At 52.6% G+C, this 129916-nt stretch overlaps 2 protein-coding genes across 7 annotated transcripts; both read right to left on the bottom strand.

The window, feature by feature from the left end:
- Window positions 1–10041: 10041 nt before the first annotated feature.
- PPFIA1 (PTPRF interacting protein alpha 1) lies at window positions 10042–92053 on the bottom strand. Of its 3 annotated transcripts, XM_019802748.2 has the most exons (30): window positions 91760–92053; window positions 58551–58652; window positions 58059–58223; window positions 57373–57447; window positions 56918–57019; window positions 56531–56752; window positions 54939–55085; window positions 53481–53615; window positions 51949–52023; window positions 51484–51567; window positions 48702–48833; window positions 47332–47394; window positions 46094–46173; window positions 43141–43276; window positions 40271–40494; window positions 38293–38524; window positions 33135–33286; window positions 32111–32283; window positions 31762–31855; window positions 26271–26352; window positions 25966–26166; window positions 24280–24342; window positions 23749–23775; window positions 19027–19202; window positions 18842–18939; window positions 16690–16865; window positions 15950–16018; window positions 14827–14992; window positions 12611–12680; window positions 10042–11418 (listed from the first exon to the last, which is right to left on the bottom strand). In XM_019802748.2, exons 1-29 carry the CDS (start codon window positions 92051–92053, stop codon window positions 12622–12624), a joined length of 3804 nt encoding a protein of 1267 aa, XP_019658307.1. In that variant the 3' UTR covers window positions 10042–11418; window positions 12611–12621. The 3 variants fall into 3 exon arrangements, with proteins under 3 accessions (XP_019658307.1, XP_002922246.3, XP_019658313.2); XM_002922200.4 differs by lacking the exons at window positions 23749–23775; window positions 24280–24342; window positions 51949–52023 and having other exon boundaries at window positions 91760–92052; XM_019802754.2 differs by lacking the exons at window positions 12611–12680; window positions 23749–23775; window positions 24280–24342; window positions 51949–52023 and having other exon boundaries at window positions 91760–92052.
- A 28846-nt stretch (window positions 92054–120899) lies between these two features.
- FADD (Fas associated via death domain) lies at window positions 120900–128704 on the bottom strand. 4 transcript variants are annotated; one of them, XR_004621215.1, is made up of 3 exons: window positions 128253–128703; window positions 125251–125849; window positions 120900–124587 (listed from the first exon to the last, which is right to left on the bottom strand). XR_004621215.1 is itself a non-coding variant. In XM_034645059.1 (3 exons), the coding sequence occupies exons 1-3, from the start codon at window positions 128536–128538 to the stop codon at window positions 124552–124554; spliced, it is 456 nt and encodes a 151-aa protein (XP_034500950.1). In that variant the 5' UTR covers window positions 128539–128704; the 3' UTR covers window positions 120900–124551. The 4 variants fall into 4 exon arrangements, 2 of the variants coding, with proteins under 2 accessions (XP_034500950.1, XP_034500949.1); XR_004621216.1 differs by having other exon boundaries at window positions 125354–125849; XM_034645059.1 differs by having other exon boundaries at window positions 125716–125849; window positions 128253–128704.
- Between the last annotated feature and the right edge of the window lie 1212 nt (window positions 128705–129916).

Genomic DNA, 129916 nt, shown 5'->3' with positions numbered 1-129916 from the left:
CGCGAGCTCCGTCCGTGTGCGGGCTGCGGGGCCGACCCGAAAGAGAAGTCGACTCCTTACGGAGTAAGTGCGGGGGGCGCCCCCTTGGCAGATGATGCTCCCGAGGGGAGTTCTAGGATTCCTAGCACTGCCCTGGGTGAGAAAAGGAAAACGAGCCAGGCAAGGTGGACTCACAGGCGGTGACCGTAATGGTCAGTCAGCCCGGGGACGAACATCTTCATCAGCCACCCATCCGACCATCCAACCGCCCCATCCACCCAACCTCCACGCTTCCACCCACCCAACCATGCATCTTCCATCCATCCATCCATCTGCCCGTCCTTCATCCATCACCCACATCTTCCATCCATCCACCCATCGGTGTATCACCCATCATCTCCACCCACCCATTCATCTACCCATCCATCAGACATCTATCGTCCATCCAGCCACCCATCTATCCATCCAGAGAAGGCCATATATGTATCAAGAATAGAAAGTCAGCAGAATAAAGAGAGACCTTGTCCTCAGGGACCTTCCAGCCTAGAAGGGAAGTCAGGCATACTCGCACAGATATATAATCAGGAAACAAGATAGATGCTATAAGGAAAGCAAAAGTGTTGTGAAGTTGTCCTGGGGAGAATGTGGGACCTTAACTCACCCAGGAGATCAGAGAAGGATTCTTTGGGCAATTAACATTTGCACCAAGATCTGAAGGCCAAGTAGAAGTAAGGAGGTCAGGAGGGAAGAATTTTCCAGGCAGAGGAAACAGCATGTGCAAAGGCCCTGAGGCAGAGGAACTGAAGACTTAAGTTCAGTGTAGCAGAAGCATGGTGATGAAGCAGGGCGGTGGGTAAGATGAGACCAGGTCATGTAGAGGTTGGCAGGGCACAGCAAGGACCTTGATCTTTATTCTAAAATAAATGGGAAGTTCTTAGAGGAAGTTAAGCAGAGAAGAGGCATCATAAAGTTTGAATTGTAACGAGATCCCTCTGGCTGCTATGTGGGGAATAGATGGTAAGACAGCCAGATGGGAGCCTAGGACAGCGAGTTCAGGCAAACCTGTGGTAGCAGGTAAGATGAAGAGAAGCGAGTAGATACAAGAGACATTTAGAAAGTTAAATTGTCAGGTTCAAGGATGGATTAGGGGTGGGGAAGGAGATGTCAGTTGTCAAAGGATAATTTTTAAAAATAAAGCGATTTTCACACACATATACCTGTAAAATGAAAGCATGTCAAAGATTTTATGTAACTTAATACTGGATGAATCAATAAGATGTTCCCGCTTTTCAAAGGAGACGCCAAGGGACTGCTGAGATGAATTTGCAAAAACCAGTCCATCCAAAGGGCAAGAGTCAACTGTATTTAACTAAACTCAGCTAATTTGCATACCTACAGACAAGAATTATTTGCACTGCTGTCTGTTTTCTTCAGAAGTATGGTACAGTGTAGGCAAAAAGAAAGGCACACAGCCCATGGAATTAAATGATTATCAGAGGCCCCTGAGTTCTGTTGAAAGAATATCCAGTAATCACTTTTGTCATCCTAAGTCTGCAATCTCTCCTTACAAAAGGATGCCCTTAGCCCAGCAATCGATGCTCAGACAAGGAAAATGGAGGGACGTGGGGAAAGGGCCGGAGTCAGAATACAGTTTCAGACTTGGTACAGTTGAGGCACTATCAAGTTCAGGCTCAGGAGGTGTTGCCAGTGAGATGGCTCTTCAGCTGGGGCTTTAAAAGTAAGCAGGAGGGGCGCCTGGGTGGCACAGCGGTTAAGCGTCTGCCTTCAGCTCAGGGCGTGATCCCGGCGTTATGGGATCGAGCCCCACGTCAGGCTCCTCTGCTATGAGCCTGCTTCTTCCTCTCCCACTCCCCCTGCTTGTTGTTCCCTCTCTCGCTGGCTGTCTCTATCTCTGTCGAATAAATAATAAAATCTTTAAAAAAAAAAAAAAAGTAAGCAGGAAAACGATGTAAAAACCAGGTCCCAGGAACAGGGAGAAATTCAAGCAGAGGCGCAGAGGAGAGAAAGAACCAGATATGCGTGGCGAACAGCGGGGGTCAGGGAGAAAGCAAAAGTCCATCATTATTACTACGGAGGGTGCAGCGCGGTGTGAGTTGCTCGGGGGACTGAAGGGAAGACTCCCTTTGGGTGGTGTCTTCCACAGAGGATTTTACTCACTGAAGTCAAGAACGGGTACTTTCGCACAAAGGCGGGGAGGCCGAGGACCGGACTACCATCCTAGCTCCCCCACCTCCTAGCCGCAGGACGGTGCACAGCCACTGTGCGTTTCCATGCCTCGGTCTCCCCAAAGGTGCAGCTGGCTCCTGCATCCTGAACTTGGAAAATGAAGACCGAATGTCATGGTATTAGCCCCAGGCCGGGCATGCAGGGAGTGCCCAGTAAGTGTGGGCCCTTAGTTGACAGTAACGGGGAGAAAGGTGGCGAGGCAGGGAGGCCGAGTAAGATATTGTCCATCTTACTCAAGCAGAGATGGAGACCCAAGAGGCCGGCCGAGCACCCCGCCTCCGGAAGCCACACAGCAGGTGGGCGCCTGCAGGGCTTGGGGCAATTATTCAGGGCACCCTCGTTCACTAGGAAGGTCCCAGATACCCCAACTCTGCGCCTGCGCTTCCTATACCTGGCGTGCGTGCCCACTGCTAGTCCAGCTTTCGGGGGGATCCTCACCTACGGCCAGGGTACCGCCCCCGACCCAGGCCTCAGCCAATCAGTACACCGCAATTCTCTGGCGTTGATTGGCTCAGGCGTGGGCACGTGCTCAAACCTGGCCCAATGGGACTTCACCTAGAATCCGGGAGCGCCCCAGGCGTGCCGTGCCTGCGGAAGTGAGGTCCAGACGCGGCCAGCGTGGCGCGTAGGCGGCTGCGCGCTGGTTTTGTGGCGGCTGCGGTGCGGCCTGCGGCCGGGCAGCTCTTCCCCCGTAGCCCTGCGAGCCCGCACGCTGCTGGCCGCCTGTTACGGTCCCCACCAGAGGCCGAGCGCACGCCGAGGGGCCCTCCCTGGGAGGCGCGGGACACCCCGAGCCAGCGCGCACCTGCTGGGGCTGCTGCGCCCTCACCAGCTGGGACCAGGACCCAGAAACTCGCTCTCAGTCTCTGCCACCAGGGAAGTCGAGGTGTGAACCCGCCCGCACCCCTTCTGGCTGCGCTGGAGAAGAGACCCTTTTTGCGCTTTCCAGCCTCGTGGCTGCATCACACCATCTGCCTCCGACCGACTGCAGTGACCTCTGTGTCTGTCCCGAACTCCCGCTGCCCCACTCTTACAAGGAGAGGTGGGATTGCATTTAGGGCCCACCGGAATAATCCAGGATGAGCTCTTTCAGTCCTTACCGAATCCCATCTTTGCCATATGAGGGAATATCCAGGTACAAGGGATTAGGACACGGACTTAAACTTTTTTTTTCCCCCTAAAGATTTTGTTTGTAAGTGATTTCTATGCCCAAGGTGGGGCATGAACTCACAACCTGGAGATCCGGAGCCTCATGCTCCATGGACTGAGGCAACCAGGCGCCCTGGAGGCCACCATTCAGCCCACCACAAAGGCCCGTTTAAGTGTATTCTTTTATCTTAAAGATTTACTTATGTGTGCACCCGTTAGAGTGGGGGGAGGGGAGAAGAGGGGAAGCGGACTGCGCTGAGCCAGAGCCCTAGCAGGACCCCAAGATCATGACCTGAGCTGAAACCAAGAGTCAGACACTTAATCGACTGAGCCACTCAGGTGCTCTGAAAATGTTTTAAAATCAGGAGAAAAACTGAACTTTTAGGGTGAAGAAAATATTATGCAGTTGCTATATTCATGTTGATACCAATATATTTGTAAAAATATAATTTTTCCCCCAGGGAAAGGAGCCTACAAAGTGCATAGGGCCCCTGAAAGTCAGAGTTCTAACCAGCTCACAAGGAATCTAAATCTGACAGTGATTAAAAAGATTAAAAAGCCAGGTAACCGAAGGCTCCAGAAGGGGATTTCTTGTCTGAGGGACAGGGAAGGAGGAGGGTCTTGTAGGCTAAATAGGGAAATTGGAACTGGGAGTAGGGGCCTAACATTTGGCAACAGCCTGGCTTTATCAAGCACCATTGTGAGATTTTTAAAAATATATATAAAGGGTGTTTCATTTTTTCCCTCAAAACAGCTTTGTGAGTTGAAAATTATTTTTTAAGACCAGGTATTTTTTTAGATAAATTTATTTATTTGAGGTGGGGAAAGGGGAGAGGGAAAAAGAGTCTTAGGCAGACTCCACGCCCACCATGAAGCCCCGCACAGCTTGATCCCACAACCCCGAGGTCGTGACGTGAGCCGAAGTCAAGAGTCAAGACGCTTCACCAACTGAGCCACCTAGACCCCACAAGAGCAATTTTATTGAGATACAATTACATAAAAGTACACTCACTTAAAATGTATGATTAAATTGTTTTTGTTGTTTTTAAAGTTTTTATTTAAGTTCCAGTTAGTTAACATTCAGAGTAATACTAGTTTCAGGCGTATGATACACTGAGTGCATAATTCCATACGTCACCTGGGGCTTGCCACAACAGGTGCACTCCTTCACCCCATCTTCCACCTCCCTCCCTTCTGGTGACCATCGGTCTGTTCTCTATAGTTAAGAGTCTCTTTGTCTTTGTTCCCCCCCCTTTGCTCATTTGTTTTGTTCCTTAAATTCCATATATGAGTGAGAGCATAGGGTATTCGTCTTTCTCTGACTGACTCATTTCACTTGGCATAACACTCTCTAGTTCCATCCATGTCGCTGCAAATGGCAAGATCTTGTCTTTTTTTTAAAGATTATTTATTTATTTGAGAGAGACAGCACAAGTGGAGGGGGGAGGAGCAGCAGAGGGAGAGGGAAAAGCAGACACCCTGCTGAGCAGGGGCGCAATCCCAGGCTCCCAGGATTATGGCCTGAGCTGGAGGCAGACGCTTAACCAACTAAGACACCCAGGTGTCCCAATCTCATTCTTTTTGACGGCCGAGTAATATTCCTTCGTATATATAGGACACCTTTATCCAGTCATCAGTCAGTGGACATGTGGGCTCTCTCCATAGTTTGGCTATTGGAGATAATGCTGCTATAAACACTGGGGTGCAGGTGCCCCTTCAAATCTGTATTTTTGTATCCTTTGGTTAAATACCCAGTAGTGTGATTGCAGGGTCGTAGGGTACCTCTATTTTCAGCTTTCTTGAGGATCCTCCATACTGTCTTCCGGAGTGGCTGCCCCAGCTTGCGTTTCCACCACAGTGTAAGAGGAAGGTTCCCTTTTCTCCACATCCTCGCCAACACCTGTTGTCTCCTGTGTTGTTCATTTTATTTTTATTTATTTATTTATTTAAACAGTGAGAAAGGGAACACAAGCAGGGAGGAGTGGGAGAGGGAGAAGCAGGCTCCTTGCGGAGCAGGGAGCCCAATGCGGGGCTCGATCCCAGGACCCTGGGATCGTGACCTGAGCCGAAGCCAGATGCTAACAACTGAGCCTCCCAGGGGCCCCTGTGTTGTTCATTTTAGCCATCTGGCCTCTGTGAGGTGGTATCACTGTGGCTTTGATCTGTATTTCCCTGATGCTGACTGATGTTGAGCACATTTTCAGGAGTCTGTTGGCCGTCTGCCTGTCTTCTTCGGAGAAATGTCTGTTCAGGTCTTCTTCCCCTTTTTTAAATTGAGTTGCTTTTTGGCTGCTGAGTTGTATCAGTTCTTTGTATATTTGGGATACTAACCCTTTATCACATGTCATTTGCAAATATCTGCCCCCGTTCTGTCAGTTGCCTTTTAGTTTTGCTGAGCGTTCCCTTCGCTGTGCAGCGGCTTTCTATTCTCACCAAGTCCCGACAGCGACAGCGTAGTTTTGTATAATTCAATGCTTTTTAGTGTAGTCACAGGGTGGTCCAACCATGACCACAACAGCATTTTAGAACATTTTTGTTCCCCAAAAGCAACCCCACTCATGAGCAGTCCCTCTGCTCCCCCCGCCCCCGCCCCCACCCCTCAAGCAACCCTGTACCTACTTTCTCTCGGCGAGGTGGATACTATCGCTTCCATTGCCCCAGGAGGCCAACCAGAGCTTCCTGGAGACTTTTCAGCAGGAGGGCGGCACGAACGACTGTGGCTGTGACCTGCTGCCCTGTGGCCATCCCTCAGGAGCGCGTGTGGCTGGCCACGTGGCGATGACAGATACAACTGGAATCTGAAAAGCAGAGACGTGCAACCACGCTCGAGAACGAGGTGGGCATCCGCAGGTGGGGAGCAGTGCGAAGGGCCGAGCTGAAGCCACGCACCTGCCAGCCGGGCCCCCACGCCTGCGCAGGAAGGTCGTGAAGGTCACTGCCGCGCCGAGGACCGCACCCGGTGTCCGCACCGCCACGCAGGCGGGATGGCGGCGCGGCAGGGACTGGAGCAGTCACCGGGCCCCCTGCCCGTCCTCCCTGCTAACCGGGCATGGGCAGCTCAGCTCCGGGCGCTGGGCTGTGCTGGGAGGGGCCACGGCCGCAGAACCCGCTGCTCGCTGGCTGGAACAGAACGGCGGATGGTGTGTGTTGTTTTCCGAGCCGGGGCCCTAAGGACACCCACGTGTGGTCCCCTGACTGTAGGTGGAAATGGCCACCAACGCAGGTCAGTTTCCTCTGGCTGCTGTCACCAATGACCACAAATGTGGCAGCTGAAATTTAAGAACACCAATTTCTTTGCAGAATTCTGGGGGCCGGAGGTCAGAAAGTCGTTTCGCGGGACCAAAGCCAAGGTGTTGCGGGAGCTTCCTTCTGGAGAGCTGGGGGGAGAGCCCATTTGTGGCCCTCTGACCCTCTGGGGGTGGCGTGCACCCCCTGCCTGGCTCAGACCCATGTCTTTGTGGTGCCTCCTGTCCAGAGACGGATGGGCTCTGTGTCTCCGGCCTCTCAAATCCTGGCTGGGCGGGTTTGGAAGCTGTTCTCTTCCATATAATGTGGCAGGAAGTGACGTGGTGTCAGTTCTGTGGACGTCAGGGGGTCTGGCCCTGTGGCCCCCTCCGTTTTTGATCTGGAGGCTGGGCTGCCGTGAAGCAGCCCGGTGGGGTGTGAGCGAGCCCCCCGCTCCGGCTGCACTAGCTGGGGGCCCCCAGCATGTGGGGGAGTCCGGGAAAGACCAGCCCAGGACCCACCCAGCGTGGCAATCCACCAATGAAGAGAAACGGTGAATCGTTTTTTTACCACTAAATTTTGGGGTGGATTTTCACATCGCAGCAGATAAAAACCACAGCAGCTTACGAAATCGGTTTCCCGGGGGCAAAGACAGCATACAAAATAGAGGGCAGCAGAGCAGAACCTGGAACAGTTCATGTGGGACACGGGGTTCCAGGCATCTGCTGCCATGTAAGAAAGAACCCCACACGTTCACGAGGAATGCTTGTGCCCTCGCTCTCTCGCAAATAAAATTTTCAAAAAAAAAAAAAAAACATTAAAAGAGGGGCGCCTGGCTGTCTCCATTGGTGTCGTGTGCGACTGGTCAATCTCGGGGTCGTGAGTTCGAGCCCCACGTTGGGTGTGGAGATTGCTTAAAGTCTTAAACTAAAATTAAAAATTAAAAAGAAAATACGGTGATGGAGAACTGATGACTCAAATCTCTTCAGCCCTATAGGCTGTGTAACGTCACGATTCCTCGGTGCCCCTGCTTTCGTTTAATTAAAAAAATTCAAATTAATTTACATTACTTTTATTTTAATTAAAAATTTTAAAAATTGCTTTTGTGTAATGTTAGGAGAGCATCAGGGCTGTGGAGCAGAAGCCAGGAGGCCACGGCTGGTGGCCGCCCCTTGTGGCAAGTAGAGGACGGGGTTGTGTTGGCTTCCTCGGAAGACGGTGGGGAGACCCACTGAGAATATTCAAGATGAGCCCCACCTCAGGCCCGGCCGCGGGACATCGGCCACGTGGGGAAGTCAGGGTGCCCTCCCACAGCTCCGTCTGCACGGGTGTGCCCCGAAACCCATTGGGGGCCCCCCACGTGCCTGCGTGTGTGAGCGGCAGAGCTGTGGTCCCAGGCCTCCCGCAGGCTCGGACACAGCGCGCACAGCTGGCAGCCGGGGGGCCTGGGCGTCTGGGGCCATTAGCGGGGGCATCACCGTCCCCCTGACACCTCCACGCGGCTGCCCAGAGCAGGTCCTCCACGATGACCTCCAGGTGGTTATTGAAATTGCTTTTTCATAGAACAGAGACCCTCCCCTCCTCCCCCTGCCCCCACCGCCACCACCGATCTGCGGCCGGCCGGCGATGCTCGGCACGCTTCAGCTCCAAGAGGAGCCAGGGGCCCCCTGGATTACTTTACAGGCCTCGGATCTCTTCCCGGCCGGGTCCTAGCCACTCCCTCCCTGAATCTCAGCTCAGCCGCTCCCCGCGCTCCCTGTGCCCTTTGTGAGCCCGGTGAGTTCTGTTCCACCCCCATGTCGCCGGAGGAAACGTGCAACGGCGAGGCGGGCTGACCGGTGCCTGCCTGGCAGATACCCTACGTCCACACCTCCGGAACCCGTGAGTGGACCTCACTTGGAAAAGAGGTTTTTGTAGATGCCGCTAGGCAAGGGAGCTTGAGACCGTCCTGGATTCCCCGGGCGGCCCCTGACAAGTGTTCTTAGGAGAGGCAGAAGGTGAGAGAGGCCAGGAGGACGGCGCAGAAGCGGCAGCCATGGGGCGCAGCCTCCCCCGGAGCCTCCTTTCCTGCCGGTGCCGGGTGGGGTGCACGCAGCGCTGGCCTCGAGCAGCGGGGCTGGAAGATGGGGCGGCACCAGCGCAAGGACGAGAAATGGCCATGGCACGGCGACTCGTTCTCCCCAGGGAGTTAACCTGAGGACACCGATGAGAACAAGCGTGTCGGAGCCAGGGAGACAGCGTGAAATGAAGCGCGTGGCGTCGGGACGGCGGCAGCGCTGGCACGCCCGCCGCTCCCGCAGACAGGGTTAGCGCCGAGCGAGGAGTAAAAGCCAAACCCACAGCTGCCCGGAGAACCCACGATGTGAAACAGGGAAGAGGAGCTTCGGAGCAGCAGCCGGGAGGGTAGCGGTGGGACGGGAGGGTCCTCGGCGGGGGCGTGGGGGCTTCCCAAACGTCTGCTTACCGCTCCCTTTCTCAACCGACATTTGCCTTTTAGGCATAACTGGAATCACCAAGGGAAGTTTGAATAAAACACCTGCACCTTAATGAATCTGTCTTGAGTTGGGTTTGTTTCCAGAAGCTTCAAATGCTCCAGGCTTGCCTGGCTGTGGTCAGGGAAAACGGAACGTGAGATTAAAAAGGCAGGAAGGCGCTCCACTGTTCCAGATCCCACACTTAACACTGCGAACTAGGAAATGCAGGAAAGGCCGCTTCCGCTAAGAAAGAACACTCAGCGCGCCCAGGTGCTCAGCGGGAAGACGCCGGAGAACCCAACCGCGCCCTGACAGACGCAAGATGGGCCGCACCGACCCACAGAAAGAACACGGCTCATTGCGAGCAGCAGCCCGCCAGCCCTGCCGGGGCAGGCAGAGCTGGAAGGGGAAACCAAGCCGTCCTCCGCAGGGCCCGCGGTGGGGGGTGTCCGCTGGCCCTCGGAGCTCTTGTGTGGGGGCTTGGGACGGTGGCCGTCTGTGACACCCGCGGGGGATCCCCTTCCCGCCCTGCAGTCCGGATGGGGTGTGGCTGGGCCGGTGCCTGGGGACCTGGTCTGAGCTATCGGAGCCGCAGCCTCGCGGGTGCCCAGGGCCCGAGCGAGATAGAAGGACGCAAGCCCTGGGCACCGTCTCGTGACCGTGTGAGGACAGCAGCAGGAGAGGAAAGCCCCCGCAGAGGACGGCCCGGAGGCGGGAAACGGTGTGCACGCATGCACGCGCACGCACAGTCGCCTCGTCTGGGCCTGGGGCGGCCGGCGGGATAACGAGACGGAGTTTCTGCGCCCCCGGAACCGAGGGCACAAACACCCGGTCCTCCTTCGGGTGGCACCCGATGCTACCCGTGGCACCTGTGGGCCGTTGGGGTCCACGAGCTGCTCTGCACAGCAGACTCCCCCGCGGGCCCGCACGGCAGGGAGGCGCGCAGTGAGTCGGCAAGGCCGCGGCGGCTGGTTCTCGGTATTCTTTATTGGCAGTGGAAAACGCTTCGGTACTGTGTTGAAAGACAGCAATAAATAATACTGCGATAAAAATAGTCCAAAAGTGGACTGTACATAGTCTGTTACATAATCAGGACGTTCACAAAAGAGTAACAGAAAAACAGAACGGTAACAGTGACTTGTACAAGTAAATTAGAAGCAGAGACCAAATGTAAAAAGACATGCCGTTTCTACCTATGAGTCAGCTGCATAATAAATAACGCACCGTGATCTGAACACGTTTCTTGCTGGCGTTTTAATGTGCCAAGTAAAAAGGAAGAGTTATATTTGCTACTTACAATCCAAAATGGCTATCTCATCAAGATCTAAAAATGTACGACTAGGTCCATTCTTTAAACATGTTTACAAACCAATGTAAAAAGATGATTTACATAAGAACAGTAAGGCCTTTGTTAGAGTCGCACCACATCATCTCCCGGAGGCGCGCCCTCCCTCCGCTCCCCTGCGCACCCAGCTGGGGGGGGGGGCAGTGCTTCCTGATTGGTCCTCTGAGAGTTCTCGCCTGCGAGCTCCGCACCAGGAGGGCGCCCAGACCCCCCACCCGGGCTCTCAGGGTCCTCAGCTCGGGGCTTCTGCCGGTTGCCAAGACAAGCTGCCCGAGCCCAGCAGGGCGAGGCTACAGAGAGCTCAGCGGTCCTAAGAGATTTTCATAGTGTTCTGATAAGCTTTCCAGTCCAAATTTTGAGAAGCTGATATTTAACACCAGATATTTTTCATCTGTTCACACTGTGGAATAAAGCATTTCTTGCTAGAAAAAGTACAGTTAAGGTCAGTCATTAAAATACAACAATTGCTGGAAATGAAGTCTGCTTACTTCACAATGATTGTTGTACAGCTACGCTCTCTTTGATGACACACGCTGTGTCACGATGATTTTACAAACGTGGTAAAATCCTCCTCTCTGTCAGCGTTAATTAATAACAAATTAAGCACTGATAATTACAATAAATGCACAATTTACAAAAGCCCTATATTTGTTCACAGGATTTATACAAACAAGCATTACAGTACATTCATTCGAAAGACTGAAATTAGATATAAGAACATGAATTGATTCAAAAGGATATTTATAGCCTGGATATACATGAAAAAGTAAGTACTATATAAATGAAGTCATAAGTTTACATAAATATAAGAAACATTAAATTCTAAAATATTTTCTCTATGGTATTCATGAATTTTTTGCTAATTAAAAACTCTGTAATAAAATATCTCAGGGTCCATATAACAAGTATTAACAGATTAGAGAGTCCGTTGAATTTTAAAACGTAGTCTTTGTTGATTCAAGCCGCGGCACCATCATCTGTAGAAGTAATGTGGGTAAGCTGGAAAACAAAGACAAGACTCCGTCTCCAGACAAGCCGCCTGCACAGTACCTTCGGGCCCAGGTGGGTCCCTCTGAGGGACCTCCCCCCACCTCCCCCACTGCTGGCGCTTTGGCCCCTCTGAGAAGTTAGAGAAAACATCAAGCATTCTGCTTATCAATGAGAATTCTTTGATTGACTTCATTTTGGACTATATGTAAAAGTTACTAATTTTTAAAAAGGATATCTATTTTTTTAAGATTTTATTTTTAAGTAATCTCTACACCCAACGTGGGGTTCGAACTCACGAGCCCGAGATCCTCCGACTGAGCCAGCTGGGCGCCCCCACCAATCAAATATTCTGGCTGAGACAGGAAAACAGAGCAAGAGCCAACAAAGCTCCCCCGGGCCCTCCGAGCAGGGAGAAGAGGGCCGGCTCCTGGGCCTGCACCCGAAATCTCAGTCCACAAACTCAGCCCCTCTCATGGCAATGCAGCTGTTTTTTCTTTTTCTGTTTTGCTTTTTATAGACCAACCTCTAAGGGCACCCGGGTGGCTCAGTTGGTTGAGCGTTTGATTCCTGGTTTCGCCTGGGTCGTGATCTCAGGGTCGTGAGACTGAGCCCTGCCTCGGCCTCCAAGCCCAGCACGGAGTCAGCTCGAGATTCTCTCTCTCTGCCCCTCCCCCACTGCTCACACGCGCCCGCGAGTGCGCTTTCTCTCTCTCTCAAATAAATAAATCTTTAAAAAAAACCCAATCCCTCGATTGAAAGGCTATCAGTGTCACACAGTGGTACTGTCTCATGGAACTGAATACTTTGGGGCCTGTCTCATTCAAGAACGTGTCTTCAAAACCAGGCCGGCTAGCAGCAGCGGCGCAGGGAGTCACACGAGGTGCAGGCCGGGGAGGCGCGACAGACCTTGCACCGCGTGCTCTTCAGCTGCTGGGGACAGTCAGTTAAGAGCCGGGTGACACTCTCTTCTGCTCTCCTGCCTCTCCCCACAGGAGGACAGTAGCAGATGTGGGAGCCAGCATCTTTCTGTTTAGGAACGGAAGTCCATGTTTTCCCTTAAAGGTCAAGGCCACACTAGCCTCTTCCTGTGAAGCAAAGGCACACGGAACAGCAATGCCAGCGGCACGGGCGCGCAGAGGCTTGTGCGTGCGTGCTGGTCGGGCCCTGGAGCTCGCCGGGGCCGGCTCTCCTGGCAACTCACCTGCACCGGCATCAGCAGGAATAAGTCCTGACCGTAGCAGAATCCAGCCTCTGCGGTCCCGACACGCTGCCTGCTCCGACAGCCACGAGGGAGGCATGCAAACACAGCGTGCAGTTAGTCTGAGAAGGCCGCGCGGCGGCACAAGTACACACACAGCCCACAGCAGCACCTACGGAGGGGTTCCCGGGGGACTTCCGAGTGGGACTGGAGGAGCCAGAGGAGGGGCATCGAGTCACCAAGTGGGCTTGTGCCCAGCCCCCAAGCAGCCCGGAGTCCCTGGGAGCTCCTTCTCTAACAGCAACGGGGGCAGCAGGTGACAGGAAAGCAATTCTGCCACGTTTGCATCAGTAACAACTATGAACACGGTGACTCTGTTTCTCCGTAAAGGCTCCAGACTTACAGACTTTTCCAGACTTTTCTTTCAGCCCTAAATATCCTCTCTGAAAGGAGAGCAGGAGGTGAACGGCCCAGCGGCACCGTGAGCGGCACCAGCCCGCTAAAGGGAGTCCAGCGCCCGTCCCGATGCCTGCTCTGTCTGAGGATGGCCTTACCCTCCTGATCTTGAGAAACGCCCCCCATGGCTCACTAGGGTTTTCCAAATCTGCAGCGGCTGCGGACTGCTCCTGGTTACAAGTTCCGTCTTCCCACAGGCAGCCCAGCAACACGTTTATCGATATTCGGCCCCGGTTCCGGAAAGCACAAGGAGCGCGCTGGTGCTGCCGGCGACCGCGGGCCGTCGCTCCGGGCCAGGGGCCTGCGGCTGCCCCCGCACACCCTCGTGTTTCAGAAGCCAGACGCCCACTGGGCCGGGTTTATGCCTCCGTTATCAACGCGGGTAAGAGGTCACCTTCCATGGGCTGTGCTCCCTACGCCTTTTCCTAGCCTTACGTTTCACTTACCTGAACTGAATCCAAACGTCGCTGTGGATATTTGTAACAAGGAAAACGTGATTTGTGAAAGGAAGCATGAAGCTGTGAGGGGACCAGGAGAGCAGGCCGACTGCCCAAGTCCCAAGTCCCAGCTAAAATCCACAAAAATTACCTACAGGCTTCTTGAGGAAAAATGTTATTTTTTTCAGAAAGTTGGGTTTTTCCCTCGTGAAGCGTACTATTGAAGTCTGGCAAAGAGATGCAGTTTTTAAAAATAAAAATGCTGCCCAACAAGCCTCCCTCGCTCAAGGCTCAGCAGAGGCTTCGTATCAGGGACTTTTCTCTGGTTTTTATATGGGCAGTGAGAGCAGAACTCACAATCCTATGTACAGGCAGAGCGAACGCCAGGAAAATTGTAAAAACCGCACCGTACAATTTCTACAGCCACGTCCTCCCTACGGCCTCTCTAGCCACGTCCATCGCGTGAGCGCGCGGCCACCCGCCACAGGCCTACGACTGCAGGGCCCGAGCGGCCAGCACACAGCACTCGGGACGCGCCGGACACCAGCCAGCAGTGAGGAAGATGCTAGTGCGACAAGCACTCTACAGACAGGGACACTGAGGCACAGCACGCAAGGTCATGTGCCTCCTACGGCAGAGCCGGAGTGCAGCCCAGCCAGTCTGGCCCTCGATCCTGTCACTGAGTGGGACACGGTCAGAGCGGGAGGTCCCTCCACTGACCACGGCCAACTTTTCACTGGCGGTGGTCTCAAAGCAGAGGGACTGTCCAGGTTAGTAATCGCGCGCTTGATCTGACACGGCGACCATGCAGCCGCTGCATCGCACAGGACCGGCCACGCTCTGGGAGGACACCCCGGGCTCCCCTTGTCCCCGTCCCCTCACACCGTGTAACGGCACGGGCAATAAGCGCAGGGATGGAGGTGGAGGCTGTGCTAAGCACAACGGACTCAGTCACTCCTCCAGCACAGAGAGGAGTCCCCGGGGCAGAGCCCCCGCGCTGCCCTCCGAAGGCAGAGACCCCGGCGCCCCACGCACACGTCTTGGCGAATGTGGAGGCTGCCCCGGCGCTCGGAGGACGCACGCTGCCCAGCTTCATCAGCTGGAAGAGCAGGCTGACATTCAACCAGATAAGGACATAAAAACCATCGGCATCACTGTTAAACTTTGATACACAGACGTGAGGATTACGTTTAGAGCATTTAAACCTCAGCATGCAACAGCGGCCACACGCCTTGTTACGTATTAAAGAGGCCATCTTGGACCGTGATTAGTGTCCAGCCAAACATTGCTCGTGCCAACAGGTGGCCGGGGGCGCGCGTCACCTACCGTCCAGCTGCATCTTCTTCGGCTGCATGGAGGGCGAGGACAGGGATGAAGTGACCCGGAAGTTTGCAGGGAGCGTCTCTGCTGACCCAGCAGCTAAGCCCCGAACGTCCTTTGGTCTAAATTTTTTTCTCCAGGAAGGTGCCCTCCTAAAGCTTTTATCATCGTCCTTGTAAATTAAAGGACAAAAAACAAGACTGATTGTAAAATAAAGAACAAAATATACGGTAAAGTTACCAGTCCTTTAAAATGCCCATGTCACTGCGTTTTTGTTCACATGTATCTAACCCCGTCTTGATTACCATCGGACTTACTGCCCAGACTGGGAACTGCTGGGAGTAAAAGGAGGCAGGGCCGCACTCATGCTGGGACCCCAGCTGGGCACAATCAGGACAGTCCGGGGCCACCTGGCTGTGCTCCTCTGTCTGCCACCACGTGTCACTTCTTATCCTGTAAAAACCACCTTCTTGCCATGTAAGACACTATGTTTTTGTCTTCAAAACAGTCTTCAGGCTGGGACAGGCCAGCTGTGTCCCTTCAGGTGTCCTGTTCCCGCAACACTCAAGTGTTCGCATGGCGATGGAGACAGTAACACGTAACGGTGTGGGAGTACCCGCTCACGGTTTCGTATGAGGAGAAACGAATGTGTCCTGCGTTTGTAAATGAACTTCTGAAACATTCCGCCAGAGCACAAGGGGCCCTGGATGGGGGTGAGGTATCCGCTTTCCCAAAATACAACGTACAGACTCTATTCCTAGGCTGCAACCAATGCTTTATGATGCAAAAAAAGCATTTTTGAAGGTATCAAAATGTTTTCACAAACCTACCCATCTTAGTGAAAATAATGCCTTAATAGCCCATTTGTTAATAAATTAAGAGCAAAGCTTAACTTGCGAAGTAAAATTATCTCCGCATTTGGAGGGGTTTATCCAGACAACATGGCTCCTACAAATATACTAATTTACATTCATTTATTTATTTTTAAAGATTTTACTTTTAGGTAATCTCTATACCCAACGTGGGGCTCAAGAGTCACATGCTCTACCAAACTGAGCCAGCTGGGAGCCCCCAAATATAATAACTTACATTTAATGCAAATTTAAAAATCATTAGGTTGAAAACTTACTTCATCAAACCTTCTGTCAGTCCCCATGACCAAAAGGTTGTTAAACTCTCTTTCCAAGACAGCACGAGCCTGAAATAATAAAACACCCCAAAACTTCCATCAATCTAATCTGAAAGATGTTAGCATATCACAGTTGTTTTTAAACCAAGACTTAAAAAAAAAAAAATGACTCAAGGGATGAATGCCTTGAACCATGAGAGTGTACTTTCAGTCAGGGGTTTAACGGGGAGCCCATTCACGGGCTTCTGGAGGTGGGGAGCCGTGAGCTCCTGAGGCATCATCTAAGTGTGCTGTGGGGGTCGCTGTTGGTGGGGAGGTTGAGGGTACTGGCAAAAGAGATCCAAGTTCTATAGGAATAAAAAATTCCTGATTCTCCAATGAGCCCATGAGTCAAAAGGAAGGACACGGGGAAATCAGAAACGAAATTCCTGAGACTTCCATCTGGCACATTTCAGTAAGAGCGCCTGCCTCTTCTCTGCCACGAGCACCGGCGTGGATGCAGGCATCCCATACCCTGTTTACTCCAGGACTCCTGCGTGCACTGGGAGATGGAAGGAGGATAGGCAGAGAGAGACGAGGAGGAGCTAACAAGCACTGTGGGCTCTGAGCCGCCGCATGTGGATGAGGCAGGGGGAGAGAGGACTGGCCGGCGGGGGGTCTGGTTACGCTTTCTCTGCCTCCACTCAAACGCGGAGTGCAGGGCCGGTCGGAGGGTGGGGTGCGGACGCGGCCGGCATCACCTGCGTGTTCTGCGTCGGGATCTGCAGCAGGAGTGCCAGGGCATTGGCATCGAAGGTCTCATCTAAGGCCATCAGTGCACCATGAACGCCGCTCTCGACGAGATTGTTGGCGTACTCTTTAAGGCCGATCGATAGGATCCAGTGAATCACTCGATCATTACTCCAAACTAGCACATCTGCAGACAAGTGAAAACAATGCTCCAAGTGGCTGCAGAAAGCTCTTTTCACCGCGTACGCCCTGGAACAGGATAAAGAACCCCCCGCAGGCTCCGAGCCTCCAGTTCCCGACACGAGACGCGAGCCGCACGGGCCCGGGGGCACTGCCAGGTGGGCAGATGGCCTCTGCTGCACTCGCGTGCTGCCGCCCTGGCCCTTGGCTTGTCCAATGGAGACCGTCCTATTGGAACTCACTCTTCGAGTAAACCCTGGAGCAAGGAATTATTATACACACGGAGTTTCTAGAGAATAGAGAGAGACGGGGGCCCAGGCTTTGGAAAGGGACACACCAAGAATCTGAACGCCCCCCCCCCCCCCCCCCCCCCCCCCCCCGCAGAGTTCAGGTCTTCTGAAATACTTTTCTCCCATCAGAGGCATTGGCACTGTAGCTGGGCACCTTGTGAATTGAACACGAACCCCTCACTTATAATCTCAAAGACTTTTTTGTTGTCGCATTTTAAAACTAGAGAAACTGGAAGATATTCTCCAGCATGTTAGAGACGGTGGGAGAAGATCTTATATTTATGCAAAGTAATAAATTATTAAATTTGCTCTAGTAGAGATCTAAAAATAGCTACCCTGTAAAAATGCATCGAGATGACCACCAGTTACTTTCAAAGACAGCTTCTGTCAACTGTGAAGATTTAAAAGAGAAATACAAAACAAATGAAACAGATTTACCTATCTCATTTCCCACCGCCTTTTCTAGATAAGAGGACAGATATACGCACACACAGGCACACAGCCATAAGACATTTAGAGATCATTACTATAACTGTATGTTAAATGTATCATATTACGTGTGTATAGAATATATATTACAAATGTTAGCTGATGCTGTTTCTTGTGATTCACACTAATCAATCATGGCTAGACTATCCTCCAAATGGGCCATCTCCCAGCCATATTTTTAGCTTTAATTTCTGTCTTAGTAAAGACTAGGGATGAAAAACAGCACTTACAGAACTGCGGTAGTAAGGATCACATCAATCAAGCTATATGCTTAGAGTTGGTCACAGGTCCCACCTGCTATCACCACCCCTAGTGATCTCTCTGTGCTGAAAATTTGGGGAGATTCTACTGGGAGCTTAGTCGTTAACGTCTACCCTTCGAAGCAAACTATCATACCTGCTCACTCAGAGGTCCCCTGGGTGGGCAGCGACCCAGCAGAGAAGGGCATCTGCTTTCTCCTGGCGGAGCACCTTGTCCCCCTACACCCCCAGCCTATTTTCTACCTGAAATGCCTTTGCCTGCCCCCCACCCCCACACCAAGAAGAGGCTCCCATCCCGTCTTTAGGGCCCAACTGCCACGTGAACCCTGTGCCGCTCCCGCAGCCACGGGAAGGGAACCACGTTGTTCTATTCTGGGCCCCCCAGGGCCTTGGACAGACAGAGCAGTATTTCTCACGCTTCCACCAAGCAGCACACAGCAGGGGGCCTGTGCGTCTCTGCTCTGTTGCCATCTAGTGCTGTGCAGCAGCGCTCATGAACAAAAGAGGACATGTGTCCTCACAACAGGAAATGTCTGAGGTCACAGGAAAAACGCTTACCTTGAGACCCCAACCCTGCACACTGACGTAAGCACAAGGAAGCAGGCACACAGTTCATCCCCCCTCCTCTGTAATGATGTCAGACTAGTTTTCTCCACTTAAAGCCTTTCCTGATTTTTTTAATTGTTTATTTTTTAAATTTCTTTTTAAAATTTTATTTTTAAGTAATCTCTATTCCCCAACGTGGGGCTTGAACCCACGACCCTGAGATCAAGAGTTGCACGCTCTACCGACGGAGGCAGCTAGGCACCCCTTGTGATTTTTTAACTTATTTTTAATTTTTTTTCCCCTCTTGATTTTTTTTTTTTTTTTAGTAGGCAGTCACTGAGCTGTTCGCGCCATGGGAAGCAGAGATATGCTGCATCCACTACACACAATATACTAGCCTTTTATTTCATTCTGGCTTTCGTCTCTTTTTCTCTCCAGTTCTTTTCGGTCATAATTTAACCTCCGCAGGCACATAATTCCACACTGGAAACTGTTTCTATTAACAAAAAAAAAAAAAAAAAGTTAGCCGCGGCAACGGTGCACGCTCCCAGAGCTAACCGTCAGACCACCTTGCGGGACGCACCTGTGGAAACTGTCAACCATCTTCAGCTGCCCCCGCAGGTCCTTCTTGGTCAGGTGGTCCAGCATGCGCGCGTCCACCAGGCACTCCATGAAGTAGCTGCGGTACTGCGCCAGGCCCAGGCTGGGCAGCCACTCGTTGCCAATCCACTCGTGGTTCATGTCCCCATAGGCGAGGGTCTGGTTGCAGTAATTAAGTACATCAGTTCAGAAGAAAAGCCAAGGAAGAGGTCACCAGGGTCATTTAAATAATCTTTAAACTGGATTTTCAATCTGTTACATATTCGCAAAGGCTAAACTAAATAACACTGTTCTTTATAATTTCAAAATAATTTGATCTCCTATTTACTCTGAAATTATAACATTTTGTACAAAAGGAATTATACATGAAAAGTCTATGACTTGCGCTAATGAATTTAACATATTTACCGAAGTACAATAAAACTGTGGTTATGCACTGTCTCTCTGAGCTAGTTTTCTTGTATAATGATACAACGACAAAGAACGATCACGGCTCATGAACAAGTTTGAAGGCTCAATCCAAGTCTACTCAGTAAAAATGTCTCTGGCTGGCTTTCATTTCTTTTTAACACTTTGTTTTCTGTATTTCCTTAATAAAACATGTTAATTTCAAAATCAGTTTTAAAAAAGTGAATTAAAACACAAATCGAAAGAAGAGATGAACGTGGTAAGACTGAGAGAAGAGATGGTCAGGCGACCCCCAACCCGCCACCATAGTTTGGTAACTGACCGAGCAGCTGAGCCAAGTGACCGGCTCGCACGGACGGAGAAGCCCAGAAGCAGCAGTGTCAGCTAACCCGATGGACATGGGAGCGCTCTACCCAGCAGCAGCGCACGTGGAACATTCTCTAACACAGACAAATCTCCACGTATTCAGAGACTAAAATCATACCAAGTATATCTCCTCTGACCTCAAGAGAATTAAATTAGGAATCCACAATAAAAGACATGTAGAAAACTCCCAAATACTTGGAATCAGCACACTTCCAAATAACCCATGTGTCAAAAGAAGAAATCACAAGGGAAATGGGAAAATATTTTGAACTAAATGAAAGTGAACATGCAAGGGACACTTGGTTGGCTCAGTCAGTGGAGTGTGAGACTGGATCTTGGTGTTGTGAGTTCAAGCCCCACACTGGGTGTAATGATTACTTAAAAATATACAATCTAAAAAAAAAAAAGAGAGAGAGAGAGAGAAAGAGCGTGTACATACATTCATAAATTGTGGAACACAGCGAGAGCAGTGTCCTGAGGGAAATTTATAGTATTAAGTACTTACATTATAAAGATGATGAAAGTAAACCTGGATCTTCATAAACATCACTGAAATTGACAGGCCCCTACCCAGAGTGATCGAGAAGAAAGAGATAAATCACCAACATCAAGAATGAAAGAGGGGGCATCAGTACACACCCTACAGACACTGAAAGGGTAATATGGGAAAACTGTGGACAGCTGTAAGCAACTGGCACAAAGTTCATGAAAGACATAATCTATGAGAGCCACTCAGTAACAAACGGGTAACCTGCACCTGAACTTGAATTTGTAGCTATAAACCACACACACACACACAAGTACAAACACACAAGTACACACATACGATGCACACACTCCATCTCTACCCTAAATGCCTTCACTGGTGAACTCTACCAAACATTTATGAAAAAAGTACCAATTCTACACGAAGTATTACAAAAAAGCAAAGAAGAAATATCTAACTCGTTCTACGAGAGCAGCATTATTCTGACACCAAAACTGGACACATTTCAAGAAAACTACAGACAACAAGTATCCCGCATAGACACAGATGCAAATTTTCCTTAACAAAATATTAGCAAATCAAATTAGTAATAAATTAAAAGAATAAGGTACCATGACAAGTGGGGTTTATCCCAGGAACATACGTTGGGTCAATATATGAAAATCAGAGAAATTCACCGTATCAACGGACTAAAACGAAAAACCACAGAGTTGTGAGAAATGTGTGTGCCAAATCATCACTCATTCATGGAAATCTCAGCACCTAGGCACGGACGACAGCTGCCTCAACCCGATAAAGGGCTTCTACAAAAAATGCAGAGCTGAGAGCACACTTAGTGGTGAAAGACTGAAAGCATTTTTCCCTACACTCAGGAACAAAGTTAAGGATGTCTGCTCCCACCACTTTCATTCAACACTGCACTAGAACTCTCAGCCACTGTGATAAGGCAAGAAAGAGAAACCAAAGCATAAGGGCTGGAAAAGAAATAAAACTGTCTTTACTTGCAGATGACTTGATTATCAGTATCAGAAAACAAATACAGAGCAGCTAGCTATCTAAACTAAAGTGAATTTAACACAGTTGCAGGATAAAGGTCAATATATAAAAGTGAACTGTATTTCTAAAAACTACAAATGAGCTGGAAATGGAAGATTTTAAAATACCATTTATAATGTCATGAAAATCCATGAAATCCTTTGGGATAAATCTAACAGAATACGTGCAAGATTTGTGCCAGAAAAAGAAATCAATACATTGTAAGTACACACATACGCATCCTAACAAAGGTACTGGATGTTCTTCAGTCCAAGAAAGCTAAGTTACAGTCACAGGAATTCCGTAGTTGCCTTACAGAACCCTTGGAAACTCTAACTCTCAACTACCACGATGTTCTGGCTTGAAAATACAGCCTCTAATCTATTACTTACACCAACCAAGCTAGAAGAAACAAGTCAAACTTCAACAAGAATGCTCAAATTCAATAGAAAAAAACTGTTTCACGACTTTCTCTAAATAACCATGAATGAGAAAAGCAGCACATGTTTTTGGAAAATTGTCACAGGGTCATGTTTTTTTTCACTCTTTCAAACCTCACTCTCAATATCACAGATGTGACAGGGTGTGAATATCCATCTCTGCTTTCTGGCCTCTGTTTATGTATTCTTAATTGGACACAAAGTGCAAAGAAATTTCTAAACAGACAATTCCATGGGAACAGAACCCTCCTTAATGTTGTTTACTCTTTACATATTCTAGTCCCACTTCTTAAGTGGTGCATAATGTGAGCTCCCAGGGGAACCAGGCTCAAAGCCAGGGAGACCCACACTACCTGGGCTGCCATCACAGCCTTCTGAAAAAGCTCACGACAGGGATCTCTCATGGTCAGAGAACACCTGGGCTGCAAGAGACCGCCACTGCACAGGCTCTAGTTCTCCAGCACTGACGTGATCACAAATACACTCCGGCTTTGTAACCTCTGTGAAATGTGAGGGCTGATGCCAGGTGTCACCGGCAAGCAGCTCCATTCTGCACAGACACACACCGATGCCACCAGCTAAGTGAAGGCACTGATGACTTGACCACACCTTGGTGTCTTCTCGCCCTGGGTGCCCAAGGACATCTCCAAGGCCCCTTGGCTTTGGAGCCTGTGACAGCATGTGACAGTGCGTGGGAGGCGCACTGCATGACTTCTGCCCTTGGCAGCAGGTGGCACCTGCCCCCAGGACGCCTCTTCGTTCTCCTCCCATCTAGAAGAGGGACGGAGCGGAAACTGTCCTGGCTTATGCCGAAGACTGACGCTGGCTAATTCTGGCGTCATTGGCACGGCTCCTCCTTGTTCATGTTTCCACTGCAAAGAGCAAACGTTCAGCTTGTTTACCTTACAAGTCACGCCCCGACACAGGGAATCTGACACCGAGGGGCTGCCAAAATACTCCTTCTTAATGTAAAACACTGACATTTAAGCAATTACGAAATGCACCCTTTTTAATTCACTGATGGTCTTTACTGGCCGTGTAAAGGGATATCTGAGCAGGCTAAATGATTAATGAGGATGTTTCTCTGGAACAATGGCACAGAGTGCCTAAATCAAAGGGTTAGAGAGGGACCTCATGGAATATTATAGCCACTCTCCTCTTGCTTTTTAAAAAAGTGGTAACATTGGCTTTATTTTAATGGAGTACAAATAGAGGAAAACAGTTGTTTCAACCATCAACTGGGAACCAGGAAAATTCAGATTTAATATTAGTTTGATTTTCTTTAGGTATACCATTATCCTTTTGAGATCCTTGAACATGATGCCATTAGTAATAGCCTCGGGAAGGACCGCATGGCCGCGCCCTTGCAGCCTCCGACTTCGCACTAAAACTGAACAGCAAGTCAGGCAGCAATGTTGCTAGAATCACACACAGGAAACCACTGCTTTTAATGAAGCTGTCTCAAACCAGGGCTGCAAAATCGTGACAGAGCTTTTTGTGAGCCGAAGCCCCAGGAAGCTGAAAATTCGAATGTACGTTTTGCCAAGGAGAGGCTTGATTTCTGAGAGTCCACAAGTAAGACAGCCTCCCGACGGACACAGCAGGACAGCACTTAGTACACCCTGACACGCAGACAGCGAGGGACAGTCCCCGTGCCAACCCTTGTGCTGGGTACGTATCCTGAGCTGCCAAAGCCTTGGCACCCCGTGCGACAGCCGCGTGCTAACGAGGTAATCTGTGTCACAGACAGCTCACCGCCACGGTGCCACATGAGAAAGGTTCAAAATTGTCCATGAGACGTACTCTTTAATCCTATGCTTCGCTCTGACTAACGCTTTAAGTCATCAACAATATTCTGCACAAATTAAGATGTTAAAAATGTCAAGAAAAGTCAATTACAAGCTTTCACACTCCAGCTCTTTTTGCTGCGGTACATATAGTGAAGAGTATATTATAGAGAGTCTCCAACCTGAGCCCAGCTTCCCTCCTCATCCTCCTGGTGTTACGAGGTTAGGGATGCAAAAGAACATAACTATTAGTATTGGTGAGCTTAGTGATGCAAGCAGAGCAACGCTGTAGGGAAGGGGCAGAGTGATTTGAGTGAAAAAGTTAAAAAAAAAAAAATCAAAGCATCATGCAAAACTCATGCAAAACCAACAATTCCAATTTCTCATGCAAAGAGCCAATTTCCCATGGCAAGCATGTCAATTTAAGGAGAAAACTAGGGCCAGAACATGAAGACCGAGCGCCAAACTGAGGTCTCTCCTAAAGGAGACAGGAATTAAATCTATTCTAAATAGAGCACGTCTACCAATTTTAAGTTCCTGAAAAAAATCTAAAATAGAATTCCATTTCACACGTTTAACTAATACCTAATGGAAATACTTATCGGAACAATTTAATGTGAAATGACATTTTTGTTTCCCAAGGAAAAGCCAAGAATCGCGCCGTTCTTAGGTGGGGAGCACTGAGGGGGGGCAGGCTCGGGGCTGTGACTGACCGTTTGTGGCGTGGCTGTGAGCGTTTCCATCTCTTCATGCGTTAACCAGACATTTCCTGTGGTCTAGGGTGACCCCAGTGACCAACCACATCCAGGGCAAGGGAAGCAGTGACAAAGAGGAAAGGTGGCAGAGAGGTAAGCTCAGGCACATAAAAGGAGCAGGTGGAGGCAAAGGCCATTCTTCTCACCTTTTCATTTTAGATGCCCGTATGGAAAATGACAGAACATTAAAACAAGCTCACCCCCTTCGTAGAGAATAACCACCCCGGACTAATACTGTGTTGTCAGTGACCCAAGAACAGCCCGTAACTCCTAGAGCTTCACTTGCCATGCTTAGCACCTGAGGTATGTAAAATACAAAAGCAACACATTTGGTACTTCTGAAAACTGTCACTGATTCTCAAGTAGCCCTTGTTCGACACATTTACAGTCTTACCCAAACAAAGCACGACAAGAGCACAGTCCCCAGGTCTAGCTTTGGACTGTGGGACAATGGTCCCCAGCAGGTGCTCCGCAGTGACTGGGCCATGTGGACGGGACAACCTTGTCTGCGGAGCCCAAGAGGCAGGGCACAGGGCTGAGTGCGTCAAATGGAATGGCCAGTGACTTCAAGGAGCCAAAATACCAGCCCCACTGAAGCGCCACAGCAGACCCGAGGCCCGCAAAAGCGCCGTGCCGGCCTCTAGGCCCCTCTGGGTACGGGCTGCACCCCGTCTCACAGTGTGGGGCCCTGCTCGAGGTGGCTCGTCATCCCTGTGCATGGACTCCGTTCAGGAGCAGCAGCCTTCACTGGACGGTCTGTATGAAGACTTTGGGAAAACCACCCTACACCTTCATTTCTAGAAAGGCCAAGCTAACTAGAAACAACCGGGCAACAGGGACCTGGTCAGATGCTGTGACAGAACATTCCTGGCACAGAGCTCCCTGGGCCACAGGTAAGAGCACAGACGGACGGTTCATTCCGACTCCTTCCCTCAGAACCAAAGTGAAACAAGCCGGCTGGCAGCCCCTCTCTGTGCAGAGTGACCGCAAGCCCTGAATCGGGCCCTAACCCACTGCTCGGAGAAGTGCGTCTGTGAGGCTCCTTGGTCTCTTCATCGTGTTTTCCCTCGGAGCAGACCAAGGGCAGAGCGGGGACCAAGCCAACGTAAAGAACCCACACTTAACAAACGAGGGGTTGGCCTGCTCTGTCTCCCAGGAGTTTTCATCAGAGTAGTGTAGACCACTCCACCAGGGGACCCTCCGTGAGGGCGGACACGGTCTTCCCATGTGCGGCAGAACCGCACAAGCACAGACGAGGGCCAGCGTGTGCCTGCAAACTCACGGGTTGCTTCGAGCCGGGACCCCCAGCTGCCTCCACGGGCCGAACACGTCACACAGTAAAACACTGGTCACAGTGCAAGTGGGGAATCGAAGCTCTCTCCCCTTCACTTTCGGTCAGTTCATATTACATCAGAGACGGTTACTTCGCTATGCTTTTAAAAACTCCTATTTCTATATCACAAAGCCACTGCAGCCAAGGGGCTGTAGACCATTCAGTTAAGGGGTCTGTGAACTACCCAACCATCACCAATCAGAAGCTGTCGTGGTCCTGAAGGCTAAACCTTTACGTTGGAACACTGGCTGCGTCTGTCAGAACTGGAAGGCAGCAGAAACAGCAGATACACGCTTTCTACAGACACGTACCGTTCTCGAAGTAGGAGGGGCTGACGGACTCGTCAGGGACATGATTTCCTGAATCGCCAGCCTCAGCTTCAGCCTGTGCAGAGGGTTGCTGATGCCGATCTCACGCTGGATCTCCGTGTCCGACAGGGCGGACATGATGGCCCCGCTTTTCACATTGGCTCGGCAAGCGGCCACGTACCAGGCAGGCATCCCAACCCACAGCTGGAGACAAGAAGCGTTAAGGCCGGAAGGTTATGCACAGCGTCCAGAGGGAGGACCGCACTCACATGGGAATGTACTCCACCCGGGTTAAAAGAAAGATATACCTCCAGCCAAACGACGACGGTCGGTCCATCCCACTGTGCAAAAGGCAAACCTTGTCTCCGGGCTTCCTCGAGCAATTCATGCCTGCAAATAACACGAGATTCAGCATCAAAGACTCAGCAGTGCGTGCGTATGTAACACAAGCTGAACGGAGGAGCTATTCTCTTCAGACATTTCTGAAAGTATCCTCGAGTCCTCTCCCGGCAGAATTAAAGACTTATTGCCAACACGAACGATCCCAGCAGTCTTCATGTGCAAGGAAGGCTAGTCAAGGAATATCTGAGTAAGGAGGAAAACTGGGCAGGAGAGGAAGCTGCAGCCGGGGCTGAGCGAAGGAGCCTGTGTGAGGGCCTCGAGCGTGCGGCACGGGCAACAACAGAGTTTCGCACCAGGAACGGTCTCATGTGGCCAGTAAGTCACGGGCCGGGCGCCAGCCGTCCAGTCTCCCCTGCTATTTCGGCTCCTCGGGTACTTGAAGTTAAGTCGCTGGGTCAGTCTGTGGTTTCACCCATAGGCTTCATACCCCCAAAGCTTAAATCCCGAAATCCCGACCATGTGTACCAGTGCACACAGGGCAGACCACGAGACTCAGATATCCCCACAAGCCAACACCCAAGCGCGGCGAGCAGGAAGGAGTCCTGGCGTCCTTACTGCACCAGAAATACTCTGTATGCCTCGTTCTAAAACCCCAAACCCGATTTTACTGTATTAGTGTCTTTAAAAAGGACCGTCTACTGACAATGCATTATGTAAGAGGCAACACAACAATCTTTATGAATCTTTTCTTACTTTTCTGTGTTGTGCACTTAGAAGGCTTTCTGAAAGACACCAATTCTTCCTAAAAATGAAAAGCGTCACAGAGAAGGGTCGGGTTGGACTGGGGGTGGTTTACCCCACGTGTCTGGGCATCCTGAGTTATTTTTCAATCCTTAGGTCACTTTTAGTGTTATTCTTCTTTAATAATTTCTGCAGTACGCATCAGTGAATCTTTTATTTTGAAAGATACACATGGGCTCTTCGATATATTTAAACAGTATTAGACTTTTCCTGAGACTGTGAAATCTATGTAAAATTAAAGCTCCAAATGTTTCACATAAATTTCAGGTAAGTGTTCTTTCAATCAACCTTGGGGTTCCTCGGAGTAACAAATATTATAATTATGCAGGACTGATTACACCAGAGAATGCAACAAATCTTTTTTTTTCTTTCTTTAAAGTAGGCTCTATGCCCAACGTGGGGTTCGAACTCACCACCCTGAGCTCAAGAGTCATGTGTTCTCCTGAGGGAGCCAGCCAGGTGCCCTAGAATGCAACACATCTTAATAGCTTGAGGGGGAAAAAAAGGGGAAACTTTTCTCATTAAAATAAGCAAAGCTATTCATAAATGAAAAAGAAACGGAGTCCCCTGGGGTTGTGGTCATCCTGCCACGGGGCCCCAGTACTGCCTGGAGCAGGCGGAGGCAATGAATCAACGTGCTCAATCAAATGCTGATTTCCGTGTCCTAAGGACAAATTCTCAAAGACGGTGGCTATATTTTACTTGAATATTTACTTACTCTTGTAAGCCACGTGAGCCCTAAGAACAATACAAGTAATTCCTTGGCCGAGCCGGGGAAAGACCACAGCTGCAGAAGTGTGGTCAGGAGCCAAGTCCTAAACAGCGGGCCCAGCCGAGGAGGGGCTCTGCCCCAGGCCAGGAGGCCTTTCAGATGCCCTGCACTCTCAAGGTGCACTGAACAGTGACCGAACCCGGGCCACTCTGCCACACTTTGTCTCTTAATATGACATAGATATTCAGAAGCACCTGGATAGCTCAGTCGGTAGAGCGTGCAACTCTTGATCTCAGGGTCGTGAGTTCAAGCCCCACATTGGATGTGGAGACTGCTTCGAAAAAAAAAAAATCTGGAATATTCATTGTAAACCAGGACTACAGGGTTAAAAGCAGTCCATTAATCCCATGCCCTGGAGGCTGGCGTGCGTGATTCTGACTTTACCAGATTCCTCCTGGCAGCGGCCATTTGTGCATGAAAAGCCTTTGCTAGTGTGGATGTGCTTGTGGGTTTTGAGCTCAGGCCCACGGTCCTGTGGAGACTGAGATGACACAGTGGAGACAGGGCCATGCAGCAAAGGGACGCAGGAGCCAGCAGGCAGGTGGGGCATCTGCCGGGTGGCTGTGCCAGGCCTCTGCCTGCACTTGACTGCCTCCCCTATCAGTGCACCTACCGGACCCAGGCGGGAACACTTGTATTCTTTCCTTCTCGCAGGGGTGACTGCTCCCCTCCCATGAAGCAGACCTCCCACCTGCAAGAGGACGACACAGAGCACCTGGACCCTGTGCCGAAGGGGAGGGCACGCCCAGGACGCTCAGGCCAGCTCCGCTCCCGCCCTGTCTGTCCCTTGCATGTGAACAAGCACACACCCCTTCCCCACCAGATCTAGGAACTGTGTTCCTTTCGCTGGCCACTGAGAAAGGCCTACTGCACAAAGCCAATCTCCTTCATTCGCGGCTCGTGTAAATTAAGCGGCTGTGCAGAAAGTTATGAACTTGCCCACTTACCCACACGGTCACTCTAATGCGCAACAGAACCCTCCGGTTTTCTCTTTCTGTACTACAACCACAAAAATAAGCATGACAGGTAACAGTTTACCAGAGGGAAATGAGATATTCGTGTACAGGTCAACTTCCCAGAGAACAACACTCTTCTGCCGTGAGTTCCAGGGCCTCTGGCGTGTCCAGCGCACCTCTGCGCCTCCGTGCTGAAGAACCCGAGCTGCCAGCCAGGCTGCTGGATGAGTGAGGAGACTCGTCTGCCTTCTGCTGTCATTTACTTCCTGCCTCCGCTTTTGGACGCCGCATTTCCCCCTGTGGCTGCGTCCTCCTCGGTTCACGGCCCGCGAGCCCAGCCGGAGGGGCTAGCCCTAAGACTGCCAGGGATCCATCAGGCCGTGTGGCGCGGGGTGACTTAGCTGCGACCTGATTTCCCTTAGTACCAAATTTTAGACCCACACCTGACTTTGCAAACACCTGCTCTAACAGTAAACTGAAGTGGAACGCACCCCAGCCTTGCAATGAGAGTTGCAGGAGAAAAACATTTAGAAATCTGCTCAATTCAACAGGGAACAGGTGCACGTAGGAGAGAAGTCACGTGACCTGGGACAGATGACACACACTTGTAGAGTTAGGACATAAACACGACAGTAAAGCCGCCTTTTCTAACAAGAAGAGTGTGAGCCTTTGCTCATTAAATACTGTATGACAACAGGCATCGTGCCTCATCTCTGCGAGCCGGCACCTTCCCCACTACGGTGCGTCGGACGCAGGCGTACGGGGCTGTTCCTCACACACGCCGCTCTGCCACCCGGAGCACCGCTTTCGAAAATGCGAGGATACCTTCTGACTCCCTAAAAACTTAACTACTCATAGCCTACTGCTGACCAGAAGCTTTACCAATAACATAAACAGTTAACACACATTTTATGTATTACATATACTGTAAGCTGCATTCCTTAATAAACTAACCCAAAGAAAAAGTTTACTAAGAAAATGATAAAGTAAAGACATCTACAGGGCCATACTGTATTTATAAAAAGTCTGCACACAAGTGGACCTGCACAATTCAGACCTGTGCTGTTCAAGCATCAACTGTACGTTCTAGAACTTGCCATGCATGACAATGGAGTACGGACAATGACGCACTCTTACTCAGTTACAGCTCTGGTAACACAGAACCAAATCCATCAATTTGAACACCTCAGCTCCAGAGAAACCTACACACAGGCACACAGTGTGAAATTTAATCACATGCTGGGGCAAATAACTCAATAAAGGCTATCCTCATATGGCCAAGTACTTAAGCATATCTCCTAAAAGTGACCAAATAAATGCAGGAAACAGAGGAAACGTTTGGCCAACCTATGCTCCTTCTGATCCTATGTGAAATACACATTTCTGGGAGTAGTGGGGTGGGAGAGCCAGACGGCACTGCTACAAATCTTACTGTTTTCACTGCAGAAAGTAGAAGGATGTGAAATAAAATACATCAGCAAAATCTAAGGGACAGAATTTTCCTAGCACGGTTCCAGGAGCAAAATGCCTACTTTCAATATTAAATTTCACACAGCCAAATGGCAACTACCCAAGTTATTTTAAAACATTTTTATACAGTTCAAAGATAGCAACATTCAGATCAGAACCCTGTTACGCGGTTTCTACAAATTTCCATTCCCAGAGAACTGAAAGACTGAGTATTCCTATGATACCGTGAGCGACAACAGAAATAAAAGCATTTCACCTGAAATCAAATCCACAGTATCAGTCAAGCTCATTGTTATGACTTCTGAAAACTAAAATGAGGCACATTTCATCAAAGAGAACCAACTGGCAGCTCCAGGGGCTGAAGGGGAGCCAGCTGCTAGCGGAGAGGGTCCCGTGGGCTCAAGTGGGACCATGCGGCCCAGGCTCGGTCCAGACCAGCGCTGGCTCTCAGGGCACCTGAGGGCGGCCAGACGCCTCTCCCATTGTCGGGTTTATCTCGGAGCCCACCGAGTCCTGCCTCCTCCCATCGGCCCCATCTGCCTCCCTGGGCTCATGTCCCGCTCCTCCCCGCTAGACTACACACCGCCTCTCCTGCTGAGGAGTGTCAGCTTTGTTTCTCACTTGTCAGATCGTTGAGATATGGTCCCAACCTGTCCAGTTCATCCATGTAACTCTGGTTTGGGACACGGGGAGCCCACACACAACCTGCTCTGGATGGGAAAGTTGCAGAGAAATGTGCCAACGCTGTGCCTTCGCGCCCTCTCCTGTGGCACCACAACGCCGGAGCTCCTCGGCAGGAAACTGTCCCTACTGTTACCTCGTTTCCAGAATCAAGACAATTGAGAATTGACATGTAATAAATAGACTACAAAACTGAGAGTCTAAGATAAAAATTCAGACTCTCTTGCGGAAGGAAAGAAGGACAACACAGTGAGGATTTCCTGACAGATGACTGGTACGAACAGCAAATTCGGAATGCTGGTGGCCGAGCCAGCACAGCGGCTGTGGTCGCACGCACAGTTCTGCGTATCTCATGTTGACAGTACTCCACATACACTTACGTAGACACAGATGTCCGTGGGGTACGTGCTCCCCTCGCTCCCACATACAGAGGAGGAAGCGGAAACGCAGGAGAGTTACCGCACGGCTCTCCTGGAGCCCCAAGACCGCCCTGAGCCGGGGCCGCGATGCCGAGTGAAGCGCTGCGAGGCCGAGCCCCGAGTGCAAACCACGACGCGTGCTCAGACAATTCCCAAGGGCCGGGACTCCACGTGAGTCCTTTCAAAACGTCACAAATGCTCCACGACCCCCAGGAAGCACCGTGTAATAAAGGCCTCAGGAGCGTCTTTCGGGACATAACACACACAGCTGCACGGTACATTTAATACACAACCGCTGGTTAAAAATCAGGCGCAGCTGAAAGTTGCTCAGTGAGATGACAAATAAAAATATACTTACTTTTTTTGAAGTTTACGATTTTTTTCAGCCTGTCCTCCTAATTTGCTGAGTCCCAGGGCGTCCTGAGAGGAGTTTTCCGTCTCTGCAGTAGCAGCTGTGGGGGGCAGAGGGACTGACATACCGACACAAACCGACACGGCCACCCACGGGCTCCTCCCGACTGGGGGAAGTGCATGCGCAGGCAGAGCGCCAGCAGTCCCGAGGGCGCTTCTGACTGGGTGGCTAGCCCGCGGAAGCGTCCACGCCGTCGGGGCCCGAGCCTGCACGCGCACGCCATGCGACAGCCAGCTCCCGCGACAGGTGCCGTGTGGAGTGCCCGGGCCACAGCGGGCATGAACGGGACACCAACCTGGTCCTGTGGGCTCCTTGCCAGCGTGGCCGGGACGGCCCTTCTCTTTCTTGCCGAACAACCGGCCAATGGAGGACTTGATGCCCTTCTTCTTGGGGGCTTTATGCAGCGAGTCCTGGCTACTGTTACTGCTGCTGGGGTTGCTCACGGGGCCGTCCTGTGAGCCTGTGGAGCTTGGGGACAGGAGAGGATCTTTAACAAGTGCTCAGCGCAGCACACCATCCCACTCACACGACCGAGAACGCTTGGCACTTTTAATACCCCTTCAGACTTCCCGGCCAACACCTGAGGTGTCGCCTTCACCAAGTACGCGACAAGCGTACTCCCATCTACACGCCCGGGAGGACTGCCCTGGGGCGGCTGACACCCTCTCCTCCCCTGGGAGGCTGCGATGCCAAGCCACAGGTGGTCGAGGTGCCCTGAGCAGCTCCCTGAGCAGTCCCTTCCCGGGAGCCAGTGAAGGGGGGAGCAGGGGGAGCAGGGGAGCTGGTGGCAGAGCCGCTGCACAGAGGTGTGCACCGAGCACCGCCTGGCGCGGGACAGAAACGCAACCGGTGCTAGTTTGGAATGGGGTGCTCGAGCACTGAGTGGCTACCGGAGTGGCCCGGGGGTGAGGACAGTGCGGGGCTCTCGACGGCGCAAAGGGCACAGAGCACCGCCACAGAAGGAACCGTCAGGAGCGCGCCGTGCACTGGCACAGGCTCTATCGGGAATAGAAAGTTCTCCACAGTCAGTGTGCAGACTCTGAAGAAAGGACGTCGTCCTAAAAGTGCTGACACCATTTAGCTCCCCTCTTTCCAAACTGACTTCTGTGCAAACAGCCATGCGTCTCCTGCTCCCCGAGCTCCCGCGGGCGTCCCAACAGCATCGTTTATGTAAACTCCTCTTAATTCACTGGTATTTCTTTAAAATCATTGTTCTGACCTTTTTTTCTCCCCCAAGAAAAGAGCAAAGATTTCTTAAAACTGCAAACTAACACCCAAGAGTGTTTCCTGCGGGGTGACCAGCACCGAGCGCGCCTTACTTTCTGACGTCCCTGATGTCCTCGTGGCTGACCGTGTGCAGTGCTCCTTTGTGCAGCCTGTCTAAGCGGAGAGATCTTGGGGAGGAAGGGGGGGACGTTTCACATTTTATCGTTGCCTTGTCATCTCGTACCTCTTCCCGGGAAGCCGGCAACTGTGGGGGAGACAGGGTGAGACCAGTTAGCAAGACACCGCCACAGAACATAGGCTTTAGATTGTAGCCATAACCGTATTTGAAAACCTAGGGGTGCACAAAAGCCTGGTATCAGCCTAGGCCTGTGCTACGGGGTGGTCCCGCATGTGTGTGTAGGGTACCCCGCAGGCCCCGGGGCCCTCCTCTCCCTGAGACTCCATGCAGCCTGCGGCTCGCCCTCCCCAAAACCCTGCATCACCACGAGGACAGCCAGCAAAGGGGATGGCAGAGACCGGAGCCAGGCCCCGAATCCCGTCACTATACGCCGCGGCTGGCATGCACTCTCCCTGACAGAGTGCTGAGGGGGAACGTGTTTATCCCGATGCCATTCACACGAGCACTGACGAGCACAGAACCCTCTCGTGCAAAACTGTCCAGAGCTTCTTGTTTTAGGGGGAAAGGAAATAGCCTGTCCCATAATCCATCATTTCTAGTAATGATGCAAACCGTGGCATCCCTAAGGTCAGGTTCAAAGTGAACAGGCACACACCCTCCACCCGTGTGTGGACCATGTCGCTCAGCGATGTTACAACCTGAGGACGTATGTGCAGCCTAGAGACAGCCTGGAGGCGGGGACGAAGTGACCCTAGGCTGCCATCCGACAAGATGACCCCCTCCAGAGTCCCCGTGCTTCCTTCTGTGCTGCATCTCTGCAGCCTCGGGCAGGAGGGCAGGCCGCAGGCTCCCAGTAGGGCTCACTGACAGATCTGGGCGTGGTGGCTGCCCAGGGCAGGGCCGGGTCTCACGAGACACGCGTGGCAAACCCCTGTACGAAGAGCGAGACTGGGGCAGCCGGTGGTGCTTTGTAACAGGACCTCTGCAGCCGCACAGCGGCTCGGGGACACCCATGCACATCAGCACCGAGGGAGCAGAGTTCAGGGAAGACAAACCATAACCAAGAGAGGGACAAGTCCTGCGTTCTTTCCTGACTTCCCATCACAGCCATCAGACAACAAAGGCTATCTTAACTGGTTAGAAATCATCAACGGAAAACTTAATACAGAGAGATTTCAATAACAAGGACAGATTTCAAATCCAGGTTAAAGCAATGATTTGCAAAAAACAAACAACAAAAAAGAACAGGATGGGGGCGCGACACTCGGGGCTGTGTTGACAACGAGGTCGGCAGAGACACAGTTCCGAGTGCAGGCCCGCCCTGCACCACAGCCCGGGCCACACCGCAAGCCCCAGCCGGGCCTGCCCGCCCTCCCTCTCTCTGCGCTCCCGGGGGAAGTGCACCCCGCCCAGCACTGGGGTCCACCGGACTCGTGCCTATAGGCTGCTGTGGCCTCAACTACAACAGGGGGCTCCACGAGAGCTGGACGTCAGCCCAGCATGCGCCAACCACGAGGGGGGGAGCGGGATGGCACAGTGCATGGCACATGCTGGCCCTGTCTGCGTCGACCCGGCACTCTGCACGTGCACCTCACTTCATCACCCCAAAACCTCAGAACAAGGCCCTCCAAGAAGCAGTGAGCTCAAGTGACCGCAAGCAGCAGGAGCAGCCGTCCTGCCTGGGGGCTCAGCAGCACGCCCCTTCTTTCACTGAGAAAGTCTTGCTCCCAGGCAAACTGCAAAGCCAGCCGGCAGACTCAGGCGCTGCTGGGCGCGGCTGCCGGTGTGGGCGCCCGGCCTCTGCGGACCGTGCTCGCACAGGCACAGTCTGCGGCCCTCCTGAGGAGCAGAACTCCGTCACTGTCCTCACGTAACAGGAGAGCAAACCAGGGTACCAAGAGGGTGAAGAGCACACCCGGGGCACAAAACAGTCCATGACAGAGCTGGCGCTTGAACCCAGGAGTTTCACTAAATGGTCACGCCGGTCTGCGCAGCGGAGGGGCGCTCCCCTGGCGGCCACCCGGCTCCCAGTACTGAGCCCCGGACCTAGCAGAGGCGCCGCCCTGTCTGCACACGGCCGGGCGGGTCTGGGGTGGGGGTGCACATGGCCCAGGGAGCAAAGCATGACAGTTACGAGGAGACATTCTGGTCAAGGGATCGGTTCCCTGATGCGCTGTACTTGGTCTGAAATGAGGAGCCCCTATCTGTGGTCATCTGTAGAGAGGAGAAGACCCGAGCCCAGGTGGTGAGCGGACAAACCTGTACTGCACCGCGGTCTCAGGCCTGGCGCCTGGCCTCTCGGCCCCGGCGTCCGCACCTGGGAAATGGGGTCACGACACTAACCCGTGCCTCGCAGGGACGTGTGTGAGGGTCAGTGACAGGCTCTAAAGCACGCAGCACAGCGCCTGGCATACACAGCAGGGGCTCACTGAATGCCGCTGGCCATGATTACCAAAGCTGGCTGTGCCCAAGCCTAAAGTCTACGGCTCTACTGCAGTAATTTCTCTGTTTGAAAACTATTATTACGTCAGGGGCACCTGGCGGGCTCAGCCGGTTAAGCAACTGCCTTCGGCTCAGGTCATGATCCCAGGGTCCTGCATCGAGCCTGGGGTTGGGCTCCCTGCTCAGTGGGGAGTCTGCTTCTCCCTCTGCCTGCCGCTCCCCCTGCTCGTGTTCTCTAAGTAAATAAAAATCTTCAAAAATCAAACTATTACGTCTGGTATAACCAAGTATGCAGCGAGCAGCAGACACATGTGAGAGAAAGGCGCGACCCCCACCCCCCGTCCGTGGCGGTGATCTGGGGGCGACCGCCACACTGGAGCGCCGTGGGCCCCGCACTTCCCCGGACGTGCGTGCCGCACGCTGGCACACAGCCAGGGTGCGCGCCTGGGGAGTGAGGGGCCCTCTTCCACGTGTCGCAAACAGAGGGATGTTCAACTACTAAAAACTTTACCTTTCTACGATGTTTCCTTAAATCACTAGGCTGATAGAGGCATGCAAAGAAACGAAGAGAAATCAGATTTACTGCACACTCTGAAGTTAAAAATTCAAGGACCAGAACAGACAAATATATTAAAAAAACAGTAGTAGGACAGATATAAGTGAGATAAGACTTAGAAACAACATAACTGGAAACAGAACTTTTTTTCACCACAAATTTAAATATAATAGGTTATTCAAGATGTACTAGAAAAACGCTATAAATTATTACTCGGGGAGATAATTTCCATTATAACACTCACAACTAATTAAAATACAGCATTTTGTGTAACCCAGGGACCGAACAGCTGTCTGTTCCAAACTCTTCTTGAGTCTGTCTTCCTTACTGAAAGCCATGCTGCACATTTACAACACCAATCTCACGATGGAGAAGTCCCCGCACACCTCCTCGGACAGCCAGCAAACCTGCTCTGGGGAATGACCTGCGGGACGGGAACGTAAAATCCTCACCTAGAACGGGTTTCAAACTTCTCAAACACACATGCGTGCTTTAGAGCAGGTGCCCCGTGCGGATCCGTAAGAATGACCGCCGTGCGACAGCAGGCAGCACCTCTCCCTTCTGTGACCCAGTATCTGACGTGAGAGACAGTCTATGAAGGCAGGAAGTACATACGCTCGGTAGGCTGATGACACTTCTAGTTGAATACATGCATCAAAACCAGAACGCATGCCACTGGTGTCAGGCTTCCATTAGTTCTATGCTTAGTGCCTTATTTCTTTATATAAGAAACACTTCATTTCCGAATTACGTATCTCCCATGCAGTTCTGAGTAAAAACACTCCTGGCTCCCCTGTACCCTGCCCTTACCCACACCTATTACACAGTAACACGCTAATTACAATGTAGCTCCATTGGGGGAAGAAAAACCGCACGATGTAACGAGACATGACGATGGAGCAGAAACCACACTACCGAGCCACGACAGACCACACACACCTGAGCATGCGGTGGGGGTGTCATGGCAGGGGGCTGGACAAGCAAAACACCAGCTGGCGTCGGGAGCCTGAGGTCTGCATTCATAGGGACCAACCAAACCAAGGATGAGACAGGAAATCAAGACCAGCCACGGAAGCAGAGACACTGTCAGCCAGCGTTCAGAATCACAAATCGGGGGAAAAAATAAACATAACTATTTTTTGTAACTACTCTTAAAATTCTCCAAAAGGAAGCACAAAACCACAAATGAAACCGTCAAAGAATTTAAAATATTAGCTAATTAGCTAATGATGTGAATTATAAAAACGGTGTGTCAAAATACCACAAAATGGACTCGTTACCCCTTCAAATGCCACTACAATGATTCACAGCTGATTTAATTACACGCTGGCTAACAATGCAGCTAAAAATAAAAACGGACAGAAGACAGACTAACAGACAGAAGTGCAGCTGAAAAGCAGAAGGCTGTGAACATGATTTTATGAGGGAAAGAGGCAATGTGCTCAGAAAACCTAAGCTACATACACAGGAAAGTTATAAAACATTCTTTAGCACTGCACACTCGTCATCGAAAATGACAGTAGCACTGTCACCGTGTTTCCAGACCCTGGCAAGCGAAGATGGCCCTGTGCCTCCCCAGGAGGCCACGCAGGCATGTGGCTCGCGCTGGTGCCATCCTGGCCTCGCACACAGAGCTGGTGTCAAGCATGCGGTCGAGCGCATCATCGAGAAAACCAATGTAAGCGTTATTTTTTTGACTGCATGTCCTGTACCCTCCAGGCAGGCATCTCTAATGCAAAGGAGGACAGCAGTGACTCCCCCTGTACGTTTTCTACATGCTACGAAGACTTTCTGCGTTTACTTCTGTGAAACCATCTATTCCTAGAAGACAAGAATATTTCCCTTGGAGCTGCTGTGCCTGGCACAGGCCCATGTTGTCCAAAATAACACAAATAAAAACTCTGATGGGTTTATGATGACGTGCTAAACCAGTCATCCAAACACTATAATCAATTTGTCCCTGTGCTATTGCCGAGTGATTAAATGCTAGCTGGTTTAAAATATCTTGAACCTCTGAGCATAACAAATGAACCTTATTTCCTAAGAAACCAAACCAAACCATATCTGTTGAGTCTGAGACTGAACTCAGGGGCTGGGGTAGGGGGTGCAGCAGGCAGAAGAGGCAAATACTCACTAGAGTCATGACCCCCAGTCTGTCCACTTCCCTGGCGGGGCTGTGCGGGCCCCTTCTTGGGGTGGAGTGCCCGCTGTGTGGAGGGGAAGGGCCTGTGAGCGTGGACGTGGGGTGCTGGGTGGCGGCGCCCACCGATCTGAACCGACCCGGGCTATCTAAACTGCCGCTGCCCACTCGGCTCTCGATCTCCTCCGCCCGCTGCTCCGTGCTCTCCTTCTCTTCTTGTATCAGCCTGGAACAGAAGCAAACAGTCAGCCTTGCTTCACCAGCAAACAGATGAATGCATCTGCCCAACACATCTGTGCTTGCTTCGACTGTATTAGGATCCGAAAATTCCTTCAAATAAGGCGTCTAGATTAGATGAAAAGGTTGAGTTTTTTTTTTAAGGCTGAATTCAAACAAAAGTCTTATTTGAAGGAATTTTCGACCAGCCTCCTCTGAGTTTTTGGATTCACATCAACCATTCTCTGCTAATTTGGAATTCAAGGTGAACACGCTTCTCCCCTAATGTATAACGTGAATATTATTCTATCATCAACAGACAGAATCCACGTAGTAACCTTTCCGATCACAGGTTGTACTTACATTCTCTGAAAGTGTGTTTTGTTACGGATAAGAAGTCAGTGGACAGACTTGACCACTGGTATCCGGTCAACTCACATGAAGAAAGATCACTTTTACCTGGCCCTGCACTACACTCACTTCTCACTTCCCAGGCGGACGGGGAAAGGCTTCGGCGCTGAGGCAGTCAGCATGGAGCCGGCACAAGTCCTTCCCGCTTCAAAGCCTGCAGCTCTTCCCTCTTTCTCCCACTAACGTTTCTGTCTCTATCTCCTGCTCCCTGTGGGCAGGAACAAGTGTGTCTGCCCGTGCTGACTTTATGAGAACAAAATCCGGGCTGGAACACTACCCTACCCTGGGGCCACTGCAGGGTCACTACCACGTGGCTGCAGGACGCACAGAGCCACTCTTGGCCCCCTGGGCACACTACTACCCCTCCCCCAGCAGCCTCCATCACCATGGGGGCCAGTCTCTGGATCCTCTTCCCCATGGGCCCAGTGCTTTGTAAAGTCAGTATTATAACTGGTAAGAGCATTTCTAAAGAAAAGCCCTCTGAAACAGTGAAGAGACTGAAAGGTCTACACCCTCTGACCTCTCACTGTTCTACTATGGACCAATTTTGACGTATGATGTTCATTTAACATAGCAAAACACAAGCACGAGTGGGAATCTGCCAACCCCGAAATCCAAGCTTTGCTTTTCCGTTTGGGCAGCTGAATGACACAAGCTGGCCATCTCTGGGCTGGGAATGCGTGAGCGGCAGGCAGACGCCACCTCGGCACTTTGCCCACACAGGGTGCAGAGTTAGGGGACCCTCCAGCTAGAAGGGGGTGGAGAAGCAGCCCCTCCTCACCTGTGGCTGCACGCTTCACCTTCCGCTTGCTTGCACTGAGCTCTGACATTTGTGAGTCGCCCTGTCTTCTGCCCCACAAAAGACCCTGGCTGCTTCTTATCCATAAGTGCGCCAGACCAGTCCACGTCCCCCCACTCTGCGGCGCCCCGCTGCACACATCTTCCCTCTGCATGGCGGATTAAGGACGGCACCCCAATCCGTCCTCAGCTCTCGGCACCCTGGCCGAGTCTGGAGCCCCACCTGGCACGGAGGAGCACTGCAGACACACCCCGGGTGCCCCTGCGGTCCTCTCCGGCTCTGTCAGCTTCTCGAGGAAGGGACCGAACACCTTCCGCTCGCTCTTCCCCCAGATCTTACACAAACATGCCAATACCATGACCCTGGAGAGCACGCCCTGTTTAACTGAATGTTATAATCAAGGCCAATCTCAGAGCTTAATTCTTGAAACAGGATGGAAGTAGTTTTGTTATCATGGGACACATAGAAAGCGTTCACGGTATTTGTTCCAGACTTCCCTGGGTGCGATACCACTCCCCAGACACACGTCTCCGCGCTGCTGTGTACCTGATCTCTTTGTTGATGGCATCCAGCTGTTCCTGAAGCATCATGGCCAGTGTCTGGGCATCGGCCTGCCCACTGGGCGACAGGAGAGCAGCCGAACTGAAGAGAGTGTCCCTGTCGTCTTCACCATCAGACACGTCGACATCACTCTCAAATGCTTGGGCCACGTTTGCCAGCACGCTAGCTTGCTGGGCACGCTCCCAGTCCTGTTCGTTCAGAGTCTGCACCTATAAATAAGAAAAGGGAGACTCAGCAAAGACAGAAAGAAACAGTAGCAGTTACAGAAACTTCAAAGACATCTATCAGAAAGTTTAGAAGTTTCCAAACGGGAGCCCCAAAGAAACAGGGATGGGCTGCGCTTCCAAGCTGCTGACATCTGTGGGGCAACAAGCAGTATTTCGAGTGCAGGGCGAGGGGGGCGGCCTATTGCCTAGAGCACCTGCGAGGCTCTCGCCTACAGTGGATGCATTTCTGTGACGTCATTCACATGGCAGGACGGCCAGCTCAGAAACAAAATCTGAAAATTAAAACAATACCTCGGTGCCAGTCAGCCACCCTCACGGGAAGTAAAAAACCCATGAAATCCACGGAGGCTGGGCACGCCTCAGTGGCCCTGACATCTCACTGGTGTCCCCACGCAGGGGACCTGGAGCTGCCGGAGTTTCCCGCCCTCCCTTCCAGAGGCTGAGCAGCGAGGACGCGGCACCTGTCCTCAGGTGGCAGAGGTGCCCCCGTGCTGAGCCCAAACCCTCCCATCCCAGCAAGGGGGGTGCTCACAGGCACTGCACACGGGACCCACAGCACACAGTGCCTCTGCTCACCCCTCAAGCCCCGGGGACAGCCCCACCTGCAGGCACAGGGCCCGGCCCTTGGCATACTCGAGGACATCATTCTGACCCCTCTCTCTGTGGATAATCAACTTTCTACCAGTTCATTCACATCAGCCTAAAAATGTTTTCTCCCTTCTTCCTCCAAACTAACAAAACAGAAAGCACTGAACTTTTACCCCAGGACTCCTTCCAGCAGCCTCTGCGTCTCTGCTCCCACCCAGAGTGCAGGCTCTCCAGAGCGCTGCCCCTATTCTGTCTGCACATTCTCTCCTCCCAGACTTGGGAGCTTGTCGCAAGCGGGCTCCGCCAGAATCGGTCCCCGCTCGCCACCGAGTCGCACGCTACTAGTGCACCACCGTCCTTGACCTCACCCTGCCCGGCCCAGCGGTGGCACTGGGCCTGGCGCTCTCCCCCCTCCCCGCCCTCGAGCACCTTGCGCACTGGGTGCCTCCTGCCTCGCCGTCACTGCTCCTTCTCTGCCAGTTCCCTCTCCACCCCACCCCCTGGCCTCTGCACTGGGGAGCACCCGGAGCTCCAACCTCGGACCTTGGGTCAATCCACAGGCACCCACTTGATGACTTTATCTTGCCCGTGCCTCTAGATGCCACCAGTGTGTCCTGGCTTCAATCTTTCTGTCCAGTCAAGGCCTCCTCAGGCCCAGGCTGCAGTACCCAACCGCTCACCCAACATGTCCCGTTGGGTGTCTGAGGGGCCTGCCGACCCGTGTGCTGGGCTGAGGCCCCACGCTAGCCTCCATGACCCTGCTCACCTCAGGAGATAGACTTCCTTCCTCTGCTGCTCAGCTCGCGCACCCCCCCCCACCGGAGCCCACTGCCTGTTGCTTTCCCTCACGCTCTAGATCTGATCTGTCTGCACCTCTTGTTGGCACGACCTTGTGATACACCCACCTGGCTACTTCTCTCCCCTCCTTCAGGTCTTTGCTCAAACGTCTGCTGGTGACACTTCCCTGGCCACTCCATTTGACATTCTTATTCCCCTCCCCATTCCACAAATTGGGGTACCCGATTTCCTTTTCCGACGTACTACCACCTGACACCGTAGTGGTTTAAACACGTCTTTAACGCGCCCTTGCTTTGAGAGATGGAGGGCAACTCTTCACTCCAACCCCGTGGGTCGGCAGGACTCGCGCCTCCTCTAACGAGCTGGATGCAGTGGAGGTGAAGGCGGCAGCTTCCAAGACTAGGGCAGAGGAGTGTCTGGGGCCCTCTCCCTGCTCTCTCTCAGCATGAGTTCTGGGGGAAGCTGGCTGCCATGCTGTGAGGACAACCAAGTGGCCCGTGGACAGGTCATGGGGCGAGGAACTGAGGCCCCCCGCCACAGCCAGGCAAGGGAGCTGGAAGCGCACCTGCCAGCCCCAGGCGGGCCTTCCGGCAGCGCGACCTCGGGAGATCCTGAGCCAGAGGCACTCTGCTAAGCCCTCCTACGTTCACAGACACTGGGAACTATTAAGCGTTCATTCTAAGCCACTAAGCTTCGCAGCAATTTGTTAAACAGCAGCAGACAACTGAGAGATGTACTGTATGTGCCTTTCCATTGACTGGCCTCTCTCACTACACTGTGCCTGCAGAAGGCTCAGCCTCTCGTCTGTCCTTACTCACTGCTGCAGCCCCACGTCTCCGTGATGCCTGGCCCAGACTCGTTCAATGAGCGTGGGCGCTCAAAATGCAGACACGGCTACAAAGACACATGCTGCTGATCAAAGTATGAATGTATGTGAACTTACAAATGTGAATTCTTTTTGCTTAAGGATGAACACACGTGTTTACTCTTAATATTTCAAAACTGTACTAATTAGCACTGTGCCGTCTTTAACCATAGGTCATGCTTTATCCCCATTTCTACTCTTCAAAAAGAAAGCAAGCCCTAAAGGTAGATTCTTAGCCAGCAAAAGAAGAGGGGAGGAGAGAGAAAGCGACCTATCGGCAGTGTAACTCCAGAACAGCCTCAAAGTCAGAAGACAAGACAGGTGACTTTCGTGGAGGTGGGGGGATCCAAGAGCCCGCTGGGGACGGCGGCCCTTGCCTTGGAAGGCTCATCTCGCAGAGCGGCCAGACGGCCCTTCTGGGGGCGCCGTAACACCGCACTGCTGCTGTAGGAGTCTGTGGGACCGTCTGCCACAGGGAACCGGAAGTCAGGGACACTGCCCAAGTGCGGTCGGCTGAAACATGGAAAAAAAAAAGAAAAGGTCATTATTGGAAGAAAAGTGAACTGTGAGCTTTGTCAGCCAAGCCAGAACCTGTCAGCCTGGAAAACGATTTCACGGAAAAAGGCCTCCAAGGAGGGCATCTGTTCCCCTTGCTCCCGTAACAGCCCGCTGCCTACGCCCTGTGGAGAGTGTCCCTGCCCCAGCAGGTGCAACACCTGGACACCCAGGAAAAGCAGGGCAGATGCCCCACACAGGCAGGTGAGTGCGCCACGGCTCGGCTGCCTGGGAGCCAGAGGACGGATGTGCTCTCTAGCTCAGAACCTGCCCCCAGGCCTGCTGTCCTGCATTTCTGCGCCCCCTTCCCCTCAAATGACCAGGAAGCACACCAACCCGTCACGTGGGCCTTCAACTGCCATTGTCCCACTTGTGCCAAAGCCTATGGTGTGAGGCCCATCAGCCACAGGGATCTGCCACCTGCCACTAACAGGCGCCCCAGGGGCACCGGCGGCAGAAGCTTCTGAACCCAAGCTCGCAGCTTACATGAACTGGGTTTGGCAGCACACCTGGTGTTTCCAGGTCAAAAGCACAGACCTGTGTACAGTCTGACTGACAGACAACCGACAGCCTCGGCAGGGGAAGTCCCAAGAGAAGGCAGACGGAGCCCTGGGCATCCGGGACGGAGACGCTGAAGTGGGCCGTGAGCAGCTCCCCTCAGCAAAGCCTCAGACAGGAACCGGTCAGCAGAGGGGAAGGAGTGCGGCGGCTGCCAGCCCGCATGCCCAGCCTCAGCCATGGGCTCCCCCTGCACCTCAACCCTGGCACGGAGTCCAGTGGCTCCTTGCTCTCTGGGAAAGAATGGCTGCCTTCGTTGTCAGGAATCCTTAAGGTTCAGAGAGACAGAACCCACTCATCTGATTAAGGTCAATTCAAGAGGGGACCCCTGGCGCCTCCCCGCACGGTCTGCAGACAGGACCGCTTTGACAGGCCGCCTCCTCCACTTGTGCTCCACACACCTCCCTGCGGTTGTTAAAGGAACGTCTCCGTTCAGTGTTGCTTGAGGGTGTGCTGGCCACAACCTCCCTTCGCTTCCTCTAGCCCCTGCTTCCTGGTGAAGTCGCCCGTCGGCACTCAGCAGGAGTTCAAGCACGGCCGCTTTGGAGCCAGAGCACATCAAAAAATCAGTGGGAGCTACACGCACGAAACCCTGCATGTGATGTGGGGTGGTTCATGGATCCTTCGAAGGTCACGAGTGTCACCTAATTCTGACCCTTTCTGGGGCTCACTTCCTCCCGGGCCCGCCACCCTGCATCTGCATCCCCAAGCTCTGTCCCTTTGGCCCCGTCTGCGTGTGGAAGCCCGCCGGTCACCTCTCTCTCGCTCTGCAACCTCGACCGTCTCTTCCTGCTGGAGAAGGTCACATCAACAAGACCAGGGGGCCTGAGCTTGCCAGCTGCCAGCCATCTTTCCAGTTCTGTCCCCCGTGGCCCGCCGTGCTTACTGTGACACCCTCTACCCTTCACGTTTGCTAGCACGCCCAGGACAGGAAGACACGTGCAGACTTCATCATCACACTCTCCCAGGTGCCACCCCTCAGGTTCCCGCACGGGCCCTTCCCTTCAGTACTCCAACTTCCGTAAGAGTGGCGGGCCCCGTGTCCACCTCCTCCCGTCTGCTCACTCAGGCCTCCTCACACACACGCCTTCAAGCCTTTGGGCAGCAACAGGCATGACCCCGGCCTCTCGCCAGCGAGGCTCTCGATCAGCAAACCAAGAGACTGCTCTGTGCCCTGACCCTCCGGCACACTTCCCTCTCTGCACACACACTCGCGCTTCTCCTCGAAGTTCTCCCTCCTCCTGGTTCCACAGACAGGGACAGCTTCCGGCTCTGCCTCTCTGTGACTCTACCTACCCTGACGTGTCCTCCCCCTTCCTACAGGCAGCCTCAACGGGGACAGCCGCAAGATACCCTCAGCCCTCGAGAGCCCACGTTTGCGATCGCAGAGACACCTGTGCAGCCTGAGTGGGCCTGTGATCTGAGCAGGAGCCCGCCTCCTGCAGACCAAAGAGGGTCAGTCAGCTACTCCAGCAACTCCCGTTCAAGTGTGCCTCTCACGTGAGGACTGTTTCCTACAATGGGGCAAACACACCTTCAACACCTTCGTGAGACTGACTGCACGATGAGGGGCGACCTGCGAGGCTCACGGGCTGGCTGACTCACTCCCACAGCAGACTTCGAGCTGTCCCAACAGATTCGAGGTGACTACGCATCACTCTCCTCCAGTCTCTTGAAGAGTGTAGACAACTACAAGCGTGAGGCCAAGCCCAAGAATGTCGAGGTGTCCCTCAAATTCTGGCCCTGCAGCCACTCCCTTGGCGACTTCAGTGGCCTTGCAAAGGGGCCTACCGCTCCCAGGTGCACAGGGCCCTCACCTGGCACACTGGGCTCCGTCCTCCTGGCCCCACACCATCAGTGCCACACTCTGGGGGCCCTCAAATTCACCTGCCCACTCACAAACTGGTCATTCCCTACCTTCCAAACTTCATCCTGTGGCTGTGAGCTTGGTCAGTGACAGGACTCCCAGTCCCCTAGGTGCCCAAACCTAACCTTTCCCTCCTGCCTGCCACTAAGCTAGCTACTGGCTCCATATGACCAAGGGCACAGTCTTGTAGACACACATCAGGTGCTAAAACAGGTATGTGTGAACTGGTTCATGTCAGGCCCATGGTTCTCTAGTCTGTATTTGCAGGCTGGTTCAGGTCATGTGCACGGCAAAGGGAAGTGACCCTTGGCCTCATCTGGAACATCTCAGTGAACTGGTACATGTCATACCCGTGATGGAGGGGCATGCCTCTCAGTCTCGTCTGGTCTAATTCAGCTCTCAGCGCTTCCACGTTTAGGACAAGCTGATCCTACAAAACAGCAAAGGATATCCACTGTAGCTGTCTCTTTCAGGATTCAAAATGAGCTGCATCAACAGACACTTAAACACAAAGCACACACCGGTGGTCACCAGAGGGGAGGCAGCTGGGGGTGGGCATCGATGAAGGGGACGGAGGGGACGGAGGGGACGGAGGGGACGAAGAGGTGAAGAGGTAGCAGTTTCCAGCTCACAATGAGTAAGTCATGGGGATGGAAAGTGCAGCCCAGGGCAAACGGCCAGTGATCCCATAGTGACGCTGCGTGGGGACGGGTGGTGACCGCAGTGGTGGTGACCACCGTGGCTCATACAGACTCGTTGAGTCCGTGTGCTATACACCCAAAACTGACTGAACACCTTAGGTTAATGGTGAGTCAAGTAAAAAATATGGAAAAATGACTTGCATCACTGTGCTCAAATGTTGAGCATAACCACAACAGGATAAATTTAGCAGTTACGAACACCCAACATGTAATTTCAAGAAATTTTCTCCAAGAGTCCTACAGTAAACTAAACACTCAGATCACCAAATTAACTTCATGAACCCTAGCGGACAAAGAGTTGTTAGGTCTCAGTCATAGCCAGGTTTGAGAGGAACAACACCAAGCTGTTGACAATTGCTAATTCTGTAGCGAGAAGCAGAACTTTCTGGGTGCTGGGGTGAATGTTACGCTCTACTGTGCGTACCTCTGTTTTGCTTTTGTCTTGTACAGAGCACCTGGCGCCCAACCTCACTTCTGCCCAAGCAAAGCAGTGAGCAAAACTGAGAGAACTCTTAGGTCACCCCATAGCTCGCTAGCCGTGCTGCCCCACACAGTAGCCGCGTGCCGCACGCATGTCTCGGGCTGAGTAAACATCAACTTCACCGGCTTCTCCTTACGGTTGTAAATGCGGCTGCGAGAATACTTTAAATGACAGGGAGGCCAGCACTGCACTAGATGAGAGGTTTACAGAACGTTTCAGCTTTCGAATGAATCAGAAAGGACTGGAATTCTGACCCACGCTCGTGCAGGGCCGCTGTGAAGCTCTCGGCAGCGGACTGCTGCGGGGAAGCGTGACCCCCGCACACACCTGTAGCCACTGAGCCGGCCCTGAACTCCGCTCCACTCACGTCTCCGCAGATCTCGGAAGGACTCAGAGAGGGACGTACCTTATCGTGCTGTGCTTCTTCCAGCTGCTTCTTCGCAGTTTCAACCTCTCGCAGTAGAGAATTCTGAAAAAGACACAGAAGCACTTTCGTGCTGGTTCTTGAAAACGTTCCACACCATACAGTATGGCCACACCTCTGTGCGCAGTAATACGGAACCACAGAAAAGGAACAGACCACACGACTATAGCAACGAGCAGGCCCACACGCCTGCAGAGCGAATGTGGACAATGGTGTCAAATAACAGCCTGTAACAATGCGTCTGTGTAAAATTTCTTCACCCATCGATTTTCTAAATGTAAGTATGACAAGTTCATGGAGTAAGTTTATTTTAATCAGTTAAACCAGTTGGTACTAGCTTTTAGGCTTTAAAATTCATTAGTCACTTGGGAATCCTGACGTTAAGTTTCAAATGTATAATTCAAATCTAAGATAAAAATATTCCGACATGAAGGCTGGCCCACTGATGAAGGAGGAAGTGCAGTGTGGTCTGTAATAATGCATTTCATAATGGGTTTTACGTAAAACAAATGTGTCATGTAATCAGCAGTGATCACTGGTGTCTCCAAAATGAGCATGACTCCAAGGGCCAATCTTAGGGAAGATTCGGGGCCCATCTTTAGGGACACAGCTGTAGCCAGAATAGGTTTTATCAAGCTGGAATCCAACTGTCGCCATCAGTGTATCTGACATAGATTCTAGGACACTCCTTCGCTCCGATTACTGCTCAAGTATTTCCATGATGACAGCAGTAAGAGCCCAGGCTCAGACTTTTTCCAAACCAAACGGAAAGAGAGAAGGCAGGAGATGGAAAAGGAGAAAGTCTGTTTTCAGCTGATTAAATCCCTTATATAACACTGGGCTCCTACCGTGTCATCTTCATAGGCGGGATAGAAACTAGCCCTTGAAGCGAGAGCATCGCGGCTGAGGGCTGGACCTAACGCACAGTCTCGTGCAGGGCTGGTCAACGAGGCCACATCCAGCCACTGCCCGGTGCTGGGAATCAAGGGTCACTGGCACACAGCCACGCCCCCTTTTCCCTACGGTCTGTGGCTACTTCGTGCTACTTATTGACCAGCATGAGGTCATTTTACACTAGCATTCACAACCAGTAAAAGCCTACAATACTTACAACTCTGGCCCTCTACAGATGCAGTTCACAGACTCCTGCTCTAGACTGAGCAATACACACATGTCGGGCGAGGACAGTCAACTCAGTGAGCGGATAACAGTCTGTCCCGTTTCCATGTCAAAGTGTAACTTCTACTTTCTGCACCCGCCGGCACCTGCTGTTCTGCCTCACTCCTCAGGAACAGCAGGTAAACGCTCTCTCGTGGCGTGGGAGCCCCCCGGGCACGTTTGCCATGTCCCACCTTGTCTTCCAGAGCAGCCATCCTCTCTTTAAGATGAAGCTGAAGCCTCTCGTTGGATTCCGAAAGAAGCTTGTCAACAGTGTCTGATAAACGCTTGTTATGCTCCTCATTCATTTTTTCTCTCTGCCTTGCCTAAGACAGAAGAAACAAAAGCTTTCAAACTTCAAGAAAAGGTAGGATCCATAGTTTGGCTATGGATCATTGCTGCTATAAATACTGGGGTGCAGGTGCCCCTTCAGATCACTATATTTGTATCCTTTGGATAAATACCTAGTAATGCAATTGCTGGGTCATAGGGTAGCTCTATTTTTAACCTTCTGAGAAACTTTCATACTGTTTTCCAGAGTGGCTGCACCCATTTGCAATCCCAACATTGACAGATAAATGGATAAAGAAGATGTGGTGTGTACACACACACACACACACACACACACACACACACACACTATGGAATATTATGCAGCCACCAAAAAGAACGAAATCTTGTCATTTGCAATGACACGGACAGAACTAGATAGAGGATATTATGCTAAAGGAATTAAGTCAGTCAGAGAAAGACAAACACCATATGATGTCACTCATGTGGAATTTAAGAAACAAAACAGATGGACATAGGGGAAGGGAGAGAAAAATAAAATAAGATGAAATCAGAGAGGGAGAGAAACCGTAAGAGACTCTTAATCTAGGAAACACACTGAGGGTTGCTGGAGGGGAGAGGGTGGGGATGGGTAAGTGGGGAATGGGCACTAAGGAGGGCACGTGATGGGATAAGCAGGGGGTGTTATACGCAGCTGATGAGTCACTGACCTCTGCCTCTGAAACTAATGAATACACTATATGTTAACTAAATTGAATTTAAATTTAAAAATTTTTTAAGAAGAAAAGGTATGAACAGTATTTCCAAAGTGCTGAGGACCAATGGTGTGGCTCACCTGCACTTGTGCACCAGCACCAACCCAGCACCAATGTATGGGTGCAGAGAAACAGGGACAAGTGCCCCAGATCACTAATTAGAAGGTCCCATTATTTCTGTTAAACAAAGCTGCAGGAATGTCATGAGTTACTAACTCTCAGATGACCTGGGAGACACATTTACATGCAGGAACGAGCATATTTGTAAGGGGATCAGATTATCTACACAAGGGGGCAGGAATCTGCCTCTGTATAAACAGAAGCTTGGGTCTGGATTCGGCACAGGGGTGGGTGGTGGGGGAGGTGGAATGAATCAATTTACATAGCAGAAGATAAAAAAATCCATTCTGGAAAAAACTCAGTGGTAACAGGGACTTTCACCTGTTTTTCTTTATATTCATACATCACCTGCATGATCTGTAATGAAAACTTAGGTTCAAAGATTACAACTAATTACCTCAAGTAATTTAAAAACGTAGTGACAAAGTTGATAGGTCTGTGTTTATCAAACCATCATCCATTTCCTGGTTTAAAGAGCTTGTGTTTGCCCCCATCCTGAATGAGGACAAAACCTCAGGGGTGGGAAGAGAGCATCATCACCTGAGTGGGGGGGGGCAGGGCTCAGGGGCTTCTCCCACGCAGAGAGCAGTAGGAGCGAGCCCATACGGAAGTGCCACAGACCTGGCAACAGAGTCCGTCCTCTGTGTTCCGGCCTCCTCATCTGTAACACGTGGGTGCTGGCACCTCTCTTCTTGCAAGGACGAGACAGAGCGCAGAAAATCACGCCTTGTACACAGCAACTACCATCATTTGGAAGCGACCCAGCACACGCCACAAGAAGGAATCAGCGTTCCAGTATTTTTAAAGCAAAACAGCCTAAAAGTTTACTTTGAATTGCCTTAGTTATAAAAGAACCCTATTCTCAACACCTGTCCTTTCAAATGACAATCCAGTCCTGAAAAGTAATGTAGCATCCCTCAACAGCTAAAGTCTACTTCTCCGCCTAGGAGGCGAGTGTCGGCCTGTGTGCACACGTGTGCGTGTGTGATGGGGGCAGGGGCTGACCAACGTGCAGCCTGTGATGGGAGTCAGAATCCTCACTTCCCAGAAGCTCGTGTGTGATCCTCGGCAGCCCTTGGCCGAGCACATACGTTTCTGGTGAAAACAAAATCTGATGGCCTTGAATTGACGTCCTAGGGCTGGGTGCCAGCTGCCTGGGGCTGCGGCCCGGTCCGTGCCCTGCTGGTTCCACACTGACATCTGAGCAACTCCTCCAGAGAAAACGCTCTGGGGATTCAACGGACACGAACCTCATCTAATCACTGCTCAATTACGGTTTTCCTCTTCTCAAGAATATCCGTCCTGACCTAGGCCTTCATGCCTTGAGTAATACTCTGGTATCTTAGGATGGAGGTCGGGCCCATGACCTGAATTCGGGACCTCAATGTCATGCCGTAAGCAGGCAGACTAATGCTCTAGGATGACGTGCCTTCCCCTAAGTTTCAGGGGCCCCCAGCCAGCACCTCCAGTGTGGCTGAGGGGCACCTGTGAGATCCCACTTGTACGTGGAGCAGTTCCGCAGATAGGCTAGTCAGAGCAGCAGGACACGGGGGTCCCTGCACCCCGGCAGCACTGCCCACGGGGCACCGGTCTCTTCCCCCACCACTAGTGCTGACATAACCTTGTCTATGTGTCGGATGCACCCACCAGCAGACAGCTCGCAGAGGAGGCCACTAACTCTACACCCGATGGAATCGAGAAGGGGACCAGCGTCTGGGTGGGGAGAAGCAGGAAATGAGGCACTGCCTCACCCTGGCGGAGCCCTGTGCTCAAACAGCGCCCGGCACGCGGCCTTTCTGCTCACACGTACCCGCTGCAGTTCCTGGTTCTTCTCCTCCAGCTGTGCCTCCATCTGGCGGAGCCTCTCCTCAATGTTGCCGTGCCTCTCCTCAGCCTGCCGGCAAAAACACGGTCAGCTCCGTGGGCACCCCCACGTCAGTGCCAGCATGCTATGCACGACCTCGGTAGCAACAAGCACCACACGCTCTTCGCTCTTCGCGGGCTCTCCCACCGGCTGGCTCGGGATCCCCCCCTCCCTCCTGGAACACACCCTGTGTGGCCTCATGCGTCACAGTGTGAAGCAGCCGGCCTCCCCGCGCCCGTGATCGAGGCCCAGCCGGTGCTGGTGACGGAGGCTGCCAGAGGAGAGGTGCTTCTCCCCAGCCCGGGCCCTGACTTCGGGGATGGCGCTTTCTCCCCACCCTCAGACGGCCTGTGCTCAGTCAGCACGGACAGCAGAAGCAGCAAGCACCACAGAGCAATGCACACGTGCTACCTTCCTAAGCTGGGAGGTGAGTTCGAACAGTTTAGCTTCCTTAGCAGCAGAGTTTCCAGAAGACAAAAGGTCAGACTACAAGGCCGACCAGGGACAGGAGAGATGACAGGGGGAGAAAAGAAACGGAGACTTTACACGCAGATCACAAAGGAGAGGTGAGGCTCTGTTACAGCTGTTAGCAATGAACTTGCTCTAAGGAACGGTCTTGTGAGCACCCGACACCGTCGGACCGACCCAACATCAGCCCTCAAGAACAGCACCCGTGCTTGTCCTGGCCCCCTTCTCCCTGGGGCCCTCACCAAACTGGAGCCCGGGGAGACAGAGTACTCACAGCGCTCCCCCACGGGCTCCCTTGGCCGACAACACGCTACCTCTCTGCCTGCTGGGCGCCTAGGCCCCGGAAGGCCGGACTGTCTGCTGGGATCTGTGCTTCCTCTTCCCACATTGATCCCCCAACCCCAGCACCTACCCCATCACAGCGTGACACTGCATCCTTGCCTGCTGGCGTCCCCCCGGGGAGGGTAAGGACTAGGAGGGCACGGCTGTGTCATGCACATGCCTAGCCCATTATTTGTCGAACCCACAAATGAATTACTTAAAAATTTGTGTATTACAAATTTAATTTGATTTTTTTTAAAAGATTTTATTTGTTTATGTGACAGAGATAGACAGCCAGCGAGAGAGGGAACACAGCAGGGGAGTGGGAGAGGAAGAAGCAGGCCCCCAGCAGAGGAGCCCGATGTGGGACTCGATCCCGGAACGCCGGGATCACGCCCTGAGCCGAAGGCAGACGCTTAACGACTGCGCTACCCAGGCGCCCCTATTTTGATTATTATTTTTTTTTTAAAAGATTTTATTTATTTATTCGACAGAGATAGAGACAGCCAGCGAGAGAGGGAACACAAGCAGGGGGAGTGGGAGAGGAAGAAGCAGGCTCATAGCTGAAGAGCCTGATGTGGGGCTCGATCCCATAACGCCGGGATCACGCCCTGAGCCGAAGGCAGACACTTAACCGCTGTGCCACCCAGGTGCCCCTATTTTGATTATTTTTAAAAGAGAATAGGATTTCCTACTTCTGGGAAAATTCTTTGGTTTTTTTTTTTTAAAGTAATCTCTATTCCCAACTTGGAGCTTCACCTCACAATGGTGAGATCGAGAGTCGCACGCTCCACTAGCTGAGCCAGCCAGGTGCCCCCACCCTCATTTTATCCAAAGCTTCTCTCTTGAGCTTTGAGTTGTTGACTAAAATAACTCTGAGAAGCAGTGAACCTTAGCTCAAGCCTGCCAGAGACAAACAGTACACATCTGACAAAACTGGAGGCAAATTAATGTAGGGATCACAAAAAAGGGCATGATTCCTGACATTTAAAAAGCGTTCCGATCTCAAACAAAATAGCACTGAAAACAGATCTGAGCTCTTTCACGGATTTAGGCTCACTGACATGGAGAACAATGATAAATAAGGCACATGAACCAACCACCATCAAAATCAAAACCCCACCATCGGACCCAGAAGGAAAGCCAGGCAGCACCTTGGAGAGCGCCGCGACCCTCTGCGCCAGCTCCGCCTCCACCTCGGGGAGCGTCTCCGCCTTCCTCAAAGTCTGCTGCAGCTTTTGCTCGGCCAGCTCCAGGCGCTCTTGTAACTGGCGGTTTTTATCCTCGGTCTAGGAAATGAAGGCAAAGCATCAAAATGTAGCCAATCTTCTATTTTTAATAAAATGAAACAAAATCTAAATGCAGAGATCTACTAAATTAGTTCTGACAGAAGCCAACTGTTTTGGTAGCTGCTTCAGAGTAAAATTTTTCTTCCTGAGAGGAATATAAACCCACTCTCTTGGGCTTGAGTTCAGGGTGCAAAACACCTCTTGTCAAAGTACTGCTCTTCTTAAACATCTTCAACAAAGTCTTTTTAAAAAGGAAAAAGTTCCCATGCACTAAAGAAAACCCATATTCTGTAGAAGCTTGCTCATTCTTCTTGACAACTTAAGGAAAGAAGGGTTCAGTCCTAACCCTTCTTAAAAAACACTCAGACTCCTTGTCTTTCGCAGACCGTGGGCGTGTGAGCCACAAGAGAGTTCACACCTCCTCTGAAATACAGACCTTCTGGGAGTATATACACCTAATGAAATGCTAGTCAGGTAATTTTCGTAAATATATAATTATTCTTAAAAACATGTTCTCATTCTAAAAAAATTTTTTTCAATGAAGAAAATTTAGACAAGACTTTTTTAAAAAGAAATTTTAAAAATCATGTAGAGGTTGAGGTTCCTGAGAGGCAAACATCTGCTTACGTGCAGCCTCCTTTCTTCCGTGTGCGTTATCTCCGTGTTTATACATACACCCTCAGAAGATCCGTCACACCGTACGCAGTATTTTGTCATCTTCCTTCTATGGTCATTATTTGGGACATCTTACGTGCTCTTATATAGCATTCCACAACATAATTTTTAATGGCTTCCTAGTATTTTACTTTTTATTATTACCTTGGGTCTAATGATACACTCTACAACATACCAGACAAACTCACTTTGTTTCCAAGAGGCTGGATTTGGTTTTGCTGTTTAACTCCGGCTGACCTGAGACTACCAGGCAGAGAAGCCAGCATGGCTTCCCAAACCACACGAGGCTCCCGTCCGCACAACAGACTGCATTTCTACACCTGCCGTTCGCCCCCATCCCAGGTACCAACTAAAGTGGCAACTGCCTCCACGCTCTCAGCCACTCCCTCCGCCTTTGGTAAAAATGCTAACAAGCAACAGATTAACGAACAATGAAAACAAAACCGAAGAAAGAATCTGAGGTTACATAAAATCCTAAATAATTAAACACTTGCAAGTTGAAGTAACCCACATTCTTAAACATAATTTTCTAAGGTCATGAAAACTTGTCACTGACACGTGATTTCCAACATGAAAGTCACAGGAAAAAGGTCTTCAACTCCATCAGTAATTACTAAAAGTCGAACGAAGTCCAACAAAAGCCCGTACCTGCCGATGCATAGAGTCTTTATTTGCAATCTCGTTTTCAAGTTTATCGTTAAGGTCGTGCACAGAGGTGGCTTCGCGCTGCGCTGCGAGGTAGCGTTTTTCAAGAGTAGTGATCCTCTCTTCCATGTCCTCCTTCTGAGCCATGGCCTACGTCAAGTATTTCAAAGGGAAAAAAGGCAAATAATTAACGTATGACACTTTAATATGCTCCAGACACAAAAACTGGACTAAATCCTAATTTTTAAATCAAATATAAAATCAGTGTCCTCAAAATTGAGAGAGATGCCAACTGTCTCCAATATGAACGAAAATATATTTACCTCAAATATCCCAAGTATTCCCCTACACGACCGGTAAAGACTCAGCTGTCTTAATACTACGTCTGGCCACTCAGTTTATCAAGCTTACTCTTTCCTACATGATGTTACCAAAGAAACGTGGAATCAAATATCCCAACATTGCAAGGATGCCAGGAGCTGAAGGTGTGAGCAATGAAGGCACAGCCTCTACTGGCCCCCAATACAGCGGGCTTTCCACAGAGCAGAGAGTGGCCTCGCAGCAGACATATCAGTGAGACCCAGCTATCATCTCCCTGGGTAAAAGCTAGATGAAATCTCATCCAATCACCACAAAACTGAAGCAATACTATTAACACATGATGTAATTGGAAGAAACCTTCGGAAGTCTAATACTGCAGCAAATTCTATCACAGGGTATCTGATACTGAAAGTGGGCCTAGAACTTTCTGCCTCTGCCCTTCCTGTCCCCCACCCTTAAGATTCATCTTAGGTCCCTCCCTGTTTACTAAGGAATTTACGTCAGCAAAGTCTTAATACTAAAAGTGATGAGTCTTAAAGAAAGAATTTCAAAATTCTCTGCATATGAAACTCTGCTGCAGAATCTCGGACCCTTGCCAAAGAAGAACAGAACTAAGTAGGTTACAGTATTTCTGCAAATATTTTTGTTTTAAACTCACGTTACGTGAAATTACGCACGCTAAGTTACTACACAGAAGTAAGCCTGTGCATCCACACTCAAGAGTGTGAAAGGGTCTTCCTGCAGTGGGGGTGGGGGTGGGGGGCGCCTGTCAGCTACAAAGGACAGCTTAGAGTGCGTGACAGGAGGGGGTGCCGGAGAAAGTACCCTGCTGTTCGCCTGTTTTTGTAAACAGGACTGGATTCTTGTAAATCACTGCACACGTAGAAATGTCTGCCAGAAACGAGTGTACGTCTACACGTCTGTGCAGCGTGATCCCGATGACCCAAGGGTGAGCAAATCCCACCCTCATGGTGTGTCTGACCTCCGATGTTCAAGAGCACGTGACTCTTCTGGGAGCAGGTGGTCAGAAAGCCAGCTAGCACCGCTCCCTCGGCACAGCCGAGAGGGGAGGCCCACGTCACTGTCGGGGAACGAGCAGCACAACAGATACGACGTGTCGCAGCTCACGTGTGTACCAGAATGAAATGTGAGCCTGACGGAGAATAAATGCAGAGAGCCGGACTCTGCAGAGGGTAGATGTCCACACACAAGGGTCCCACCACACACCCCACATTCAGCTCGACGACAGCACGGCAACGTCTCCTGTCACTCACTTCACGAACATCCCGCTGCAGTTTCGTGTTCACTTCCTCAGACTTGATGAGGTCCTTCCTAGCGGTGTCCAGGTCCTCCTCCAGCTCTGCCACGTGACTGGAGAGGGCGGCCAGGCGCTCCTTCATCTGGCTCTGCTCCTTTGACTGCTTATCTATGATGTCCTGGAGCTCGATGACTTTGGCAAGGTCTTCCTCGTGGCTTAAAGAACCGTCAGAAGATCTCTGGTGGAGAAAAAATCCTTAAATAGCCTTGTTTGGTGAGCTAGGGAACACACACTTCCCGGAAAGAAACAGGTCCCACGATCTATGCTGGCTGTCGGCTCCCACCACTCTTGCGAGCACACAGAGGACATCAGGGAAAGACAGAGAGAAAGCCCAAGGACTTGCCTTTCCATTCGTGCTTGGAGTATTTTCTTGTTCGTGGTTCATGTCAAGCACTCCATCGGTTAGTGTTTTTTTCTGATTATTCTGTTCTTTAAGAATCATGAGCTAAAACCAAAGAAGTAAATATGAGGGTAAAGAGATAAAAAGAAACTTCCCTCGGAAAGATGCAAGTACAAGCTGTAAACACAGGATGGGGGAGAATACACGGCAATGTTGTCTAGCCTGAATACAACTAGGTCAACAACTAGGTCAGTGCTCTCGACTGGACGAGGGGAACGGAAGGGACCGTGTGACTCGGCAGTAAGAGCCTCATGTGCTGGTCACTGGAGTGGCCCGAGAGGTCAGAAAGACCAGTGACACCTGATGGCCAGCACCGCAGGCTTCATACTTCTTACAAAAACAAGGGATAAAAATTAGAACTCCTCTAATCAAATCCTCTGGCGATTTACAGAGCTTACCTCCTTGTGTGTAGCCCCCAGTTCTTCTTCTAACAAACTACACCTTTCGAGTGCTACTCGTAGCCGCTCCCTCACCTGGAAACAGAGGGGTTGAGTGGGTGTGTGTGTATTTAATTACTTCTTAATGTACAGTTACCCTGGGGTCCCATTAGCTTAAGGTAACATGACAGAATGGCCTCAATGTCTTTCACTGATGACAACTGGCTTGTTGGGGCACCTGGGTGGCTCAGTCGGTGGGTGAAGTGTCTGCCTTCGGCTCAGGTCATGAGCCCAGGGTCCTGGGATCGAGCCCCACGCTGGGCTCCCTGCTCAGTGGGGCGTCTGCTTCTCCCTTTCCCTCTGCCCCCCCAAACACACTCATGCGCCCTCTCTCTTTCAAATATAAATAAGATCTTTAAAAAAAAAAACTTGCTTTGTAACAGTTTTAAATTTTACATTTGAGAGAAATCTTCCCCTAAATAAGTTATATCATCCCAATTCTTAATGGCAAATCAATATACAGAATATAATAAATCTTTACACATTTACACCAACTGCTACTTTTTAACCACACAGAAGTCTGTCTTCTTACAGAAAAAGTGTTTACAGGAACTCGAGAAGGTTAAACGCAAACTGCAGTCACACACATGCACGCAGTGCGTCTGACACAGCGTGTGCACACTGAGAACTGCTGGGGCTCAAGGCACCTTTTCGTCCAGAGCTTTGTGGTGCTCGAACAAGGACTTCAGTGCTTTGAGCACCTCCACCTCGCTGGACACGCCCGCCGGGGACTGCGCCTGCCGCTTCACCACCGTCATCCGCAGGGACCGCTCGTGCCTGGACACGAGGCACTCCAAGTGCTCCAGCAGCAGCTGGTGGGACAGACCAAGGCAGAACCATGTTTAAAGAGCACTTTCAATGTCATACCTTAATCTGGGGCAAAAACCCCTTTTAATCGCATGCTAGACCAAACGTGAATCCCTTCAATTCAGTCTAAAATTAAAGAGCCTCCCTCTTAAACGAGTTAAAATAGCGTTAATTCTCATCACGACTCATCAGTCAGGGTCGACCCCACAGGGAAATGCCGACAAGCTGTCTAAAAGCAGACCGAGCGGACAGCACCCCCAGTGCAAAGACAGCAACAGTGCTCCCAGGCAACTCTCAGCCAGCGCTCCAACAGCAAGAATGCGCCTACTGACCCTGGTGTTGTTTCTTTCCGCCTTCAGTTCTGCGATCTCTTCCTCTCTCTCCAGGAGCTGCTCCCTGCAGACGTTGAGCTCCTTAGTAAGTGCTGCGAATTCCTGGGGGTAACAAAAACGGAGGGAGACGGGGGTCTTTAGCCTCCGCGGCCCTCCCCAGCCCACCCAGACTGCCCTTCCCCTGCACCCGTCCGCCACCCCAGAGCCCCACACGCACACAACCCCCTCCTCATGACCTGAGTCCCAGGTATTTTCCCGAGCATGGGGCCTGACACCCAAGGCGAGAGAGACACTTTCAGGTGACTCGCAGATATGCAACTCTGAACCTCTGCTGAGGGGAGAACGCCAGGCCAAGAAGGCCACTGTTCATCCCCAGCCTCCTGTCCTAAGTCAGTTCCTGCCTGTGAAGACCGCAGGGCTTAGAGCAGCCCCGGGAAGAGCCTGACACCACCCAAAAGCTGGTCTGTTAGCCCGAACTGGCTCAGAATAGACCATATAAAATGGACTTTTCACAAATGTTGGTAGGCCTCTTGAAGAAAGGGACAGCTGAAGATTTATCTCTGTAGTCAAACAGAGAACTTTCTAGAGGAAGTATCACTGAGGTGATGCTGGGGTCCCCCCACCCTGCTGTGGGGTCAGTCTCCCGCAATCCTGAGCGCGCCCTGCGACATGACACACAGGCAGGGTCCAAGGAAGTGAACACACACCCTCTGGTAAGATTTTTCTTTTCAAAGGACAAAGGAGGAAATAAAGGTTCACTTAACAATCTGACATTCAAAATACAGAAAGTGGTTAATTTGAGCAATTCTAGAAAATCAACTTACAAACAAGTGGCATACTTAAGGTTCATTCATAAATTAACCCATTGCCACTCAAAGGGAACTTGACCATGGAACGTACAGCATCCCCTGCGATCTGACTTCACAAGGCTGGCCCACAAAAGCCTGTTGAGCCATGATACAGAACCGAAACAGAGCTGACCCGTGAACAACACAGGCTTCCACTGTGCAGGTCCACTTCTATCTGGATTTTTTTCAATAAATACACTGGAAAATTTTCTGGATCTGCAACAATATGAAAAAAACTGGCAGATGAACTGAGTAGCCTAGAAATGTCAGAAAATTAAGAAAGGGGCACCTGGGTGGCTCAGTCAGTTAAGCATCTGCCTTCAGTTCAGGTCACAGTCCTGGAGTCCTGGGATGGTGCCCCATGTCGGGCTCCCTGCTCAGCGGGGAGTCTGCTTCTCCCTCTCCCTCTGCTCCTTTGCTCCTGGCTCTCTCTCTTGCTCGTGCTCTATCTCAAATAAATAAAATCTCTAAAAAACTAAAAAAAGACATGTCATAAGTGTATAAAATACATATAGGGACTAGCCTGTTTTATCATTTGCTGCCATAAAACATATGCAAATCTACTATAAAACGTTAAAATGTCCCCAAACGTCTGCATGCACACACTCGCAGTGCCATACACGGTGCCTTTCGCAGCCAAGAGAAGCATAAAAAAACGTGGAGATGGTATTAAGCCCTCACTGCATGAAAGTAACCATGGGGCATGCTGCACCAGCGTGTCGCTCCGTGCCGCCTCCTGTCACTACTGAGGCAAGCTACAGCGCAGCAGGAATCCGCTAACAATGCCGTGACGCTAATCCTCTCCCATAAGCCGTTCCGTTCTCCGATAAACTGCATAGTGCAGTAGAAAGTGATTTCTTGTGGTTCTTGCCTATTTTTGGGTGTGTTTCCTGCAACACCATAAACCTTGAATAACACCTTGGGACCCATACGAAGTGCCACTCACCAGTGCTGCTGCGAGCGCTCCCAAGAAGCAGAGACAAGTCAAGGCGTTACAAGACTTGTAAGGTGGACTGCTTGACGCGTACGGCAGACTGAGGTCTGCAGCTGCGGCCGCCCACCGCTCAAGAGAAAAGAACCCAGGTAATTCATGAAGTTGTCGCTGCAGCTACCCTGGCAGATGCAAAAACCTTCCACTTTGTGTGAAATCCCTTTTCGTCTCGTACTGAAGATGCAGCCTTTCTGTGCAAGCGGGACTGCTATAGAAAGGTGTAGGTACAGACTCCAGTATGAATCTTCAAAAAGGGGGGAGGTCATTATGTGACAACTTAAAGCCAAAGGAAGGTGATGGGTCTAAAGCTGGAGAATTTCAACGCCAGCGAAAGATGGTTTGGTAATTTTATAAAGATCAAGAGGAAGCAGATGATCCCCCAGACAGCACTGACAGAATCGCCGAGAAGCTGGAACTAAGGTAGCGCTGCGTGCCAACTATACTTCAAACGAGAGGCGGAGAAGAGGGGAGGGAAAATCACTGAGGACAGGACATCTGCCTGCACAGGTTTTTCACACACAGGGAGAAAGTACCACGAAGGATACGTATTCAAGAGGAAGGCACGAGGGGCTGACTAGCCAGTGCACGTGCGGAGGCAGTCAGGTTTGTGATCCAGCCGGCCGGATCTAGGAAGCTGACCCCTGGGCTTGATGGGAAGACACAGACACCAGCAGCCAGTCCTTTGGCTGTGCAACAAGGAGGCCTGGACAACCAGAACCCTTTCTCTGGATCAGTTCCAGCGATGCTTTGTCCCTCAACTTTGGAAGTACCCTGACAGTAAGGGACTGCCTTTTAATGCTCTTCTGACATTGGACAATGTCCTGGCCACCCAGAACCCTGTGAGCTCGACACCGAACATGTCCAGGTGGCCCACGGACCCTGGAGCACAATGTCTCTAACGCAGCCTGTGGATCGGGGGCCGTGAGGACCTGCAAGACTCATTACACATGATCCTTTACCAAAGGACGGTCAACACTATGAAAGTGAACCACAACAGAGAGAACACCTTGAAGTCTGGAAGGATTACACCACTGAAGATGCCGCTGATGTGACAGGAAATGTCGTGAAAGCCACCAAGCCCAAAACAATCAACTCCTGCTGGAGAAAATGGCCCAAATGTTGGGCATGATCCTACAGGATTTATGACACAGCCAATGAGGGAGATGATGAAAGAGACTGTAGATACGGCAAAAAAGCTGGGGGATGAAGGGTTCCGAGATGTGGATCTCGGAGAAATTCAAGGGCTCACAGATGTCACCCCAGAGGAGTTAAGAGAAGATAACGTGACAGAGATGAGAGCTTCCGAACCAGCGCCGGGGGGGAGGGGAAGGAGACTCAGAAGACACCGTGCCAGAAAACAGTGACATGAGGTACTCTGGAGAGGACCTGGCTTGTTCCAGACTGTTCTTGACTTCTTGTACCACGTGGGCCTCCGTGGGTCCACTGAAGCCAAAGCCCACGGCGGAAGCACTAGCAATGTTTACAACGACATTTGTAGAGAAAGGAAGAGACACAATGTCAGACAGAAATGTACTTCCAAAGGTGACACCAGGTGCACCTGCCTTGCCTGAGACGGCAAGAGCTGCCCTCCTCTGCCTCCGCGGCCGACTCCACGGGAAGACGACGAGGATAAGGGCTTCAGGATGACTCACCTCCCCCTAACAGACGGTACAGACCATCGCAGAGCATGGAACCTCACCTGCTGGGCACGCACATCGAGGGCATGTGCAGCCAGGCTGCGTGAGACGCCCGTGTGCCGCCGTCACCTATGCCCCCACCATGAAGAGCTGCGTGTTTGAGGCTTGTATGCAAGTGGACAGCCCATCCTCACACGGGGAAAAGGTGAGCGAGAGTTAGCATAAAACTCATCATGTGCCAGATGTTCTATAACTTTCCTTTCAGAGCATTACCTCACAGAATGCCTCTCTCATTGCAGAAAATGTGTATCAGCCTATTACCGCAATTGTTTTTTTTAAAAGAATAGAACAACGTTTCCAATCCTCCATTATGAGTATGTCTGTAATACTACAGGCTGTAAAAGTTTTATAACAACTCATTCATTAGTGGACAGGCAAGGCTGTGACGAAGAAACCTGCTGATCATGCGAGGCCACCCCAGAGCAGTCACACATAGTGACACAAGAGTCGTTAGACCTGTAAAGAAACGGGAACCTCTCACACCACCTTCTCATCTCCGATGTCTGGCGTTAGTAATACTGGGACATCTGCAGTGCTGCTGCAGGCACTAAGTCATCTTGCACACAGACGACACACTTAGCTATCCATGCAGCTCAGTGCTGTCCATGTATTTTCCTTGTAATTGCCTTAAAATTTTTTCTCCAGCGTACTTTGCTCTAAGAATACAGTATATGATACATACAACATAGAATGAAAGTATTAACTGAGTGTTCGTGTTGCCAGTAAGGCTTCTGGTCAACGGAACAGTATCAGTAGTTCCGTTTGGGGGAGCCCAAAGTTAGATTTGTGACTGCGGGCAGGTCAGCACCCCTAACCCCCAGCTGTTCACGGGTCAACTGTACTCATCCATGGGGAATGAAAAGAACCCGGCAGTACTGTTATAATCAACAACAGAAAAGAGTAAAATTGGGTATTTTCTCTTGAAAGCAGTTATTTCAGGGGGACAAATTGAAGGGGGTGGGGAGGCAGGTAATTTACAGGGCCTGTGAGCATCTTCATGGGTATAATAAGCTAATGGTGATTTTATCTAATCCACCTTCTAAATCAGAGTTTCTTCTTCAAAAACCCCCAACTGTGGGTGATCAGCTGCTAGCTTCACAGCATGAAAAGCCCTACACATCTGCTCCCCGAATCACACATAAAAACAACTATTCAAAGCCTCCAAAACCATCCAATGACATACAACAAATGAAGAAACATCTATGCAAAAAAATCCACAAAAATTCAGGAACAATTCCTAGGAAGGAGCCAGAATTTGACTGGTTTAGTTAGTAGAGACATTTATACCCCAGAGCATTGTTGAAAACAACAGAGCAACTGGCCGGCAATGAGCGGGGGTGGGGGGGGTGGGGGGGTGTCTCGCAGCTAAGAGTGGTCACCGAGGGGGACTTGCCTAGGGGCGAGGGCCTTCAATGAAATCATCCAGCTATTCAATAAACTGGCTGCAATGTTAAATTTACTTTATATATACTTCGCCACGATTCCCTGACACACACACACACACACACAGCACTCTTTGCAGACAAGGCTGTTCCTGCTACAGAACACAGACAACTCTTTACTTCAGTATTTCAAGGCAGAGCCACAAACACAAAGAAATGACAGTAAAACATTAAATGAGAATAACCCGAACGTGTCCTCAAACCTGACTGTCTCAGAGACCCAGCGGGCAGCGCTGGGAGGAGGGACCAAGGCAGGGAAGGGGGGAGGGGCAGGGGAAGCCCTGGTCTCCCATCAGGTCCCGCTCTTTCCTGAGCTACAGAGATTCCTTTCCTATGTGCCAAAGTTAATTCGGCCAAATGCTTTGATTTTCACCTCCTCCAGTAAATAACTAGCTGACCTAATGTTGAGAGATTTGCATCTAATCATCGAGATCTTGTATCAGAAAATACTGTTTGTGTTGTAGGTGAAAGAGAACCTGACCCAAACCAGCCTCAGTGAGAGCTGCGATCACTCACATGGCGGGCAAATCCAAGGGGGGCTGGCTGCAGGCTTGCCGGGCCAGAGCCTTGGATTTTATTTGGTCACCTTGTCCCCTGGCGCAGCAGTCTGGGTCAATTCACTAATTCACTGATTATGTCCGGTCCAAAGTTTATCGTGCTAGCCAATACCTTCTTCACATACTAGATTTTAGATTGTTTTCTGTCGTGCCCTCCTTCCCTTGTTTCACTTCTGTTTCTGCTTTATCATTTCCTGTTTCTCTTCAGGGACGTTCATTTATCTGTTTAAGCATTTAAACAGACTTATTTTGACAGTTTTGCCAGACTGCAGACGGAGTAAATGCATACTTCCATAAGGTGCAGACTCTGGGAGCTGCAGGATCTGGTTTCCAGCTCAGCCTGAGGAGGTCCTCTTGCTGGCACTTCCCTCCCTGCCTAGTGTCCTTCCCTCCCTGCCTAGTGTCCAGCGACCGCCCCTCCAAGCTTTCCAAGGCCTCAGGCCAGAACTAGCTTTCCATGGTGACTGAGGGCTCCTGCTGCCTCTTCCTTACAGGTGGCGTGGATCCTGTGAGAGAGTCACTGGACAGTGTGGCCCAGCCCAGGTATCGCTTCCTACCCTCCGAGGCCCACAACTTCCTATAAAGCCCCAATGTACTGGGGACAGTGCACTGGGGACCTTACGTGGGACGCCTCAACTAAACCCAGCTCCAAACAGGAGTCTGATTTTAGTTCTAATTCCTCTGGACACATTAGTTCCTGTTACCCCAACCTGCAGGAGCCAAGTTTCCTACTGTCCCTGCGTGCTTGGTGCTTGGAGCGCAGCAGGCCAGGGAACCTAGCCAACTCATGCTTACCACGCTGGGTTTCTATTCTGTTTCCGTACTGAAGGGTATTTTTCTCTTGTGGGGGCCTCACTATATATGTCGGTTTACTTGTTTCTCTATTTAAATTTTACCTTTGCACTGCTGTTTGGAGATGAGCTGTGTCCAACAGTGAGTTTACACTGCCATCCTGACCAGAAGCCACAGTTCATTCCAGGGATGGCTGCACACCCACTCCAGCGAACATCGGACAGGCGAGCCCGGCCCCTCTTCAGAGTGCTGCCGCAGGACAGACAGATAAGCTAGCAGGGACCCCAGTGTGGTCAGTGCTCCAAGTGAGAAACGCCCAGACTACCATGGGAGCAGCGTGGAGGTCATCTATGACGGGAGGCGGACACGGGCTCCAAAGGTCTGCCAAAGGAGAGGCGTCGCAGTTGAATTCAGAACAGGAACAGCTACCTGGTAGGTGACAGCCTCTTCACAAAAGCACAAAGGTATCTGGTAGCGGAGAAGGGCGTCAGTGGGCTGCAGCCTGGGCAGTGCGCGGGAATGGGTAAGGGAGGCTGGGCGTGGACAGAGACCAGACAGAAGGCCCCTGCGCACTACAGTGGGGAGTCTGGATTTTATCCCTAAGGCTCTGGGGGTCGTCCACCTACAGACTTTGAGGGCCCTGAACAGGGAGCCCAGGCGGTGCTTGACACAAAGGGTGTGCTCAGAAGGGTTTATGGAGTCAACACAAAGCCCCGGGAGCAGTGCTAGAGTGGGGCTGGAGGAAGAGGTGAACAGTGAGAAGCCAGCTCGGAGCCCACAGCTGGAGAGCCGCCATGGCCCCAGGAGAAATGAGGATCTGGATCAAGACCCATGGTAGAGAGCTGCAGGCCAAGAGAGAGTTCTCAAAACAGGACACTAATCAAGACGCCACGCCACTTGCCGTGCCCTTCATCAGTTTTAAAGGATCCCCTGTATTTGGGGGGGGGTAGGGAGACCCATCGGGTACTGCCATAATGCAGGGAGGTGAGCGGGTCTGGACAGGTTGCACAGTGGAGCCTGCGGAGGGATCCGAGAGGGAGCAAGGCCCAGGAGGACTCTAAGAGTTCTGTCCGGAGCAAGCCAAGGACAGTCAGCATCCCCTGAGAAGGAAGGGTCTGTGGGCAGGGCATGTCTGGAAGGGAGGTCGCACAGTCCAGTCTGGGGCACGCTCCGTTTGGGATATTACAAGACAGTGGCAGAATCAAGTGGAGAGTGCAGCTCCCGGCCCGGAGTTCTTGGGAACGTTGGTACAGGTGGGAAAGCAACCTCACTGAAGGCAAATCACAAGGCACTGAGTGCAGATAAGAAGAGGTGAGATTCAAGCGGGTGCCTATCTGACCCCAAACAGTAGGGAAGCAAGGGACAGAGTGGGAGCGGTCAGCAAGCAGGAGGAAACCAGGAAGGGGACCATCTCAGGAGTCAAATGCTTCCAGGAGGACAGTCACCCGGGTCAGCTGATGCTGGCAGATGAGTCTGCTGACTCATCACTGAGAGGCGGGCCCACTGAGGCAGAGGGCAGCGGGGGCCGGGGCACGGCACTTCCAGAGCAGCAGAGGGGCTGGAGGCCTGACAGCACGAGGGTCAGCAGAGCATGGAAGGAGCAGCAGCAAAGCTGTGGGTAAGGGCGGGGGAGAGAAAGAGGACAGAAAGAGGAAGATCCGGGGTTGAGAGAGGCCCTCTGTGGTGAGAACACAGGGGAGAGGGGGGACTGACCGAGCGGCCACTCTGAGCAGCTGAGAGCAGAGCACTGGGGTGGCACAGCAGGCGGCCTGTCCTGGGAGCGCACGGCTCCTCCATGGGGAGAGGAAAGGCTGCCCAGTGCAGGGGCACAGACCCAGACCAACTGGGAGATGTGTGGTGGGAAATTATGTGAGTCTTCCTCCGATTTCTCCCAGCCTCACTGGAAGTGAAATGCACACAGGGCGGGCAAGGAACACTGAGGAGGAGTGAGAGCTGCCTGCGGGGAGAGGGGCCCAGGGCCACTGGCCATGAACATGCGCAGAGAAGGCACCGATGGGCACAGCATCCTGCCCGCTGAGACAATGAAGTAAAAGCAGCGAGGGGCTAGCCAGGCTGTGGTGGGATTTCAGGCGGGGGAGGGAGAAAGGGGAGCCCTGAGAAGGGCAGAGGGCCGGGACACAGACACCCTGGCAGCGTCCCGGACTGTAGGCCCAGGAGGATCAAATACCAGTGCTTTATTTTTAAGAGTCTTACTATCTACTATGAACAAACCTCACCGGCTTCGAATGAGACCCCCAGTCAGAACGTAACGAGTGGACACCAAACCCTCGGAGGACTTAGGTGCTGCTCCAAAATCCCAGTACGCTCTAGCCACATGAGCTGAGCCTCCCGCGCGAGTCCTGTGCACCCCCCCCACCCCGCCAGCTCGGAAGGACCCATCACAACTGCACCCAAAGTTAGCAGGAGCTGGTCACTCCTGTGTCCCCCAGCTCGTCACCTCGGAGCCTCCTGGATCCTGGCAATGGGCTCCTAGCAAAGGATGGATCACTGCCTCACCCCTCCTGCACTCCGCTACAAGCCCCTCACTCCACACCCCCACCAGCTCACTTTTCCTGTAACTCCTCCATCATCAAAGGCAAGTCTGAGTCCAAAGTCCCTTATGTTTTTCATGAATCCCAACTGTCTTTGTTCACCTATGAAGAGAATACATTTACTTGCCATCATTTTGGGTAAATATAAGTATTTCACAAAATAAATTCAAGAGCCTGAACCATTCTATGATACACTGCTTTGGCTATGGGAGAAAAAGAGTTTCTAAAATTTGACAATTATGCTCACTCAAAGAAAAACCTTTCTCTTTGGACAAAAAAATTCAAGTGAAAAAGTATAAACCAAATTTAAACTTAGGAGTTCAGATAAACATTCGACAGGAAATTCCACAGTTTAAGATTCCACAAGCACGTTCACATGTGCACTGTGCGGACTCCTGCTGCAGAGCAAGCCGAATGCAGCAGAACCAAGCCCGATAGGAGCTGCGAGCGACCGACCGCACAGCACCGATGGGCCTGGCGGGAGCACATGTTCTCCTCTTTAGAAAACATGCTTATTTAAGAAACACGTAAGCCAAACATACTACTAGTGACATTCTGTTTACTGTAATCAAAGTCTGAAGTGTTTTTTGAACCTGAATAGAGACGACAATGCCTAGAATATGCTCATTTTAATGAGACCTAAGTCTGAGCAAAGCAGACCCACGTTTCTGTCTGACCTTCCTAGGACTGAGAACAAGAACGCAACAAACCACGAAAATCAGTTTAAGAACTTGGTTTCACACAGTGCTTGAAAATGTTGATACTGATCATTTCTGGCTCAGATCTGGGTAACAGGTTCAGATCATACAAACCAGACACGACTGATCAAAATCCACACTCAGGCCAATTTTAAATTAAGTCCCATGGCTCACATGCGACGCTTAGCTCCCAAAGTGACGAACACGGTCGTCACAGTGGTTCCAGCAGGAGGACTCTGTGTGGAAAGCAGCGGCAGTGCCTTGCCCTGCCTCCCAAGGTCCTGACCCCCCCCCTTCTCCTGCCCTGTTCCCCGGTCACCCCGAGTTACATTTCCATAGCCTTTGGTTTCGATAATCTCCATCACTTCCTCCATTTTATTTCTTAATGACTCTTCACTATTCTGCACATCTGCTGAAACAAGAATAAAGCTGCAGAGAAGGCAGATAATACATGTTCTCTCCATGTAGGGACACAGAGTGCAACAGACAGAAACAGGCTCGAATTTTTAGCAAACAGAAAGGAACACCCGAAAAACTGACTTGCTGAACAGGCTTGGATTATTTTCTGTCAGTAGAAGCTATCTGCCTCAGCCTGAGGCTTAAAAGCATGCCAGATTTTGAAAACTGCAAGTTTATATACTAATATAAATGAAGGAGCAAATCCTAAGTTCTGAAGCCCCAGTGCCTTGATTAAAAGTATGCTCAGGGGCGCCTGGGTGGCGCAGTTGTTAAGCGTCTGCCTTCGGCTCAGGGCGTGATCCTGGATCCCTGGGATCGAGCCCCGTGCATCAGGCTCCTCCGCTGGGAGCCTGCTTCTTCCTCTCCCACTCCCCCTGCTTGTGTTCCCTCTCACTGGCTGTCTCTATCTCTGTCAAATAAATAAATAAATCTTTAATAAATAAATAAAAGTACGCTCAGAAAGGTCACATGTAGGGGCGCCTGAGTGGCTCAGTCGGTTGAACGTCCGACTCTTGATTTCTGCTCAGGTCTTGATCTCAGGGTCAGAAGATCGAGCCCCACGTTAGACTCCGTGCTCAGCAGAGAGTCCGCTCCTCTCCCTCTTTCGCTCACTCTCTCTCTCTAAAATAAATAAAAAAATTTTTTTAAGAAAGGTTACGTACAGCTATCTATGCTATGCGAAGTTTATGTATAGTGATCTATACAGTAACACACTGATGGGAGAAGATGGGCGGGGGACACTGAGAGAGAAAAGAGCAAACTTTACGCCTTTGTAGAATGGGGCCCATGGGCTCATCAGACTTACTTGGAACCACTATGAATGCAGTGGCACTGGGTTTTCAAACACTGACTAGTATTTACAAGCATTAAAATAAAATTCATAAGCAGTTAAAAAATTCCAATATATATAATTTATTTTTCCTTGTCAGTTTCTTTAAGCAACAGATACTGACAAAATGTATGCTCATACTGAGTATTTAGTGATGAAATAATCAAGATTGTATAATCTGAGTCCAAAAAAACATGGTGCAGACAGTATTTCAAGGTGATCTCAATTTGGGTAAAAGCAAACACATCCTAGGATTCTCTATATAAGACAAAATATAGACGGACACCCACCTGATGAAGATTACCCACTGTGGCTGGGAAAGGGGGCTGGAGATGAGACTTTCAATACATACTCCTCTTTAATTCAATTTTAAGTGTGCATTTTCTTTGTATGTAAAAATAAAATAGCAATCCTCCCTTCCTTGTTCTTCTTCCTAACAGGCCAAAACTACAGGACACGAGCACGATGCTCACAGCCCACGTGGACGCAGCTTTCCCGTGAAGTCACCAATTCTTCCTCTTGCTCTCTTACCAGTCCCTGCATCTTGACTTCCGCCCTCATCACTTCACTGCAAGAGCTCTGGCTGAGACTCCAGCGATGCCCTCATCTTTGCCGGTCCTGGCCCCCTCCACCTGCCTGATCCGGGAGCCCCTGACCTCCTCCCTCCCTCTCTCTCCTGCCTCATCCTGTTCCCATGCTCTCTGCTCATCCCATACCTGCTGGTGCTCCCACGACTCCATCCTAGGGCCCCTGCCCATCCTACACACCGTGCCTGCCTGACCGGTGTCCAAGGCTGCTGCCACCGCCACCCCCCACCACTCTGGGCAACTGTCCACCTGCCCATGACACATCTCCATGTCTTCCAGGAGGCTCAAACCATCTTCCCCAAACCAAGTTCGTCAGCATCTCTGTGCTCCCGTTCCCACCCGACTCTCCACCCCGGCAGAGTACAGGACTGCATCCACCCGGCCGTGCAAGCCAGACACCTGGGCCCGCTGCCGCCTTCTTCCCCCCCCCCCACGCTGACTGACTGCTGGCTACGCTAACTCTACGTCACACCAGTATCTTCCAGAATGTCTCTGCTGCCTCATCCTTTGCCTAGACAGCATGTCTCCTTAGTCTGCAGGGGTGGTTCCAGAAGTCAGCTCTGCAAGTTCTGCCCCTGCTTCTCTCCCCGGCCTCTGTGCTTATCACTTTCTGCCTCATGCACAACATATGGTCCTACCTCACCCACAGTTCCTGAACATGTTTTGTTCCTGTGCTGCTCCTTGACACACAGTTGTCCCCCCTGCCTCAGACCTGCAGAGTGGCCAGTCTTCCCCTGACCAGGCCAAACGCATGTTTGCCCTGGAGGTTTCCTTTCCGGTGCTGGGGAGGGGGGGCAGAATATGTATTTTGCCTTTTGTTTTGTTTTTTCCGCACTGTACAGTCCCCTTCAGTGCTCAGCACCCAGCAGTGCGGAGGCCGGGCAATGGTTCGGGCTCCAGGCGTCTCTGGCACAGGCACACTACGAGAGGCCCGCGGACAAGGGCACACCAGCAGCGCGTCAGCACGCGCGAGAAGATGTATTTTAAAGAGCTTCCTCACGTCATTTACCATCCTTCCGTGTTGAGCAACAACTCACCTTTACAATCCCAGACCGGTCTCTAAGTTCTCCATCTGGGTCGCTCGTCTACAAATGTGGGTCGCAGCACCTGCGCCCTACCCCAGCCCGCAGGTGAGACAACCAAATGAGCACAGCGCCCGCGTGCCAGTCCCCAAGGCAGGAAGCGCCGACACTCGTCCTGCAGCCCCGTCCCCGGGCACGCCCCGCTCTCATGAGAAGCCCGCTGCTCCACGGACACAGGCACCTGATGGGGTTCGGGGTTTGGACTGATGCAATCTGCCATATTGCTAAAATGATTACCCAATGTTAATTCGGTTCCTAACAGCATCCCCACACGAGATGAAAAAGGAGCACACCGCACTCAGTTTCAAGTCTAGGGAGGTCACCCTGGGCGCCCAGCCTCCCCTCACTCCCTCCCATCACCTTCCACACTTTTCACGGAACAGCCTACGCTCTCCACCGCCACTTCCTGCGCATCCCGCACTCGAGTGCTTGGAGCCTGTCCCCCCTCTCCTCACAGCTCCCCACCTGCTCTCGGGAATCAGCAAAGCCAAGCAGCGTTAAGGACCTGCAGATCCTGGGCCCCCACTTCCCTCCTGCACTGGATCCTGGGCCTGGGATGCAAGTCACCGCTGGGCCCGATCCTGTCTTGCAGAATTAGCCTTGGCTGAATACTGAGGTGCCCCTGCTACCAATGTGAGCTCAAAGTTGTCCTGTCAAAACCGGAATGTGATTTTCATTTGGAGAAGAGAAACAAAATAAAAAACACCACGGTAGTGTTTTTAAATTTGCGGACAGACTGGGTTAAGACCCCACTATGCACAATGTTAAGAGCAGCTTTATCCGTAGTTGCTGAAACCCAGAAGCAACTGAGACGGCCTTCAGCAGGTGGACGGACAAACAAACTGTGGGACGTCCAAATGACGGAGAAGTAATCAGCGCTGAAAAGAAAGGAGCCATCCAGCCAGAAAGGACGCGGAGGACCCTAAAATGCACCTTCCTACGTGAGGGAAGCCGGTGTGAAAAGGCTGCATACTGCAGGATTCCAACTCTGACATTCTGGAAAAGGTCAAACTACGGAGACAGTAAAGAGAACAGGGGCTGCCAGAGGTTAGGAGGGAAGGAAGAATGAACAGGCGGAACACAGGGGATTTTTAGGGCAATGAAACTACTCTGTATGACACTAAAATGATCTTGACACATTTGTCTACACCCACAGCATGTGCACCACCAAGAGTGAACCCCAGTGTAAACTATCAACCGTGGGTGACGATGATGTGTCCGCACGGGATCACAGACCGTGACAGGTGCGCTGCCCTGCTGGGGATGTGCACAGTGGGGGAGGCTGCCGGGCACATGGGCAATCTCTGTACCTTCCTCTCAGTTTTGCTGTGAACCTAAAACTGCCCTAAAAAAACAGTGTCTATTTGGCCTGGAAACTAGGGAGGGTGCATGGTGGGTATCACTACTTCCAAACCACCTCCATTGAAGGCTGAACCCGAAAATCTTGCTGGAGGCTGCGGTCCGCCTCCTGCTACAGAGGCGCTGCCAGGTGGCGAGAACATAAGCACACCAGACGGCCCGCCTGGCCTGCCCGCACTGAAATCTGATCACTTTCCGTGACTTGTCCGGCTTTTCTCTCTCAGCATCCCGCGTTCCAGGTGCAGCACGGCGCAGCACATGGTGGTGCTTCATTCACGTTTATGGCCGAATAATACTCCACTGTGTGGACACGGCATGCCGTGCTCGCCCCTGCACCTGCTGACAGATAACCGGGTCACTTCCACGCTCTAGCTGTCACGCAGAATGCTGCCGTGAGCTCTCCTATACGAGTTCTTATGTGGACTTACGCTTTCTTTCCTCTTGGTGCACCCAGGAGGAGACACATTTCCTTGCAGGGTAAGGGAGTGCACCCTCCGTTCCTGTCTCTGACTTCCGGTTTAAACGTCCAGCTGTCTTAGCCACCACTCCCTTCCTCTCTGGAAGGTATGCCTTTTAGGGAAAAGGTGCTGTCTCCTCACAGGCAGTAGGTATAAATCTGGCTTCACATACTTTTATCTTTCTGCTAAAGAGCAAACCAAACTATTTTCAGTGGTTGCTAGCATTTCAGTATTTGAACAAGTAACTTCTTACCATTAGGACGATCTGAGATACGAATGCACATGTGTATCAGCACAGATGTCCATCTCATGCACTTCAGAAACCAGTGTGCAACATTAGTGAGGTATTCATGGACAAAAACATTACAAATGAATTTTAAAAACTTCTCCCTCTCCCTTTGCCCCTCCTCCCCGCTTGTTCTCTCTCCCTCTCAAATAAATAAATAAAATCTTTAAAAAATGAAAATTAAAAAACAAAAACAAAAACAAAAACAAAAACTGTGAGACCAGAAATGGCCTGTCTGACCTTGACAGTCTAAAGCCAAAATCAGGAACAGTGTAAAATCCGTATTTCCACAGAGATGTTTTGGTCATAAAAAACTTCTTAAAAACTGGTAACAGCAGCAGCACTGGAAGGGGGCTTGGGACAGAGCTTTTCACCGACAAACCTTTTCAAACTATTGTCTTTGGGTCCAGTAAGAAAGGGCCGCATCTCCCACACAGCAGGCACTACAGTTAGGGGCTCCCCGCTTATCCAGGGTTTTTCGCACACGTATTCCTTTCCCCCTTGCTTCTCCTCAGTTAAGGACATCACTGAAGAGGTTTCCGAGTGGGCTCATAAGGACGCCCTCCCGTTTACAGCCGCTCTGACGGCAAACAGGAATGAACACAAAAGCCGTCCTTTACTCCCCTACTGAAGACGCTGCCCATCTTCCGCTCACAGACAACGTGGCAACGAGTAGCTCCGTACCTGTGCCTTTGCATCTGCGGGACAACAGCTCAGCGCGGCCTCCTGCGGCGCGCGCGCTCTCCCCCCCCCCCCCGGGGTCTCTCTAAAATAAATAAATAAATCTTAAGGAAAAAAAACTGTCGAAAGTCCTGACTACTGTAATACATACTACTAGGACTGCGGCTTACACAGGCCCCTCTGACTCAGGCTCGGCCCTCTATATTTATTAAAATAAACAGAGAGAGAAAACGGTTTATTCCAGTTGCATGCTAAGTTCCTCTAACATGCTTATTTTCCACCTCCAGTTACATCACATGGATTTAAAATATCTCCACGAGATCCTTAAACTATATTCTCCACTCTTCTTTGCTGTGACAACAGTCGTTCACCTGTGGTGAGCCATCTGGGAACCCTAGGATACCAACCACCATGTGGGCATTCCCTCGTGCCTACCAAGAACCCTCGCTGCAGGACACCTGGCAGATCGCGGCTTCCTCGCTCACACGCCGCCAGGTTCTAGGACCACGGGAGGTCCTGCCCGAGGATGCTGGTCGTCTCCCTCCCAGCTTCGGCAGCACCATCAGAACACGGACCAAACAAACGTATGGAAGTGACGGCAAGTGTCCTTCCCCTGATGAGCGCCCCTGCCCCTCTGGTCACGTGCAGTCACGCTGGTCCCCGGCGCCACTCAGGCACCGCCCTACGGTTTACAGGCCAGGTGCCACTGGCGAGTCAGGGTGTGCACGGGGTGCGTGTGAGTGAGCTGCGCCTCCAGCACACGGCAGGCGTGCTGTCTGTTCCCGTGAGCACTTCGGTTCCGCAGAGAAAGCCTTCATCAACTCTTCCACACATGGTCAGGCACTCTGAGATGACTTCGTGACCTTCATTGAGTTAGAAGGCTCCATCTGTGTGGGAGTGTTCAGACACGGCCTTCCAGGCCCTCACAGGAACCAGCAGGCACGAGCGCAGGGCAAGCGCTGTTAAGAAGGACCTCCTCAGCGGTGCCACGAGGCTGCTCTGTTAACAGGATCAGAAATTTTGACCCGCTCCTAGCAGGTACCCGAGAAGAGCAGCAGGCTGCATGCAACAGGGTCCCCCAATACTGCTTGTGACCGCGGGGGCCCTGTGGAGAGAAGCCAGAGACAATGACGGAGAGCCCTGGCCAGCATTTCACAGGAGTGGGAGGCGATGTCTGAAAGCCCTAGCCCAGAGCACGGGAGGCCCGGCCGGCTAGCAGGCCTCCGGCTCCCCTCTCAGTCCCTGACACGGCTTCTGAGCACACCGCCTGGAAGACGGGCCTTTGCCGACGGAGGGAGGCCTAGACAGCAAACTGTAGCGGCAGGCGCAGGGGCCCTGCCGTGCTGGCTCAGTAGACAGGCCAGCGCGGGGACATGCAGTCGGCAAGCCGCCCCGGCTGCACTGGCAGCCGCTCCCCATGCCTGGCGGCCCGTCGAAGACGCAAGTGCTGCGGGTGTAAGGCTGTGGACTGCAACTGCGGGTAACAAGCACAACAGAACTTGAAAACAGCTCCTGATTCTCTCTCACGCCATTTTCAGAACAAGACTGATATTGCCTCCGAGGAAACCACATAGCTGGACTGCCAGAAATGACCAAATAAAGGGTTTACTGTCAAGAAGGAAGCGTCTCTACAGCCTGAGGCGCCTGCCCCTCCACACCCGTCCCTGTCCCGACTGCACTCGTCCCACCATAATCCTCCTCAAGAAATGTCATCAGAGCACTGAAGCCAGCCCTTGGTAGCCCCTGTCCGGTGAGCTCCCGCCCTCAGCGCCGCCCCAGTCCCGCACGCCTCCGCGCACCTGCGCCCGCACGGTGCCCCTTCCACACCTGCCGCCCCGGCCCCATGGCGCCCTGGACGCCGACGGCCCACGCTGAGCTCGGCGCCCTCCCTCCACAGAAGGGCTCTCCCGGCCCACCATCTCTCCGCGCCACCGCGCTACGACACACTCGGTTTACCCACGACCACTCGCTGCTCTGCTCAGGGAAGAGCTGCTCCCCACGCCCCGGCAAAGCAGCCCGGTGAGTGTGGGTGTCCCAACAACAGGTACGCGCAGTACGGAGTGGGTAACATACAACCTCGGACAGCAGGTTGCCGCTCTGCCAATCTTCGTAGACTCTCATGGTTCTGCACATTCACGTCCTGCAAACCGGTCTGACAAAAGCCTCGGTCACAAACACCTTTACTCTCTGATTGATCAAGAAGGTATCTCTGAACGAATCAAAGCTCTCGGCACAAAACCATAACTGAAGGTACCTTATTGAGGAATGTCTCTGTGGCTCTGTTCAGCTTAATAGATAGAAATATACAAACTTAAGAATGAGCAGCCCTTTTAATTTGGACAAATAACTTACTGAGCAAAATCAAGATGTCTGAGATACCAGCCAAGTACTTAGAAGATACAATATTCATTTCAATAACGTCGTATTTGCTTAATGTTTTATGGTTTTCAAACTTGCTTCCTACCTTCTACTGTTATTCTCAGCTACCCTGTAAGGCACACATATTACCTCATTTTACGAATCAGAACACAGGCCCCGGCAGGTCAGCGATGTGCAAAGGTCACCGTGTTAATAAGTGGCTGGGGAATCAGAATTCAATACGGATGCCAAGAGGATGGCAAGCACCCACAGCAAGTCCCCACGCCAACCCCCAATCACCCCAGCCCCGACTGGGTTTGCACACAGACGCCTCACACCTCTCGAGCACCCACTCGGCGCACGCAGTTGTGGCCAGGGTCGTTTCGGCGCTCACTGAATCTGCATCTCCTACTGAGAAATCATCAGGATGCTCAAGTTTACACATAGCCACACAGTCTCAGAGGTGAGACACCCTGGCCAAGAGGTCGGTATGCAGGGCCTGAGGATTGAAGTGGGGCGGGGGTAGGGAAATGTACTCAGCATTGAGGGGTACAGAAGGGCCAGGCGTGACCCACAACTGTCCTCACACAGAAACAAAGAGGCGGCCACAGACCTCTGAGAGCTCCCTCTGTGACCCCTGCCAATCAAGGACGACCTTGATACACACTCAATACTACTTTATTTGAAGATTTTATTCAGGAGAGAGCGAGAGAGAGCACGAGCGGGGTGGGGGGGGAGGGAGAAGCAGACTCCCCACCAAGCAGGAAGCCCGACGTGGGGCTCGATCCCAGGACTCTGGGATCATGACCCGAGCCGAACGCAGCCGCTTAACCACTTAACCAACGAGCCACCCGGGCGCCCCACACTCTAAGTACTGTTTCATCTGTGTTTTTCTTAAAACTGATGGCATTTTTAAACAGTGGAGAAAAAATAAAAATAGAAAATAAAAGCAGCCCCGGGCCTCAGACCCCATCCTCTTTGAGAGGTGAGACAGTCCCTAAACCTCAGAGGGCATCGGGTGCTCACAGCAAGCCTGGAGAGACAGGTGGGGTGTGACACGGGGAAGGCAGGGAGGCACTTCCCGACAAGGGAGCTGTGTAGGCCCAGGGGAGGGGAGCATAGTGAACAGACTGGTTTGGCCAGAACGAGGGGGTCTGGAGAGGAAATGGGGTGGAAAAGTTGAGTTGCACCAGAACATGGAGCTGTGAGTGCCAAACTGAAAGAGTCTGGATCTTGCCCCTGCGGCTCCCAGGGATGGACACTGCAGGAAACCTGGCCGCGCACGGTCTGGGTTCAGCCGAGGGCGGCAGAAAGTGTGTGCTGGGTGGCCTAGAAAACGAAGAAGGTGCGAAGGTGCGAGCAGAGCCTCACCACGTTGGCCTGAGGCATAAAGTGACCAAGCTAGGGTACTGGAATACAAAAGAAAGTAAAAATGACACTGGAAAAGAAGACAGGGATAGAAACCATGCTGTGGGATAGGGGGCTGAGGGAGGAGTAGGGTGGGGTGAAGCCGGGGGCGGGGCTAAGAAAGGGGAAGGGAGGCTGAAGCCAGGGGATGGGGGGCTGAGAGAGGAAGGATGATCACAGCTCTGAACTTGACATGCAGCAGGGCATCTCTGGGCTGTGTGTAAAGGCCATGACAACAGATGGGGCTGGGACACGGAAGGAACATCACAACCCCGGGGCTGAACACAAATGCAGTTTCCTCTTCCAAAGGGGAGACTGACCCCACAAAGTGGACGCATCTCCAAGGTAGCAACAACAGAAAAGAGTGGAAGCAGTAATGTATTTCCTAGTCCTGGGTGTGAGACCCTTGTCCCATGAAAACAATTCTCCAAATGTCTCAGCAAGTGCTTCTTTTCCCTCTTTCCACAGAGGCTCCCTAACGGGAAAACCGTGCGGGCACAGTAAACCCACAAAGAGTGGACACAAGCACCAGGCAATCTAAGCTCCCTCTAAGTGACTGACAGGTTTTTGGGGTTTTTTTAAAGATTTTTTTTTATTTATCGGAGAGAGAGAGCATGAGCGGAGGAGGGAGAGGGAGAGAGAATCTCAAGCAGACTCTGCATTGAGCTTGGAATTGATGTGGGGCTCGATCTCACGACCCTGAGATCATGACCTGAGCCAAAACCAAGAGTCGGACACTCCACTGACTGCACCCCCCAGGCGCCCCAATGACTGTTTGTAAAGTCAGTCTGAACCAGCATTCTGTGTGCCCATCCCACTTTCTGTAGTACTCCTGTAAAACTTGCCAGGAGAGACCCTCAAGGTGAACGGACAAGGGAGGCAACACAGGGAGTGTTTCAGCGCAGAGCAGACACACGGTCCAAGCCAAGACTTGCAGCAGTGTGCCTGCTGAGCGCCATGCAGCCCCGTGGGTAGCACACTGGGGCTTCTAGGCCAGCTCCACGGGCTGCAGCGGCCTGCGGGCTGCTTCATAAACAGCCTGTCTTACCAACAACTGCAGCTTCTCCGGAAAAAACCTCCCTTCCTCAGAGCACCTTGCCCCTTAAGGAGCAGTCCTGTGCAGTGACACCCAGAGAGGACAGCACTGGCCACTCAGGGTTCAGGTAACGCGTGCTGAGTCTGTCCACGGGAACGTGCTTCAAGCAATCTCTCAATTCACCCCTGAACCTCGCTGGGAGCAAGTATCTCTGTAGTTGGCACAAGAAAGCCCCCTTGGAACCTACATTCCTTCGACGTGGACGCTTCATCCTAAGCACCGCCTGCTCTATCCTTCACGGGCCTTACTACACACGTCAGACGCAGCACTTCTCGTCCTTTCTCCTTGAAATGCAGTGATGAGAGTAAGGATAAGAAAGGGTAGTGATATAATAAAGAGATAATGGAAGGAAGAAACTCCAAACCACCCATTTCAATCCTTATTTGCTAAGGGTCCTTCCTTTCTTCCCAGGGGAAGCTGGGGCAGAGGGTAGCCAGCTGGGGCAATTCTTCCTCATCAGCCCAGCCAGGGAGCGCAGGAACACCCGCCACAGGGCTAAATGCTACATGCACCCTTTGGTTTTACAGGCACAACTGTCCATCCCGTTAGCCCTGCTGTGGCCATTTGTCACCGACTCTGGCCACACAGCCTCCGGGCCCCCTTCCCGCCCCTCAGGAGCAGTGCATGGCCCAGGGGGTACTGAGAGCTGCCGGCACTGGCTCTCCCAGCCTCTCCCGGAGGTGGGGACGGCGCAGGGCAGCCCCGGCCCAGGTTACAGGCTCGGAGCCCGACTGTGAACGCCAGGGACAGGAGCCAGGCTGACAGGAAGCTTCCCCAGAGCCTTCCACAGCAGGACGGGGCGCTCCCACCTTCCAGAAACACCGCCAGCTCCTCAGTCCTCGCAGTACTCTACCCTCCTGCACTCATCGCCCGGGCAGCGGGCTGCCCCGACGCAGCACGCTCGTCGCACCGTGCCTTCTATCTCCACAGCGGGCAGCTTCACCCCTCCTCTCGACGGACGTGTGAGGCGCATCACAGCACACCACCCCTCCACCGGAGCCCCACGCTGTGGGCACCGGGGGCGCCGAGGGCTGCGGACGTCGTGCGTGTCCGTACGGTCTGCACTCCCCGCTGCTGGCCACAGCTGCCTTTGGGAATGAGAAAGAGAAGAGCTCTCCACCATAGCCCAACTTCCTTGTGAAGAGGCTTCAGGGAGGCGATCCCTCTCTGGAGGCTCTGAGGCCATCCATGAGGGCTATCGTCTCACCGAATCTCTCGGACAGCCGTCTCCCAGCCCGTGCACGGTGCCTCGCACGTGGCAGATGCGCTAAGTGACCGCGGACTAAGATGGAAGCTGCTGCCCCCCGGTACGACGTACTGACGAGGACACTGGAAGCTCGGGGACGAGGTCACGAGGGATAGACCGCACGCAAGCCCCAGGCTCTGCTGAGCCACCGTGAGCTCGGGGCGCTGGGGACCGGCGGTAGACTCAGGCCGAAGCCCGGGAGAGGCGGAGGCGTGCTGCACGCCTGCTTTCAGCGGGCCGCCTGCTTGAGGAGGCGGACGCGTCTGCTCCGGGAAGATGAGCCCAACAGCAGGACGACAGCAGCCCGGCTTGCGCACAGCCTCGCCGCGGAGCGCGCGGGCGGTGGAGGTGAGGAGGCGGGGCCTCGGACAGCACCGGGCACGGCACAGGGTTTCTGGACATTCGCCTCCACGGATGTCACCCACGGAGCCCTTCACAGCATATCCGACTGTTGACATGAACACTCAGCTCGTCGAAACCATCTTCCCCACCACCTCTCTGTTTATTTCAGGGAATACAGGACACCCCGACCTGACCTGCCATCCATGTTTCCCCATAAACTATTCTGCAGGTGTGGGAAGAGTGTGCCCTAGCTTCTTAACAGCACCTTAAGATTTCAAGAGAGATCAACCGCTGAGAAATATGGATAAGCCTCAAGGAGAACCTTAACTTTCATCCACATGATTCAACTTCAGCATGCCACTGCCCAAAATCAATTTTTATATTACCGTTGGCAAAGGTTTCAAACTACATAGGCAGGAGGGATAATTAGCCCATTTGCAAAGCAGAAAAACTTGGAAATGCAAGATACGCTTCAAGCTCCCAAATTTATTTTCAGAGCAAAATGACATCTCCTCCTCGGAATGAGAATGAGACCCTGACAGCCAAGAGTAAAAACTCCATGGGTGGACCTTGCCTGCCAAATGAACCACAATCCCAGTCTGCAGAATTCAGCCAAGAGCTTGCTTCGAGCTATGGGGAAAAACCTACAAAGTGGAAACATTTTGTCCACATCTCTAAATGAGCATTAGCAAGTGCCAACAAAGCCTTCGCTGTGCCTCATTTCTGAGGGTGAAACGGCGCACAATTACTAATGGCACCAGGAGAACAGGCAAAACCCAGGACTAGCTCATGCAAACCAGGACACGTGGCCACCCCCACCGGTTACAGGTGGGTGACTCAGGGACAGGGGAGCAAGACTCCTGTGAGTGCCTTTTTCTAGAATTCTGACTGTTAAACCATGTAAATGCTTTAGGTATTTGTAAACAACTGCAAAAGAAAAATCCAAACCCTAAAATTGGGAATAAACAGAAACAAATGAACCTAATGGTATATCAATTTCATATGGTTATGTGACCAATCACACTGCTTTAAAACCCATTACTCTAACTGTACAGTCTTAAGACATATTAATTCTAAGACCCAGAAGAACTGCAAAGACATTCTAAAACTTTGCTCAGTAGGGTGGTTATACCAATATGGCATTAGAAGGCTGAAACTGCTTTCTGTACATCATAGGGTAAAGAAAATAATGCTAACATCACTAGAAATTATAAGACAAGAGACATAAATATAAAATAAATCAGGGAGAAGCTAAATTTTAATTTGTGAATGGAATAGCAAGAGGAACTCCAAGTTTCTCTTTCTTTTTGTCTAGCTCTGTCTCCAAAAAGGACCTAAAAGATGCTACCCCAGGGGCGCCTGGGTGGCACAGCGGTTAAGCATCTGCCTTCGGCTCAGGGCGTGATCCCGGCGTTATGGGATCGAGCCCCACATTGGGCTCCTCCGCTATGAGCCTGCTTCTTCCTCTCCCACTCCCCCTGCTTGTGTTCCCTCTCTCGCTGTCTCTATCTCTGTCGAATAAATAAAATAAATCTTTAAAAAAAAAAAAAAGATGCTACCCCAGCGACAATGAGCACACCTATCTCATTTACATTTCTGAACATCATTTCCCCATTAACAGGAACCAGGGCTCCTCAGAGGAATGATTTCAGATCCGAGGCAGGAAAAACACAAAGTGAGCCTGGGACAAATTCATGTGCCAGAAAACAGTGAAATGTTCAAAGACTAATAGGGCCTTGGCAAAAGGACACAGGAGCCCATCTGAGGGGGACAAGGCAGCATCTAAGGAATGATGATGATAATTGAGTGTGATCACCGAATAAACACAAATGCAAGTGTGCATTACAAGGGGGAGAAGGACAACAAGGGGTGCTCTTCACGAAAGAGGGTCAGTCAGTCCAGGAAGAAGGACTGAGGGCTGGACAATCCCCTCTACAGCTTCCGACAGGACCTGGTGTGGGCAGGACGCAGCGGACGATGCAGCCCCAGGGGACTTCCTGTGGCTCCTTGTAGCTCCCACAGGTCAGAGGGGTCTGTGGTCACCCCACAGCCCACTCCTACCTCTGACCACAAGAACGGGCCGCTGGAAACCATGAGCCTCCCCCCAAGTAGTGCCAAGCACGGAGGGAATGAGGGAAGGCCGGGGGGCAAAAGTGAGAGGCATCAAGCCCCGTGGAAGGGAGTTACGCAGTGTTCACACTTTCACATGGTCTGTAACTGGCATGTGTCACTCTTATGATGTCCTAACTAATCAGCAATGTAAATACCGTAAGCATGGTTTCCTCCAGGTAAGAACATTTTCCTCGGCACAAGGAAAACCGCTCAGTCCGAATATGAGCATTTTTGAGGGTCTTCATATACATGGCAAAACTGGTTCCCCAAAAGAGTCCATTACCAAATGACGGAGTGGTATCCAGCACTAAGGGCCAGCAAGCAGAAGAATGGAAAGAAAGGCCTTCCTCTCGGAGAGAGCAGCACATTTACAGAGAAGGTGCAGGACAACAACAGATCTGCATGATAGCATGATGGGCGACCCACAACACAGCATGACTGACAGGGGGCCGCGGGGCCGCGGGGCCTGGGGAAGCCACGGGAGTCCGCCCCTCCTCGACTCCACCCGATGGAAGACAGGGTCCAGATCCCCTGGGTCCTCAGAGATGGCTCTGAGACAGGAAAGGTATGTGCCACAGTACGTGGGGACCGGGGGGGGGGAGGTGCAGGAAAGAGGCAAAGCCATTCCCCTGGTTTCGGACCACCCGACCAGGTAGAAAACGCTCTCATTCACAGGAAAAGGCATACATGTGGGAGGAGATGGTTTTGGTCGATGCTGAATTTAAGGAACCCAAAGAACGTCCAAATAGAGGTACACCACAAGGTGCTCAAGCAAGGCATCTGTGACCCAGAGTGGGGGGTATAAAGGAGAACACAGGGCAGCTGAACCTCCCAAGGAAAACCGCCCCCCCCGAGTCTGGCCTACATGGACTCGTGAGAAAACGGCCATCCTGCAGCCGCACCGTCCACACGTTTCATTTGCTCCAACTGAGCTCCACATTCTCACACTCCGCTACTTTAACTTGCGCAACCACAACAGTATCTGGGCTAGGTAACCTTTACTACGTGCTGAACAGTCAGCACCTAGAACAGTTGCCTGGAATACATACCCGGACACATTACACACATACATGTGAATGGTATGCACACTGAATTTAAACATTACCTATTTCTGTATATTACACAAAAATATACGTTGCCCTGTGCTTTACGAGATGGATGATATCAAGGGGTTTTAATTCTTGCCTGAAACACTAACCTTACAGCTCAACCCATGCATTAGCAAGGACCACTCTAACCAATGGTGACTACCCTGCGTCCACTCTTGTCTCCACCCCAAACCCACTATCCACGCAGCATCAGCACAAGATTTTAAAAAATTCAACCAGGGGGCACCTGGGTGACTTAGTGGGTTAGGTGTCTGACCCGTGATCTCAGCACAGGTCTTGATCTCAGGGTCTTGAGTTCAAGCCCCAGGTTGGACTCTATGCTGGGTACGGAGCCTACTTAAAAAATTCAATGAAATCATGCCAATCCCTCCCCCTGAGGCCACAATGCCTCTGGGCCCTCAGCAGTTCTTATAAAATAAAACGGAAAACTGAACTCTTGACATGGCCAGGCCCTGTCCAACCATCAGCTGACAGGCGTCTCACCTTGCTGTTTCCATGGCTTAAATCAAGGCCAAGTTCACCCCTGCCTCTGGCCTTTGTCCCTGCAGTTGCAGTGCAGGGAGAGTCCTCCCTCGGCCTTAGCTCAACCATGGCCCCTCGGAGAGGCCCCTCATGGACCACAGCGTGCCAGCAGACAGCCCTTCCTTTCAACAACTTTATGCTTGCAGGTGCATCTCACAGCCAGCATCCTCTTGAGAAGGGGCAGGTATGCCGGCTCACCGAGGGCAGGCCCCCTGTGTCCCAGGAGCACAAGAACCCAGAGGCCAGGACGGGGTAGGGTCATGGAGGCGCCCAGCAGGAGTGGACGGCTCTGTCTTGCACAGATGATTACAGGTGCAGCAACAGAGAAGGAGGAGAAGACAGGGCTGCTGGCAAAAAGAGGCAAATAGAGGGTGTGCCGCTGACAAGAAGCGAACGGTCAAATACTTTGAAGGATCTGCTGAACTGTTTCATAAACCAGAAACAATGGAAGTAAAGCACAGTCTTCCAAGAGGGGTTTTGCCAACTACTCCTACTGAAGATCAGTCTGTCAGGGGGACTCCCCAAAACTCACGGGTATCACCGGAATCTACCCCTGCTGAGGAGTCTGCTAGCTCATTTCACCTCATTTGGATTATGAGAAGTCTCCCTGATGTACTCACTAACTTAAGCTTGGCACGGGATCAAACCTTGTGAGAGCACTAACAATGAAACGACGGTGAGGGCCGCACCCCACAATGCATTACAGCAGTGTCTGAGAAAAGCCTGCAGTTCTTTACCCCGGGGGAGGCTGCAGGGCAGAGTGTGGGGGGGCATCCCTCCCCCGTGCGACTGCCAGCGTTAGCATCCTCCATGGTGTCCCCAGCCACAGAGCCTGGCCCTGACTCATCCTCCTCCGTCCCTCATCTTCCCGACCAGGCTCTGCTTCCACCTTCCTCCCTTGCCAACTGGCCCGGCAGGCTTTGCACTGCTGCCAGCTAGCCAACACCTCTGTGGTGACAATCAACGCACCCACACAGGTGGCCTTACCTGCCGCTAAGCTGTGCTTTTAAGACCTTGCTCTTCAGGGTGCTCTGAGTCCTATGTGAACGCTCTCCCAGGGATTTGCAGACTGCGAGAGACATGGGCAAAACCTGGGGTCCCGCCCATAATTCAGGCGGAACAGATTCTCTTTTCTTGGAATTCTCTGGGTGAGATGTCTTTTAAGAAACTCATTTGTTGTTTACAAAAAGAGTGTGAAATCACTGCACTCAACTTGGAAGAATAAAATCTGCATTTTCAACTTTATGTGAAATTGGAGGGAAGACTAAATGAGCAGTAACTTTTAAAAAACAGATCAAACACTGTGATCAAGTCATAGAATAAGTGTCACTTAAGGCATCTCACCCCCCTTAGTCTTCTCTGCCACAGCCAGCCTGTCACCAGAAAGCCTGGGTGGGCACCGGGCAAGGGAGGAGAGCACTCAGGGGGCTGGGCCGCTGGCACCATCGTCTTTCCATGCATGGCGGCCAAGCACGGGCAAACCGGGGACTTAGATTAGGAAAAGAACAATGGGTACTAAGCAAGGACTAGTGGGTTTTGTTTTCTCCTGTACCAAATAATGGTCAACAAATTTACCATGACTTCTACACGTGCTTCAGATACAGAGAGCACACCAGTCTCTCCCCTCACTTCGTTAGACACACAAGTAGTCTCTAAGTCAACGCACCAAGAACTAGAAAAACTGAACACAATTTTAAGTCTGTTTGAAGGCATCAAAGAGCTATTGAGGCAACCACAACTGGAGGGAGATTCCAAACAAAAGGGAGTCCACTGAGGTGACTCTAATATTTAGAGTGCCCGTCTTGCCCTCAAGGCATTGGCGATTCTGATTTTCCTCAGGGATTGGGGCGGCAGGGGGCGGGGGTGTGGAAGCAATATACAAATAAGCTGGAAAGAAAACGTAGCAGAAAGCCAAGAAGAAAGTCTTGGCCAACAGAGCTCTGGACAGCTCCATGGGTATGGGAAGACAAAATTCAAGTGCAGGCCTGACAAGTCAGCCAGGTCTTAAAGGCCAGGATCCCTGAGAGCAGGAAGGCACAGAAAGTGAGCCCAGCACCCTGCAAGCACTCCCCGAGAGTTGAGCCTTCAACAATCTCCTGTGCTTAGGAGACAAGAACTGGGCTTCGGCACCTGCCGAGAAGGAGGGGCCCTGGGAAATGCTCCAGGCCTCCAGATGGAGACCCTGGAAGGGGGGAAGAAGGTAGCTTACAAAGCTTGAACCCCCGTGTCAAGTCACTCACAACTGACTGGGCCAAGGAACTGCCCCACATGGGGTGTGTCAGAGGAGATGCTAAAGGACGACAGCCTCACCCAGAGCCTCTACAGCTCTTCATACACAATGTCCAACACTCTCGGAAGGAAGGAGGGAGGGAGGGAGGGGAGGAAAAGAAAAATAAAGCAAAGCAAAAGATATAACAGCATATAGACTAAAAGAGAAAAGAACAGAAAGAGACCAAGAGATGACCCATATAGTGGAGTTATCGGATGCACATGTCAACTTTTCAAACACATACTTGACAGATGGGAAATTTTCAGAGAATCAAAACAAATTCTAAACTGAAAAATATAGCAGTTGAAATTAAGAACTCAACCTGTGGGCTTAACATCAGAATAAATACAGATGAAGAGAGAATCAGTGAACTGGAAGACAGGTCCAGTAAAAAAAAAAAAAAATCTAGACAGAAGTTGGAGGAAAAAGTCCAGAAAACAGAAGAGCCCAAAAGACACATGGGACATGGTAAAAATGTCCAATGGGGACTCTCAAAGTAGAGGAAAGACAGAACGGGGAATAATGAATATCTACAGAGATAACAGTCAAAACTTTTCCAAAACTGGTTAAAGAGCCAAGCCATTGATAGGACAAAGAATGCCTGAGGCAAAAAGAAATTGTTAAAAGTAACAAGAGGAAAAAAGATACTGCCCTCAATGAGATAACAGTAACCGCTGCGAGCTGACTTTTCAAGAAAAAGAAAGGAAGCCAGAACACCATGGATTGGCATCTGTAAAATGCTGAACAAAAATAACCACCAACCTGGAAGTCTATGCCCAACAGAAACATTCTTCAAAAGTGAAGGCAAGGTAAAGATGTTTCAGGCAAAAAAAAAAAAAAAAGAGAGAGACAACTCATCAACCACCACATGAACTAAAAGAAATATTAAAGCAGCTTTTTGGGAAAAGAAAAGTAGTCTTTGACAGAAATATGAAAAAAACAAGGAGTAAAGAGCAACTTCATGACAAAAAGGGTAACTAGGAAAATAAATCAAAGACTGAAACAATGCAGGGCACATTTAGGGACTGCAACAGATTAACAGTTTATAGCCCCCCCCCCATTCATCACCTCCAAGGTGATGGTATTAGGACATGGAGACTTCAGGAAGTGACCAGGTCACGGGTGGAGAGAGTTCCCTCACCACTGCCACAGCATGAGGACAGTGAGAAGCCGGCTGTCTTTGAACCAGGAAACCGGCTCTCACTGGACACTGAATCTACCCGTGACTTGATCTTGAGGACTTCCCAGTCTCCAGAACTATGAGAAATAAACTTCTGTTGCCTATTAGCCAGCCAGTCTATGGTATTTTGTGATAGCAACCCCCCAAAACTAAGACAGATACCTTCATAGAATTAAGGTAGAAATCAGCAAAAAGGTAACTAGAAAATCCCCCTAAACATTGAGAAGTTAAGTGATATACTGCTAAAAAACTTTATGAATAGAAAGAGGATACCACAATGAAAACTAGAAAATATTTTTACATGAAAGATAATGGAAATTTGGCTTATCAAAACCTGTGGGATAAAGTTGTGCTTAAAGGGAAACTCAGAGCTTTAAAATACATATACTGGAAAAGAAGAAAGGCTAAAAATCAAACTAAGTATTTAGCTCAAGAACTAGAAAAAAGAACAGCAAACAAAACACAAAGTAGATGGGGGGAAAAAAACAGAAATTAATGAAATAGAAAACAAAAACAAACAGAAAAAAAATCAGTAAAGCCCAAAGTTGGTTGTTTGAAAGGACTAATAAAATTAATAATCCCCTAGCCAAAACTGATTAAGAAAAAGAGACAAAGCACAAATTACCAATACCAAGAATTTTTAAAAGGAGATATCACAACAAATTCTGCTGATGATAAGGATATTACGAACCACTCTACACTATTACTTGGAAAGTTCGGGTGGCCTAAGCAAATTCCTAGGGGAAAAATGCCTTATCTAAATAGACACAAGAAGAAATATAAAATCAGAAAAATCTTATTTTCATATAAAAAAATTAATCTGAAATTAAAAACCTTCTCACAAGGAAAACCCTACACCAGCTGGTTTTGCCAGTTAATTCTTCCAAAAATTGAAGGAAGAAAACATCAGGCTCACATGAACTGTTCTGGGAATACACAAGGAACACTTCCTACCTTATTTTATGAGATGAGCACAACCTTAATACCGAAACCCAACAAGGACAATACAAGAAAGTACAATTACAGACCAACATCTCTCATGAATACAGATGCAAGATCCTAAGCAAAATATTAACAAATAAAATCCGGCAAAAAGAGAATACACAGACATCAAGTTGGGATTACTGTAGTTGCAAAAAAATTGTTTTAGGGACGCCTGGGTGGCAAAGCGGTTAAGTGTCTGCCTTCGGCTCAGGGCGTGATCCCGGCGTTATGGGATCAAGCCCCACATCAGGCTCCTCCACTATGAGCCTGCTTCTTCCTCTCCCTCTCCTCCTGCTTGTGTTTCCTCTCTCGCTGGCTGTCTCTATCTCTGTCGAATAAATAAATAAAATCTTTAAAAAAAAATTGTTTTAAAGTTTAATCACCACATTAAAAAAAATCACTTGTCCCAAAAGATGCAGAAAACACATAATATAATTTAATTCATGATTTAAAAAAAACTCTCAGCAAACTAAAAATAGAGCAGAATTTTCATGTTTTGATAAAAAATATCTACCAACAAAGCCCCAGATGGTATCATATGTGATGGTCAAATACTGAAAGCTCTCTCTCTGGTATTGAGAGTGAGACAAGGACACCTATTCTCTCCATTTCTATTCAACACTGTACTGAAGATCCCAGCTAGTATAAGAAGGCAAGAAAAATAAAAATGGTTATTGCATTGGAAAGGAAAAAAAAACATATCAGAAGACACCCCTGAAAGAATGAAAGGCAAACACAACGCAAGACTGTAAAAAACAAAACAAAACAAACAAAAAATCTGCCATTCATATAGGTATTCAAAATATATAAAAAGAACTCCTTTAAATCAATAAAAAACAAAACAGCCAACCCAATAAAAAAATGGGCAAGAGACAATTATTTCACAAGAGATATCCAAGTGGCCAATAAACACACACAGAGAAGTCCTGCCCTTGATTATTTACTGGTCATCGGCGAGCGGCAAGCTCACACCATACTCAGCTTCCTACCACCCGACACCCACCAGACAGCTAAAATGCAAGAACTGACAATGCCAGGGGTCAGACAGCCACTGAGCGCTCTCATACCATGGGTGATGGGTGAACACACACACACATTATCACTCAGCAGTGCTGCTCCTTTGAGCACACCCAACAGAAGGGTACACATACCTGCACCAACAGACATGCAGGGGTAGTCAGGGGCAGCATTTGTAAATAGCCATGCCCAGCAGAAAGAATAAACTACGGTATATTCACACACCAGGGACTAGACAGCAATGAGAGTAACAAAGCCACACGAGGCCAAACAGACACATCTCACAAACATAAGGCTAAATGACTATTTCACTTATATGAAGTCAAGAGCACACCAGAGCAATCAGCGGAAAAGTCAAGACCATTGGTAGCTCTGGAGCAGTTACTGGGAGTGGGTAGGAGGGGCTTTGGGAAACCTGGTAATGTTCTAGTTCTTCATCTAGGTGCTGGTTACAAGCATGTGTTCACTAAGGGAAAAAAGTCTCTGAAATGTACACTTACAACTGTGAATTTTTCTGATTATGTTATAGCTAAAATTTGTTAATGTATGTTATTACTTGCTCATATAACGTGCTGATAGTACAAATGCATTTACTCGTATACCTATCCGGCCACATTATCAGCCACCAAACATGAGTCAAACACCAGGGAAAGCAGAGTTCCAAAAACAGTTTACTTAATGGTTCCCGTGTTTCTGAAATGATGGTCTCAGGTGCTCAGGCCTGGAGGCAGGCAGGGAGGAAGGGAGGCAGGGAGGAGGGGAGGCCAGGGAGGTAGGGAGATGAGCAGGCACGGAGGCCAGGAGGCCAGGGAGATGAAGAGGTGCTCAGGTGGGGAGGCAGGGAGGCCAGGGAGGCGGGTGTGGCCAGTGTTACACTCTCAATGAAGAGCTTCCAGGTTACGCCACATTGAGCAGTAGCTAAAAACAAATCACTGAGCAATGGTGTCACCCTGTTGGGGTGACAAACTCCACCGCACAAAACTGTCCCTTCTGTTAGGTCGTGTGTGCTCATTCTTTCAAAAATCAACCTGATCAAATACTTAAGTATTTGATAGGCGCTTCAGTGCATGGCCTCGAATTACACTAAATCAAATACAATCACAAAACAAAAAACAAATAAAAGCTACTGAAAAATACACAAGTACGCTAAAATCCTGGTGGAGCATCGTTTGGCCGGTCCTTTCGAGCTTGCAGTAATAAAACCTGACCTACCCAAACTACGTAATTTGTGAGGCCTGCACAAGAAAAACCACGATGGCTCTCTGAGCCCACGGAAAAGGAGCACTGCAGCACCAATGCCAGATTATTATTGCTAAAAAGGAAATGCAAACGTTTGGCTTATCAATCTTTCAGGAGAACTGACTACAGCCAAGAAACGCAGTCAGGCTAGCAATTACTCATTTACTCATTCAGCACTGCACACCGATGGCGGGAGCACAAACACGTGCTTAGGCAGGCCTACGGGAAAGGACCACAGACGCGCCTATTACGGGTAAGTCAAGTGGCTCCTCGGCGGCTGTGAACACCCAAGTAACCCCCGTGACTCCTGCAGGCTAGGTGCCACTCTCCTTACTCTTTCGTGGGTGACGTTCTCCCCTCACCTATCATTACATCCTTGCTCAGCTCCCCAAGACGAGGCTTTGCAACACCAGTCCAAATGTCACGTACTCAGATGAACGGCTTTGGTGTCACTTCAAGCTTACAATCTGCATCAGCCAAGAGAGAGTTTCCAAGGAAGGAATCTCTGTCTCATGTCCCCCACGACAAAGGTCATTTACAAAACACAGGTGTTCTTAAAAAGGTAGACGGTGAAAATAACTTTCCTGTGAGAGCAATCCTATCTGTCCATTAAATTTCATTAGAAAATGGGGACTATCTGATAAAATCCATGAGACACACATGTTCAGCAAGAAAGGCCTGAGACAACTGAACGGAAGAAACCACACAGCTTGGATGCCTCATGGCCCTTGTCCGAAATCTTTGGAGCACTGTCCCAAATCTAGACAGTTCCTTCTGCTGCCTAAGGAAGGGAACAAGAGTTACGAGGTGTTTAAAGTAAAGCACACCACAGAGTTCGTCCTCCCTCAGAGGTTTAACCCTCGGGAACTCTCTCTGCACGTGACTTACGAAAACCAGAACCACCATTTCAGAAACTCGTCTAAAACATGGACACCATGAAAGATGATACCATAAAAAAACATTTAGAGAGAAGGCAAGAATCTGGAGTTCCAGGTGAAAAGCATCCATACCTGTGGGAGTGCAGTATTGAGCTGCCTCTGCAAGGAGTCTCTCTCATGACCAACCTCGTGTAACTTCCCCTGGGTCAATGCCAGCGTTTCCTGAGTCTCTCTCAGCGTGTCCAGAAGACGGTCCCTCTCTTCCAGCATGGACACCATCAACTGCTCAAAATGCGAATCTGCATCTGGCTGCGAAGGGGAGCCGGACCCGTGGCTCCCGCTTCCTCCTGGCGGGCCTTCTGCTTCACTGATGGTCGGCATCACCTCGCACATCATCTTGAAAGAAAAGACCCAGACTCCAGTCATTAAGTGCAAAATAAAGGCTCCCACAAACCTGCAACTTTATAGCTATGTGTAGCTAATAAACTGAAGCTTGACAGACAGCCTCGTTATTCTCAGATCTGACTGTTACACTCTGAATATAAATCAGGGGGGGAAACACACACACAGCAATCCTGAGCGCCGGAACACACAAGATGAACACATCAATATGCACAAGAATCCAGGGAAGGGGTAAAGACCCCAGGGACTACCCCTCACATAAAGAACAAACCCTGTGGCATTTTGTTTGCAAAGCTGTACTTTCTAGTTGTTGGTAACAAGTGTGCTTCTGTAACTTTTTTTTTTTCCTATTTCCCGGTGGGGGAGAGAAAGTCAAAACACATGCCACCCAATCATTTTTCAGGAAAAGCACAGAAGGAGCATACAGCCAGTAAAACTGACAAGTACAAAATCCATCAGGCATCTTACAGGAATGTGTGCAGTCAGCTCCCGAGGAGCACTGACGGCTCCCTGAATTCTCGGGCTGGATTTGGTGAACGCTAAAAGGAACTGGATTCGTTAAGGGCTGGGAAAGGTGTTTTTCAAAGGCTGCAAGGTACGACGGTCAGGCAATCGAACTTATGTAAGTTTACAGCCGAAAAAAAAAAAAAAAAGAAGGAAAACTTTCACAACGGACATGAAGCTGGTCGCTACAGCCGCGGATGGCTAGGAAAGAAGGAAGGAAAAGTGAAAGGGGAGAACGGAGACGCTATTAAACGTCTCCAACATAATGCCAGCACGAGGAGAAGGAGGGCCGGTTCCGGAGGCTGGACCCCCCGAGAAGGCGATGCCCAGGACTGCTTGCCGGGCAGCGACAGAACGACCTCCGCCCCCCTCGCACCCGCACCGGGCGCCGCAGAGTCCCTGGACCCCGAGGCAGGGAGAACCGCTGACAACTGGAGCGCAGCCCAGGTCGCGGCTTCTCTCGGCCACAGGTCCTCGGGACCCGCGCCCGGCGCCGGGCTGACCGGGCCACCGGGGTGACCGGGGCGCAGCGGTCAGGGGAGGGGGCGGCGCGCGGCCCCAGGAGCCCGTCCCTCGGGGAGGGTCCGCCGGGGGTCCCACTGGGGTCCCGGGCCCCCGCCCCCGCGCCCGGAGAACTGACAGCGAGCGCCGCGCAGCCGCCGCGAGGAGGGGGCCGGCGCCCGGGGCGACCTCGGCCCCGCTCCGCCCCGAGCCTGCCTCGGTCTCCCGCTCCTTTACCTTGCTNCCGGCCCCGCCCCCCCCGGGAGGAGCGCCGCGGAGGCCGAGTGCGCAAGCGCCGCCCTCTCAGGTGGGCGGACTGGGCCTCTCGGGCGTCGTTGGGCTAGGTGCGAGCGGAGCCCCGCCCTCAGCCCCGCCCCGCCCAGGTGGGGGTCGTCTCCAAATCTGCCCTTACGGCCGTTATCTAACGTCTACTGTGCATCAGCTTCGGAGCCAGACCCTTACCAGACGTCACGTGCCCACACCTTACAGAAGGGCACGCCCAGGAGCGAGGTACCTGCCGGCTGCTCCTTGGGAGCAAACCAACTCTTACAGGACTGAGAAGGACGCGGTTTCTACGCAGGGCCGCTCACCGAGCCTTACCTGCTCTACCTGCGGAGGCCCAGGTGGGCAGCGTTTGATGTGGAGGCTCGTGGGCGCTGTGTGGGGAGTGCAGGCTTGGGAGCCAGGCACGGCTGGTTCAACTCCCGGCACATGCCTGTCCCTGCGGTGTGGGGCTGGGCAACTCAGGGGAGCCCGCTGGCACTCAGTGGCCCAGGCGTAGGACGCGAAGATGACACAGACCTACCCCAGGGGTGTTTTAACAACTGGAACCCAACGGTGGTCGGTTTTATCTGTGTCCTTATTCATATTCATATTTTGTACTTACACCTTTAAAAACACCTGTTATGGGCCAAGTCCCGCGCTAGATCTTGCAGACACGGAGATGAGAAATACACCTTTTTAGTAAGTTAAAGCAGATGCCTCCCCCTCACGGTTTGACACCTGGAGCAGAAAGTCTTCACAGGCCAAAATGTCAGGGCATTGCTGCCAGGCACCACCGGCCACTGTGTGTCTGTGGTGAGGTAGCCAGGAGCCCCTGAACTAACTCAACTCTCAGTGAAGGTTGCATGGGGAGCAGGTGAAAGCTTCGGAGGTGGCGTCCGTGCTTTCCACTGTGAGTCCCCAAGAACAGGTGCTAATTCTGATTGGCTTTATCTCCTAGGGTCCAGGAACACACCTTTCTTTCATTCGTGTATTCATTTATCAAATAAATATTGACTACACGTAAATCCAACCCCTGACCCGGGGTCTGGGACGGAGGAGAATTTCCAGCTGTCTTCAAGCGCACCAGCTTAATTCATCCAGCCCACGTTTGCACCACACCCATGAAGTATCTGTCTCCTAAGAAACCAACACAATGCCAAAATTTAGTTCAACGGTGTGGAATGTTCATTCATTTCACAAACATGTGTAAAGCATTATGAGCCAGGCATGGCCTAGGTTTTGGGAACACAGAGTTGTTTAAGATATCACTTGGCCCAGTTCACAGCCTGGAGGGGAGAGGAGAAAGACTATTACAATGTCAAGTTAACAAGTGTGTAACTTAGTGCCTTGGGACCACAGAGGAAGGAATTACCGATGCTTCGGTTCGCATCACAGAAGGGGCTTCACAGAGGACATAACACCTCAGCTGGGTCTCAAAGGATGAGCAGTTCTCCAAGCAGAGAAGGGAGAAGCCCACTCGGTCTAGCTCCAGGAAAAAGAGATCCCAGATTTCACTCATTTTCCTTCGTTCACACCATTCCCCCAGATTGCAAAATCATTAAGAGGAAAATTGTTAACAACTTAAGTGGCCAAAAAAAGAGATTAAGTCTTTGCACTTTCAAATGACAGAGAGCTTGCTGGCATCCACAGTCACGTTTTCAGTTAAGTAGCTAATGACCGGCAAAATTCCACATCTCAACTGTGGCCGCCGTCACACAACTATATGCCTTTGTCAGAACTCACAGAACTGTCCATTAGTATGGGAAGTATGCTCTAATTTTTAAAATGGAGGAAAAAACTTTAAAAAAAAGCAAGTTACAAACAAGTATAGACAGTGTGCGCCCAGATTCAAAGAAGAAAACATCTGTGTTTAGATGAATGTGTCATGTAAAATGTCTTGTTTCCGAAAAACTCTAGAATATTATTAACCAAAGTGATAAAGTTTCAAGATGAGTTTTACATGAAATGAAGTATTTTTGAAAAGCAAAATTGAATTTTAAGTTTCAAAGTTGTAAAAGACAAACATATGTTTATATTGGACCCCCGTCAATTAGTGTTCCAACCTCAAACATGACCCGGGCCACCTCTCCTTTCTAGAAATGTAAGCAGTTCAGGAGGAGCGTTCCTATAAGATCCGAGTGTGGCCTGGCCTCTGTCCTAGAGATCTGGGCGTGTCCCAGGTCTATCTAGAGTATGGAAAACAACCGAAGGAAGGCGGCTGTGATGATACAGTTTGGCAAAGGTCCGAGCTGGGGGTGGGTGGCAGAAGATGTGGCCCTAGGTTCACGAGGAAGAAACTGAAGTCCAGTTTCCCTTTGAATCCCAAAAAGGATTCACCCACAAGCACCCGGTTAGTCTAGAACAGAGTTGGAACTGGAGCCCTGAGTAAACCAGGGGCTTTTGATTCCTGATCCGGTCGCTACGCTGTTGTGATCAAGGAGTGGTCTCTTTAAGGGACAAGAAGGCGTAAGCCTTCTACCCAAGGGTCTCCAATGCTGCCCAAGGAGTCCAGTCCCTGTGGAAGAGGTGGGGGCCCTGGGCTTGGAGACTTCGGCCACTAGCATCAACGCTGCCTGGGCTTCCCGTGTGTCCCTGCTGAGGCGGCAGGCGGTAAAGAAGGAGAGAGGGAAAGAAAGGGAACCATTGTACTTGCTTTTCTCCCTTCCTTTTTGAAGTAATTCACAGTCCGTCCTGTATCCTTCCTACTACACAGAGGAGGAGACAGAGATCCAAGTGGCCGGTGAGCAGGGGAGATCACCAGCCAGAGTGTTCCGGTTGCCATGGCAGTTCGAGTTCTCATCGTTAAACCAATACTGGAATTTTGATCCATGAGGGAGACAGTTGGGCAGTTGGTTGAGGCGTGTCCCTCCCTGAGAGCACAGAAGGAAGAGTCACATTTGCAGAACATTTATGGAACCCCCACTCCATATAACCTTACTCGACCCTTACGGGTGTACAATGAGGACACTGAGACCCCACAGATGAACTTCCCCACCCAGTTTATGGTTCCATCGAAGCTGGACTTGAACCAAAGACCGGCCCCAAAGACAGTCTTGGTGCTACACCAAAACACGTCCCCAGGCCCCCAGAGCTGGGGCCGACCCCCCCCCCGATCAGTGCTGGACCGCCAAGATACTGACCCTGATGCCCACTGAGGGTCTCTGGGCCTCCCGGCCACCTTGTCCCAGCACAGTGCCAGGCACAGGGAGCCCCCAGCTCCTGGAGTTTCCCAAAGCTTCCCACACGGGCGTGAAGACTTCCATCCCCTTCTTCTGTATAATTATATTTTAAAAGCAAGTCGTGAACATCTCGCAATGTGTGTCGCTTGACAACCTCCTTGTGTTCATCACATTCATAACAATGCCCAGCTATTGTAGGGAGAAGGCCCAGAGAGGTGGTTCAAGCTCTCCCAGGGCTAGGCTGGAGCCCCAGCCCCTACATTTACCTTGACCTCTCTGGGCTCAGTTTCCTCATTCCTGAGGTGAGGCTGATAGTGCCCCCTCGGAGGCTGTCCATGAGGGTTCAGGGAGTCAGGAAAGGCTATACGGGAGATCACCAGTGGAAGTCCCTTGTATCTGGGCCTTGCCTACCCCCCTGGAGGGAAGCGGGATTGGTCCCAGTCCACTGGCATCTCATTCCCCTTTGTCCCCGACAGGCTGACAGAGGGCCTGGGCCCCTGTTCTCATCAGCACCATGTAAGGGACAGCCTGCGGGGTCTCTGGGGGCTTTCTTCTGGGGTGACTGAGAAAGCCCCAAGACCACCGCCCTCTCCCGTGTGTAGCCTGAGACCCTGCCCAGTGTGTTTCCAGACAGGAAAATCTTCCCACTGTCTCTTGGGAAGGTTATGTGTTTCCCGACCCCAAACAGCCAGAAAGACCCGTCCAGAAATCTAGAAAGAAGAGGGCGCCTAGCTGGCTCAGTCAGCTGGGCGTTGGACTGCTGATCTCAGCTCAGGTCTTGATCTCAGGGTCGTGAGTTCAAGCCCCGCATTGGGTTCTATGCTGGGCACAGAGCCTACTAAAAAGAAAGAAAGAAGGAAGGAAGGAAAGAAGGAAAGAGGGAAGGAAGCAAAGGAAAGAAAGAAGGAAAGAGGGAAGGAAGGAAAAAAGGAAGGAAAGAAGGAAAGAGGGAAGAGAGAAAGGAAGGAAGGAAGGAAAGAAGGAAAGAGGGAAGAGGGAAGGAAGGAAGGAAGGAAGGAAGGAAGGAAAGAAGGAAAGAAGGAAATAGGGGAAAGAAGGAAGGCTCCCTGCTCAGTGGGGGAAGGAAAGAAAAGAAGTACAGAAAAAGCGTAAAGTGTGGTAACTGTCTTCGTAGAGTTAAACTTGATCACCACGAAGGGGCTACTGGTTGATCCAGTCAAAGTGAGGACAGGAAGTGCTGCCACGTGGAGTCACCTGGAAGGGCGAGGATGACAGCTGGGAGCTGCAGACGAGTGGCGTTGCTGGCACGTGGGACGTGGGACGGCGGCAGTCTTACTGGCTTGGGGCTGTGGCATGAGGGGGGTGCCTGTGCTCGGCCCGGCCTCTGCCAGTGGTGACTCATTCTTGCAAATAAAATATTAATGCGTTTATACACACAGTCTTCTTCAAACAAAGCCAATGAGTGGTGTTTTAAGGAATAAGCAGTTCAAGTACTTAACTGGCAACGGCGGGCCTGCTTCCGGGTGGTTCTGCGAAGCTTGCTGAGGGATCCAAATGGTACAGGATCCGAATCCCCCCCAGTAATACTTGTAGGCATTTTCCGGGGTTCAAATATTCACTGCCCGCTACAGTTTCTTGTCAAGCAGTTGAAAAATTCCATCACTAAAAAATCACCTCATGGGTGAGACTTGAGGACATTATGTTGAGTGAAATACACCTGTCACCAAAGGACACATTTCACCGAGAAGAGGTCCCTGGAATGGTTAGCTTCACGGGGGACAGAGAGCAGACGGCAGGTGCCAGGGCCGGGGGAAAGATGGGGGTCGGTGTCTCACAGGGACAGAGGGTCAGTTTGGGAAAATGGAAAGTTCTGGAGGCGATTCTGGGGATGGCTGTGCAATGTGAATGTGCTTCAGACCACTGAGCTCCACAGTTAAAAAGAGTTGAGATGGTAAATTTCGTGTTATATGTTTTTTACCACAATAAAAGAAGCAGCCAGTACCCCTGCTCTTGCCCAACTTGACGATGATTTGTGCAGATTCCTAAGGATTTGCCAGCATCGATGCCCAGTGAAAGAAATTTTTCCACGACCGAAATATCTGTCATGAAACAAAGGATTATCAGATAGGGCAACTAACCTTTTAAATATTAGACATTTGTGGAATGATCTTTAAGTGTTTTTTAATGATTTGTATTTGGCAATTTTTTTTTGTTAATGCCGCCTTTAAATGTTTGCTATTATCAAATGTCTGTAACAGATGGAGGTCATTTTCACATGTTATTAAAGTATGTAATCTTGTCAAAATAATGGTTTATAATGAGAAGAAGCCATGTGTGGGGCACTTAGGTGGCTCAGTTGGTGAAGCGTCCACCTTTGGCTCAGGTCATGTTCCCGGGGTCCTGGGATCAAGCCCCACGTCGGGCTCCCTGCTCAGTGGGGAGTTTGCTTCTCCCTCTGCCTCTGTCCCTCCTTATCCCCTGGTTGTGCTCTCCTTGACCCTCCCCTGCTTGGGCTCTCTCGTGCTCTCTTGCTCTCTGTCAAATAAATAAATAAAATCTTAAAAAAAAAAAAAAGAAGCCATGTGTTTTTTTTTTTTTCCCAAAAAAACTGTGAACCTGTGTGTTCTGGTCACTCATCATTTAAAAGCACATAAATCTAGTGTTCTGAAAGCTACAGAATAATTAAGGTTCCCAAGCCTTCAAAGTGAGTATGTGTTGGGAGTTTGGAAACCATGATTGCCACCATAGCCGGGAAAGGGGAGCAACCTGAGAGGCTGTGCCAAGTGGTGCCCGCCCCACACGGGCCTCGCCCCGTGGAGCACTAACCCAGCGTCACATTCAAGCACCTTCGGGGGAATGATCTGGTGCGTGCAGACAACAGCAGTACAACCAGGAAAGCTTTTCTCTTTCTTCCTGACACTTCCTTATGATCGCTTTTAACTTTTGGGGCACCTGGCCGGCTCGGTCGGTGGAGCACGAGACTCTTGACCTGAGGGTCGTGAGTTCGAGCCCCATGTTGGGGGCAGGGATGCCTTGAAAATAAAATCTTCTTAAAAATCACATTAACTTTTATAGATGCCATGACAAGCATTAGACGTTGCAGTTTTTATGCGTTTTGCTCATTTATCTGGCAGACACGCTCACTTCGAGCCACTTTATGCCGGGCACCAGGCCAGGCACTGGAAATACATCAATGAATCAAGACGTCAGAGCTCGATGCCTAGGTGGAGAAAGAGGAGAATGAGCAAGAAATCTGCATCTGCTTTGAAAATAGTGTGTGTCTGGGCCAGTGACAGACAGCCCTTGAGACGGACTCGCATCTGCCGACCCTGAGTCAAGAAGGGGAGTTGAGGCTGCCATGTGGCTTTGGGCTTCTCTCCAGCCTTCCGCGTCTCGCATCATGTGGAGGAGGAAATGAGCTTCCGGGAAGAAGCCAGAGCGGCAGACGGACATGAAAACTCAGGGTCGATTAACCGATGAATCCATCTGTCAAGCTAAGCGCTCTTACGTGCATTTTGGATCTTTGTCTTGGAGAGTGCGGTTGTCTACCTTCACGGCTAATACCAAGTTAATTTAGAAACAGAGGCTCAGCATTCTATGTAACAACAAATGGGAAAAGCTGAAAAACTTTTTGCTTGAGATTGGCGCCTCTGTATTAGTTTGCTGGGGCTGCTGTCACCAAGTCCCTTGGTCTGGGCACATTAAACAACAGACATATACCGTCCCCCGGTCCCAGAGGCTGGAAGCCTGAGGTCCAGGCGCGGGCAGTGCGGGTCCCCCTGAGGCCTCTCTCCTTGTGTGTGGATGGCCGTGCTCTCCCTGGGTCCTCACTGGGTCGTTCCTCTGTGCGTGTCTGTGTCCCGATCCCCTCTTCGTGTAAGGACCCCGGTCATGTTGGATAGGGCCTGCCCTTGTCACCTTAGATCATCTTACCTTAAATCATCTCTTTACAGTCACATTCTCAGGTGCTGGAGGTTAGGGCTCCAACCTAGGAACTTGGGGGACAGGGTTCAGCCCCTGACATCCGCAGGGCCCCTGGATATCGGCAGTGCAGATTGGGTGGTCACCTTCCCCCACCTGCAGTGTGGCCTTCTTGCCCCTCCCCCACACTCCCAGCGTCACGAGGTGACGAGTATGAACTGGACCGGCCAGGGTGGCATTCGAGGGCTGCAGGATGCTCTCTGCCGCCTCGAGAGACTGGTAACAATGAATCTAGCAACGCCCAAGCTGGCAGCAGATTCTTAAATCCTCATTAGTAAATTATATTTTTCACTCTCGCGCCTGAAGAATAGCTAGTCATTTCTTTTTTTTTTAAGATTTTTTTTTTTAAGATTTTATTTATTTATTTGACAGAGATAGAGACAGCCAGCGAGAGAGGGAACACAAGCAGGGGGAGCGGGAGAGGAAGACGCAGGCTCATAGTGGAGGAGCCTGATGTGGGGCTCGAACCCATAACGCCGGGATCACGCCCTGAGCCGAAGGCAGATGCTTAACCGCTGTGCCACCCAAGCGCCCCAACTAGTCATTTCTTTTTTAAATTAGATTTACTGGGGCTTCAGGGTGACTCCCTCAGTGAAGTGTCTACCTTTGGCTCCAGTCATGATCCCGGGGTCCTGGGATCGAGCCCCAGGTAAGGCTCCTTGCTCAGTGGGGAGCCTGTTTCTCCCTCTCTCTCTGCCCCTCCCCCCTCCATGCTCTCTTTCTCTCTATTAAGTCTTTTAAAAAATTCAAAAAATAAATTAGATTTATTTATTTACTCTAGTGAGAGAGAGACAGAGAGCGAGCAGGGGGAGGGGCAGAGGGCAAGGGAGAATCCCAAGCAGACTTCACGCTGAGTGCGGAGCCCGACACGGGGCTCGATCCCACAACCCTGAGCTCATGACCCGAGTCCGAGGCTCAGCGGACCGCACCAGCCAGGTGGCCCTCCCTGTCCTTTATACAGCGGTGTGGAGAGGTCAGCGAGTGACGATTTGCCTTAACCTGTAGCTGGCGGGCGACTTCTTTATCCTGGCTGCTGTCTTCCTCTAATTGTGCGCTCACAGCGTCTTAGGGAGGAACCTGTGATTTTCTTGGGCTTTCTAGATTTTCACACATCTGAGGCTTCTTCCAGGCTGCCTCCCTAAGTAGCACGTGACTTTAGGTCCAAAGAGTTGGGTGGGTCAGATCGGATGTGAGAAGAAAAATGTCCCCACGTGTGAGGCAAACGTGTTTCCCACCCATGGAGCCTGCACAGCCTGCTGAAGCCGTCCCACGTGGGCGCCCTCCTCCAAGCCGCCCTCCTCCCCTGCGCCTGCCCCTGCCTTCGATTCCAGCCTTGCTCGGTGCCCGAGCTGCGGGCACCTTCTCCTGGCCCCAGGATGAGGAAATGAGGGCTTCCAGCTTGGCCGAGACTGAGGGAGAGCGTTCTCAGAAGCTGCTGGCTGGGATTCAGAACGCAGGAAGGGAAAGAGACCTGATTCTCGGACAGTGGAGGTGGGGATTGATTATTATTATCATTTGGATGGAAATCTCCACCTGCGAGGAGTGCTTCTCCTGAGCCAGACAAGGTGGCCACGTCCCTGGGTCCTGATGAAGCCCCAAAGGCCCGAAGCCCCAGGCCGGGCACGAGGAGCAGCTGTGGGAGGCAGGGCTGAGGGACGGAGCTTCCGAGCTGTTCACAAGAATTCATAGCTTTTTGCAATGAGGCTTAGCTTTTCGCATTAGGCAGAAGGAGAACGCGTGGGATCTCTGTGAGGATTTGCAGGCGTTTTCCCAATGTGGGAGGTTGCAGAGTGGAGGAGGGAGGAGCCCTTCCCCAAGTCTGAGCAAAGAGAAGGTTAAAGCAGGCAGGGGAGGGGCCCAAGGGGCAGGGTCCTCAGCCCCAGCTGTCTGGGCAGCAGTCTGTCCCTCCATTGTCTGTCTCTCCGTCTTAATCTTCAGTATACAGCAGGTGCTAATTTGTGGAATCGTTGGTGCCCGTGGAAGCCTCCCAGATGCCCAGTCAAGGGGGCAGGGCGAGTCACGGTGACGGTGGCTTGCATGTGCTCTCGGCTGCTGTAGGAGAGGTCCCGGCAGGACCATCTGGAGCAAGCCCTTCCTCCCGGGCCGCTGGGGCGCCCCGCTGCAGCCCTGCCCACCACGTAGTCTCCTTTGGACCAGGCTAAGGAGGGCCTGGGTCACCCACACTGGATCTCACGCATTCGGTCCACGGTGACCTCTGGAGAGCCTGCAAGGCAGAAAGGAATGGAACAGGCAGGATCCCAGGGGAGATGAGCCCTAGACAAGTCATTACCCCCCTCGTTGCTTTAATGACAAGGGGAGACACGCCCCAGAAGACAGGACAGGATGCAAGGAGAACCGATGGCCGTGGAAACCTGTACTGGACGCTCCAGGCTAGTCTGAGGGCAGAGGGTGGTGGGCAAGAGCAGGGTGCTGTGGGTGGCAGGTGCAGATGGGAAGAACCCACCCGCCTTCTCCACGCTTGCCCGCATCCTAAACCCGAGCCGGCTCCCGAGGAACCTCCCAGCAGCCTGGACCACATCTCCCCTCCTCCACCCCACTGAGCACCCAGGGCACAAAGGGACACAAGATGTGACCCCCCCCGACAGGCAGTGCCAGGGACATCCTCACTCTGTCGGGGCCCTAAACTGTCTGATCAAGCACCCCAATAACTAAGTAAATTTTTGAGCACCTTCCTCTATGTAGTGGGTGAACAGAGGGCCCCCACATTCATGTCCTAAGCCCCAGTCCCTGTGAATGCAATCTTATTTAGAATATGGTGACCAAGTTAAGGACATCAAGGAGAGACCATCCTGGATTAAGGGTGGGTCCCCCACGGAGTGGCTGTGCTTAGAGAAGGAGAGGGGTGTCTGGTGGCTCAGTCGGTTGAGTATCCGACTCTGGATTTCAGCTCAGGTCAAGTCCTGGGTCGGGCTCTGCGCCCAGCACAGCGTCTGCAGGAGATGGTGTCTCTCTCTGCCCCTACACCTGCTCTCTCAGAGGCATACGTGAATCTTGAGAAAAAAAAAAAAAAAGAGTGAACACAGACCCGCTGGGAAGAAGGTCACGTGAGAACGGAGGCAGAGGCCAGAGCCGCGAGGCCACAGCCCCGGAGCACAGGGGCTGCAGACCAGCACGGGAAGCTGGGAGGGAGGCCGGGACACACGCTCCCCCAGCACCTCCCGGGGACTGAGCCCTGCCCACACCGGGATTTTGGGCCCCCAGCCTCATGGAAATGTGAGAGACTATGTTTCAGCTGCTTCAAGCCGTCCAGTGCGTGCCTGTTTGTTAGAAGAAGCTAAAACACCCCAATACAGGTCCATTTCTGTGTTTATACATGAAACCTGAGCGCTCCCTATTAACATCCCGTGCACCGGGAAACCGGAAAGCAGCCGGCCCTGAGCAGGAGGGGCACAGAAGGAGGGCAAGACAGGGGTGAAAGCTGGGTGGTCACCTGTGGGGCAGAGGGGCTGCCGGCCAGGGCAGGAGCTGGGCTGCTTGGTCCTGGCGCGTCTTAGGCGGGAGGTGGCATGTAGTGTCCGTGTCCCCTTACCCCCCCCCCCGTTCTCCGGTGCAAACGAGCTACTGCACGAGAAGGGGGTATTTTCAATGACGCGGGACGTGGAGCCAGGTGCTAAGCTCATTTTCTGCGCGTTCTGGCCTGTGGCTTGGGGAGGTCTCCAGAGCTCTCTGAGCCTCAGTTTCCTTCCTCACTGGTCACGTGGGGGGAAGTGGAGAGTTAGGAGTGCCTTGTTGGTCCCCCAGGGACTCAGGGTGAGACCCCGTGGGGAGGGCGGCATCCCTACGGCAGGTCAGGTCCTTTCTAACGGGAGAGAACAAGAAGGACCCTTTTTGTCATAGAACTTACTGCCTTTTTACCATATAACTCATACCTTTGTGTAAATACCGTGAGCTCAGACGGAGGCGGGCCTCCCTGCTTTCGCTCAAAGGCTAAAATGCTCATCGAGCCACATCTACGTCCCTGTGGGTGGCTGCAAAACAGGTTCTCTCTGCCCCTGACCTACTTCTCGCCAGGTCATATCAACTCTGGGAACGGGAAGGTGAGCGGTGCTCCCGCAGGCCCCGCCGCCCCCACGGGACGCCCTCCTCCTCGCTGTGCCTTCCACGAATATTTCCAGACAACGGCCAGCACATGCAGGACAGCCCAGTGGCTGGGACGGGGGAGGCGGTGGGACTCCTGGGAAGCCCCCAAGCCCCGTGGCTCAGCCTCAGCTCGGCAAGCCACCCCGGCGCCAGGAGAGCCGGCTCGCGGCACTGCTGCTGAATTCCAGCACATTCTTCCCTGGCTTCCGACACCCTTGGAATAAAACCCACAGCTCGCCCAGCTCCATGCCTCCTGGCCTGTGTGGACTGCAAACCTGCCAAGCTGGTCCCTGCCCCAGGGCCTTTGCACTTGTTGCTCCTCCTTGCCCAGAACACTCTGAGCAGACCCTTCACATGACTGACATCTCCCAGGCCCTGAGTTCCCTCACCACCGAGGCACCCCTTCCAGGAGGTTCCCCTGCCCCGTAGCCCCCTTTGTCCACCTTGCCTCTGCTTCTGCTCTGTGTGACACTAGAGCCTTTTGTGTCATTCCTGACTGGATGTGGTCCCAGTGGGGGAGGGAGAAGCCGGGAGCCTCAGGCAGTGAGGCTTCATCCCCAGAGCGGAAGGGGGGAGAGAGATAACAGGTTGACTCCTGTTCCAGCTCTTGCAAGCCTATGACGTGTGTGAGGCCAGGTGCCGAGGACACCAGGTGGGCAAGAAGGCATGGCGTCAGCCCTCTAGGAACCTAAATTCCATGGGCAGAGACAGAAAGCAGGGTAGGGGGATAGGGGTAGAGGGTATTCTAGGAGCACAGTGGAAGTCACCACCTCAGGCCCAGGGGAAGCAGGGCAGTCTTCCTGGAAGAAGCAACATTGAAGGAGGGACAGAAAGGATGAGTAAGAGTTAGTCCTGTGAGGAGAGTGGGGTACGAGGTCCGGGCAGAGAGACAAGCCAGCCCAAACTCTGGGAGGCGAGCATTCTCCCAGACTGGGGAGTCTACTCCACCCTTCGTCCCCTCTTCCCAAAGATCTGGGGAAGAGAAATTCCATAAGAGGGAGAAGGGGCTCCTCCCTGCCAACCCCTCTCTGGGGCCCCCTTTCCCACGGCCTGCAGCGGGCTCCACCCCACCCCAGCTGCCAGCTCGGCCCCCGGGGAGTGTGGGAGGGAGCCCTCCCACTGGCCGTGCAGCAACTTGCCGGGAATAACAGGCTTCAGTCACTCGTGGGAACGATCCTGAAGCCCTCTAATAAAGACTGAGAAAACCAGACCAGGCCAGAAACCCTCATTGGTGTGGCACAGGTGAGAACTGGGAAAAGCCAGAAGTGGTTTCTCCAGGGCCTTCCCTGGACAAAGCCCATCTGGGACAGAAGGTGGAGAAAGGAAGAGAAAAGTAGGCTGAGCGGCAGGGCCGAAGTCCCAGCTCCAAAATATCACAACCACACGGAGGTACCTGGCTTCAGGTCTGCACCTGCCCCCCGGACCCCAGCACCCAGGCCCTGTCCTGTCCCCCGTCGGGCGCGGGGGGCACAGGGCAGAGCCCCAGGCCCGGCCAGACCCCAGGGAGCTCCTGGGAACCTAGGAGCAGATCCACAGGCCGGGGCAAGACGGCTTCATGGTCCCCCTGAAATCGGCCAATGACATTCGAGGACGAGTGGTGGGGGTCAGTCCAAAGCCACACTCTGTGTGGCTCTGTGAGGCACTGGGTCTGAATCTGGATCCCAGCTTGTCCCCCTTCCTGTGTGACCGTGGGTGGGTGACTCTGCCTCTCTGGGCTTTGGTTTCTTCAGCCGCTGTGCAGAAGCAGCAATAGCGCTCCACAGGGCTCAGACACTCCCAGAGGTCCCCGCGGGACTTCCTGAGCCAGTCCGCGCAAGGGCAGTGGGCACGCGGCGCCCTGGCTGCAGCCAGGGGTCCACAGCAGGGACGGCGTCTGCTGGCGATGGAGCTCCCAGGCTGACAGGGCCCAGAGCACACTCTCGGGAGGCTGTGCGCTCCGCAGGCCCGGCCTGGGAGCTGCAGAAGTCACAGGGAGGACTTGGGGACGGGGGTGGATGGGAGCCATCACGTGGCCAGGTCCTCTCCGCAAGGGTCCCTGCAGACGGTGTCCCCCGAGGGGCAGGCCCACTGTAGTTGGACTCCTCACTCTGTGCTCCACACCTGTGGCCCTGTCCTGGAGACGGAGAGTGAGGATGGTGAGTAATGGGGTGAGCGGTGGGCAGGGGTGCCCTCTCCCACAATGGGGACCTGGGACAGATGACAGTCCAGCAACCACCGGGAGGCCGGGCCCCAGTCGCCCGCCCGTTCACACGCACACACTCCATACCTGCTCCATGTCCCAAGCCGCCTCGCCTGTCCTCTGTAGCCCCTGGGCAATGGCATTCTGTCCTGGGGCTTCGATTACCATGCAGATGTTGGTGATCCCTGTACAGGATTGAACAGTGCTCCCCCCAAGTTCACACCCACCTGGAAGCTCAGGGTATGAGCTTGTTTAGAAATAGGTGTTTACAGATGAAATTAGTAAGAGGGTCCCGCTGGAGTGGGGCACGCCCTAAATCCAGTGACTGACGTCCTCATAAGAGCACCGTGTGAAGACACACAGGGAGGAAGGCCGCGTGCCCCTGCAGAGACAGAGACTGGAGAGACACAGCTGCAAAGCCAGGGACACCCATGGTTGCTGAGAGCCACCAGGAGCTGGAAGAGGCAAGGAAAGATTCCTCCCTGGAGCCTTTGGAGGGAGCGCGGCCCTACCGTCACTTTGATTTAGGACTTGTGGTCTCCAGCGTTGTTTTAAGGCACCTAGTTTGTGCTCATTTGTTACGGCTGCCCTGGGACACTAAAGCAGTCCCCCATCTGTATCCCGCCACAACCTCTCTCCTGAACTTCACACCTGCATTTCCACCTGTCTGACAGACAATTCCTCTCTCTCGAGATCTGTTGCCCCTCCAGAACTCCTCATCTGGGGGACTGTGCCGCTGGCTGCCCAGGCCAGAGCCCGGCTGTCACCGGACCCCTCCTTGCCTTCCACCTGACCTCCAGTGACTCATCAAGCCCTGTGCATTCCACCCCCCGCGTCTTTCGTGGAGACCAGAGAGACGTGACCAAATGCAACCCTGGAAACTTGATGATCCTTGGCTTTCAAAACAAAACCTAACTGTAAATGACATCCCTGAAGTCACTGAGGAAGTCTGAACACAGACCGGACGGTAGAGGCTGTTGCATTTCCAGTGTGACACTGGTCTGTGGTTAAGAGGAAGGTGCCCTTACTTCAGGAGCTGAAGCCGAAGGGCCTGGGGACAGGGCATCTTCACACCACGACTTACTTTCAAATGTTCAGAAAAAGGAAATCTGCCTGTCTTGCTCTTTGCCTATTGAGAGAACGCAAAAGAACAGGAAGCATGTTAATGATTGCGGAAGCTACGTAGAGGCTGCATTTGGCCGCTGTTCCTCCATCTCGCAGCAGGGTGAAGCCTGTGTAACCGAATGTGCAGGGGAGAGCTTGGCCGTTCTCCTGACCCCGCTGCCCGTGCCCTGCTCCAGACTCCCGCCACCTGCTAGTGCCTGGGCCATCTCTGCTCCAACTTTCCAGCTGACTCCCTGTACTATTCCTGCACGCCCCTGCCTCCCACCCACTCCAACCCACTGTCTATACACTGTGGCTGCACTGTTGTCTCCAAACCCAGAGCTTATCATGACCTTCCTTGCGAGAAGCCCTCCTAGCCTGATCTCAGGACAAAGTTCAAACTCCTTAAACCGCTTACAAGGTCCTTTGTTACCTCTCCAGGCTTACACTACTCTCCACCTACCTTCTCTCCTCCTACCCTTCACAGGGACGTCCTCCCCTCCCCCCCCCGCCCCGTCCCATCTTCACCTCCCTGCAACTTTCAGGTGTCGACTTAGAAATGCCTCCTTTCCGTAAGTCACGCGTCTGCACCATGCGCTCTACGAGGCACATTTACTCTGGACACGGTCTATCAGAGTGCAGATGCCTAAATACTTTGATGGCATTTCTCTTCCACCCGATGGTTATCTCCATGAGGGGAAAGACTGAGACTGTATTGTCTTTATCTCCTGCCCACCTGGCAGAGGACTTGGCATGTCGTGAGTATGTCGTAAATAACTAATGAGTGGATGAATGTATTGGGGCTTGGCGGGTGGATGGATGGATGGATGGATGGATGATGGATGGATGGGTGGATGGTTAAATGAAATAGTACAAAGGTGCCAGGAGACCCCAGAGGAGGTGGGGGTCAGATCTAACTGCAGGAGGCAGACTGGAGGTCTTGAGGGCAGCATTTTGGTGACAGTTGCAATTTAATGATCTCTCCCTACTGGCACTTTACGTGTGATACCTCGCTTCATCCTCATGGCAGCCCTCCCTTGGAGTGAAATGTCTTCCTTTATCCTAGGTCCCTTTTCTTTCTTTCTCTCTCTCTCTCTCTTTCTTTTTTTCTTTTCTTCCCTTTCCTTTCCTCCCTTCCCTTCCCTTCACCTTCCTTCCCTTCCCTTCCCCTTCCTTTCTCCCTCCCTCCTTCCCTCCCTCCCTTCCCTCTTTCTTTCTTTCTTTCTTTCTTTCTTTCTTTCTGAGAGTGAGTGAGTGAGAGAGAGAGAGCAGGAGCAGGGGGAGGGGGAGAAGCAGGCTTCCCGCTGAGCAGGGAGCCCGATGCGGGGCTCCATCCCAGGACCCTGGGATCATGACCTGAGCCGAAGGCAGTCGCTTAACCAACTCAGCTACCCAAGTGCCCCCCTAGGTTCCTTTTCATTGGTAATTAATATTTTAATAAAAATTTTAAATATCATTAGAATTCAATATAGCATTTTAAAGGTAGAAAAGGATGGACAGTAAGAAACACACTTCCCGCTGCTGACTCCCCAGACTGCTGTGGACATGGTAGAGCTCAACAAACACGTATTGAATAGAGCAGACATTTTGCGCGTGAAGAAGCAAAAGCTCAGAGAGGCTCAGGGTCTCGTCCAGTGCCCCACAGCTGGCCAAGTCAGCAACGTTAGGGTCTGCGGTTAGGGTTTGCAGCGAGGCTCCCCCAACTCCAGACCTTCCCCATCAGAAACTGGGTGGGGAGGAGAGGCATGGTGGGGGGGTGGAGATAAAGGCTCAGAGGCAGCGAAGGCCTGGCACGGTGCCGGGGACAGAGAGGAATTTCGTCAGAGCAGAGGGTCGTGTCAGAACCAGGGGGGTGCTGAAGCTGGCATCGGGGCCTTGAATGCCAGGCCGGGGAGCAGGCACTGCCCCGCCCAGCTCTACAGGGCAATGCTGGGGGCAGGAGCAGGGCCAGGCAAAGGAAAGGGGCCAATGCAATCCTTCTGGTGTTAGGAAGGTGGGAGTCCTGGGCAAGACCGGGAAGCCGATATTCCAGAGTGGGACGAAGACAGGGACTGCAGAGACACGAGCCAGACCCAGTCTCGAAGCCGCAGCTGGGATGTCTGCACCTGGTTCTGCCTGCTCTCCCTCACTGAGTGTGTGTCACTCAGCCTCTGGCTCACGGGAGGGACACACCGTCCTGCCCGCACAGCCGGCCATGTGGGCCGTGGCAGGGCCACCGTCTCCACGGCTGGCGCACAGGATCAGGGCGTAGAGCCCGGTTCTGAGGTTGGCAGAGGCCCTGCAGCTGCTGTCAGGACTGAGGGGCATCTGAGCCCCTGGGTCCTTCCTCGCAGAGGCCGGGAGGGTGTAGCGACTTAGAATTAGCAGTCCTCGCTCCTGATTTGGCTTTGCCAACAAGGAGCTCTGTGATGAGACCCTGACTCTTTGAGCCTCAGCATTTCCTTCTGTAAAATGGGACAACGTGTCTCTTCAGGGATGCCTCGAGCAGTAAGGACACACGGTTTCCAGCACCTGAGAGGCACACAGTGCACGTTAGTCCCAGGGCCTCCTTTTCTCTGGGCCTCAATTTCCACGCCTCTGAAATGGGGGTGATTGCGAAGGATGGCGGGGTGCTCCCAGCTGAGCCTCTGCCGAGATGCGGTATGGGACCGATTCTGCCCTCCGCAGCCTTTTGCACATGTGATTTGCCTACAGGGCAGAAGTGTGCAAGGACAAGCCTTTATGGGGGTGTCAGGGCCCCGAGACCTGGGGAGGGGACGAGGAGCAGTGCCCAGGGTGGCTGCTGCCCTTGAGAGGGGGATTTGGAAATGTAGGATGGGGGTTGCTTGTCGCGGTGAGCACGGGCTCTACTCGACAGCTCGTGGGGGGAGGGACAGGGTGCTAGATCATTCTAGAATCCCATTTCAGGGAGGTGAAAAGAGTGGTATGGATGCCTGTCATGAAAGAGGTCAGTGGGATTCTGACCCCCGCTGCGGCATGGGTGGCCTGGAGGACACCGTGCTGAGAAGCAGGCCGGACACCAACGGACGGATCCTGTAGGAGCCACTCACCGCAGTTCCTTGCGCAGTCGGATTCACGGAGACAGAGTTGGACGGTGGGCGCCAGGGGCTGGGGGTTAGTGTGTCTCAGTCGGGAGACAAGGTCCTGTAGATGGGCTGCTGGTGGCCGCAACAGTGTGAGTGTGCTTGATGCCGCTTGAAATGGTTTAGATGGTCTGGTCTGTGTCGTGCGCACTTTACCAGAACACAAAAGGGGGGATTAGGTTCAGAACCCACTGATCCTGAGCCTCGCGCTAGAGCTGGCGGAGGAACGTGGGAGAACCTCGTGGTTCTGGGTGACAGGACCGTAAAGAAGGGTCCGGTGGGACTGAGGTGCTCTCCATCCAGATGGCTGGGGGCAGCCTGGGGAGGGAGACAGAGAGGGCTCCCCCCTTCCCTCTTCTCTTCACTCAAGGGGAGAGTCTGTTCCCTGATTCTTGTTCCCTGAGAGAGTTGGGACCCAGGGCTCACTGCCCCTGATAGTGAGTCTGTCTTGGAATTTGTCTTGCAAAGTGTCCTGCTTTGTCCGCGAGAAAACCACGGGATTTCCTCCCAGGCGTGTGTCACTAACAAGAGGACCGATGTGGAGTGTCGGCCCCGGGTGCTTTCCTGGCGGTGATCCTAGGGAGCAGAGGCAGGGAATGCCCGAGGCAAGTCTTCCTAGCAGCACGAGCAGACGCAGTTGTGACCTGTGTAGACAATCACGTGGTGGACATGGTCACACTTGGTCGGCATCTGGTCTTCCGTGTGCTTTTGAAAGACTCGCGGCTTTTTCTTTTTCCCGCCATGGTTGGTGAGCCAGAGAGCAGCTGAGGGGCGGTCTCGAGCAAGGGGACAGAGGGGCGGGTGGGCACGTGCGAGTGTCCTCTGGTTGCTGGAGCACAAGCCCCACAGTGGCGGCTTAGAGCGACACCAGGGGGAGCCCCCCTCAGTCTGGAGGCCAGCAGTCCTAAAACGTGCGTGTCAGCAGGGCTGGCTCCTTCCGGAGGCTCTCGGGGAGAATGTGCTCCACGCCCCTGGCCCAGCTTCTGGGGGGCGGGGAGAGTCCTTGGAGACCCTTGGCTTGTAGCTGTGTGGACTCGGCCTCTGCCTCTGTCGTTGTACAACGTTCTCCCCTGCGTGTCATTCTGTCCATATTTCATCTTCTTATAAGGACACCAGTCCCTGGGTTTAGGGTCCACCCTACTCCAGTGGGACCTCATCTTAACTTGGTTACACCTGCAAAGACCCCATTTCCAAATTCGGTCCCATTCAGAGGTCGCAGGGAGACATGAATTTTTGTGGAACACCATTCAGCCCAGTGAGGGGGGTCATGGAAGGGACCCCAGGCTAGGGTTCCCTGACTCTGTGGCCCTTCATGTTCTCCAAGATCAGACACTCTTTAAGAGGGTGGTCGGATGGATGCTGGGAACGCTGTCCAGGGACACGTCCTCTGGCCCTGCTGCTCTGTTTCCCTTCAGCAGAAATTCTTCACTCCCTGCCACTCTACGGGCGCGGAGGGGAATCGTGCCGCAAGGCTCTGCCTGGGGAGCGGTGGTCACACTGGGGCTGGGGGCGAGCATCAGGTGAGCTCACCTGCTCGACGGGAATGCCCGGCTCCCGCGTGGGGGCCCCGCCGCTTGCAGGGCCCGGGCCAAGTCCCCACGCAACCCTCCGCCCAGCGGCTGGCCACCCCGAGGGAACCGGCAGGTCTTTGTCTCCCGAGAGCCGGTTCCTGTGGGCCGCAAACAGGACGCGACCTGACCGGGGCGGGGGCGGTTTCAAGAGCAAGCTGATAATAACGGGGCTGCCGCAGCGGCAGACATCACTTAGCGGGCACGTGGCAAAGCCTTCAGGTGATTCCACCCACAAGCCTTCCGAGGCCAGCGTGAGTGTACTTTCCCACATGCTCTTCTGGAACTTTCCCACAGCCCCATCAAAGAGGGGACTCTCATTTCCCTCTCCTTTACCCCGGGCAGGCTGGTGACTCGCCCCGTCTCCGGCCCCAGCGCTGGGCCACCATGTCAGAAGGAAGCCTGGACTGCAGCCCTGCAGCCAGAACCACTCGCTGAGCGCTTCCTGAGTCCCGTCCCACAGGAATCCAGGAGACGGCAGCGGGGCCAGTGTCTCAAGCACTGACTCTTGCAGTGGTTTGCTTGCACAAACAGATCATGCGGTCGTCAGCCCATTTCTCGGGTGAGGAAGACGGGGCTCAAGAGTGGAGGGCCGCTCAGCAAACAGATAGGAGAGTCTGAATGCAAAGTCAGGTTGTGGACCTCCAGGCCCAGGCTCCACAGGGCTAACATTTTCTCCACCTGAACTTAACCGCCAACGTGAGTCGGTGGTGTTGCCTGGCCAGGAAGAAGGTCACTGGAGGCCCTTTCCTGTGGGTGCAGAAGGAACGGTGCTGGGCTCAAGCCGGGGACCTGGCTGGGAGGGGTGGGGGGCTTGTCGCTTTGTCGGTCCCGTTTCCCTAGCACCTGTGGTATGCCAGGCTCCTGCTAGGCGCTCGGAAGTCAAAGGTGAATAGAGATCCCTGCACAGGGTGAGCCGTGCGCTCGGGCAGGGCTGAAGCTGTGTGTGCAGAGGTCTTCCCCAGGAGAATGGAATCCCTGCCTGTCCGCCTTGGTGCTGTGGTCCCCTAGCACGTCCTCGGGGCTTAGCCCGTACTGGGCTCTTTTCTAAGGGCTTGATATGTATTGTGTGATCTAACCCTTCATGCCCATTTTACAGACCGGCAGGACTGAGGCAGAGAGAAATGATATAACTTCCCCAGTGTCCCAGCCAGCAGGAGGCAGAGCCGATGCTTGTAACCACAGACAGCAAGCGCTTGAGAAATGTGTGCGAGAGGAGGAACCAGTGTCCTCTCTGGGTGTGAGCAGGAGGTGAGCGGCCACGGGAGAGGCAGGTTGTGGCAGTCCAGAGGGCAATGAACACATCCGTGGCTCGGAGCGGGGCTCAGAGCGGGGCCGTGCATCACGGCCGAGCACACGGGGCCCCAGGGTGGGCAGACGTCCAGGGGGTCCCAGGCCACAAGGGGGTGCCAAGGGAGGCAGGCTGTCTCCTGCCGCGCTGCGCCTCCAGCCTTCGGGGCGTGTCCAGCCCGCTGATTTTAGGTAGTGCTGAGATAGGGACCTGGCACTAACCTGCTTGCAGTCACGTGCTGAGAGAGTCGCTCCCGTTTCAATTACTGGTCAGTCCTGAATACACGGAGACAGTCTCGGGCTAATGATGACTAATGTCTTCTTTAACAAAGACAACAGCCCTTGCGTCCAGAGGTTCTAGCAACAATTCCAGAATATCATTTATTTTTTCATTCATTTTTATAGTCACTGTCTGCTGACCCCAAGTGATACTGTGTTTCTGAAATCCCTGAATCACAGTGACTTCAGTGAGAAGAGTTTATTTCTCTCAAACAAATGCAGCCCTGAGATAAAATCTCGAGGGCTGGTGGAGAGGCTTCACAGCCGTCAGGAGCCCGGGCTCCTTCCGTCTTCTTGTTCCTCTCGTGGCCCAACAGAGCTGCCAGTGCTCCGGTTATCATGCTTGCATTCCAGAAGGGGGAAGGGGATGCTGAAAGCGCACCCACCTGCCGCTCCTGCTCACATGCTGAACTCCAGAGAATGTCCACACCTCACCGCCCGGTGAGCTGGGAAGCGGGCCTGGATTCTGTGCGGCCACACCTCAGCTAAACATCAGGGGCCTCACGGAAAGAAGGTGTGGACGGACACGGGGGACACTAGCGCCGTCTGCCACAGGGCTGCTTTCCTTTTGTGGTGGAGACATCAAGCTTTCTCTTTAATTTAAAATTAAGCAAGGAAAGAGAGTCACTTGAAAGAAAAAGCTATGTAACTGAAAGAGCAGGTGGCCCATGGTGAAGGCAAACCCGCCAAGCTGGCCCTGGGGTCCCCGTGATTTGGGAAAGGTGCTGGGACTACAGAAAAACAAGAGGGCCAGGCTCCGTCCTCAGGAGGAGGTCTCAGGCCCCCCGTGGGGGAAGAGATGGAGGCAGGGGTCTGGGAGGAGGCAGGTGCTTTTTCCAGAAGGGAGACAGAAAGCATCTGAGCCAAGTACAGGAGCTGGGAGGCCGAAAGTGGGGGGTCAGGTGAAGAAGGGGGTCCCCTGCCCATAGGGGCGGGGAAGCCTGCCTCACTTCGCTTTGGAAAAAGGAGCCAAGGCCTCTGGCGGTGGGGGGAGAACACGGGGGGCTTGCCGTGGGGCTTAAGAAGAATGAGAAAGGTTTGGAGCAGGGGTGGCGACCTTAAAGGGGGATAGGTCAGAGGTCAGCAGGTTGGAGGCTACTGAGAGGAACCCACTGGTCTGTTAAGCTAGGCCTGCGGGCGATCCTGAAGTGTGTGACCAAGGCCCAGTTAGGGTGGTCCGTGGGGCGCTGACCTTGTCTGCATTGTCCCCTTGCATCCTCGCAGCACAGACCTGCCACCAGTCTCTCCCCATCGTACCGCAAGAGGACGCTGGTCCGCATGGTGTCGCAGCACGGAAGCAGCAGAACAGATCCCCTGGGGTCCGGGGTCCGGGGTCTGGCTGCTCCCCGAGGATTGAAACAGTGCCTGGTGCCTGAGGGTGACGGAGCAGATGACCTGGTAAAGGAGAGAGTGGGGGGGGGTGGAGGGAGGGCTGTCCTGCTCCTGGGCCCCACCGCTCTCCAGCAAGAGCTGCTGGGGACAGTGCCATCCCTCCCTCTGCAGGCAGCCCCTGGTGGGGAGCCTCTGTCCCAAAATAAAAGGGTGTGGGGACCGGAAGTGTGGCTCCCTGTCTCCACCCTGACTTCTCTGGGCGGGAAGCCAGCAGACGGGGTTATTTCCAGTGCTGGTTGGCCAGCACTTTCAGCAGAGTATTTTTGGAGCACACATGAGCCTTGTTTTAGCTTTGGGGGTGCTCCCGCACTGGGCAGGGACACTCCCCGGTGACGGCCTGCAGTGACACCTTCCCTGGGAGCCGCTGGACAGGATGCAGGCCGGGAAGGGCTGCGACCCCACCCTGGACTGGGCCACTCTCTGGGCCTGCTGTGTTGGTCAGGGAACTAGAAAGTTCTGCAGGGTAGGCCGGAAACCCTCACGCTTCTATCTCCTACTGCGAGACCCCTACGCTCATCACCACCCCGCCCCGCCCCACCCGGTGCACCTGCACTTCTTGCCCGTCCCAAGGGGAAAACCACCTCCCTCAACCACAGTCCCAGGTTCCCTGTGAAGCTAAAAGCAGAGGCAAGTCCTCCAAGCACCTTGGAAACAACCAAGGCTGCTGTGATGGCCTTAACTAATGCACCGCGTCCTTCCTGAGCGATGGTCCCTACTTCTCCGTGTTTCCCCGTGACCCAGCCCCAGCTCCAGTTCGGCCCCTAGGTATCTAGTTGTTTCGTTTCCTCATTTTCCGATGAACACATACACTCATTGCCGAGAAAGGGAAGCTCACATTTAATCATGTCATTGTCCTGCTTCAAGTATGTTACTAGCTCCTCTTTGTCTAGAAGATAAATTCCAGGCCTTTCCTTTACCTTCCGGCTGCAAACAGCCCCCTCAGCCTGCTAGGATCCAGCCCCACTACTCTACCTGCTTGCTGCCTCTTGACCTTTGCACTTCTGTTTCCCGTGCCTGAACCGCTGTCTGGAGAACTCCTACTTACCCCATGAAGCCCAACTCAAAAGGCCCCTTCCTGGAAACACAGTTAGGTGTCCTGGAACTGGCATGGTCCTTGGAGTCAGAGGCTTGGGTTCTAGGCCAAGCTCCACCTTGTGACCTGACAAATCACTTTGGGTCTTAAGACTGCCTTCTTGTCATTGTTTCTCTGTTCGTCTCCCCCATTATACCTGGAACCCCTCAACATCAGGCCCCACACTTTGTTCATCCCCAAGTCCTCACCTCCCTCTCCAGTGCTGAAGGCAGTCACCACTTCATGATGATAACAAATGAGTGACCACCTTTGGTGGGACTGCCAGGTGCTGCGTTGGCTTTGTCCCATAGCAACCCTAGGGGAAGGTGGGAGCACCCCAACTTTACTCACAGGAAATGCAGGGCTGGGGTCCAATACCAGGAGGCAGTAAGCGTCTCCAGGCAAAGGCACACTCCCTCCCTCAGTGGGGTCCCTCCCATGCCACGGGGCCCAGCACTGGATGTGGCATCATGAGGACTAGGGGCCCAGGTGTAAGGACTCCGGGACTCCTGTGGGTGTCAAAGGTGGCCCAACGCCACCCTCCTGAGGAGGACAAAGGGTGAATCACACCCCGTTTGTTTTACAAATTGGGTGGCAGAGCCTCTCAGATTAACCTGAAACCCAAACAAAAACCAAATCCAGGGGGAGTGCCATCGCCAGCCTGGGGGATAGTGGGTTCAGCAGTTGGGGGGCCCGGAGGTGACCACCTGCTCCCCAGAACACATCCCCTCCCTGTGCCCTGCAGCTCTGGCTTTCAGGGGTGGGAGACCCGGAGGAGCCGGGACCACCCTCTGTGGCCCCGTGGGTCCTGGCCTGTCCTGGGCAGCTAGGCTGGGGAGAGGTTAGAGCGGAGGCCCATTTGGGCTACTCCACAGTGATTATGCAGTCCTTGTGCCCCAGGCAGTGGTGAGGCAATGCGTGGCCCCACCCAGGGCTGAATCAGACTCTCTGGGGGTGGGGCCTGGGTATCTGCCCTTGGAACATGCTTCCAGAAGATTCCTGGAGGGAGTGGGGGGTGACGGGCAGGGGCAGGACCCCTGCTTCTCTCTGTCCTCACAGGCCTGGCGTCCTCTCCTTCCAGGGTCTGGCCCCTGTGCCTGCCTGGACAACCAGCACCCATACTCACGAAGTTCTCTCGCCAACCCCTCGCAGCACCTCCTTGCCCATTGGACGCCCCCTCGAACCTCCAGGGCACCTTCCTGTCTCATGCCCCATGCGCATGCCAGACCCCAGCTTGGAACCGTTCCTGCCGGCAGTTCCAGCAGCACACACAACCCCAAGCCCCCCTCCATCATTCCCCACCCGGCCCAGTGCAGTTGCCTCTGGACCCGGCTCCTACGGCCCCTCCAGGGCCCTCCAGTCCAGCCCACAGCCAGAGCTTGAAAAATGCAAATCTGATCGCATGGCCTCCGGCCTGGGTCTCCACAGGGCCTTCCCCTGGCTCTCAGGACAGAAGTCAAAAGTCATGGTAGGTTCTAGCTGCAAAACAGAAGTGGAAAACAGAAGGGAACAGAGCTTGGAGGGGTTTACGCCATGAAGCAAGGTGGTAAAGGGCAGTGGGGGCTCGCAGGCCTCATGAGGACCAACAGCACCCTGGGACTCGTGCAGGGCTGCCCCAGGGAACCTTACAACTGGCGCTGCCGCCAAAACCACCGCGAGCCCCTGTCGTGCGGCTCCAGTCCGTGCTGGGGGCTCCTCGAGACTGCTGGATCCCTGCGCCTTCCAGCTGCTCTGCTGCCCCCGGCCCTTCGTCCCTCGGAGAGGCTGCCTCCGTCCGCCAGTCCTGGGCAGTCCCCCCGCCCCCGCACCGCACGGGCCTCCCCTCCGTTTGGGATCCCATGTGTTTCTGTGATGACCCGGTGTCTGTCTGTCTCTCCTGCCGGAACGGATGCTCCATGAAAGCAGCTGGCCGACATACTCCTGTCCCACGGTCGCCAACCACATAGCAGGTGCTTAGCAAACACTGGATGAAATGCAAACAGGTGAATGACATTGAAACGGCTCTTTACCCTAAACTTGAGTTCCTTCTCTATGAACGCCTGCCTTCCAGACTTGTCTATCAACGGGCGGGGGGGGGGGGCTTCCAAGCCCCCCCCATGGATGCCTGAAACCTGGGTGGTGCTGAACCCCATATACTGTTTCCTATCTGCACCTAGGATACAGTTTCATTTCTAAATTAGACTCAGTGGGAGATTAACAACCATACAAACAAAAACGGACGATTACGATATATGGCAGTGAAAGTTATGTGAACGGGCCCCTCTCTCAAAATGCCTTGCACCGTCCTTGCACTGCTCTTCCTGCCCCCTCGGTGACACGGCGGAGAGGACGGGGCGTCGGGCTGCTGCTACAGCGCCAGCAGGATCACCTCACCAGGACGGCTGCTGGTGGGGAGTAACTGGAGGGGTGGGAAACCCCCGATAAGGGGTGGAGGGCGACTGTCATGTTTTCTTGACATGCAGACATTCCAGGCTAAGTGGCAGAAGGAGGTCTTTGATCTGATGGCCCTCTCCTGCCTATCCCAGATGAAGAAGCCATCGGCCATCCCGTCTCGCTCCCCGGCTTCCTCCTGCACCCCCAGCAGGCCCCAGACCTCACAACGGGAGGCGTGAGGCAAGTGCCCCACAACCTTTCCTGGCTCACCCAACCCCGCTGCTGAGTTTTTTTCTAATTTGAAACACCATCTCTACCATATTCTAAATTCCCCTGTGATCACCTTCACTGCAAATACCAGAAAATCCAAACAGGCTTAAAAATTTTGAAACGTAAGTGTCAGCTCCTGGGACAGAGAGCCCGGGCAGAGCGAGCTGATTCAGGGACTCTGTGAGCTGTGTCTCCGGGCGGCACTGTGGCTGGGACCACAGGCCCTCCCTCTGTGCTCGTCCTGCACCCTAAGAGCTGGCCACATAGTGGAGCTGGCACTCGAACCCAGCCTTCTGGAGATGCCGGCCCTCTGCGGAGGCCACGCGTCCCTGAAAGGTGAAAATGACTTCATCTCCTAGTCTTGCCCATCCATGTACAATTATCTCATTTCCTGCAATCTTTGGTTTACGGTCTGGGCTTTCGGTGGGGGCAGACAACACGGGATTCCTCTCTCCTGCTGTCCTAATGTAAAACCCCACACAGGACTCGGCGGCCAGCTGAGAGGCACTGGGGCTGCTTCCCCAGGCAGCATCGGTGCCTCCGAAGACCTCCAGGATGGAACCCGTGATTCGAGAGTGTTGAGCCAGCCAAGCTAGTGTAAGGGCAAGTCCTTTTAAAACATGCAGTCAGGGACGACTGGGTGACTCAGCTGGTTAAGCAACTGCCTTCGGCTCAGGTCATGATCCTGGGGTCATGGGATCGAGTCCTGCATTGGGCTCCTTGCTCAGTGGGGAGCCTGCTTCTCCCTCTGCCTGCCACTCCCCCTGCTTGTGCTTGTTCTCTCTCTGATGAATAAATAAAATCTTAAAAAAAAAAACCAAACATGCACTCAGAAACCATTAAAATGACACTTAGTGACCTTCACAATGTGCCAGTCACTCCCAGACACCCCATCTCATCTCTGAAGCTTGCAGCAACCCTGGGAGAGGGTCTAGTCAGGTGAGAAAGGGGGGTTGGAGGTGGTGCTCTGCTGTGGGGGTCACCCAGCTAGAAGGTCAAGTGTTGGCCTGTTGCTGAGAATGTAGAGTGAACGCATGGACAGATGAACGGGCACATGAATGAAGCAGACAGCCCACAGCAAAGGGGTGTGCACTCACACTCACGGCATCGATCCTGCCTGCAGAGAGGGACTCTTGGGGTGGCCTATGGTGATTTAGGGGATGGGAGACATCTTCCTGGGGTCCTCGGATGGACCTCTCTGGGACAAGGCACTGTGAAGGGCAAATCCTGGGGCTCAGTCCCCATGGGATATGCTGGCTGGGGGTGCCGCATTGGCGATGGACAGGGGGTTAGCCTGGCCCCAGAGAGAATGCTGCTGGCCTGCCCGCATCTGCCCCAGCCGGGACTGTCACAGCTGGACCACCCCGTGTGTGTGCCCAGGGGAGTGGGGGCTCAGGCAAGGCTGCCATCAGACTGGGTGTTTGAGCAGGGCCTTAGGCCCAGAAGGGACCCAGGATGGGAGTTCAGGGACGAGGTGCACGGGGCTGGGTGGCCCTCCTGTGTATCGTGATGCTGCCGGGCAGGTTGATCCTGAGGGGCCTGGGGACCCCTGGAGTTGAGTTTCTCTGGCCAGAAACCCCTTTGGGAAGAGCAGCAGGAACCCAGTCTCCTGGTGATGAGCAAGGTTTCACGATCACGTTACCTCAGTACCTACAAACATAAGGTCAGATCCAACCTTATGCTTCTGGGCCTTGTAAACTATAAAATACCAATAAAATTACAAATTAGGGAGAGAAAAGGCCACAAGACACACACAATTTAGATTAATATCACAATAAAATGCACAGTTAATTTAATATGAGGCCTGCTTTTTGTGGTAAAATGTACTAAAATTTATCCTTTTAGCCATTTTTGAGGGCCACTCAGCACATTCACACTGCTGGGGACATCCCCACCAACCGCCTGACAGGCAGGTTTGGGGGGATCGGGAGGCCTCGTATCGGACTGATGCCTGAGTGACTCAAAGAGCCCGGGATGTTATTCCATTCAAGCCACACCACGAGAGCGCCATCCATAGGTCCCGTGCTCAGGCTCAGTGAGGACGCCACTCAGCACTGAATCGGTCTCTGTTCCTTGGTGACAATTAATGCGGTTAGTATACACGTGTGACTCTTGCTGTCTGTGTCACTTAGTCGGAGACTTAAGACACAGGGCTTCTTTGATGAAAGGGGATCTCCACTGCCAATTTTCCCTGCAGAAGGGAAGCTCTGTCTCTATCAGCACGTCTGGTGACTGGCCGTCCTCACGTGAGCACAGCCCTGCTTGCCGGCCGGTCCAAACACAGCGCGCACAGAATCACGTGGCTAGAAAGCCGTGAGCAAGATGACTCAGAGGCGGTGTCACGGAAATACAAACACAACCCTAAAACATGCGCGGAGAGCTTGCAGTTGCTAAGGAGTCAGGGGTCTGTAGTCGGATATTGCTTCTGTCTGGAGGCTGATGGCAGGTGGGGTCCTCAAGAGAAGGGATGGGGCTCCGTGGGGGGGGGAGTGCAGGACATGGCATGGAAAGGAGAGGCTGTTACATATGGAAGCAAGCTCCAAGGGGGAGGGGGCCCGGTCTCCACCTTTGGCAATTGGGTGGATCACGGTGCCAGGCATAGAACCAGAGTCAGGCAGGGCGAGATGCGGAGTCTGTGTGCGGTGGAGAGAATAATGCCTGACCCCCATGACACCCACGGCCTAAACCCTGGACCCGTGAATGTCGCTGACATGGCAAAAGGTTTTGACCCCTCGGCAGCTGACAAGAAGGGTCTGGGGCCTCAGAGAACCATGTGGCAGGCACTGAGGACCTGGCAGGTGAGGCTGAGGGCCTGGCTTCCCTGGGTGCTGAGTGGGAAGAGGGTTCTGGATGTGCAGGGACAGGAATGTGGGGTCTGAGATGGATGTGGTGGCCAGAGGAAGGAGAACCAGCAGGAGAAAATGTCATGCGATTATCAAGACAAGCATCAAATGCCCCGGAGGCTGAGCAACACACCACAAAGGACACGGTGGGTTTGGCAACCTGGGACCTCACAGGTGCAGCTTGCAGCAGCGGGGGAGTGGTCCTGGGGTGGTAGGAAGACGCAGCAGGGGAGCAAGGAGATGAGATGGCGGAGGGTCTGCCTGGACCCTGCTCCAATGCAAGCCTCTGGAAGGGTCTGGAAGGGCCTAACAGAGCCCTGTGTGTATGCATGTCCACAGCCCAGCAGGGCTGGCTGGGGTGGGAGGGCAGAAGGGGGAGTGAAGCCGGGAAATCCGGGGGGGCATGAGACTAGGGAGTTGGCCCTCTGTTTCAGCAAACACTTGACGAAACTCCCCTTCGTTGGCCTGACATCCCCCACAAGGCACGTACATTTGGGCCTTTCCCCTGTCTTTCTCGGGGGAAAAAGAACTTAAGAGCAGAAGGCGGCTCTGACTTTAACTCTCAAGTAAACCGTGAGACTTGTGAGCAACCTTTACTGGAAGTACAAATTCCACAAAAAAATCTTACAAAAAATATTAATGGAACAGAAGTTGTTTTTTGCGATCCTGCCACAAGAAATTCCTCTAAAAACTGCAGCCATTCCCGTGCCCAGGGCGGGTGTCACTGGTCCAATCAGATGTCAGTCAGACCCATCCCAGACCTTCTCCCTTGAAGCAGTGGCTCAGATCACTGGTGGGGAAGACACGGAGACGTGCGGGCGACAGGCGACATCTCAGGAGCAGCGGCCACGGGCGGGCCCACTGTAGTGAGGTCACGAGGGACAGAGCTCCGCGGCTCTCGGGGACACGTTGCTGCTTACTTTCGAGGCACCTGAGGAGCAAGGTGCCACAGATTCGGGCAAGCACTTGGTATTTACCGAATCGTCCCTTTTTAGGGTGATGAAGCCACAAGGGGCAGAGCCAGCGGTGGACCCCAGGTCACACCCGAAAGCCCGCGTGCTCTGTGGCTCTCTGGGGACACCGCCACCAAACAGTCCAAGCTACACCTAGTCCTTTATCTGGCAGACAGTGAAAACACATTACAGAAAATATAGAAAATGCAGGAAGTATAAATATCATTTAAAAGCCATCCTTCTCTACGACTTGCCGTGCATCTTTCCATTTCTGGTGCCCATACAAGCTTTTGTGCTTTTGCTATCTGCTTGTGTCTACTTTCACTACACTTTCCCTTTTGTTCCACAAAGTAGGGGAAACCGTGTGCTTCCCAAGGGGCAGGCTACTTGTCCCGTTGTTGCACCTCAAAGCCTGGCACGGGGCTGGTGAGACAGAAGCCTCCGGAACACGGACGTGCGAACGGGCTGAACAAACGCGGGCCTCCATCCGGCTCTGAGCCAGCCATCTGGGGGGGCGGCCGTTAGCGTAAGCTGACCCCGCAGCTCCAGGCTCCAGGCTCTGCCCACCTCCGGGCCTGCGAACCGGGCGGCGCGATGGCCTCGCGGCACAGGATGGAGACTCTCCCCCCATCACCTATTCGGAGTCTCGGAATTCAGATCCCGGCCTCGAGGGGAGGCCACGGGCAGCTGCTCCAGAGCCCTGCTCTTCCTCCCTCACTGCGTGGCCAGCAGCTGCTCTCCATGGAGGACCCGGGATGCGAGTGCGGGGGGGAAACCTGGTGCCCTCACACCCTGGGGGACTGGGAGACGGGCCACAGGAGTGAGCCGGCCATGGGCTATTTCAGGTGCGGAAACCACAGGTCACTGAAGCCTCTGTCGCAGCAGTGTGAAGGTGTGACGGAGGGAGAGGCGTGCGGGGGAGGCAGGGTGCACGTGCGGGTGTCTGGCATCTGCCCTTCCAGCAGCTTATCTCATAAGCCATGAGGGAACGGCGGAACGTCTGAAATCTGCCTCTGTTCAAGAAACAGGGGCATGATTTTTCAGTAAACCTTCTCTCCAAAGCGACCCATCAGCCAAGCCGCCCACACTCACTGGCAGCGCTGACGTGTCCGTGACGCACAGGCCAGCTCCGCCTGAGGCCTGGAGAGCAGGTGCGCCGGCAGCGGGGAAACGCGGCACACGGCACAGGGCCAGGCCGCGCCGCCATGGCACCCTGAGCCTGTGAGCTGCCTAACCCGTGCTCCTGGCCACGAGCCGGGGGTCTACAGAGTGGGGCCACGTCGCTCTCACTTCCTGTGGCGGCCCCAGCCCCTCGCCGTGCCTGGCGTCAGTACGTACTTGCTGAAGGCGTGCACGGGCTAAGGCTGGTCCGCAGCTTAGCAGGACGGCGTGCACAGGATCCCAGCAACCTAAGGCCACGGTGGCGAGGCAGGACATCACGTGTGGCTTTTCCAAGGTCACAGCTGGAAGGCCTGAACAAGGGACGGCCACCTAGCTCTCTGAGGCCTCTCAGCGGGAGGCGGGCCCGAAGCTGGTGAAAGGTGGCCTCCAGCAGACCAGTTTGCTGAGCGCACACGCTCCCCGTTAGCGGCTCCTGGAGCTGTTATGAAGCCCAGCTGCCAAGTTCACGGTTCAGCCTCAGGCGGCAAGGGGTACTGAAACTGACCACAAAGGGACATTTGAGAATATGAGAAATGAAGTAATGCTCAACAGGAATGTAAAATTCTTTGTATTATGGAGCTTTCCACTATCAAGGAATAAGCTTTAGTAGGATTGCCGTAGAAGCAGAAATACCACTTTTTAAAATTATAAGATCCTGTTATCAGAATGATTTTGATACAAAATAGTAATAAACTGTGGCATCACAGAAATCCTAATATTTCTAAGAACTAATGTTTGTAGAGCACTGACTGTGTCAATCACCCGAGCACTTAACAGTCCTACCGCAAGCCTTCCTCCCCAGTCTTACTACCCCTCCCGACACCCTCAAGGGCCATGAGCCCACAAGGTATCCCCACGCCACCAGCCCCGGTGTACGGGTCTACACGGATGGCCTCAAAGCCTCTGGCCGTCTGTGGCAGCACAGAGTGACCGAGTGGTCCCAGTGTGGGCTCTGGCGCCTGACAGCCTTGGCTCCACTTCCAGCTCTCCCACTGCCGACCGCACATGGCTCCCCCACCCCAAGAGTAACAATGCTGATCACCGCTGATATTGACGGTCCTTCTGTGTGCGGGGCATGGATAACCCCCCCCCCCCAGGGACTCATTTCCAGGGACAACAGACTCTCCCCCTCAAGAGCCATTGTGACAAGTGAATGAAAGCACCTGCACAGTGCCCGAAGCCCTGCCGGGCACAGAATAAGCGCTCTGTGAACGCCTGCTCCGACTGAGAAGCCAGCCGTGGCTCGAGCGCTGGGCCCCCCCTCACCAGCTCACGGCCAGGTCTTCACAGCACCGGCGAGTGGAAGGCACTTGGTCAGGCTTGGTGGGAGGACCCAAGCTGGGGCTGTGCGGATGCCCTCGGGCCCCCGGAGAAGATCAGCTGGGTCACCAGGGGGCCCCCAAGGCGGGCCCATCCGAGTCCCAGGATGTCAAGGACACGGAGATGCTGTCGCCGCCGCCTCTACAGCTCTCGTTCTCGTTCTCATTTTCGAGGCCCCGGGCCTGCTGATGCTCCACGATGAGGTCGGCCACCAGGTTCAGCTGGCAGGCCCTGAGCACCCTCACCAGGTGGGACACTGTTGCGTCCTCCGTCTTGGTGCTCTTCCAGACTCTCAGTGACTCCCTCACCTGCTCTGTCAGGTTGCGGGGATATTTCTCCTCGATGGCATCGATCTTGGCGTCTGTCACTTTAAGGTGACGGGCCAGTCTTCTCCAGTCCTTCCCCACGTTATCACAGATGATGTCAAATGCCGCACGCAGGTCTGGGGAGAGAAGAAAATGATTTATCAGAAGTCTGGGGAGCTTGTTAGGAGATAAGTTACCCCACACTTCCAGTGGGCTTCTCAGTGCTGACCTAAGTGCTGGGGATATAAGAGGTCCTCTTGCAGAGGCTGGAGTCACCCAGCAGCAGGGGCCAGGGGAAGGTCAGAGAAAGCCCAAGGGGGGCCTCCAGTCCTGCCCCCAGCCCACTCCAAAAACACTGCCCAAAAGGTGTGGCCTGCTGAAGAGGTGATGGCTGGCGTGGGTGGCAGTGCAGCTAATGGTGGAGTGGGGGAAACTGAGGGAGGGCCTGGGAGATGTCCAATGGAAGGAAAAGGAATTGCTCCCCCGCCCCACCCTGTAGTGGGTTAAATGGTGGCCCTTAAAGCGTCATGTCCACCTCAAATCCCTGGCGCTGCGAATGTTAACTTATTTGGAGAAGGGTCTTTGCAGATGTGATCAAGTGGAAGACCTTGGGGTGAGGTCATCCTGGATCATCCAGGTGGGCCCGAAATACAGTGACAAGTACCTTTACAAGACAGACAGAAGAGGAGGCCGTGTGACCATGGAGGCAGAGACTGGAGAGAGGTGGCCATTTGCCAAAAAATGCCCGGAGCCCCCAGACTCTGGAAATGGTGGAAGGAGGAAGCCTGGCTCTGCCGACAACTTGACTTCTGACTTCCGGCTCCAGGACTGGGGAGGATCAGTTCCATGTTGCTTCAAGGCCCCGAGTTCTGGTCCTTTGTACGGCAGCCCGGAGCAAGAAAATGGCAGCCAAATCTTTGGAAGCCGCCTGGACTGACCACCAGTCTTCGGTCCCTGGCTACCAGGTCCTCATCTACTGAAAGGTCACGACTGAGACCAGCCGGTGTGGCATTACAGACCCTAACAGGCAGTTTCTGGAATGGAGGGCAAGCAGACCGGAAGGACAAAATGCCGCTTGGAGGGCCCCAGCAAACGTGTATCTTCAGCTACAGACCCCCAAGATGCCGTCAGCCTGTGTGCCGACTCTGCTCTGGCCCCTGGAGGTGGGCAGGCGGGCACCTGTGTTACTGTGACCACTGGTACAGAGGGGGAAACTGAGGCACAGGGAAGAGAAGTGATTTTCCTGATGTCATACAGTTAGACAACGGCACAGCCAGAAAACGAAACCCTGACAAGTCTGGTGCCCATGGTCCACTCTCGACCAGGACGCTGTCCCGTCTTCTGTGCGAGAGTAATACGGGACGGGCCCTCATCAACCCACCCCTACCTGCTAATCTCCGGTGAACTCTCCCGCAACACACCGTATCTACACACATACAAATACAGACGGACACATAGAAATCTAAAATGTTATGATCTGTATTTTGTGAACTGCCTTTTAAATGTATTATGTCAACAATCTGCCGTCCACTGAATGCCCTTGAAAACGTAATTCTTCTGTGTCCTGTTCCGTTTGCACAGCACTGAGTCTATCTGTTTATACACAGGTCTTTACAGAGTAACACCTGTGTGGTCACAGGTCTGTCCTTTCTGATTTGGTGACCGGAGGACTGATGCCAAGCCAGAGCTTCAAGCCTATGAGGGGTGTCCCGGAAGCATGCCCCATGACCCCCTCCCAGGGCTCGGAGAACACGGGGGTGTGGCTGAGAAACCCTGCTCTACCCAGGTCTCATTTTTATTCCTCGAAACCGCGGCAAGCCCCAGGGGAGGGTGGAGAGAGGGGAAGCCTGAGCACAGGGTAGGAAGCCACACAGAAGGACTTGGTCAGAGAGGCGTAGGTGCTGATACCACCCACCCAGCCATGGCTGCCTCAGTTCATTCCTGTTACTGATGGGCTGTGCATCTTAAGCTCCTCACTTCACCTTCCAGCCATGGCCCCCTGGCTTGTAAGACACGAATAAGAATAGAGAACAGAACCTAACTACGGGGCTATCCTGAGAACTAAACGGCGGGCTAGAGCCATTTTCAGTACTGTTCTCACTGCGTCAAGGGCACCAGCGGGGCATTCCCCGAGGCAGAAGGAAAACGAATGCCGCAGCAGCTGGCTCACCTAGCCCCTCCCACCCAGAGGAAGTGAGCGACGCCCTTTCCTTTGTAGTAATTTCTAGTTAAGCCGGAGGAAGGGGGCTGATGGAGAAAATACTGAACTGGTATGTGTTTTCACGTTTTCCAACCCAGAGTAAGTCAACTTTTATGAGTTCTGGCTCTCCCATCTGCAAAGTGGGCAGTTCACCAGTCTCCCAGGAGTGTTTAGAGCAAATCTGCTCAAATCGAACCTGGGAAAGGTTAGCGCGGCTGACTAGCCACAACTACTGCTGGGCAAACTGGCCCTGCCTCCGCCGGGCCCGGGCTCGGTCAGTCCCCTAGCCTCCCGGGCCCGGTCCCGCCCCTCCTCCCGGTCCCCGGCCCCCCGCGCCCACCTCGCTCCTCCGGCGGGGCCCTGCCCGCCGCGCCCGCCTCGAAGTTGTCCAGGCGCTGCAGCAGGTCCTGGCGCCGCAGGGAGACCAGCAGCTCGCGCAGCAGCTCGGTGTGCTCGGAGTCCAGCTCGTTCTGCTCGAGCAGCACGTTGAAGAGATCCAGGCCGCTGTGCACGCGCTCCAGCTTCCTCTTGCCCACGCGGCCCCGGCACAGGAACTTGAGCTCGGTCAGCTCGTCGTTCGACAGGCCGGTCGACACCGAGTGCAGCAGCACCAGGAACGGGTCCATGGCGGCGGGCCTCGGTGGGGCCCGGCCCGGCCTTCCGCGCGTGCCCCGTTCCGCCCCACCGTCCTCTTGGCGGCCCGGCGGCCCCGCGGCCCCGGCGGCCCGCCTTCCGCGTCACGGACCCTGCGCCGCAGGCCCCAAGTCCTTGGCCCTACCACCGGAAGTCCGCGCCTACGCCCGCTTTCCCGAAGTCTCGCGAGACCTCCGGGACCCGCGCATGCGGCCCTGGCCCGACTGAAGGCGTTTCCGCCCGGGAGGCACGAGGGCGCCGCCAGGGGACCTCGCCGGAGAGCTTGTGGCGCCGGGTTGGAGGGCTTCCGAGCCTGCGCCCCGAAGACCATCTCCCGCGCAGTGGGGTACTGTGGCCCCGGGGTCCAAGACCCAGGCGCGGACTGAGAGGGTGGACCTGCGTTTCCCGGGCAGTGTTGCACTGCGGACGCCGATAATAAATATATTTATTGTTAAAATTTGTGAGAGTGCAAAGGGTCTTTTAATGCTCGCTGTGCATTTCTCGGCGGAAAAGACTGTTCAGAGGTTTATTGAAGTTTTAAAGTTTGATTTTACGAATATTTCGTTTTGGAAGTTATAGCCATTTATGCGTTCGAATGCTTTTAGTATTTATTGAACGACTGCTGTGTGCCAGGCAGTAGGTGCTGGGAACACATTTGGGAGCGAAGAGAAGTGCCCGCCTGCCGGGAGTTATGTCATCAGTACCCAAGCTTACATAATACAGATGAGAAAGTGGTGCAGTATGCCAGAAGTTACTAAGGGCCAGGGCAAAGAGGGTAAGGGGTTGGGGAGTGTGGAGTTGGGGGCACGATTAGACCCGGCTTCACTGCGCAGGTGCAAGTGCGGGGACCAGGTGCAGGGGCCGGTGGCCAGGTGTGTGGGTGTTGGGGGGGAAGGGTACAGGCGGGGCACAGTCACAGCAGAGGCACGTGAAAGAGGAGGTTCCGGGAACAGTTGGGGGACCGAAGCGTCTGGAGCAGAGAGGGGGAGGCCGGGGTTGCCAGAGAGGAGTGGGGAGGGGTGGATTAGGAGGGCGCCTCATGGGCCAGGTGCAGACCTGGCTTCACTACCCCTTTGAGAGGAGACCCTGCAGAGTGTAAGCAGAGGAGTGAAGCATCCGAGTTTCCTTAAAAAATAAAAAAAATTTAAAAAGTAGATATACACACACACACATATACATGTATATATATATATACATATATATATATTTGAGACAGAATTCACAACCCATATAACTTACCCGTTTAAAGTATACGTTTCAGGGGATTTTAGTATATTCATAAGGTTGTGCAAACCTCACCATTAGGTAATTTTAGAACATTCTCGTCATGCTGAGTAGAAACCTGCTATTAGCAGTTCCTTCCTTTCCCTC

The sequence above is a fragment of the Ailuropoda melanoleuca genome, chromosome 16, assembly GCF_002007445.2.
Source record: "Ailuropoda melanoleuca isolate Jingjing chromosome 16, ASM200744v2, whole genome shotgun sequence".
NCBI lineage: Eukaryota > Metazoa > Chordata > Mammalia > Carnivora > Ursidae > Ailuropoda > Ailuropoda melanoleuca.
This window is presented reverse-complemented; position numbering and strand designations above follow the sequence as displayed.

What these genes read in the sequence shown, in the direction of transcription:
- FADD (XM_034645058.1), bottom strand. Translation starts at nt 128,538, where the DNA reads ATGGACCCGTTCCTGGTGCTGCTGCACTCGGTGTCGACCGGCCTGTCG. An exon ending in GGCCCCGCCGGAGGAGCGAG is followed by an intron (nt 125,850 to 128,252) that starts GTGGGCGCGGGG and finishes TTCTCTCCCCAG; the next exon opens with ACCTGCGTGCGGCATTTGAC.
- PPFIA1 (XM_019802748.2), bottom strand. Translation starts at nt 92,053, where the DNA reads ATGACTGGAGTCTGGGTCTTTTCTTTCAAGATGATGTGCGAGGTGATG. An exon ending in TGGCTGCTCTGGAAGACAAG is followed by an intron (nt 47,395 to 48,701) that starts GTGGGACATGGC and finishes TGTCTTTTTCAG; the next exon opens with AATTCTCTACTGCGAGAGGT. An exon ending in AATCGTAAACTTCAAAAAAA is followed by an intron (nt 26,353 to 31,761) that starts GTAAGTATATTT and finishes TGTTATTTGCAG; the next exon opens with GCATGAATTGCTCGAGGAAG.